The sequence below is a fragment of the Heterocephalus glaber genome, unplaced genomic scaffold, assembly GCF_053883595.1.
Source record: "Heterocephalus glaber isolate CG9 unplaced genomic scaffold, H.glaber_assembly_v1.0 deba00000818, whole genome shotgun sequence".
Classification (NCBI taxonomy): domain Eukaryota; kingdom Metazoa; phylum Chordata; class Mammalia; order Rodentia; family Bathyergidae; genus Heterocephalus; species Heterocephalus glaber.
Genome location: NW_028258164.1, coordinates 4,229,007 through 4,373,185, shown reverse-complemented (window position 1 = coordinate 4,373,185; position 144,179 = coordinate 4,229,007). Strand labels below are relative to the sequence as shown.

At 38.0% G+C, this 144,179-nt stretch overlaps 1 pseudogene; it reads right to left on the bottom strand.

The window, feature by feature from the left end:
• Positions 1–4,314: 4,314 nt before the first annotated feature.
• On the bottom strand, positions 4,315–7,840 carry LOC147828931 (folliculin-interacting protein 2-like; annotated as a pseudogene).
• Between the last annotated feature and the right edge of the window lie 136,339 nt (positions 7,841–144,179).

The following is a 144,179-nucleotide window of genomic DNA, read 5'->3' as shown; positions in this document are numbered from 1 at the left end:
TTTTCTATTCCCAGCCCCAGTGTTTACCCCACACGTCCAGTTTCATTCTCATCAGCTCCAGAGTGCTCCAGGCTGCAGAGCCGGTAAGCTCCTCCCCGCACCCCATCCTGGGTCTGTTACCCAAAGAAGTCCTCACTCTCCTAGCCCAGGAAAGCTGCTGGGGCTCCGTGTTCACCAGGCTTGTCAGAGCCAGCACACCACAAACAGGACACGTTTAGCATTAAGTTACGAAAGGCACACAACTGTGTATTCCTCGATTCTGTCTGATCTGAGTGTTTCTGGAAACAAGCAAATGACAAAGCATTTGATCTTGAAATGTGGCAGGGTAGGGAAGTAAATACACTGGTGCTCACCTTCCCTGGCCTGGGTTAACATGCTCTGCCCACAAAAGATCTGACTCTCAAAAATCAATTACTCACACTCAAGGTCCTAGGCTTCTCTTCTGTGATTTTGCCATCAGACGATGAGGTTAAGGACTCAGGGTGTCAGTGTTATAATCACTGTTTGTCATCTTGAAATTTACGACTGATTACTGGGCAAAAACAATAGTTTCCCTTTAATCCCACTGTGTTTCCCCTGCCCCCACTATCAGCCTTTTACACTTTGCTGGGCTTTGGGAGAATGCAGTGTTGGGATGTGAAGGAAGCTCAGTGGAGAGTAAAAGCTTTTTGTTTATTGGTCATTTCCCACATTCCCAAGACCAGCCTGCCCTGTCTTATGTGATTTTAGTTTTTCACATGCTTCTTGTGTGATTTTAGTTTTTCACATGGTAAAAATTAAGCACAAACTGATAAATAAAAAGGTGTGTGTGATCATGAAGTTTGCGTATTGGTTCTTGGCAGGAATTACAGGATTTCTGAAGAAGTTGCTGGGAAGGGAAGGGTGTGTGCTAGGTGACGGGAAAGGCTGTTCTGCTTTGTGACATCCAGATTAAATGAACACTTAGGATAAACAGACAGGCTAAAGAGGCTCTGTCACTCTGACTAAGCTTCTGAGACAAAGTAAGAGGTATCAGATGAGCTGAGCATGTTGAAAGATTGGGCTGCACGTGTGAGCTGATGGCACTCAGGCTCTGTAGCCAAGGGCAATGTGAGGTGACTCTCCTCACAGACTTTGCATCCTGCAAGATGTGGCGGCCTGAAAAATAGTAGAGTCATCAGACCCTGAGGAGGGATGCAAAGCTGCATGTTTGCTTTCTTTTTTTTCCAAGATAAATTCCAAGGGTTTATTGCACCAATTGCCATAGAAAAAAACAACACATGAACAAATTTTAAGAAAAAATTTCTATAGGTTGACCTTGGTATCTATTCAATTGATCAAAAATAAAATTTCTATTCTACTTTTTTCTCTTTCTCTATCAATTTTTCTCAAGGAAGCTTTAATAATAACAAATCCCAGAATTTTCTGCTTTTAGCCACCACTTAAATTTAAGCATATTGTATGTAATCTCACTTCCCAAGTAGATGGTTCACCAAAGTTTGACATTTAAAAATTGATATTTAGAGTGGGCTGTTGGATTTAGGCAAAAATTATATTAAAATATCTTCTCTCCCCAAGCACAGTAAAAACAAATGATTTGTATTAATCAGAGAAGCTAAAGACTTGTCCAATTTCATGGCTAAAGTGTGCATGAACAAAATAATCCCCAAACTACATTACTAATGAAAAAACTCAGACATTTAAAACAATTTGGTTGTTACTATATTTTTTAATGTATCACCAGCTTTAGTGAAGAACCTAGAAAGCTACAGACTCTATTTTTATAAAATCTGAGGACCTAATCAAAAAAGCCCAAACTACAATTTAGTATCATTCAGCAAGTGGGGGCATTTCCTCCCTCCAAAAAATTTAATTCTGAAAAATACAGTTAAGTTTAAAAAGTTGCAAAGTGTAAACAGCAGTTCCATAGTATGTGAAAAGATTATAGCTACTTTTGTTAAAAAACCCCAGCACATTTCAGAAAAATGGATTGGAGCCTTTCCAAAAGCTATTTAACACTGATAAAAATAAAATACTTTGGAATTATGCACAAGTATGGAAGCTACATTTAAAATTTTCATTGTCACGTTTAAAACGCACACAATTACCTTTACATTCATATCACAGACCAATTTGTTTTAAAAAAGTGGCAGTGTGCTAGGAGAGAAACATCTCGGGTCCACTGCGGCCCTTCTGCTCCTTCAGGCTTCCCTGGCTTGCTTGGAAAAGCAACACGCTACAAAAGCTTCACTCAGCGGGTGAGACTCAAAAGTTGAAGAAACCCTAAAGGTCTCCCATCAACTGGGGTGGATTTCTTTCGTTTTTAAATTTTTATTCTTTCTTGTTGTGGTCATGGGAGAGGGCAGAGTCCTTTTCTGGCCCAGTGGCCCAGGCAGATAGAACCACATGGTGAGCAGAGGTTTTCTTTCTCACTTTTGGGAAGAGGTTAAATTTCAAACAAAGAAGACTTGAAGAGTAGGTGTTTAGAGGAAGCTTACGGGGGCAGCAACATTCTCGGTCTGTTTTGTAGGCAACAGACGTGAGGATCAGGCTCCGACTAGAATCCTGCCACTGAGGCAAAGCTCCATGCATGCCCCCACGCAGTTCCCAACAGGCTTCTTCCCAAGAGGGAGCCTGGAACACGATACCGTTAGGGACGAGTTTTCTCTGGTTTGGGGGCTAAATATTTCGTGTGTGTTGAGAATCAGCCATTTAAAGCTCAGTTTCCCCCGGATGGGGCTAATTTTCATATGCTCCTGGGTCCACATCTGAAGAGAACTGACTTTGTATGGAGTGGTTTTCTCTGAAACCCTGGAAGGAGGTGAATGAGGCCAAGGGCCTACAAGATGCAGACAAGAAGGCCGCTAGACATGAAGCTAATGCTGTAAGCTGGTGCCTGGTGCAGAGGGAATGGCTGCAAATCAGCTTTGCTTTGATGGCTTATTCACGCACAGGAAGAGCACACCCTGGTCAGCAGAGCTCCGGGGAGGGTGTGTTCTTTTCCTGGAGTTTAACAGCAAATATTAAAAAAGAATGGGAAACTTCAATTCTGTGAAAGATGTCAAATAAAAGTGAAAAGTCTTATGAGCCTTGAAGCACCCACTGACTTCCACATAGCAGAGGGGAGGCAACAGCAGAGGGGAGGTAACAGCGCCGACCTAGCCCTGAGAAGTGTTGCCACGAGTCTCCACTGATGCAGCTGCAGACTCTCTCGCCTGAACAACTGACTTATATTTGTAAGGAATACAGAGAGGGTCGGTCTTATGACACTTGATGGTTAGGGTCACAGTTTTATCAAAGGTCAAGGCTGAGGTCTTCCCAGCTCCCCAGGAGAGCTCCCTCCCCTTCTCAGGATGAAGGACACGACACGTAGGGAGGACTGACGTGCTAGCAGTGTTTGGCTTTACTAGATCCGCTCCTGCCTTTTCCTAACCAATGTTTAAAAGTGTGTTACTGTACTCTAGATATGAGGATGTAGTCTGTTTCATGGTCAGCAAACTAAACTTCATTTATAGTAACAGAAAATTGAAGGTTTTTAAAAAGTGAACTGGAATAATAATTCTTCACTTTGGTAAGCTTTATGTGATGATCAAGTGAATTTCTGGAAAGATGTTTTGAGAAGAATATAGGAATTAGAAGGTACAGAAGTGATAATGTAAAAATTAAAATTGGATATGGATTGTTCTAAGATATTTAAACTAACTGTGCTCATTGCTTATCCTGTGAACTGCTGCAGATTTCATTTCCCACCCAGACAGCTGTGCTTTAGTCTTCCAATGAAGCATCCACCTGAAAGCAACAATGCAAAACAAATGGTGGAACAACTGTTTCTGTTTGCTTTTCTTGTGGTTTTGATGTCCCAGAGAGCTTATTCCTTTCTCTTTCAGCTGAGAATTTGTTTTTCTTCTTCCAAGGAAGAACTGAGCTTTGTTAAGAGTATTTGAGCCACACAAGGAGAGTGTGTTAGTTACTTTTCTTGTTGCTGGGACAAAATACCTGACACTCAAAGTTAAAGGAGGAAAGGTTTATTTAGCTCACAGTTTGCAGAGGTTTCAGTTCATAGTTGGCTGGCTCCAAGGCAGGGTGGCTTGGCAGAGGGGCATCACAGAGGAGAAACGGTTCATGATGGGAGAAGGTAGCAAAGCAAGCAAGAGGCTCTTTCTATCCCTTATATCTTATCCAGGCTACTCAGGGCAGTCAGCACTCACACCCTTAATCCTAGTGCCCTTGAGCCTAGCATTGCACCATGAATCAATTACAGCATCATGCACTCTAGATCCAGCCACATGTGAAAAAGCCCTGCCTATGACTGCCTGGGGCTTTGAGGGGTGGCGTCTAGACAAGCCGTAACAGAGAATGAATGTTAGCAATAGAAATCAACAGAGGCAGGTCATTAGATTTAATCCTGGATATAAAAACAAAAGAATATTACTTTAAAATAGCATGAGTTTGTAGGAAAGTATTATTTCTAGGTACCGAGCTTGTTACATCATTGTTTTAAACTCATGAAAAGCTGGGAGGCTGAGGCAGGAGGATCACAAGTTCAAGCCCAGCCTGGGCAACTTAACAAGTCTCTCTCAAAATAAAAAAGGGGATTGGGATATAGTTCAGTGCAGAGGCCCTGGGTTCGATCCTAAGTACTGAAAAAAAACCCCAATGAGAGTATAATCAAATATTGTAGACAATAGACACCACCTAATGAGGCCGGGGGGAACAGGCTGAAGGTGTGCTTCATACGTGAGCCCGGCAAGCTGCCTTGCCCATAGGAGGTCCAACTTTTCCACGCTCCCCATGTGACTTCAGTGGGCTGTACTCAAGGGCTTTCCCATGGTTTCCTCATCCTTCCAGTCATCGTTCCTGAAACCATACTGACTTTGCACCTACGTCAAAGCTAATCTTAGGAAATACTGATGGCCGTACTACTCCCCCAAGCCTCTAGGGTTTGTCCCAACAAGTTATAAAACTTAGATCCTCAGGGAACATCCAAGGCACGATATTCTGAAGGTGAAGTGGCACTGCTGGGAGACAGCTTCAGTTGGACATAGCTTCAGCTGCCTCTCTTAGAAGCAGAGGCAGACAGGGTACAGTGTCCAGCCAGATGTTGCCAGATGTTGGGGGGAAACCTAAACCATACTGTTTCAGTCTGTGCAATATATACTAGTCTTTCCTTTGAATTCCAAAAATTAAAAATTAAAATGAAATAAAATGGAAGCTGAGATTACTTGGTGAATTTTCTACTCCTTTTCGACGGGTCTAATTCAGCGGACAAGACACCTCTAGGATTTCCATGCTGCTTGTCTGCTGCAGAGAGAGAGGAGGAATCGGACTCCACAATGGACCCAAAGTCCTGGAGAAGAGTGCCCATGGCAAACAAGGCCTTATGATTCCGCTAAGATTCGGGATGATGGACACCTGCATAGTTCCGGAAGTACAAAGTCCATATCCGGCAATGAGAAGTCCAAGGAGGCAGGATTATGGGGCTGGTAAACAGAGACAGAAACTAAGAGGGAAAAATAACAAAGACATTACTGCAAGTTAGCTGCAAAGCAAATGCCTCAAAAAGGGAAAATATTTATTTCAATGACGTACATAAGAAAAAAAAATGTATGACAGGAAATGCTAAGAGCCGAATGAAACAGTCGTATCCTGGGTGTGGAGGAAGCCATGTCTGATGAGAATGCAAAGGGCCAAATCAAATAATACTCCGATTAGCAGGCCTAATAGAGAACCGAAAAGTTGACATTGTAAACAGTATTTCATATTCCAAGTTAGGGGAATCCTTATCCAGCATGAGAGTGACAGTTCCCCATAGACATCATGTCTTTTTTTGCTTCTTTTTTGATAAACGAAGCAGAATAAAACAAGACGGGATTTCTGTTACAGAACTTATGGCAAATACCCTTTGGATGATGGTATGTGTTGGGAATGAGAGTCCGAGTCCTCTTAGAAGGGAGAAGAACGGTGCAGTTGTCCCGGTCTGCAGGCAGCTGCGGGAAGGAGCAGCAGAGGAGGGCCCACCTGCGGGCCTGTAATGGGGCAGGTGCTGGGACTCCTCCAGAAAGTGAGAGGCTGACAGCTGGCACATCGCACTAAGTGGGATTACACGTTTCCTTTTGAGGGTGACGTACTCAGGGAGAAGACTGACACAGAGTACCACCAGCCCAAAGTTCTGCCCTGTTTCCACGTGTGAGAGCTGGCGTCAGACACAAGGCATGCGCAGAGGCACTCAAGCTTAGTGAGGGTGGCAAGGGCTGACCAGGTCAGAGGGTGCAGAGCCGAGGCTGGCCTGCCTGGGGCAGGGGGAGCACATCACAGAGCTCCCCCCAGCACAGCACCTGGCTCCTTCACCTGGATGCACGTGTGTCCCCGCGGATACTCAGACAGCATCTTACTTTTAAGGTACAGCTCCTGCAGGCTGTCTTCTAGATGTATGATGGAAAATTGCAGAATGGACGGAAGTAAACTGAGCACCTGACTGGAGACCAGGATGTCTTGGCCCACCTTCACACTGTTATCATTTTCCTCTGACACGTGGAGGATGCTCCACTTTTCCATGTCTGTGACAGCTACAGCTGTCAGATGATGCACCGTGTAGACCAGATCAGCCAGCAGGTGCTGCTTCAGCTTCTCCTCACTGCTGGTCCCCTGAAGCCCCAAGTCAGGCATGTATGTGGGGCAGAAACCCACCAGAAGTGAGCGGCTGAAGTTTCTTATAGTGGGTTACTGATGTTCTGAGATCTTAGCAGCTCCACTTCTGAAGGACCCTTCTGTCCTCTTACTACTATGGCCCAGACCTGTGTGGCTGAAGCCCACGCTTCGTCGACACTGTCTCCAAGAGTGCTGTCAGAGCTTTTGTCTCCTTCAACCGTGAAGCCAACCTTCCTGCCAGCATCCCCATGGGGCACATCAGCAGTGACCAGGAGGCTGGAGTCCCAAGGACACACCTGTCCAGAGCAGGTGCTCATGAAGGTCCTTCAATGTCTTTCAAATGCCTACTTTTCCCCAGTGCTCTCCAGACTCCTGGGCAAGGTTGGCAGGTGCCCTAGGACGAACAGCTTGGTGGAGCCAGCATCCAGCAGCACCTGTCACTGCAGCAACAGTTCCGACGATGCCTCTGTCCTCAGTCACACCCCTTCTGTACTCACCTTCCCCCATGTCAGAGGGCCAGATCTGAGGATAGCCACACTCTTCTGAAAGGCAGCTCTAGAGAGGCACCCTGAGGCCCGCCGGTCCCATGTCAAGCCTCCGAGGTTCCAGCTGCCTCTGGATGCTGTTCACAGCCCTTTAGCCTCTCCATTTTTTCCGTTCGGCTTTCACAGTCAGACTCTGAAGACACAGAGCATCCAATCTGGAAAGTGACTTTTCTGTAGGAGGCTCCTCCCAGGGCTGTCTGTCAGAGCTCAGCCAGGCATCAGATTGCTCTGGCAGTTCCTTAGGCACCTCCTCGTTCATCTCCACCTGGACAGTTTGGGGGTCAATTTTGATCCCTGCTCCTGGACCCTTAAAGCAGGGAGGTGCTGAGAAGCCAGCTGGGGGTGCTGGTTTCTCACTGTCTCCATCCCCACAAAACATGCCCTGTGGGGTCCAAGCAGTCTAGTGCTGGCTCAGGAACCCCCTGCTGCAAGCCTCAGAGCTCTGCGATGGCCTCCTGCTTCCTTCTCTGTCAGGTCTAGCATCCAGGTCTCTTGTGTCAGTGCCATCTGAGGCCCCAGCTATCCCTGTGGTACCAGGACCCCTTCTCTCTGCCATCCTCCACCTTTCCTTTCTCCAAGGCTGTTCCAATCTTGCTGCCATTGATAACCTGGTCTCCTTCACTGTGATTTCCATTCCAGGTCTGCTGGTTCTTTGTGGAAGCTTGCATATTTGTGAGTTCCTAACATGGAACTCTGGAAATCATGTAATTTCCAGCCTTGTGCATGGGTTAGTGATGCCAGCCAGTAACTTCCAAAGTAATATGCTCGGCATGCTGCAAGCATATTGCTTGTTCCCATGTAGCTGGGTTATGCTTTCTGAAACAGGAACTTGGGGCACTTTTTAGAGATGGGACCTACATATGTGTAAACTGCAAAGCTCAAAGATGATTCTGATATCCCACTTTAGCTGGCTAACAAAAACAAGCAGCAAGCAAGCAAATAAACAAACAAACAACATGTCCCATGAAGACCATTTTATAAAGAGATCTTGAAACTAATTTCTTTCTTTCTTCTTTTTTGTTTTTCTTGTACTATGGCTTGAACTCAGGACCTTTACCCTAAGGTAACTACTCAGACTTTTCATTGTAGTTTGAGAGTAGGTCTCGCTAAGTCCTTAAATTGCCCAGCCTGGGCTCTAACTTGTAATCATCTTGCTTTAGCCTTAGAGAGTGTTGGCATCACAGGCATATATAACCATGCTCAGCTTGAAACTTTTCTTAATATGTGTTTGAATTCTTGCAGTATTAGCTACTCTAACTTATTCTTCAATGTAGACTCCACAGGCCAAATACAAAGTATATTCCTTTTTGTTTTCAAGTATGCTAATCACCCACCTTGAACATTACATGTATGTCAGGATTCTGAACAGCTTTTTAAATTTTCACAACTCTTTCTGAGTATGGTGTCAGTTTTATAATTTATCTTCTTGCCAGAGGAACAAGAATGATTTAGCATTAACTGTTTCATAATTTATCATAGGTTTAGTGTTCTTCTTTATCTCCATACAAATACTTACAGTTTTTTTTTTTTAGCTTTTACAGATTTATTGATTCATAGACAAAACTGTCCATGGATTGAGTTATATGATCTCCATACATGTGAAAGATTTCTTAGATTTTTTTTTCAGTCTTGGTTGAAAAAATAGTTGCAGAATCAAGTGATTTTTTCCTACGAAAAGAATTCTAAAATTTTCCTGTGCCAATAATACTCACCTTGTGCACTAAAACAATAATCTCAAGAATTAGCTTAAGCTTTTTCAGGAAGAACATCTAAATATTAATTACTTCAAAGTCCAAATCAACATTTTGCTTGGACATAGAGTTAGATTATATTTTGCAGTATATTTGACAATATGATGCCATATGGGACTTTATTTGACCAAGTGAGTGTCTGTTATTTATATCTTGCAGGTGTCTGGGATGCGACATTGTTCAAAATCTTTTGGTCTGTCTCTCAGAGTTCCACTGTTGCAAAAGTGTAACTTAAGCTTTCATAATCTTCTAGGACACTGGCACTTCATCCCTGTTTTACAGAGTAGGGTTCAATTGAGTGCAGTGTGGGACATTTGACTGCCATCAGGGCCCAGGGAGGGCTCATGGGCCGCACGGGTGTACCCCCACTAGACCACAAGGCACAACTGCACATCAGACCCAGCACCGCCCTTGAAAAGCACCCCCTTTGCCAAGCATGTTCTGGAGCCACAGCCAAGAGATGTTCTTTGAATCAGCATCATGGAATACCGACTTCTTAGGAATCAGTCGTTTCCTCAGCTCTGACCATATCATAACAACTCTTTCCCAGAGCTGCTAGGATGATTGATCTTTGAGGACAGTGAAGGCCGAGGCAGCAGTCATCCTGTACCTTTCTCTGGATTTTTGTGTATTAAGCCAAATCAGTAGAATGATATATACTTAGATCATATCACCATGCTCTGCCATTCATCTGAATTTCTTTAAAAAAAAGACTTAACAGTACATCTTCAGATTTCACAAAGGTCTAACATTCAAAAAAAAAAATATCTGAAAGTTCTTCACAATAGCTTTTGCTGAGTGGCTTTTCAGAATATAGCCATTATGCTGTTCATATAAATAAACTTCCTAGGAACTGATGGTCAGTGATTCCTCCTTCTATGAGACTATTCTGCTATTAAACACATTTTGCTAAAATTTTTATTTTGACTGCTAAAATTCAATATTTAGCCAATTCTTGCAGGTTTTATTTTCACTCATCATAATTACATTATTTTTCTCTATTTGCACTTCCCCCAATTTTTTTTTTTGTCTGTTATTTTTTTTTTTTATACCGGGGATAGAACTCGGGTCCTTGCGCTTGCGCAGCAGGCGGCGAAACCCCTGAGCTAAATCCCCGGCCCTTTGTCTGTTATTTTTGAGACAGAGTCTCACTGTGCAGTTCAGACTGTCAGTGAAGTCACTATGTAGCCCAGACTGGCCTCAAACTCATAGCAATCCTCCTGCCTCAGCCTCCGGAGTGCTGGGATTACATGTTTGTAATCCTAGCACCATGCTGGGCTTCTCCAATTTTTTTGATGTTCTATTTTTTTTGTTTTTTAATTTGTTATTACGTCTGAATTCAAATGTTGAGTTTGGAAGTGTTCTTGTTTTTATTTTACTTATTACTCAATTGAACAAATGCTTTTTGAGGTCTAGGTTCCACCCACAGCCCTTGGCTTAGGAGTGGTGTTGCTTAGAAAACTGCACAAAAAGACTCTTTTCCTGTGTCTTAAAGACTTAGAGCTTGCAATCTTTTATTGTGAGCTGTCTTGAAATATTTTGGAAAATGTAAGTGTGAATCTGTTTCCCATGTTTGTGTGCTTCTGTGTTGCCTTGATCTCTCTCTGTCTTGCAGGATCTCTCTCCAGCTGTCTCCAAGTCTGCAGCCCAGAATGCTGCTTCTGGGCACACGCTCTTGGGGTGCTTGTGTCACCTGTTGTTTTCTTCCTCCCTTGGCTTCTTTTGTAGATGGAGCTCTTGGGACATCTCCCTGCTGCCATCTCCCTTTCCGCTATTGTTGCCTTCTGCCTGTGGCTGCTCTCCTTTCTGAGTGGCACTATGACCACCCTAAGCAGGGCTGTCCTGCCAACATGGGTTGGAGCGTCTTCCCTGGCTTCTGCTCCTTACCTCATTCTGTCGTGGTAAACTTCAAAATGATGCCTCACTCACCCAGGGTTGTGCAGAGATTTCTGGAAGAGAACCACTTCTCGGTTCACAGCTCACTCTCTGTAACTCTGACTTAAGTCCTTGCTTCTGGCCATCCAAATCCCCTGGAATTCCTAGCATCGCTTAGGTTTGTATTTTATATCAATGCATTCAATGTACTATGTTAACTAATTGTGTTGAATAAGAATAAGCTGAGTAGGATTTCAAACTTTTCCTGCTATTGTCAAAAGCCTTTTCCTAGCATACTCCTCATTGGCCAGGACTTCAAATAGAGTAATGGCATTTCGTATCACACTGATTGAAGTCTTTGATGAAAACAACAGTTAATGGTTTAGTGATTCTCAGAAAAAGACCACATGATTATCCTCCCAAAGCCCTTATTCACTTGTTTTGGGGAATTAGGAAGGCAAATTCTAATTTTTATTGATGAGTTGGCTTTTGGTGAATTATGTTATACTATCTGATAATTATCACGAGAGAAAAGGTAGTTAATATGCTCTGTTTCCAATACTCAGTCAATAAAACAATTAACTACCTGCAAGCAAATTGAGGAAACTTGTCATGTTAGCTAGCATTTTCGTTCAGAGAATTAAGTGTTACACTAGGGAGAGGGAGAATTTCAACTAACATAAGCAATGGAAAGAAAATTGTTTTATAGAAGGAGGTAGAAGCATTTCAAACTCTCAGTTATCTTTTTGGTTATCCAGTTGGTGCTCCTTGGAGACCCCTGGAAGCATTTTGTGGAATTATTCATTAAAGTCAGTACTGCAGCTAGGCTTTGAATTCTGTAGCCAGATCAGAACACTGTGCTGATGATTAGGGATAGGGTTCCAAAGTGGATATGTCTTAGACATGTGAGAAATTACCATGAAATGTACCTAAAAATGATTTAGCCTAGCATGTAAAAGTTCTTTCTAGGACTCCGGGAAACGGCTTATTTTTAGAATTACCAAAGAGACCCTTATCTGTCAGGAGAGTAGAGTCACTTTCAGGGTCAGATAAGGGATTAATAGAAACCAGACCACACCAAGTAGTTGGGGGAAGGGAATGGAGGTCCACTGGGAGGGCCAGAGGAAGAGTCACTGTGCAGTCTGCCTGATGTATCCATGAAGCAGAGGAGTTGGAGCCTGCAGAGAATTCTGCAGAGCTGAGTACCCTCAACACTGCAGTAGAACTATGAAGTGGGCTTAGGGAGTGTCCCATAGCAACCAGCTGCATCTGTAGAATTATGGCCTCATCCAGCTAAACATTAGCTGGACAGCAGAACTGATGATTGGGAAGACTAGCAGGACATAGAGTGCAGAGTCGATACCCAGCAGACAGTTCTATCACTGTCCTTTCCAAAATATGGTTTTGCAGTATGGTTTGTCAGGTGCATGCTAGGCAAGCACTCAGCCACTGACCTGCACCCTCAGCCCTTTTGATTTTTTATTTTATTCTGAGATATGGTCTCACTATATATCCCAGACTACCTTTGAACTTGGAAACCTCTTGGCTCAGCCTCCTAAGTAGCTGGAATTAAACCATGCCTTGCTTTCTATTTCTGTTCTTCACAGTGTCTTACCACAGAGATTTCGGAATGTGATAGCTCTGCTTCACATCTGCCTTCTACTGTTGTGCAGATTCCTGTTTGACCAATTCTTAACTAAGAAATATTCAGAGGAAGGAACACTGGAAAGTGTAGTCCCCAGCTTAACCAAGTTCTCACATCAAGAGCAAACACACTTTTTTGTACTGTAAAAGATGTTGTGGGTTCTGTCCAGAGGAGGCAGTGTGATGGACAGAGTTTCCACTATCCTGTAGGCTCCCCAAGGCCATGGGCACAAATACTTATTTCATGATGATAACTCCTAATAAAGAGCTACCATGGTGTCTGGCTCAGGGTAGTTGCATTAAATACACATCAGGTGAAAATAATTGATGATTTTAATTCGGAAGCCCTGAGTTCAGTTCAGCTGTACCAGTTATCTGTCTCTGCCTTGCAGCATCACACTTAACCTTCTGTATTCTCCTTTGTATCACACAGGCCCAAAAGACTGAAAATCACACTTTTTAGAGACCCGTGCTGCAAAGATCTTAAAGTGGCAGCTGGAGAGAAGCCTTGTTTCTTCTGCTTCTGGATTCAGCAGCAGCAGAAGCAGTGGCAACTGTGGGCTCCAGCTGTGAAAGAAACTTCAGATGTGCTGGCTCCCAGCTTCCTGTAGGAGACGTGTGGGTCCCCATATTTCCATTCAGTTGGTACCATGCTCATTGGTTCTCAGCACCACTATTTTTATGTTCATCAACTCTGGGGACTGTAGCCATTCTCTGCTGTTACTGATCACCTTCTCCTTTTTCTCACCTAGCTCTTCTAATGCTTCGATAATTCTTTGTATTAAATCACCTTCAGTTGGCATAGGGACAGTTTTTGCTGTTATCTGGCCAGATCCATATTGAAGCAACCTTCTACTAGCCTTGAAACCTTGAACATTTGATTCTCAGTGACCTCAGCTGGAAAATGATAGTAATATATCCCATACTATTGCAAATGTCCAGTGCAATAATGTTTGTGAAGGTGCCTGGAAACTGCTTTGAATGTATAAGATATTATTAGGTAACAATAGTATCTATTAGATATTAGATTAGTAGGTAGTAGTATAAACTACTTTGTGTGCATAAATTATTATTAGGTGTATTAGTCAGTGTTTATCAGAGAAATAGATATAATACAAGATATACAAATATATAAGAATTTAGAAGTCTGGCTTACAATGGCCACCCACAGAGATAGATGTGGAAGAGTGCAGAGGCTCTGTCTGCACACTGGAGACTCAAGGATCCAGTCAAAGGTCTGGAGCTCATGGCAGTGTCCCATGTGAGTCTGTATCAGGAGGCCAATGGGTCTGTAATGGAAGGCCAGCGTCTTCACTGGAAGCCGAAGAGTCTGCTCTGGAAGCCAGGAGATGGTGTCCAAGGCAAAGACAAAGACTGGAGCTCCTCCAGAGAAACAGAAGCAGATCTCTCCTTCCTTATTTCCCCTTTATACCATCCAGGGGACAAGCTGCCCTAGGGTGGGTCTTCCATACCCTAGGGTGTGGAATTGCTGAGCCAATTTAGTTGAGCTTCTCTTACTCAAATTGAGACAACCAATCAACCATCACATTAGGTAAGATGGTTTTTCTACAGGGAAAGTGGTAAAATGTTCCAATGCATCAGCTCTGCTTTAGGTAAATAGTGTACTTCTTCAGCCCCAAGGTTCCTTCCATCAGATACAGATAGGCATATTAGATGAGCTGTGTCATGGAAAGCTAGTAGCTTAGTGTCTGGCATATTGTAAGAGCTCAGTGTTGCTATTACTCTATGCAAGTGGAGGGAATACTGTAGGAGGGTAGTGGACTATGGGCAGGAGCCCATGATGTATGATGAATGATGTATGAATGATGTATGAATGTATGAATGTATGAATGTATGATGTATGAATGATGTATGATGTATGATGAATACAAGGGGAATCAACAGGGAATAGGAGCGAGCAAATGAGACAAAACAGATCAACATAAAGTAATTTACTTCTGTGATCTAAAAAACAAAACAGAAGTATATACACTTGGGGGATTTTGAAAAAAGAAAAAGGGGAAAACCACTTCTTCAAAGCTTGGAATATCAAAATGTTGATCTAGTGTTAATCTTAAAAAAAATTTATTGTTTATTCATCATTAGAATGTAATAAATATTCATTGTAGATAAATTAAGAAACATAAAAACACAAGAAGAAAAGAATACAATACTCTAATTCTAATATCTATCTAGATATGACTATGTTAATATAATAAAACAGATGTGTACTCTCCTGCAACACCTGGTTTAGGTAGTGTATGAAATGTTTGTTTCTTTTTAAATAAATCAGTGACTTGTGAAAAGCTAAGCGCCCACTGAGGACACATCTCTTGAGTCTAACCTACTATCCCAATTTCAGATTAGGTAGGACTTGTACTTTTGCCCACTTCATCCAACTAGAATTTTTTAAAAAATAGTTAACATCTGTGTTGGGATTTGAACTGTTGCTCCTGTGTTCCTCAAAGTGGGGATGGAAGGCCATGCACTAGGGACTCCTGCTCCCAGTGTTGCCTGCCATGAGGGCCAGGGTGGCACTTCTCAGCTCTCTGCCATTCCGGGTGGAACCCACCGTGTGACTGTGCCTTACCGGAGGGAAATAAGTGGCAGCGATGTGCATCACTTTTGCTTCAGTGGGGTTGAGAATTGAGTTTGGATCTGTTATCTTTTCTGTCTGGACCCCGGGGGACAGTGAAACCCTAGCATGGGAAGTGCCCAGATCCCTGAGTGGTCATACAGAGAACACCTTGTGGCAGACAGATAATGCATGTATTAGATTTGTATTAGTGAGGAATAAGTATCCACTGAGTTAATTCACTGAAATCAGCATTATCCTAATTACATACCCAAACCCCCATTTCTGCTTCTTCCTCCCCACCCCCTGCCTCTTCTTCCTCCTCTACTTTGCTCTTATATATATTCATCTTCACTTTTTTCAAACCTCTTAACACAGTGTCTTGTACATAGTAGGCACTTAATTAAGTAAAATTAGGTATGACTCTTGGCCTAACATCTGAACTTAAAAAGTTATCTGAGCTTAAAAAATTTCAAGGAAACATATGGAAAAAATGCAATATTCTTAGGATACAGTAGAGCCTGAATAGAAGAAAAGTTGTATGATTGCTACAAAAAGAGACATATAAACATAAGTTCAAAAAAGGAGAATCATTCTCTATTTCCAGAGGCACTTAAAAAGGGAAAATTGAGAAAGGAGGCATTTTTGTGGGTGGCAGGGCAGGTCTTAAAATTGAGATTGCCTTCTCTTTTCATTGTCTTTCTTGCTGACTCCTTTCTTTCTTGCAGTTATCCAAACTTTTCATGCCCTTTTAAGCACCACAGAGCTCTCTTCAATTAACGCAAGTGCACCAGACAGCCACCATCCTGAGGACTGGCCCTGACATTTGATAGGTAAAGGATAGTGGTGAATGTTGCAGACCTGGTGGATGGCAGTGTCCCGCCTGGTCTCTGTAGAGGTGTTTTTCTCTGGAAGGGCCTGCCAGTATTTCTCACATCATCCAAGGAGAAATCTTCCCTATGAATGAATATGCAGAGACTACACTCCCAGACATGAAAATTCCCCTTTAACCTGATGATACCCCAAATCTTGCAGTGGAGCTTCTGTCAGAATTAGTCCCAATGTTGAAGTTGACTCCCAACAACAGGAGAAATTGTACTTTCTATTTTGCTTCCCTTAAATAATCTTCAATAGCTTTTATTTCTAACATTTCATATTTAGTTTAGACATAACTTCGGCAAAAATTCTAAACAGTTATTGACTTAAGAGGTGTATGTTGCTAGAAAACACAATTTCTGTGACTTCATACAGTGTTTTAAAAAATGATTAACCTCTACACACCATGTCACAAAATGTAGATCCAAGATAATTTTGGAACTTTTGCCAGCCTGACGAGGTTCTGCAGAATCAAAGGAGTGTGGAAATTGTGATTGCTAATTATGTATTCTGTAAAAACTAGTTTCTTTTGTAGGTCTTTGTCTGTCTAATGGTTTACTCAAGATGAACCAAAGTTCAAGATATTACCACCAGGTGTACAGCTCTGCACCTTTGTTGGAAAGACAAAAGCTTCAGGGGAAGAGACCGGAAGACAGCACATCAAGAAATGTGTCTAGCGACAGACATTTCTCAGACAAAGAAGTAGAAATAGCAAATAAATACATGAAAAAATGTTCAACATCACTGGTCATTCGAGAAATGCAAATGAAAACAATGCTGAGATTTCACTTCACTCCAGAAAGAATGGCTGCTATCATGAAATCAACCAATAACAAATGCTGGCAGGGCTGTGGGGAAAGAGCAACCCTGCTCCACTGCTGGTGGGAGTGTAGACTGGTGCAAGCACTGTGGAAATCAGTATGGAGATACCTCAAAGAACCAGGACTGGAAGTCTCATTTGACCCCGCTATTCCATTGCTGGGGATCTTCCCCAAAGAATTAAAAGAATCATACAACAGTGATATATGTGTGCCCATGTTCATAGCAGCACAGTTTGTAATAGCTAAAACTTGGAAACAGCCCAAATGCCCATCAACTAGAGACTGGATAAAGAAAATGTGTTTTTAAAAAATAAAATGGAGTACTACTCAGCCATCAAAAATGAGAAATTAGAGACATTTATAGCTAAGTGGATGCACATTGAGGCGATACTCTTAAGTGAGATAAATAGGACACACATGAATAAATACCGAATAGTTTCTCTGGTGTGAGAAACTGAAAGTGTAAATAAGGACTAAATGTATAATAGGTAATGTGAAATAGGAAGAAAAGGGGCAAAGGGGAAGGAAGTGGGAGGGCTAGGGGAAAGGATAGAAGGGAATGGGATTAATATGAGAAAATGGAAAAATAGGAACAAAATCTTTGTAAATAGGGAGGACTGGAGGGGTTGAAAGGAGGGCTGGGCAAGGGTGAAAAATAAGAACCAAGAGAGACTATGTAAAGGTGCAAATTTCCAATGATGAATGTCATTATATTGTATACCTAAAATATACCAATTATTAGAATGAATAATCGAAAATGTAAAATAGGAAGAAAAGGTCCAAAGGGGTAGGGGTAGTGGGAGGGGCAGGGGAAAGGAAAGAAGGGAAAGGAAAAATGATGAGAAATGGAAAAAATGGAAATAAAGTCTTTGTAAATAGGGAAGGGTGGAGGGGGTGAAGGGAGGGCTAGGAATGGGGAAAAAATAAGAACCAAGATGCATCATGTAAAGGTACAATTCCCAATGAGAAATGTAATTGTGTTGTATACCTACAATGTACCAATAAAAATTTAATAAAAAAAATAAAGAAATGTGTCTAGCAGCTTTGTAATAACTAACCTTCTTGAGGCATGATAGCATGGCTGTATTTGTCTTGAAGGGTATGAATCATGCCTTCCTCAACTCTCTTCCTCTAGAACTTAGTAGCCAACTTAGAAAAAGGTAGTCATGGTTAAGGAAATAACTGTTGAGGAAATAACTTGGATCCAGTCATCTTGAATTTGAATTCTTGCACTTCCTATCAACTGTATGTATTCTTTTATCATTCATCCTTTTTGTTTTTCCTTTCATTATTACTAATATATATGGAAGATGTATCCTGTGTTAGACGGTGTATAAAATTCTGGGAATAGCAAAACGAGTGAGAAGCACTTCTTGGTGCTTACCCAGCTCTAGGTAGAAGGGCAGCCCCATGGATTAAGTCTGTGACAGTCAGCACAGAAGGGAGCAGCCGTCTCTGGAGGAGGGGCAAGGAACAGTTAGAAAGGGTAATTGCACTGAGTCTAGAAAGGTAAGTGGACATCCTCAAAGCGGGCAAGAGTTGGACTAAAGAAAGGTGTTTTGAGAAGAGGAAATGACCTATGCAGAGAATGGGGACATATATGGAGAAAGGGTTCAATGTGAAGACATGTGTGCAGCCTCACCAAGGGTATCCTGGGAAACTGGCAAGGTCTGATTGGGAAGTGCCTTTGTCCTGTTAAATGCACTGAGCTTTATGCTACAGGTGAAAGAAGAAACAATTTGAAGTTTGTGTGGGGAGACATGGAATTTATGCTACTTAACCAAGTAAGAATTAAAAAAGACACATAAAATACAGTATTGATTACTTCCAAAGGTTGCTGTGAAAATTCTATGGGTTTCTAGGCTTACAAGTACTTTATAACATATGACGAAAGTGTTAGCCACTAACATTTGCTAACAGCTCACATTATGAAACTTATTTCTCTCAATACTTTATGTGGATTGAGTAAAAATGTCCGAGCTTTATTGCTTCAATTATTTATGGAGATAATGAAAGTAATACAGGTCATCTATCATGCTGTTTCACTTCTTGGTTTCCATCTTTCAACTCTATAATAAAGTGTGGTTATTTTTATCTTTCAGTGTCCATGGAAGTTTTTACAGAGATTTCAAGATAACAGAGTTAACAGTTACTTTCTTTGCTACTTTTCTGCAGTTAAAAGCAGATATCCACTATGAATACTTTGAAATTTTTCACATAAGGTTTTGAAATAGAAACTGCTTAACAGAGGCTACAAATTTGCACATAACAGCGTAAAATGACCTTTGATGAAGAGAAATGGACTGCATATGAAAGACTGATAAAGGACTGGTTTCATCACTTCATCTACAGACAGACCTCACTGAACAAGAGTATTCTCCAAGCCATGAATAATCATACAGGTCATTTATATCAGCAATGCCACAGGGGGGAAAAGTAAAGAAACAGAGCTTTTTGAAGTTTGGACCATCTGATAGGAACCACTAATCTCTTTATGATACAGAGCCCTAGTGCAAATACATATCCAACAATGTTTCAACACTTTACCAAAAGACAATTTTCAACAAAAACACATGCTTGCTGACTTTATTAAGAGGTAAGTTTTTGAAAGTTAACAAGCAAGGGGATATGTGGTGTTTATAGATTCAATATGTGATGAATGTTATATGTAGGCAATAAGTTTCACTCTGGGTTAACTGCTCCCATAAAATCTAATACACTACTGAGAAATGTAACTTGGCCCAAATGGGCAATTAAAATCACTGAATTTATTAAAAATCAGAATTTCTATTGTAGTTATTCATACCTTTGAATTCTGCTTGTTCACACTTGACATTGCTTCCCTGGAGCAGATAATCAGAAGTTTACTGTAATTGTAAGCATCATTCCTAAACAGGGAGGGTGGAATTTATGCAGTCAAGAAGGCTAAATCTATACGAGAGGATTCAGTGGATTTTAGAACAAAAACTGGAAATGTCCCTACAAATGTGTTGTTCAGTCCAAAGTGCTAATTTGAAATCATTCATTAATTTATTTATGTATCTACTATTTTCTGAGTGTCTACTATGTTGTATTGGGTATGATTTAGGGTACCAAAAATAAAAATGACAGATGCTTAGAATGTTATGGGTTGTATCTAGATGTTTCCCCAAAGCCTCATGTGCTTGTAGGTGGGGCTTTTGGAAGGTGGCTGGATCATGGGTATGTGATGCTGGGATTAAGGGTATGTGTGTAACTAAATTAGTTTAGCATAGTTCTGGGTGTGGATAATGGAAGCCCCACTCTGGGTGTCAACCCCTCCCCCCAATCAGTAGGCTTATAGGCTATATGGAATATAAAGGGAAAGAAGGAAGACAGGCTTGCTGTTGCTGCTTGCTGCCTTCTTCCTCCTGTCTGCCATGCCATGGACTGTTTCTCCTCTGTGATGGCCCCCTGTCATGCTGACCTGCCTTGGAGGCAGCTGACTGTGGACTGAAACCTCTACAAACTGTGAGCTGATATAAATCTTTCCTCCTTTGGGTGTTTTGTCCCAGCAATAAGAAAAGTAAAAAAGACATAGAAAACAGAATAGACAGCCTAGAAATAAACCTACACATCTACAACCAGCTGGTCATTGACAAAGGTACTGAGAATGTGCACTGCAAAATGGACAGTTCTTCTAGTAAATGGTGCTGGGAAATTGATATCTATGTGTAGAATGCAAAACAGAGACCCCTACCTCTTGTCACATATAAAAAATTAACATAAAATGTATTAAAGATCTAGAGTACATGTAAGACTTCAAACTATGAAAGCACTAGAAGAAAATACAAGGGAAATACTTCAACACATTGGAATGGACAAGGAATTTTAGAAAAGAACTCCAAAAACCCAGGAAACTAAACCAAAAATATGAGAATGGTGTTTCATTAAATAGGTGCTGCACAGAAAATGAAACAATTAGCAAAGATAAGAGAAAACATACAGAGTGAGAGAAAAAACTTGTACACTATATATCTGACAAAAGTTAACATTCAGAATACATAAGGAATTCAACTCAATAGCATAAAATGAAATAATGCAATTAAAAATGGGCAGTACACCCAAATAGATATATCTCAAACAGAGACATACACATGTCCAACAGGCATACGAAAAATGTTTGATATCAGCAATCATCAGGAAAATGTGGATATAAACCACAATGAGATACATCTCACTTCAGAAGAATGACTATCCTTTCTGATAGTGGAGATTGAACCCCGGGCCTCATGAATGCCAGGCAACAGCTCAACCATTGAGCTACATCCCCAGAGAGAATTGCTATTATCCAAACAACAAAAGGCAACAAATCCTGGTGAGGATGTAGAGAAAAGACCCTTGTGCATAGTTGGTGGGAATGTGAATTTTACAGCCACCATGAAAAGCAATACATAAGTTCTTTAAAAAATTGGAACTATAATTACCATATAATCTGGAAATCCCACTACTCGATGTCTATCCAAAGAGAATGAAATCAGTATGTCAAAAAGACATCTGCACACCCATGTTCATTTTAGCACTCTTTATAATAGCCAAGAAATAAAACAAGCTAAATATCCATCACCTGATAAATGGATGCAGAAAATATGGTACATGTACACAAAGGAACATTACTCAGCCACAAAAAGGATGAGATCCTATTATATTACAATATGGATGGAACAGGTGATCATTGGTATGTTAAGTGAAATAAGCTAGATACAGAAAGACAATTATTGCAGGACCTCATTCATATGTGAAATCTAAGAAAGTTGATTTCATGGAAGTTGAGGGTAGAATAAGTGGATCTCGGAGGCTGAGAAAAATAGGAGAGGGATGGGGAGTGATTGATTACTGAATACTAAATCATGGTTATGTCATGATTTAGATCTAAAATGTTCCCCAACAGTCTCATGTGTTCAGAGGTGGGGCTTACAGTAGGTGATTGGACCGTGGGGTGATCAGTGCACTCATTTAGTGATGAGTTCACACTGAGTGTGCTGTTAGGGTTTGGTTGGAGGAGGGTTACTGGGAGTGTGAGTTGGAAGGTGTATTCTTATCTCCAGCTCCTACCTTTTCTCTCTGATTCCTGACTGCCAACAAGTGAGCAGCTTTCCTCCACCAGGCCCTTCCACCATGCTGTTTCTGCCTTTGAGCAGCTGACCATGGACTGAATCTTTTAAAACCATGAACCCAAATAAAGCTCTCCTTTAAGTTGTGGGTGTTAGGTATCTTATCCCAGCAAAGGAAAAGTGATTAATATGGGCTAGACAGGAAAAAGAAGTTCTGGTGTTCTGTTGCATAATAGAATAACTATAGGTAATGATAACAAACTATGTAATTTTTAAGAACTAGAAGAAAGGATTTTGAATGTTCTCATTATAAAGAAATGATAAATTTTGAAGGAGATAGATATGTTTGCTCCAATTTGAACATTATACAATGTACATATCTATCAAAATATCACATGGCATTCCATAAATACATACATTGTCATGTATTAATTAAAAATAATAATTTAATAAAGAATAAGAAATGAAAGAAGTTTAATGGCAAAAAATAAAAATGGTATTTTATTTTATAAACATAATTGGTCATGAATTTTCCAGGTTTAGATAAGAAGTCCTATTAAAAATATATTAATGGGAAAATAAAAATCAATTTCCAGCTAGGTGTTCTAGAATTGTAAAGTTTTTTGGGAAAGGGATAACATAAAATCAAATAGAAATAAACAGTTTTTATCAGTGAGATACAAAGAGCATATCAATCGGACAGAATTTCTTTCTATAAGACACCGCAGGGCCGGGAGTTTAGCTCAGTGGTTCTGGCACCTGCCTTGCAAGGGCAAGCTCCCGAGTTCAATCCCCGGTACCAAAAAAAAAAAAAAAAAAAAAAAAAAAAGACACCACAAAAATAAAGCATTAGGAAAGGCAGCTTAATTACATTTTTTTTTTATAGGCAGTTAAGTCCTTAGTTGTCCTGATTATTCTTGTTAAATTTCCTGATTGTGTAGGAAGCTGACCCACTCCTAGCGGGAGATAAATGGCTGGAAAATATAAATTCTTTTCATAATATAAGGGGAGTATTTGTTTGTAGGCCAAGTACTACAGAGGATATCTTTGTAAAATTTCATTTGAGGGCTCAGAATTTAACAGTTATTTTGACTTTTTGTGAACAAATAACAATTGCAAAATAGAAAGATAAGTAAATATTTTGATCATTAAACAAGTTGAAAATAAAAAACACAGCTTTAAAAGAGCCTTCCCTAGTCAGAGGGCAGCAGAAGCAATCTTTCTAATTTATAAGAAAATCTAAGGTGTCACATTCACCTTATCAGTTAGAATTCAAATTTCTTCTGCAAACTGATGCTATTTATTTAAATTATGATCAGAAGGCACTCTGAAAATAAGGAATGTTTGGGGATCTGCATAAAGTTTTATAAAAACTTCAAAACTTAGCTTTGCCTGTGTGGATGATTCAGTGTGACATCTGAAATGATGGTGATAAAATAGACATGCATATTACCTATTTTCCTGATTTGTCTTGAATTTTCAGAGCTGTGAAGAGTGGTTAAGCAAATTTGCTCTTCTCTTAGTGCATGTAAAGCCCACATAGCATACCTAGGCAGAAACATGTCTGAATCCTGCAGTATTTGTGCTCAGTAACTGGGGCTTGGCGCCTGCTTTGTCTGCTCTCATGGATTCTCTGAGTTCTGATTGCAAGTCAGGAAGGACTTCTTCATTTTAGCTATCTGTGGTGATATTTGGAGGGATGTTTTATCCTGGGAAGTTTACAGGGATAATAACACAACAAATCCTAGTGGAGAATGCCTAAATCATCACGTTAGTAGAAGGACTGTGTTTATGTAGTTAATTGAAGCTAACTTCTTTGGCAGTATGATTCCAAGTCCTCTCTCTTCAGGAAATGTTAGACAACCATTCAACCAAAAATATAAAACAAAACAGGACAAAAACTCAGAAATCCTTGTAATCAGTTTATTTAAGTCTGTTTTTGATTTCTTTTTCTTTTGCACTGCCAAGAGATTCTGAATTTTCCCCATGATCCAGGCAATTTTTGACATGTACTTTTTGAGCTAATTTGCCATTTTCTTTCATCAGAGACTATGGTAGCTGTCCAGGGCTGCCACAACAAAGTTCCACAGACTGAGTGGTTTAAAGAACAGAAATTGTGCTTTCTTATAATTCTGAAGGTCAGAAGTCTAAGGTCAAGGTGCCCTAGATTTCATCCTGACTTTTAGAGAGTACATGTACTGAACTGAGCATAGTCTACTGCTTATCTTCACGATTGTCTGTCTGGCTCACAATGACTGTGTGATCCACAGTGGTGGGTCCTTATACACATTACAGGCATTATAAATCCTGCTCCTCTCCTTGTCCTCCCATCTCTATAAGTCACAAAGACAGCATCTGACCCAAGGTGGCTGTTGCATGAACATTTGGAATTGGGGCTAGGAAAGAGCAAAGAGAAGCTGGAGACTGCAAGAAGGCCATTGTGGCTGAAGCGTGGAGAGTTAGGTGAGCACATGTCACATGAAGCTTAGCAAGTGTGTCATGGTTTCAACCTTTGCTCACAGAGTGATAACAAGCCATGGAGAGTTTTAAGGGGATGGGGTTGGAAAGAGTGTGAGTGTGTGTGTGACATCCCCAGCGAGCACAGTGGAATGGCCAGCCAGGCTGTGGTGAAACTGTCAGAGCAGGCAGACTGTGTGTAAGTTACTCATGTAGAGGGCGCTTTCAGTAGTCCAGGCAAAATACAATGATAGGATTAGGGAGATTTTGGAGGAGAGAGAGTGAGAAATAGAGGTATTGACAAATTAAAAAAAACCATCACTATAAATTTCCCTGAGTTGCTTGAGCTATTTTTTTTTTTTCTTGAAAGGCTTCTCAACTCTCAGAGTGGGACTATTTTGCAAATATATGACAAAGTTTAGTTATAATTGAGTAATTGTAAGTAAAACACATAAACTGTGTATTCAATATATGACATAAATGCTGTCTTATTTTGCAATAAAGATCATTCACTAGCATGTTTATATTAAAAAAACTAGAGTCAGACAGAATATTTGTTATTTTAACAAGTATCAGGTCATTTAGATTGTGGACTAGCAGTAAAAAGAATACACAACTTTTCATTTCCCCTAAAATAGAAACAAGACAAGGATATCCATTCTCACCACCCCTTCCATAAAGTACTAGAGATTTTATTCAGAACAATTAGGCAGGAGAAGAAAATAACAAGTATACAGCTAGGAAAGGATGAAGTCAAATTATGTTTTTGCAGAGGATACAATTCTGTATACTGTTTGGAGAATCTTAAAGATTCCACCAGAAGGCTTATAGAACTAACAAATAAATTCAGTAAAGCTTCAGGATACAAAATCAACATACAATAATCAGTAGCTTTACAACATTAATGAACTTGTTGAGAAAAAATTCAGGAAAGTAATCAATTCATAGCACGCACACACACACACACACGCTTCTGGGAATAAAGCTAACTAAGAAAGTGAAAGATCTCTACATGTTTTCTCTCATATGTGAAAAAGATGATCTTTAAGTAGAAGGACTATCAGGATTGGGGAAATGAAGGAGGATGAGGGAGAGCAGAGAGGCTAGAAGAAGGAGGATAGATATAATCAATGAACAATGTATGCATGTATGGAAATGCCACAATAAAACTCATTAATTTGTATAATTAATATATGTTAAATATTATAAAGATGATAGCTTTATTTAAAAATTGAGGACTCATTTTAGAGGTCAAATGTGGCTCTTTGTCCAGATATCTATTTTATCTGCTTTGTAGCCTTGGTATTTATATCTGTAGAATAAAAACCATAAAAATAAATATATGATATAAACATTTCACCTGAATGATCATTGTCAAGTGGTTTTTGAGACAAGGTTTTTTGCTATGACACTTAATTCTTACTTACAGTATAAAAAGGAGATTTATTTTCTTTACGGTGGAAAGACTTTCTGTGACAACCCAATAACCTCCAGAAGGAGGCACCTAAGTCAAGGTCCATTCTACTGCTATCAGAAAAAGATTTTGGAATTTTTTGATAAAATGATAAAACTTAATAGACTTTTAATTCTCTTTCCACTGAAGCTTGAAGACTAGCATAACAGATGGATCTTTGTACTTTTAGCTGCCCATGTCATAGTGATCAATTTTTTTTTGTTAATGGAAATAATTGAATGAGATAACTCACTGTAGTTTTTTCTGTGGCACTTAAACTATTCCATAAAACATTCTAAAATTTCCATTTTACTTCAGAATCTAGTATTGTACCATCTCTGTTTAGCCCAGCATTTTACAAAAATGTATTTCTCTGGAAATTTCCAGCAACTAGTTTTATAAAGTACAGCATATCTTTAACTTCAGTGGTTAATAGTAAAATGAACGAGTAGAACTGCATTTTAGAGAATAATACAAACTTAGATTTTTACTTAGAGTATCCCATACGCATTTTCAATTCTGGTGAAAAAATTTTTCAACCTTTTTCATTTTTAACTTTAGAAACAGCAAAAACTTTTTTGACAACATCATGCTCAAATTATTTTTTTCTTGCTTCCTTTCTAATGTTTAACATTGTTTTTTAAAGAATAAAAGCATAACTGCACGTTAAATGCTTTTATGGCCTAATGCCTATTTAGTAGCTGAAATGTGACAAAAATTGGTGTAAGTTGAAATTTGAGGGGAAAATTACCTAAACCATGAAGAGAGCACTTTTGCATGGTGAGACACTGAACTTACATTTTAGTGGAGGTGTTAGTCTGATGATGAGTGATTGTGGCCTTGGAAAATAGCTGATCACTGCTCTGCCCGAGGCCTGCGTGGGTGTGAAGGAAAGCAGATGTGTGCTGAGGGTTGAGTAGGACCGTGGGCCAACCAACCATATAGGGAGAACCTGTGCCTGACCCGAGGCTTGAAGGTGGAGTGAATCATAATCAGCATAAGGTGCCCAGAGTGAGGAAGGCAGAGAGACTGGGAGATGGCCCTGATCAATAGGCAGTAGTTGCTCATGGTGGGTCTTGTGTTCCACATTCAGACTTTAGAATTTAACCTTGAAAGATTTAGGTAGGTCCATGGAATGACTTCATTTGTATTTTAGAATGGTGTGAGTTCATCTTCAGGAATGGTGATATTCATCACAGCAGGGAGGCAGGAGACTATGGCATGGCAAAGTGGCTGGAGCAATTGGGCATGGACTGTCACTTGTAGAGACCTGTTAATCATGGAGAATTCTGTCATCAGTTCTTCTGGTGTGGAATTCTCACAAGGTCGGGTAGATCCCTGTACCTGAAGAGATGACACATTAAGAAATTAAAATTTTAATTTGGTAGAACCATGAGGAAGAGAATAGCAAGTTGTGGAGTTATGGGAGCTTAAATATAGGTTAACAATGTAGTAGCAGAAACTATGCAGGGTTACCAATTTGGGACCCCTCCTGTATCCCAGGAGGTATTCTTATTCCTAATTCTTTTCTTTTTATATCCTCTTATTGGTACATTTTAGGTATACAATATAATGACATTCATCATTGGAAATTTGCACCATTACATATTCTCTTGGTTCTTATTTTTCCCCCTTCCCCTGCTTTCCCTTCAACCCCTCCATCCCTCCCTATTTACAAAGATTTTCCTTTTTTTCATTTTCTCATATTAATTCCATTCCCTTCTTTCCTTTCCCCTACCCCTCCCACTTCCCCTTCCCCTTTGCCTGTTTTCTTCCTATTTCACATTATCCATTATACTTTTTAGTCCTTATTTACACTTCCAGTTTCTCACACTAGAGAAACTATTTGGTATTTACACATGTGTGTCCTATTTATTTCACTTAAGAGCATGGCCTCAATGTACATCCATTTAGCTATAAATGTCTCTAATTTCTCATTTTTTATGGCAGAGTAGTATTCCATTTTATTAAAAAAATCACATTTTCTTTATCCAGTCTCCAGATGATTGGCATTTGGGCTGCTTCCAAGTTTTACCTATTACAAATTGTGCTGCTATGAACATGGGTGCACATATATTACTGTGGTATGATTCTTTTAATTTTTTGAGGGAGACACCCAGAAGGGGAATAGCTGGGTCAAATGGGACTTCCAGTCCTAGTTCTCTGAGGCATCTCCATACTGTTTTCCACATTGGTTGCACCAGTCTACACTCTCAACAGCAAAGGAGCAGTGTTCCTCTTTTCCCACAGCCTGGCCATCATTTGTTATTGTTTGATTTCATGATAGCAGCCATTCTTTCTGGGGTGAGGTGGAATCTCAGCATTATTTTCATTTGCATCTCTCGAATGACCAGTGATGTTGAACATTTTTTCACATGTTTATTTGCTATTTCTACTTCTCTGTCTGACAAATGTCTGTCCATTTCAGATGCCCATTTTTGGATTGCATCTTTCTATTTGGGAGGACTGATTTTTTTTAAGTTCTTTATACATTCAAGATAATAGACCTTTGTCTGAGGGATCGCTGATGAAAATATTTTCCCACATTGTGAGTTGTCTCTTCACACTGCTGGTGGTTTCTCTTGTTGTGAAGAAGCTTTTTAGTAAGAAGAGATCCCACTTGTTGATAGTTTGGGCTAGTTCACAAGCAACTGAGGTTTTGTTCATAAAATCTTTTCCTACACGAATGTCTTCAAGAGTTCTACCTAACCTCTGTTCCAGCTGGTTCAGTGTTTCTCTTTTAATATTTAGACCTTTAATCCATTTTGATTTTAGTTTAGTGCATGGTGAGAGATATAGGTCTAGTTTTAGTTCTTGGCAAGTTGAAACTCAATTTTTCCAGCACCATTTATTAAAGAGGCTATCTTTCCTCCAGTGAGGGTGTTTGGCTCCTTTGTCAAAGATGAGGTGGCTGAGTGTGTCTGGAGTTGTTTCTGCATTCTAATCTGTTCCACTGGTCCTCAGGTCTGTTTCTTTGCCAGTGCCATGTTGTTTTTATCACAGTAGTTTTGCAGTATAGTTTCAAGTTGGGGGTTGTAATACCACCTGCCATGTCTCTGTTACCTAGAATTGCTTTTGTTATTCTGGGTCTCTTCTTGTTCCAAATGAATTTTTGGATTGTTTTCTCCAGGTCCATGAAGCATGCTGCTGGGATTTCAATTGGGATTGCATCGAATCTACATAGCAGTTTTGGAAGTATGGCCATTTTCACTATACTGATCCTTCCTACCCAGGAGCAAGGGATGTCTTTCCATTTTCTGATATCATCTTCAATCTCTCTTTTCAGAGACAAGGTCTTTGATTTCTTTTGTTAGGTTGATTCAGAGGTATTTCAGTTTTTTGGATGCTATTGTGAAAGGAATTGTTTGCCCTATTTCTCTCTCAGTAAGTTTGTTGTTCATGTAGAGGAAAGCTATTGATTTTTGTGTGTTGAACTTGAATCCAGATACTTGACTGAATTTGTTTATTAAGTCTAGAAGACTTTTGGTGGAGTTCTTGGGCTCTTCTATATAGAGTATCATGTCATATGCAAATAATGACAATTTTAATTCTTCATTTCCTATCTTTATTCCTTTTATTTCTTTCTCTTGTCTAATTGCTATGGTTAATGTTTCCAAAAGTATATTGAATGGGACTGGTGGTAGTGCACATCCTTGTCTTGTTCTTGATTTTAGTGTGAAGGATTTCAGTTTTTTTTCTTTTTTTTTTTTGGTACTGGGGATTGAACTTGGGTCCTTGTGCTTGCGTAGCAGGCTGCAAAACCACTGAGCTAAATCCCCGGCCCAAGGATTTCAGTTTTTGACCATTTAGTATGATATTGGCTGTTGGTTTTTCATAGATGGCTTTTATCAGATCGAGGTAGGGACCATCTATTCCAATTTTTTGTAGGGTTTTTATCATAAATGTGTCTTGGGTTTTGTTGAATGCTCTTTCTGCATCTATTGAAATGTTCATATGGTTTTTGTCCTCGGCTATATTAATATAGTGTATTACTTTGATTGATTTGCATATGTTGAACCATCCCTGCATCCCTGGCATGAATCCCACTTGGTCAGGGTGTATGATCTTCTTGATGATCTGCATTCTATTTGCCAGTATCTTATTAAGGATTTTTGCATCTATGTTCATTAGTGAGATTGGCCTATAGTCCTCTTTTTCAGTTGGGTCTTTCTCTGCTTTGGGGATCAAGGTGATGCTTGCTTCCAAGAATGAATTCAGGAGTATTGTGTCCTTTTCAATTTCATTGAAGTGTTTAAACAGTAGTGGCAGTAGTTTCTCTCTAAATGTCTTGTAGAATTCAGCAGTGAAGCCATGAGGACCTGGGCTTTTCTTAGTTGGTAAGTTTTTAATTACATTTTCAATTTCATTGATTGATATTGGGTTGTTCAGAATTTTTAGGTCTTCTTCATTGAACTTGGGTAATTCATACATATCTAGGAATCTGTCCATTTCTTCTGTGTTTTCCATGTTATTGGCGTATAGGTTCTGGAAGTAGATGATCCTCCGGATTTCTGCTGGATCTGTTGTAATTTCACCCTTTTCATTCCTAATTGCATGGATTTGGGCCTTTTCTTTCCTTTTTCTGATAAGGTTGGCTAAGGGTTTGTCAATTTTGTTGATTCTTTTGACCATCCAACTCTTGGCTTCATTGATTTTGTATCATTCTTTTAGTCTCCATTGCATTGATTTCTGCCCTGATCTTTAAAATTTCCTCCTTTCTATGGGCCCTGGGTTTGTCCTGCTCTTCTTTTTCTGGAAGCTTGAAGTTCAGCATCGGGGTGTTTAGTTGGGCTTGCTCTGTTTTCCTAATATGAGTATTCACTGCTACGAATTTCCCTGGTAAGGCTGCTTTCATTGTGTCCCATAGATTCTGATATGTTGTATTGTCATTGTCATTTAATTGAAGGAACTGTCTGATTACTTCTTTAATTTCCTCTGTGACCCATTAGTTATTCAGAAGTGTGTTGTTCAATTTCCATGTGTTTATGAAATTTTTGTGGTTTCTTTTGCTATTGATCTCCAATTTAATCACATTGTGGTCTGATAATCTACAGGGGATAACTTCAATTCCTTTGCACTTATCTAAATATGTTCTATGAGCGAGTATGTGGTTTATTTTGGAGAATGACCTGTGTGGAACTGAAAAGAATGTGTATTCTGATTTTGTCACTGAACACTCTGTAAACATCTGTTAAGTTCTTTTGTTCAAGAATTTGACTGAGTTCTAGTATTTTGTTGTTTGGTTTTTGTCTAGTTGATATATGTCTTTGTGACGATGAGGTATTGCGTTCTCCCACTACTACTGCATTAGTACTTACATGATTTTTCATGTCTGTTAGTATTTGTTTTATATAGTTGGGTGCAGTAGTGTTTGGTCCATAGATATATATGATTGTCATCTCTTCCTCTTGGATTGCTCTCTTTACAAGGATGTAGTATCCTTCTTTGTCTCTCTTAACCAGTGTTGGTTTGAAGTCCACTTGGTCTGCAAAGAGGATAGCTACTCCTGTTTTTTTTCAGGTTCCTGTTTCATGGAGTATTGTTTTCCATCCTTTAACTTTCAGTCTATGAGTTTCTTTTTGAATTAAGCATGTTTCTTGTATGCAGCATATTGTTGGATCTTGCTTCTTGACCCATTCTGCCAGTGTGTTTCCTTTGATTGGTGAGTTGAGACCATTAACATTGATGGCTGTAACTGACACATATTGAGTTATCATTGTCATGACTTTTTCTTTTTGTCAGATTCTCCCCTTTTGCCTTTAATTTCTTGTTGTGCCCAGTGGATTCATTCTGCTGGGCTTCCTGGGATTGTTATCCTCATTATCTTTTTCTAGGATTTTGTCTAAATTTTTTTGGAGTGCTGGTTTGGTATTCATGAAATTCCTAAGGTGCTCTTTGTTATGAAAGTATCTTTTTTCACCATCAATTTTGAAAGACAGTTTTGCAGGGTATATCAATCTGGGTTGGAGGTTGTTTCCTTTAGGCCTTGAAATACATAACTCCAAGCTCTTCTTGCCTTGAGGGCTTGCCTAGAGAAGTCTGCTGTGATTCTGATGGGCTTTCCTTTGTGTGTGATTTATTTCTTTTCTGTAACTGCTTGTAGAACTTTGTTCTTCTGTTGCATTTCTTGAATCTTAACTATAATATGCCTATGTGTAGATTTTTTTTGATCAAGGCTAATTGGAGTCCTATATGCTTCACTTATCTGTATGTCAAGTTCTTTTCCCCTGCTTGGGAAGTTTTCTGCCATACTTCTGTGAACAGTTTTTTTTTATGTTGTCTGCAATCTTTCCTGTTTATTCATTGAGTCCCATAAGTCTTACGTTACTCTTATTTGCATCATTCTAGCAGCTGCTGGATTGATTTCTCACAGTCCCTTACAATTTTAAAGCAATTTTTCTTTTCCTGGTCACTAATTGAAATCTTATCTTCTGTATCTGAAATTGTGTTCTCACATTGGCTCATTCTGCTGCATAGACTTTCAATGGAGTTTTTAATCTCCTGGAAATCTGTTTGCATCTGTTTTGTGGATTCTATTTGTTTCCTATGTTGGGATTCCATCATGTTCCTCAGCTCCTCTATTTTTTTTTATCTGTGTCCTCTCTAGATTTATTAATCATGTCTTGCACTATGGGGACAATCTCTGCTCTTATTTGAGAAATTATTTCTGATTTCATTTTTTTTTTTCCAGATCCTCTTTTGTTGCCATTTCAGGGAGTCCAGGTGGTTGAGTATGAGAGTGTTCCATCTTGTTTCCCTTTAGGGTTGCTGTAGATCATCTGGAAGTCTGGTTCTGAGGCTTGTTTATGTGCCTTCTTATTTCGACCTAGGTGGGGGGTGGTGCTGCTGGTGTCTGCATGGCTTACCTCCTCTGTTCTGGGAGCTGTGATATGTTGGCATAGAAGCCTCTTACTCTGTGCTGGGAGATGTGGCATGTTAACCAGAAGCCTCCTCTGCAGTGTTAGCTGTGGCACATTGACCTGGAAGCCTTCTCTGCCATATTTCTAATTCTTATTCTCCGTTCTTATTCCCCAATAAATTTTTGTACTTTTAAGCTCTGTTCTTCCTTAGCCAAACTTGGCATATCTGACATCTTGCATGATGGTAGTAACATCTATTCCCCCTATATCACCCCTTCTGTCTCTCTTAGATGGGAGCTATCTTTCTCTCAATAAATCCTTCCTAAATTTATATTTATACACAATTTATATATTTATATATGATGAAGTACTACTCTGCTCTAAACTAGAATAAATTTGAGTCATTTGTAGAAAAATGGAGGCACCTTGAAACCATACTATTAAGTAAAATACTATAAATCAGACACAAGCTTAAATATCACATGGTTTCTCTTATATGAGAAACCCAAGTATAAAAAATTTAAAGAGCAAGTTGAAGATAGATAATAGGAAACAGAGAGCTAGATCTTTTGCAAGTGGAGAAGGTACCAAGAGATAGATGGAGATGAGAGGAAGAGAAGAGGAAGTAAAAGGAATTAAGATGTGTTTGTTATGTACATGTACCAATTCCCCACAATGAATGCAATTATTATGTATTGAGAACATGTACTAATAAAAATTTTTTAAGATTAAAAAAAATTCTTCCTACTCTTAACCTCCATTGTTCTTAGAATTCATTCTTCAAGTTTAGAGAACATGAACTTGGCATTTCAGATGTCTAGCAGGGTGGGAGTTATAATATTTCCCTTACATTATTTGGATTATTTTGGGGTCCCAAATCATACACTCTATATCAATACCAGTCCTGGGTCTATTCCTAAAGGCATTGAAGCCACCATGCAGGGATACCCACATACCCATATTTACTGCAGCACAATTCACAGTAGCCAAGACCTGGAGCCAGGCAAGCTGCCCACAGACAGTTATAGTTTGAGCAGATACAAAAAACCACAGCCCTCAGCAAAACATGCCACTCCTTAGGTGGCTGAAGACCAGGTATACATCCTGCTGTCTCCACCTAGATATGGGCTGTGCTGTGTCCTTGCACACTGAAGGCAGAATGGATGTTATAGAAAGAGAAAAGACCACAAAGCACAGCACATCTTCCCCGTGCCAAGTCACCTGACAACACCCACACAACTGCCCTGACTGTAGCATGGACCCCTACTACAAATATTTGCTCTAACCCCTGTATGTGCCAGATTCCTCTCCGATCTCCTATAAAAATCCCCGCCTGCTCTTTGTTTGCCACTGACAGGTTGCTCGCCTTCAGTCAACCTGCACCCAGGTGAATAAAGTCTGTGCCTCATTGCCTTTCAGAAAAAGAAACTATGCAAAAAATTCAAGAAAAGAACATGGCTTTCATATCCTATGGCAGTTAATATGTACTTCATATATGTGTGCAGTACTTGAATTTTATTGTAAGCAGTATTACTTAATTGTGTAATCCATCAACCAGGAATATAAAAGGGTTTTTCTAGGCATGCAATTCCTTTGGTATTTCTTGTAGGGACATTTGGTTATATTTCTTTAACTAAAATTGTTTGTACTCTGGGTATTAGAATTGACATATTTAGACCAATCAATGCTTTTCCCCAAGCATAATTCTGTAATTGCATTTTGGAGCACCAAAGAAACTGGATGTAGAGATGAAATGGGCCAATAAAATCACAGGGACAGTCTGTGAGTGTGGCCCAAGGCTTGTGTGATCAGGATAGGCTGAATTTGAAAGTTCAAAATCCAGACTGTCTCTGGAGAGGAATCATTCAGTCTGTAGAGGACACTCATTGCCTGTAAGTGATAAATATCACATTGTGAGCCAACAGTGGTCCTTAGAAGTTTGAAATTTGGATTTTATTTGTAGAATTTAAAAAAAGCATTGGATATGACTTTTAGATATCTAAATGAGTTTTCCATTGTATGTTAACTATTTTTCCTCACTTCTCAATTTTTTTTTTTTTTTTTTTTATTGGTACCGGGGATTGAACGCGGGTCTTTGTGCTTGCCAGGCAGGCAGTGGAACCACTGACCTGAATCCCCTGCCCAATTTTTCTATTTATAATATCATCGATTTTTTACTCTTTTAAAATTAACACATAATATTTATATATTTTATGGAGCACGGTATGATAATTTGGTACCTGTAGTCAATGTGTAATGATCAAGCCAGGATGATCAGCATTTCCACATGGAATATTTATCACTTTTGTGTGTGTATGTTTGTGTTGGAAACCTTCAGACTCTCTTTCCTTTTCTAGTTATTCTGAAATATTATCATTGTAAATGAAAGTTACCTTACTGGGCTATAGAACGCCAGAACTAATTTTTCCTACCTAACTCTCTTTTGGTAACCCTTATTTAACATATTTTCATCCCCTCTCCTCTTCCCAGTCTCTTGACCACTATTCCACTCTTTTTCTATAAGATCAGTCTTTTAGCTTTCACAAATGGGTTGAGAACATGAAGTTTTTAGCTTTCTATGCCTGGCTTATTTCAGCATATTTGATATTCTCCAGTTACACCCAAGTTGCTGCAACGGACAAGATTTTATTCTTTTATGGGTGAATAATATTCCATTGTGTTTATACATCACATTTTATTTATCCTTTTTTCTACTGGTGGGTACCTTGGTTGATTTTAGATCTTAGCTATTGTGAATAGTGCTGCAATAAACATGGAAGTGCAGGTATCTCTTAAATATAATCATTTCATTTTCATTTATTATATGCTTAGAGGTGGCATTGCTGGACCATATGATTGTTGTATTTGTAGTTTTTTGAGGCCCTTCCATGCTGGTTTTCATAGTGACTGTACTGCTTTCCAGTCCTACCAGTGGCATGTAAGTGTTCCTTTTTCTTTAAACTCTTGCCAACATTTGAGATAGCAGTTCTAATTGGGGTGAAATGATATCTCATTGTGGTTTTGATTTGTGCTTCCCTAATGATTAGTAATATTGAACATTTTTCATATATGTGTCATTGCTGTGTGTGTCTTTTTTTGAGAAATGCCTATTCCAATCATTTGTCCATTTTTAATTGGACTTTTGCTGTTGAGTTTCTTATATATTCTGGATTTAATTCTTTGTCAGATGAATAATTTGCAAATATTTTTTCCCTGTCTGCAGGTTATCTTCACTCTTTTGATTGTTTCCTTTGCTGTGCAGAAGCTTCTTGTTTTGATATAATGCTTTTTGTGTATTTTTGCTTTTGTTTCCCGTGCTTTTGGGGATTTTTATGCAAAAAAATCATTGCCTATACCAATGTCTGGAAAAGCTTCCCTTATATTTTCTTCTTGTAGTTTCACAGTTTCAAGTCTTACATAGAGGTCTTTGATCCATGTAGAGTTGATTTTTGTAAGTCACAATAGGTAGAGATCTTATTTCAGACTTCGCTGTGTGTATTTCCAGTTTTCCCAGCACCATTCACTGAAGAAACTCTGTCCTCCAGGGTATATTTTTAAATATGCCGACTCATATGGATGAATCACTCCACCACTATGTTTCTCCTTCCTTTCCAAACAATTGTTATCTAATTCAAGAATGTGGTAAATTATTAGTTTATAGCCTATCATGTGTTACTTACCCATCTATTTATAAACATTAATTGAGTATAATGTTTGCTGTTCTTGTTTCACCCAACAGATCATAAGATTTTAGGACAAGAAGTAGGTTTTGCAGCTCCTTAAGATTTCAATGCCTGGGCTGGGGATTTAGTTCAGTGGTTTTGCCGCCTGCCTCGAAAGCACAAGGACCCGAGTTCCATCCCCAGCACCAGAAAAAAAAAAAAAAGATTTCAATACTTTTAAAATTATTACCTGTAGCTGTTCGAGTCTTTAAGTGGAGAAAAATTTTAATTTAAAAGACGAAAATTAAATATGTACATATCATGTATAATGTGATTTTTGAAATATGTCTACATTATGGAATGGCTAAATCGAGCCAATTAATACATGCATTGCTACTCATATTTATTTCTAGTATATGTGTTGCCGAAGCGAGCACACATATTTATTTCTAAGTACACTTAAAATGTACTCTTTTAGATTTTTTTCAAGAATTCACTCAATATTTTATAAAATTAATAAGCACCAATAAGAGAATGCAATGCATTGTTATTAACTACAGTCACCATGCTGTATGATATGTGGCCTGCATCTCTTAACAATTATAGATTAACTGCAAATTAGAGTGATTAACTTTCAAACTGTAACTCAAATATAAGTAAGCAAAATTTTTCCAAAAAGCCAACTTCTAAATGATTAAAAACTTGCCATAATAGCATAGATAAATTCTTCACTGCATTTTTGAAGGGGTGAGGTAAGATATTTCTGTAGCTATTTATCGCCATCTTAACCAGAAGCCTTCATATGCAAGGCACCGTGATGGGGCTTCAGATTATTCCAAAACGGCGTGCTTGTTCTCATGCAGTACAGATTATGCAAATGCTTACTTTTAAAATCTGTCCTTATTGAATCATCTCCAGTGACTGAGCAAGTTTTAAATCTTTTTGATTGAAAGAATTTAATTGGAACAGCATCTTGTTGCAGTCCATATACTGTAGGGGTGCTGTAGCAAAGGGGTGTTGGGGATGGGAAGAGTATGTTGAGCTTGCCATGAACAACAGGAACACAGTACTGTACAAGGTATGATCAGGCAATATGGTGAGCGCTTAAATTAAAAATATTTATTGTAGTAAAAGACACATTTCCATTAATCTCACTCAAGATAGATACTGGCTGTTGCTTTGAACACACATCCTATTGCTCTGGCTGCTTTCTGAAGCAGTTCTGGAAGTCCTCTTACATAAGTGTCTTTAGTTGCACTGTTGTGGTTACCTCCATGTCCTGAATTATTTCAATACGTTTTTAATTTAAATATTCACCATATTTTTGATCACTTCTTGTAGAGTGACATCTGAAAGGTAATGTCTAAAATCATCGTTAAAGGGAGAATGTGTTTTAAGGAGAAAATATTTTCCTTCCTTTTGGAGTAGGATTCCTCTGGATTTTTGCGGTTAGCAGTTGCAGTGTGCTGTAGACCAGCATGGAACATCCATACCTTGTAACTAATGCTGCTGGTTAGAGGACAGCAATGTTGCAATGATCCTGGTACCATCTTGGTAAATCACACTTACTGTTCCCTTGGAAAAGCTTCTTAATTGTTCACTTACCTCTTTCCTCACTCTGTTCAAATCCAGTCTTTACAACATTGCCTAGAGTGCTCTTTCTAAGGGGACACATTCTGCAGAAGTGTTTCGCTTTGCTGCTTATGTGTAGGCAATAGCACATTTTCTGAAGCCTTGGGTGCATCCCTGGTCTCACCCCTTGTTATCATTCCTCTCACAATTTATGCTGCACCGATCCTACAGTACTTCTATGATCAAGCAGAACAATCTGTTTTATGCTGCAATGTGTTTAAATATTCTTGTCTCACTGGATCCTGTGCTATTTCCTCTTCTTTTTCTATGGAATTTATTTCAAAACACTCCTTATATGCTTAGGTTAAATGTCATTGAAATTTTTACTTAAATACAAACACTGATCAAGTATTACTTTCATGAGCCTTAATGACTTTCATAGACAAGTACAGTCACTCCTGACTCCTGTGGTTAGTATGTGTTTTCTCCCCTCTTTTAAAAATCATTTTCAGTGTCATATTACATTTCAAAGATCCGTGAGAAATCTGAGAGCTGAACTTGCTCTGGCCTTCTAAAGGTGGATGGAGTGGTTATCCCACAGTGGAGTCTAAGAGCTAACTGCTCAGAGCTGAGTATCAAAGAATCACGGACAACTAGGTTCAAAACGGGCTTGAGTTGGAGCAATAAGGAAACCGGGTCCAGGGAGACTGAGAGCCAGTCACACGTTTTCTTCAGGGATTAGATTTAGCTGTCTTGCTGTTTGTAGTTTGTCTTTTAAGAGACTGTTTTATTTTAAAAAATTAAATAAAATTTCATATATTTAGCACGCATGACATGACGTTTTGAAATGTATATACAATTTACAATGGGAACATCATGCTAACTTACATCTGCATGACATCACATAACTTTCTTTTTGTGATAAGAACTCTGAAAATCTACTCTCAGCAGTTTTTAAGAATGCAATATACTGTTATTAACTATAGCCATCTTGTTATACAGTAGATCTCTTCCACTTATTCCTCATATCTAACTGACATTTTGTAACTTTGAGCAACTCCTCCTCAAGCCCTCCTCCACTGTTTCCTTAACTCAGTAACCACTGTTCCCTCTACTTTTGTGAGATGAACTTTCTTAGATTTCACATATAAGTGAGATTAAGTGGTATTTGTCTTTCTATGTCTGATTTATATCACTTATCATAGTATCCCCCAGACACATCCCATTGTCAGAAATGACAGAATTTTGTTCTTTTTAAAGGCCAAATAGTATTAGTTGTGTGTGTGGATATATATATGAAATATTTCCTTTATCCATTTCTATGTGTGATGTCTTAAGTTAAAATTGCTGTGCTTTCCTAATGGCTCTCAATAGTGGTATAAGGAAATGATTCAAGCACATGTTCATAAATGGGACTACCTGTGACACCTAAAACATTTCATCCAACCCAGAATAGAAGGTGGAGAGTCAAAGATCAGTAATTAATGTGCAACTGGGAACCTATTGAAAGAGATTTTGCTTAGTAAGGATCTGTGCACTGCCTGCTGATGACACTTCCAAGGATGCTGGCAACCGCACAGACAATGAACTTGTCAAGGTCTCTGACTTTACAGGGTATGCTGAACAGTGCTGATTCCAGAAGCAAACAGGAGCTTGGAGTGCACTATGGAAGGCGCCAGTATATAAGAGATGCTGCTTTCTATATGGGGCCTCATGCAGACTTGGGGTTTTGTGAGAAAATAATAAATAACCCAAAGATGTTATCAGCAAGATTTGGTATAGTGGAGGGACGTTTATCTCTCTCATCACACTGTGTCATAAATACTTGTTTATATTCCTAGCTGGCATACAACCTGTTGGAGAAATTATTGTAAAGTTAATTATATGCCTAGTGTCTTTCTCTAGGCATAAATCATTTGTGGCATACATATGCACTTGAAAGTGGTAAGTGGATCTGGGTCATCCATATTTTGCTTACTTCATTCAAAACAATTTTCAAAGCATGATTTTCCTTCATGAATATTTTAAAAAGTCAGAAATCATCATTTAAATGATAAAAATACTAATTGTCTTTTTCCCTCTCCTGCCATAAAACATTAATGATAACAGAGAGGAAAAGAGTTCATTACTGTCATGGTCAGTTGCTTTGTGAAAATGAAATGAAGGATTTATTGTCTTTTTTCCTTTTTTCCCTTAGTACGTTTCTTGTCTTTTATACATCTGGAAATTAGATGTATAATTTTAATATTTTAGTCACATTCCACCTGCATATTATGTTGTATATATATATTATCATATTAATATGATAAATGATTCATTGACTGTGACTTTTTTCTAATGTATTTTACTTGAAAAAGAAAAGTAAAGTTGGAACAAGCATGGTTATGTTGGTTTGGAATGGGTCAGAGGAAGCGCAATGTTTACAGCTCTAGCTTTTTGGGGTCAGCACCTTTCTTGCTCCTGTTACCTAGGGTTTCTCTCTACTCAGCTATAATATTGTTAGCCACAGTATTATTATATCACAAAAGTCATGGTTGCTAGTGTTTTGTTACTGTGGTTAAATTATGCTCGTGGCTGCTAACTGCCAAGTTTATGGCAATACAAATTATATTTACAAACTTACCTAGCTTTGGTGTATTTTCTTGTCTTAAAGAGATTTAAAAAGCTCTATTACCTGTTTTCTGTACAAGCTCATGTTGACATTTAAGTTCTTTCTAAGATCTGCCTTCAAACTCCTTTTTTGCAACTGTGTTGCCAGTATAGGTGACCAACTCGGGACAAAAAGTGGCAGCGTGGGTCTGCATACTCATGTCATTACAGAAAGACAGGGAGGACAGTGCTTATCGGCTTTTCTCCAAATGCCAGTTCCATTTCTCCTCACTCTTTTGTAAATTTAACAAGAAGCAAATTGCTTGCCTTGACATGATCTAGAAGCTCTGTTGTTGCTGTAAGTATGTTTTTCAAGTGTTTAGGGAACAGTTTCCGGTGTGAGTGGGAAGAAGTAACCCTTCATCTTCCTGAATGCCTCTGGACACTCAATTGAGATGAACTGATGAACTCTTGTTTCTTGAAACTACTGCGATGCTGTGTGTATTGCGGTGAGGTGACAGTAATATAGGAGAAATATAACCCGACCTATTAGAGGTCAAATGTGTTCAAATGAGATGCCGTGTTTGTGGTGCCACTGATAGAGACTGAACAGGACTACTGCTATCTTGACCAAAGCCTGCCATTTTAGGAGATCTAAATCTCTATTTAACCTTTGGCTTCCCAGGAGAAACAGCCAGATTACCAAAAAGGGAATCAAAAGTCCCAGCTAAAGTTTCCTTAAAGTTTCCTATCAGAAGACACCCTCACCCTTGCCAAACCCTGAAAGCACACCCTGAGTCTGTAAGAGAGCATCTTCTCTCCTTTGTCTGCCACATCAGAGGTCCTTCTCAGGTTTGCCAATAAACCTACTTGGACTGTTGTTTTCACTTCCTGCCTCTCCCTCCCCTCACCCACAATATCGAGGCTTCTAGTAAGAAAGACAGAGAGTAAGACTATAGAAAAAGTGTAGAGATATATTTTTGATGTGAGAGGATTTTGTTTGATAAGGATTTTTGATAGCAACAGAACTGAAAGGCTCCAGCACGTCGCTGATGTTTGTGGAGGATGTAGTTTATGGGAAGAGATATGCATGTTTGCTTGTTGGTCTGGTTGAGCCCAGGCTCTTCCTTCTAAAAACTCCTTGTTGTTCAGACTAGGGGGCCTGTGGCCCTGATTCTCATCAGTCACTCCCCCCCAGGTCCCAACACTACTCTCCAGTCTAATTGGTGCTTTACTAACAGGGGAGCTTAGACAGGAGACAGGACAAAGCTACTTCCTTGGGAAGTTCTGACTTGGTCTTTGACACTCATTATTGCTGACTTCATGGTGCATTAAATGTATTTCTTGTGTACAGGTCTTTGAAAACACAAAACAAACAACAACAACAACAACCACATCATAACAGCAACTTACAGGCTAAAGTTGTATATGGTGATAAACTTGTTAGGCTTAAGCATCAGACATTCCCTGACTTGTGTTTCAGCTACTGGTGATGAGATGTATGTGACAATGTCATGTATGTGTTACAAAATGTAGAGATGCTAGAACACTGCAGTCCAGGCAATGTCACATGAGGTACATTCTTCTTAGGTGACACTCTATTAAAAGATGATAAATTTAGGTAAGCAACTTCATGTCATTTAATATTAATGAAGTCAGCATGATTGTTATGATAAAATGTTATGTTGCTCTTGATCCAAAGTTTTCTCCGCAAAACTTTATAGCTGACATCTGTTAACATTCTTAAGGGATTCAACTTCTTAGACAACCATGATTGGTAAGAAAATAACACTTTCCTGGTCATATTATAAATTTCAAAGTGCTTGATATCTAGATAAGATCATAAAATTAAACCCACTGCAATACTGATTTAACTGACCTGGTTGTTCAACAACTGAGGTTTGGAGATGAGAGTTAAAAAGATAACGGGGCTAAGAAGATAGTCAATATTTTGGCCTTGGCCCTCCAAGGTCAACAAGAACCCAGGACATGAGGGGACCTTGCTACAAGATCCTACAACTTTGGTGAGTCTCCCATCCACCTGAACAGGGAGACTAGTAGACCTCAGAGGACAGGAGTCAACAAATATACAGTATGCTAAAAGGAGGGTCATCAAATTGAAAAATGTCTACATGTTTCCACAGAAAGCCACATGGTCCAACAAGATTGTGACCCATCCTGACGGCTGACACTGACAGAGGAGCTGAAGCTCTGCACATGGTTCCAAAAGCAAGGCCTGAAGAGCCTTAACTGACCTTGATAGATAGCAAGAGGTTAATTTTGACTGACACAGGTCTTATTTTAACTTGATCTTGAATACCTAGCAGAAAAGTATAACCAAACAGATATAAAAGTAATAATAATATAGACTAGACATAAAAAGGGGGCTCCAGTCACTGACCTCTGCTAACAGTTTCCAGCTACACCTGTAGATAGGTCTAGAAGCCAGCTGGTTACAATTGCTATTCCAATCCCTTAAAAACAGTGACATGACTCTTTCCCCAGTCTGCCTTTCCATTCTGATGCTCATGCTTTTGTCGTATGTGGTTTAATTTCTTGGTAAAGTTTGTTTATTCTCACCTAACCTCCAGTGATCATGCATGTAAAACTGACAATAAAGGTCAATGAGATCCATTATCCCCACACAAAGTCTACAATGTCTCCCTTGGCATCTTGCTTCAATAATGGCTGAAAATTGGATAGCTTTGTCTCTCTGAAACATGCAAGGAGAGGAGGAGGGCACCACAGGCCATAAAAATCTTGCTCAAACAAGATAAAACAGAGCAACTGCTCACAAGATATGCTGTGCGTAATGTGTGGAGATGGGTAATATCTGAACATGTTACCATAAAAACCCCTGTTATATGGTGTGTTGAACAACATTTGGCTTTAGATCTCCTTCTAGCTACCTAAGGAAGTACATGAGCCATACTTCATATAACATGTTGTACTTTTATTCCAGGCAATCATGTTAATATAACTGCAGCTCTGCAAGCGATAAACACAGAGGTTTAGGCAGTACAATAATGTCTTGAGACCCCCCACAAGGTTCATTGGGTTTATAGAAGTCCACTATTCTATCTTAGATTTTCCCTTTATAGTGCCTGTTCTCTTTTTACTTGCTGTTTATTATTGCCATGCCTAACATGATTATGACCATTTCATAGGCAGTGGCCAAAGACCGCATCAATACAGTTCTCCTTCAGTCCAGACAAAACCCCAACAACCACCACCTTTGATCAGCAGGAAATAGCCAGACTAGAGTGGTGGCTCATTTCCCTATACCCTTTTAGAATTGGAGTGATAGAGACTAGACAGGAGTACTGCCGTCTTGACCAAAGCTTGCCATTTTAGGAGATCTAAGTCTCTGTTTATTTAACCTTCAGTTTCCCTGGGCAAAGCAACCAGATTACCAAAAAAAGGAATCAAAAGTCTCCTGGTAAAGTTTCCTTAAAGTCTCCTGTCAGAAGACACTTCCACCTTTTCCAAACCCTTAACCCCTCCTCACCCCGTCTGCCCTCCAGATCAGAGAGGTCCCTCTCAGGTTTGCCAAAAATCTGCTTGGACTATTGAGTTTCCATCCTATCTCTCCCTCCTCTCACCCACAACACTGAGGAATGAAGTCACAAACCAAAGGAGAAAATTAGAAATTTCTATTGGAAATAAGGAGGAGAATAGCTCCTGGATTTCTAGGAGGGGTCCCAAATGGGGTGGCCACCAAGGCCCTTTCTCAAGGGTAATTTATACAGCCAAGTCACAATGTGAGTCAAACTACAATCAACCTATAGGATTACAAGTATAGCTGCTTAGCTAATATTGGTCCAATAAGAAACCAAGTCATGTACCAAGGATACGTGGAAAGAACAGAGGCATTTGTGGGAATCAACTGGTCCTGATTCTTTGGTCATTCACCTGGGTATCTAATGTCTATCTGGACTTCCTGGACCAGGTGGTGATAATTACAGTACGATCCCAAGTCATTGTTTATCCTTTAGGGAGGCATGTAAGGCCTGGCCATTGCATCTTCATTGGGAGGCCTGGCCTTCTTCAGATGTGCCTTCATCCACCATTCTCATGTCTTTATTTTTTGTGCTGACTTCCTTGAAAGCTGAGTCTCTCTCTGATTGAACATTAATTTCTATCCAACTGAGCTGCCTATAATAACAGAAGGACTAATAGATACTTTTTTCTGGCCTACATCTAAATTCTCTCCTATAAGTCTCTTGGTAGTGCCCTGATGTCAGCCTTGACTTCTTCATGGGCATAGCTCTGTGAGGGAGGAAGGAATGCCCACTTCTGAGGATCTAGTAAGTCCCACCTAGTCTTCAGGCCCTCCTGACATCTGGGAGGCCCAAGCAAGCATGTAGATGGATAGTCATACTTTAAATGTCTGCACAAAATTATTTACATAAAACTCAAGTCCTTAATTTAAAAATGTGTTAAATTTTATTTGATATTTCAGAATACTTGCGATTCTATTCAATGTCTATTTGGCAACAGAAAATATATTACTTAATTTTATGGAGGCTACCATTGAAATCTAATTCATTAACTAGGTAGGCAGATTAGAGACCTGTAGACCCTTTCCCAGGCAGAAGAGGAAAAACTTCGCAGGCAACACAGTTACACATCCTGCAAGGCACAAAGGATAACAGGAAGCCAAGGCCAGGGTTCAAGATAAACAGTCCATTCCATGCAGCAACACCTGCAGGTCCAGATACCTCTGGAGACCACCAGACTTCGTCCACTCCAAGAAAAAAATTATACACTACTCCTGACACTACCCCTCCACTACCCAGACTCCTCTATAAAGTTTCCCCTCACCCAAGCTCCTAGGCTCAACAGCTTTGTTGCCATTGACTAGCCTGCACCCAGGCTGGAAATAAAACTGCTTGTTGCTTCATTTTTGCTTGCTCTGGTGGTCTTGCTCATGCCTTGGTTTACCATAATAGGACCCTCAAGTCTACCAAGATTAAATATAGGGATAAACAAATTATCTGAAAAATATTTCATGACAGAATAAAGTAGTGTTATTGTGTATGTATGAAATTTGAAAACCCATGTCTAACTACAGGAAGTTATCATTACTACAAAGTTTAGTCAAATTATCTTAAATCTAATAATAATATAGTTCTTTATTATAATCATAAATTTATAGTGTCTTGGCATTGAGCAAAACTCTTTATTTACACAAATCAGAGCATGAATTTTAACTTAAGTATAGTGATATCCACTGATGAGGGGATTCAGCTTTTCTGCATTTGACATGAGAATGGAAAATAAAAACAAGAAACTATTACTATAGAGGATGGTGTCTCTGGGTTAGACCCTCAGACAAGGATTTAAGTGTAGGTAGTTTTATTTGAGAGGTGATCTCAGGGAATGTTGTTAGAAAGGTGCAATGGTTAATTTTAGGTACCAACTTGACTGGGCTAAGGCAGGCCTGGATACCTGGCAAGACATCTATTTTAGTAATAGGGATTTTAGTGTTGGGGATCTAAATCTGAGGTCTTGAGTACCCTGTAAAGTATTTTACCACTGAGCTACAACCCAAGCAAGCCCAAAACATTACTGTAGGTATTTATAAGCTTGTCTGTGAGTGTTTCTGGAAGATAATTGGCATTTGAATCAGTAAATTAGCATTTGCATTAGGATTTGACTGAGTAAAGATTATCACCTTCACCAATATGAGTGAGATCCAGGATAGAACTAACAGGTGGAGGAAAGGTAAATTTGTTTTCTGTTTGAGCTGGCACATCAGTCCTCTCCTGCCCTCAGACTTTGTGCTCCTGGTTCTTGGACCTTAGACTTGGATTGGGACTTATACCATCAGGTTTCTCAGTGCCCTGCCCTCTTTGCAGGCCTTCAGACAAGGACTGGTGATGCTCTAGCTTGCAGAAGGCAGATTTTGGACTTCCTGGTTTCATAATCACAAAAGCCAAGTCCTATAATTGATCTCTACCTCTTCTAGTGGTTCTGTTTCTCGGGAGAACCATAACACAAAAGGGGAGGAAGCCAATGAGCTAACTGGAACTACATCAGTGAACAAATTGCTATTGTGTGCTGGTAGGACTCAGTGCCAATGGGGACATACCTGAGTTGTCTCACTCTAGAGAAAGGCATGCTTTTGAGGTATTGATCCACTCACCCCTGTCCATTACTGATAAAGGGCTGCTTCTGAAAGCACTGGCTTCTCAGGACTTTTAGTCTGCCAGCTGAAACAAACTTCTTCAATTCAAGCTATCCCTCAGGCAGGTGTTATGAGTGCCTGCAGGCAGAAGCTCTTGGCCTCTGTGATGATGGCAAAAGCTGAGGAATACAGGTGGGCAAGATATGTCTGCTGCATAGGGAGTCCTATTGTTACCAGGTTTTAGGGGCCTGGAGTTTTCATCTGGAGGTGGTTTCTAGGTTCATTCTGTCCTGAGCAAAGAGTAGGTCAAGACAAGAACAGATGGTAGCAAAGTTATATTAAAGGTAAGAAAAGAAACAGGTTCTGCAGAGAGAGTTTGGACCAAGTAAAAGTAAGAAAAGAAGTGCACCCTACAGTGTTAGGGCCAACCACCATGTGAGAGAGATCACAGTGGCAAAAACTCAGTGAGGACTGTCCTTTTTGTATCACCCATCACCCATTCAGGCTGATGTCAGGCCTAGGCCATCCTATTGAAAACCTGCCTGAGTTCTTGCAAGAAGACCATGTGCAAGGCTTTGGGAATTGTTTTGCACATGGGTCCTGGGGCTTTGTAATGAACAGGTCACACCTACTTCCCCTGCCAGCTTTGACACACCTTAACCTCCTATCTCATTATGGCACAGGACAATGTCTAGAATATGGAAAATGAGCAAGCAAATAAGAGGACTAGAAAATGCGCAGGAGACTTTCCTCAGACTTGGCCAAAGGATTAGTCCTACATAAATGAAGGATCTGAATGTTGATTTTTAAAATAGTGAAGAACTAGTGAGAAAAAAAAATAAATAACCACTTCATACTGTGGATTTGGTGGTTTCTCATTGGAATTAACCTAGTTATAGGAAAATATATGAATTGATGGAGAGGTCAAATTTTTACCCATTTCACTTTATTCTTAGTTTGCAATAGGTATGATTAGTTTGACTAGTGGAGCACAGTAGCTTCAAATGAGGTATTAAAATTTAAATGTGAAGAATGTGCAGAAATTGGGATAAAGCCTCCAAGAAATTAGCATATTAACACTTATCTTGAATACTGGTAGAACTTTGGTTGTTTAACACATAAATAATTCAACTACCTAAGGCTCAGACAAACCAATAATACGTGATTTTAAAGAGCCGAAATGTTACCCCACCCCCCGCTCAGCTTACCATGACTAACTCTTGATTTTGTAATCGATTGTCAGACGTACCTGTTGTTAAGCAGTTATTAGAAAAAAGAGGTTAGCAAGCCTATGGGTAAAAAGAAACAAACTGGAATTTTTTGAAAAGTAATTTGTTTTATATATGAGAGTAGGTTTTAGAAAACTTATTTATAAAGGTTTGAACTGACTGTGTGACATTACTAACCATATACAGGTGCAAATCACATCAGGCATTTCAACTGATATGTTCTTGAGTTTTGAAAAGTTACAGTGATGTTTCAACATGAATAGTATTAATTTTGAGAGAGATACCATTTCAATGACAATACAATTTTCATTACTTAGGGCAAAGTTTTGGCATTTTCAACTTCAAAAGTCTGAGTGTGGCTTAAGAAAAAGGCAAATCTGCATGATGAAGTTTAGAAGTGCTATTAAAATGCTGTAAGTCTGCTAAATAGGTGGCTCTTTCACATCATTGAGCCTTTCTGATAAAAGAGCTACACAGTTAGAAAATATGATCCATCATAGAAAAGGTAAATAACAGATATTATTACTTGGCCTCAGTACTAAAGGTCATTTTCATAATTATCTTCAAGTTATTTGTGCAGCGTTTACCCAAAATATTGTACTCCACATCTATATCTTCACCAAAGAAAATAAAAGAAAAAATAAGTTGAAAATATGGTATAATGAATTTAGTTAGGTTGTAAGGAAAAATTTTGGAAGGCATAGTAAGGAACTTAAAAATTGTAATCAACTGAGGAAAACTTTAGGTCCTCTTTTGAGGAATTTAAAATATAAAAGAGACTATAGTGGAGACTACCTTTGGAAAGAATATTGAATAGAATGATTTAGATTCTACCCATATTTGTGACTTAAAATCTACCTGGACATTTTCAATCTAAACAATCATTTCAGAATCTATATCGTATGCTTCAGAGTACCTTTCTCTGTGTGTTTCTAGTCATTTTATTTTATTATTAAAAATGAGTCTTTTGTTTTCTTTTCATTTTTTAAAGATTTTAGAATATTTTTAGATTTATGGCAAAGTTGCAAAGAGAGTAGAGAGTGTCCATATCCAGGGTCTTCTACTAAGAAATTATATTAGTATGTGTATTACTTTAGTAGAGTATATTTTCCAACTAATCAACCAATATTGATTCACTATTATTGGCTGAAGTCTATATTTTAGTCACATTGCCTTTGTCCTTTTTTCTATTTGATGGTCCCAGTCAATATACCATATTACATTTTCATGTACCTTTAGATACTTCTTGTTGTGACAGTTTCTCAGGTTACCCTCACTGCCCAATTTTTGATGACCTTTACAGTCTTGAGAAGTACTTGCTTGACTACTGACATAAAAATATGCCCCAAGAGAGGAATGGAAAAAAATCCTAGACATTATTTGGCCTCAAAATGAAAGTTCCTTTTTTCAAGTCTCTTAATAGGGATTTGTTTAATTTTGTTTGAATCACTTTATGGACATATGATAAAAATACAAAAGGCATATGTATTTAATGCATACAATTCAATAAGTTTGTAGATGAGTGCATACCCATGAAACTGTCATCACAATCAATGCCACAGACATATCCAAACAAACTAATGAAAATTTCTTCCTGCCCTCTTTTTGTATTCACTAATTTTTGCCTGGCAGTTTTCTCATCTCTAGACTATGGTTATGAATTTTTGAGAGGAAGATCACAGAGGTGAAGTGCCACTGTCATCAGGTGATATTAAGGATGCATAATACCAAAGTGACCTCCCATTGGCGATGTTAATTATGATCCACTGGCAGAGGTAGTGATTTTCAGTTTTCCATAGTGTATACTTACTCTTTTTCTCTCCTCCTTTCTATTCTGTACTTTTGGAGGTAAGTCGCTATGCAGAACCTGCACCTGAGGAGTGAGGAGTTATGTTCTGTCTCCTAGAGGGATGAACAGGTACATAAATTATTTAGAATTCTTCATGGGATATTTGACTCTTTCCTATTTATTTGTTTATTTATGGAATGATTTATTTATGTCAGTATGAACTCATGCGGATTTATTTTCTATTTTGTGTTATAATTCAATGTTACTTTTTTATTTTGTTGCTTGAATTGTTTCAGCTGAGGCCATGGGGAACACTTTCAATGGCTCCTGTGTTTGTTTGATGTATCTCTCTCATTGACTGTGTGCACGATTTTCAAATTTCAGTTTTCAGTATTTTTGTACTTCTTGGAACTATAAGATATTACAGATTCATTTTGTGTATACTTATTCCCTGTTTCAAGGTCAGGCATTTCTCACAGGAGCCGTGGTTCCTCTGACTGGACGATAGCATTAGAAAATAAGATCTAGGTACTAAATGTGCTCTTTGATAGTGAGTTATCATTGGTTTCAGGCCTTCTTACATGAGTATGTGGTGTGTATGTGCACCAACTTACCTACATAAGTGTGTCTATAAGATGCATTTCTGTATGCTGTTCATTCATGTCTCTGTTAAGTTAAAGATGAGTTCATATTGAGCCCTTAACTCTAATCTGTTACTACATGGGCTATTCTAGCTTTCTCTATTTGCCTGATTTTAATTTCCACTCCAACAATGAGAAACTGTGCTCTATCCGCCATCATTTGTTTACTTGAGTGCTAATTCCAGTATACATGTTCTTTACTCCCCAAAACATAGCCCAGATGGTTTCATAAAGGAGTTTCTACCAAATTTTCATGGCAGAGATGATTTTTCTTGTTTTTAGGAGTTATTTCAGAAAATCAAAAAGAGCAAAAGCTGCCCATCAAATCATATGAATCTAGTATTATAGTGATAGTAAAGCCATATATGATTAATAGAAAAAAAGAAACTTTTATGAAGCTACTTGCAAAAATCTTAAGAGAATATTATCTAGCCACATTTTGTACTGTATTAAAAAAGCAGTATACCAATATTAAGTGACATTTATTTTTAAAAAAGCAAAGATGGCTCAACATAAGAGATCTATAATTTATAATTATTGAACTAAAGAAGAAAACTCATAGGTCTATTTCAATTTCTGCACAGAGACTCATTAGATAAAGCTCTTATCCAATTATCAAAACTTTTATCTATTATGAAGATTCTTAGCAAATGAGGACTAGAAAGGAACTTCTTTACTTGATAAAGATTTAATACTAAACCTGATTTTCCCCTAAACATTAAATGTAGTGAAGCAACTTTGTATGTGTTTATTTTAGTGCCAAGACCTTAAATATTGCTTTAGAAAATAGTTGAAGTATGACCATTAAAAAGGAAAATATAATTATAATATACACATTATAGTCATCTGCCTAGAAAAACCAACTATATTAATCCATTTTTGTTACCATCATGAAACATTTGAGCTGAGTAACTTAATGAAGAAATTTATTTTAGCTCATGGTTATGCTGGATTATGCTGATTGAGGCATAACATCTAGTGATGACCTTCTTGCTGGCAGAGCCCTGAGCTGGTGCAGGACATCTAGTAGTAAGGGGCAGGGAACTGTGTGTCTGCATATTCTGACCTCTCTCTTCTTATGAGGAACTAGTATTCAGTCATAGCGGTTCCAACCTGATGACTTTATCTAATTCTAATCACCTCCTGAAGACCCTATCCTGAAACACCATAGTCAGAGTAAGTTTACACCCTTTTTATACTTCACAATGAGGATTAAACTCCAATGCATGGACCTTCAGGGATACACTGAAACCATACCTAAACCATAGTACCAGCTGAATTAAAGAGCTCTTAGAATTAAGAAAAGAGATCAGAAAGGTTGCTGAACAAAACCAAATCCTAAAAATCAGTAGGATTTCTTCCACCAGCAATAATCATTCTTAAAATAGACACTACAAAGTTTTGGTGAATTTATCTAACCAAGAATATGCAAGATCTCCAAAAAGAAAATATTAAAATACCACTTAAATTCAAACATAAAAGAGAATTGTAATAAGTGGCCTATGATAAAATTAGTTAATATTAAGACATCAGTTTTCTTAAAATGAATATCTAATTTAGTTTAATCTCAACTGATATCTGAGACATTCTTTTTCTACCCATAGTAAAATATTCTACAATGTGTTTGGAAGAACAGAATTCATAAATTGGTTAGTTTATCTTGTAAAAATAAGAATTTAGGTGGAGTCTCAAGAAACATTTTTCTGGCTTCCATGGATTAACATGCCAAGAATTTATTCCCTTGCCTAAAACAATTAAACCAAAAAAATGTCTGGGACAACACTTTTCAAGACATTTCACTTTGGGTAATGAAGGACTTTGGTTTCTAGGTCATTGGGGAAAACCCCCCTGACAAATAAACCTTAAAATTGACTCTGCTTACTGCCATCTTAGGCTTTTAACAGTGAAGTGAATTAGAAATAAAAATGAAAAGTATCTGGAAACTTTATAAATATTAGGCAGCTGGAAGACACACTCTTAAATAATCTACCAGTCAAAAAACAAATTAAAAGAGAAACTAATGTACTTTTAAATAAGTAAAAATGACAAGTGAAATGGGATTCACTAATGCAGTTATGCAGAAGGAAATGGATAGTGCTATGAACTCTGCTGTTAAAGAAGAAAGGTCATAAGTCAACAATCTCAGTTTCTACCTTAAAATTCTAAAAAAAAATTTTTTTTTTGTTATCGGAGGTACCAGGATCAAACTGAGGACCTTGGGCTTTCAAAGCTGGTGCTGGAACCACTGAGCTAAATCCTTGGCCCAGAAAAATTTTTTTTTTTTAATCGAAACTGAGACTGAATTTTTCCTTTGGCAATTAATAAAATTTTTGTAAAATACATATGAGAATGAAAGAAATAGAATAGCCAAGTAACTTCAAAAATAACAGTTGAATAATTTATATTGCTACCTAATTTTTAGACTCATTATTACAGCTCTATGAAAACAGTGTGAATTCAGCATAAAGAAAAAATAGGTCAGTAAATCTTAATAGAACCTAGAAATAGAACTGTATTTATAAATTTGTCTAAAAGTTGTTAATTTTTACCTCATCAGAATTAAGACTTTTGCTACTTCAAAGATGTCATTGAGTGGATGAAAACCCAAGTCATAGATCGAGGGGAAATATTTGTAAGTCACAATTCTGGTAAAGATTCTTACCCTGAATATGGATGAACTTCTCAAACTCCATAATAAGAAGACACAGAGACCATTGAAAATTAGATGAAAAGAACAGGCAACCAAAGGTAATAGATATCATCTTTTTATTTTCTGGATCATTTGAGATCAGATTGCCAATATGAACCCCCTTCCTTCCCCAATACATTGGGTTGTATGCTGCTACCAAACTTCAGTACATTCATTTAAGCCAGGAAAACCCTATTTACACATGAGCAGAATCCAATCCAGAGATGACACTGAAATATTGGTAGCTGTTCAACAATGTCATCATTTTCCTTTCAGTTCCAAGATACAAATTGGGTTCCTCGTTTTTCCTTGGCTAATTCCCAGGGAAAAGGAGGAGGAATAGCCATTCAATAGAGTCATTCTATTGCCTTTTAAGAAGTGTGGGGTAATAGATACATTGAAGAATTTTTAATGTTTTTATTTGAGGTAAAATACATACAACATGAAAGTTACCATTTTACCCATTTAAATGTTAATTTTAGTAATTTCAGCATTTAAATTTAGTAAATTTAGTAATTTCACCATTCTGTGAAATAATCTCAAAAATTCTTTTTCATCTTACAACACTAAAATTCTACCCATTACACTCCCATTTCCTTATCTCCCCAGGTCTTGCTACTTTCTGTCTTTATGAAGTTGATGCCTCTACCTACCTCATATCAGTGGAATTACACTGCATTTATCTTTTTCTGTGACTGGCTTATTCCACTCAGCAAAGTGTCCTTAAAATTCATCCAAGCTGTGGCATGTGCCTGAATTTCTTTCCTTTAAAAGGCTGAATAATATTTCATTGTGTGTATGTACAACATTTGTTTATTCATTCTTCAAGTGGGTTACTTCCATCTTTTTGGCTATTTCAAATATAGCAAGTAATACTATAAAAAAGGATAAGTATACATCTTTTCAAAACTGTGCTTTCAGTTATCCTTTGGGAGTATATTTATAGGTGTACATTTATAAGTGAGATTAGTGGATCTCACAGGAGTTCTCTTTTTAGTTTTTTGAGGAGTTCCCATACTGTTTTGCATGGAAGCTGAATCACTTAACCTTCACAGGAGTGAGGCACAAAGGTTCCTTCATGTGTTCTTTTTTTTCTCTTGTGGCTTTGAGAATTCTTTCTTTGGTTCTAACTTTGAATTTAATTATAATTTGTTTTGAGTTGACTTAGTTGAGTTGAAATTGATGAGTGACTTTTGATTTTCTTGTAACTGAATATTTGTATTTCCCTCTGAGTTTAAACAAGTTGTGGTTATTATCTTTTTGAATTAGCTTTCTACCCCTTTTGGATTTTAAGCTCCTTTTCAGCCCCATGTCATCTGAATATTTACTCTTTTAATGTTGCCCCACTGTTACTGGGCTTGGGGGTGCTGTAGTCTCCTAGAGGTGGTTTCTAGGTTCTTTCTGTCCTGAGCAAAGAATTAGTCAAGAGAAGTGCAAAAGGTAGTGAGGCTTTACATTTATTAAAAGGATAAAAAGCAAACATGCTCTGCAAGGCAAATTTGGGCATGGAAAAACAAGCATACCCTAGGAAAACAAGTACACAATGGCAAAGTGCTCAATGTCTACTGTCCTTTTCATATCACTGAGTGTTTGTGCTCATGTCACATCTAAGCCATCCTATCAAAAACTTGCTTGAGCTTTTGTGAGAAGTTCATGTGCAGGTGTCTGGGCACTGTTCTGTGCACGTGTCCTGGGATTTTGTAATTAACAGGTCACACCTGCGCCCCCCGCTAGCTTTGCCATGTCCCAATCTCCTGCTTCACCACCATTCCCCATGCTTTCTTCATTTCCCCTTACTTTTTCCCCCTTTGACCATGTATTTTCTGAAAACCTGTTTTGAGCCCACTAATTATTGTTTGATATATTCTGTGATTTATGTCTCCTGAATTTTAAAATTCTACTTACTGTATTTTTCAGCTCAAGGATTTGTTTAATTTGTATAAAATTACTTCAACCTGTCTCTTAAGGTTTCCTGATTGATACAGTACTGAATCATTTTTCTCTGTTTTCTTCATCTCATTTTGTTTCTTACAAACAGCTGTTTTGAATTCTCTGCCCCAGAGTTTGCATACATTACTTCATAGATGGTTGGTTTCTGGTGCCTTATTTTGTCTTTTAGGTGAGGTTCATGATTCCCTGAAAGTTCTTAATGCTTGTTGGCATATGACATCATCTGCACATTGAACTCTTCATTATCTTGTCTTGTCTGTACTTGTCCTTACAGAAATTCTTAGTAAGCTACTTATTTTCTGTAAGCCTGTGGTCACTTCTGCTATTTCCACACTAGATGTTGCCCTGCATTCAAGTTTTCCATGAGTTCACTGTTGGTACATTGTTACTGATTCAACACTAAAGAGCGCCCTGAGCTCAGACAATCAACAGTTGTTGTGTTTTCAGATGAACTGTGGGAGTGCCAAAAAGAGCAGTCCATTTCCCTAAGCCTCCACCTGGGGATCCAGCAGCACCAGACATCTCACCCAGGTCTCCAGCCTGTGGTTAGGCACTGCAGCATTCTGCCTGGCTCGGGACTTCAGCCCCCATGTTCCTATGCGGTGATTTGGCACCCACCTCTCTTTTCTTCTCTCAAACAGTTACTTTCTTCAAGTTTTATTGCCTGGGGCTGGGAGAGTGGGGTAGGGAGTCCCTTGGCCACACTTGAGCCCATAGCCAGTTGAGATCAGTGCAGCCCGGGGCCAGGATCAAGTCCCACACTGCCATGGTCTGCTTTTCTGCTGTGGTGGACTCAGGTCCTGAGATCACCACCATCAGCCCCAGGTAATGCTAGCTGGAGAGAACATCTATTGACTTTGGCCATAGGTCTCTGTCTAGTGCTGGGTGAATCCAGAGGCTCCATCCTCAGGTACTGGCCTGCAGACAGGGACCTTTGGATTCTGTGTGGTATTGGGTTTCATTGTAGTAGTCTTGGCACTGAGTTCCAAGGCAAAGCTCTATGCTTACCCTTCTTTACTTGCTCATGGATAGATGGTCTTGCTCCATGCTGTGCTACTTAAGGTTAGGGAAAGGGTGGTAAAGGCAGCTCTTGGTGACTCAGTTAAGGCAGGTTCAGAGGTTCAGGCTGTGGACCCTAGCTTAGAGCTGTGGGGCCTTGGGGCTTTGCCCAGTGCTGGTTTTATAGTGGCAGGCAGGTTACTGGTTTTCTTGTTTAAGGTCTGGACTTAATTTTTTTTCCTTCCAGAAAGTGGGACATGTTTCTCTTCATGCTACTGGGATTGGGGAAGTGGTAACATAACAAACGTTCCTTTCTGCCTTTTTCAATGCAGATTGTCTTATTATTATTTTAAAACTGTGATCTTTTATTTGCTCTTCTTAGCTCTTGTGAAGGTATTTTGGTTCACAGATAGGTATGGCTTATATCTAGATGTACCCACAAAGCCTTATGTGCTCATAGGTGGAGCTTTTGGGAAGTGGCTGGATCATGGGTGCATGATGCTGGGACTATGGGTATGTGATAAGTAAATTGGTTTAACATAGCTCTGGGTGTGGATAATGGAAAACTCATCCTGGGCATGGGTTGCACCACTCAATAAGTGTGTAGCCTTAATGGAATAAAAGGGACAGAAAGAAGGCAAGTTCGCTGCTTGTTGCATCTGCTTTAATGCCTCCTGACTGCTCTTCCATACACTGTTTCTCCTCTGTGATGCCCCTCTGCCATCCCACCCTGCTTTGGAGCCAGCTGACTATGGACTGAAACATCTATAATCTGTGAGTTGAAATAAACTCTTTTTCCTTTAACTTGCGGGTGTTGGGTATTTTGTCTCAGCAATGAGGAAAGTCACTGAGACATTGTTGAAATTGATGTTTCTGTGGGGATTCCATTGAGGGAGTGACTTACTCAGCCACCAGCCATCTTGGTCCACCCCTGAACAACACATTTTTGAAGTCTATTCTCCTTTCATTGTTTTAGTTTCTCTCTCTCTCTCTGGTATGTTGTTTTCTATCTTACTCTAGATGTTCTTTGCTGCATTCTCATTATAAGAATTGAACAGAAAGCATAACAGAAACTTTCAATGAATTTTAAGACCCTGCCAATTTTGAGCTTCTTTTTGGGATAGACTTTCTGAACATTAGCACAAATTATATTTTGAGGTAGAAAAGTTTTGTTATGGGCACTGTCCTGTGCCTTGTAAGACACTGCATATAGAAATATCTTTGGCCTCTATCAAGTACATGCTTATAGCACCCTGTCCATCTTTGACTTTGCTACATAAGCTATGGGGCACTATTATTGTAGGCTAGACAATTTCTTAAGGAAACCACCAAGAATAATCTCCCACCTTCTCTAGGGATAGTTAGATTCCCAGGAAATAGGCTTCTAATCACTTGTCTGGCGGGTAAAGGTCTGTGTGAGATTTCATAATTCTTAGTACAAGAAGACAGTTGGTATTTATGCTTTAATATTGATAAGTACAGTTGTCTTAGTTACTTTTCTCTTATTACTGAGAAAAAATACCTGACACTGAAAGTTAAAGGGAAAAAGATTTATTTAGCTCATAGTATGTAGAGATTTCAGTCCATAATTGGCTGGCTCCAAGAGTGGCATATGGCAGGGGGGTGTCACAGAGAAGAAATGATTCACAGCACCCACACCATAGCAAAAGCAACAAGGAAAATTTAAAAGTGCTTTTCTGCCCTTTTTATATTATCCAAAATACTGGGATTAAGGTGGTGTCAAAAAAATCAGTATAGTGGTTTAGTAATCACATGCCCTTAATCCCAGCATCACACACTCTAGATTTAGCCACTTCTGAAAAAGGCACCTCTGACCACATGATGCTTTGGGGGACATATAGACACAGCCACAACAATGGTCTTTATTTCTCCTTTTGTAGACAGTTAATTATATCTCAACAGTTCCTAGTGTTGCCCGGTAAAGAGAACCTCTTTTTTCTCTAAAAGAAACTTTCTATCAGGATTAGGGTGGGGGCCAGAGATTTAGAAAAATAAATTTCCCCTTTAAAGTTGACAATGTGTTCCTTATCTTACCCCTCAACCCTTATCGAAGGATCAGATGCCTACTTTTGGACTTTCGGAGGTTTCTGTGCTTCTCAGCTTTCCCGGTTACTGGCTTGGGACTGATCCTGCTTGACTAGATCTTTTCAGCTTTCCAAGCTCAGTTGCTATGTTCTGCAGTATATTTTAAAAAAAGAATCCTGTTGTTATGGTTTTAGGGGAAAGGAAATGTAGATGTATGTTTTCACAATTTATCTCAAAACATTCTGTCTTTTAAGATTTTAGAAACCTGTTATAAAATTTGACTTACTAACGTGACGAGTCTGACTTAGACTTGAAAAAGTGAAGTTCTTAGAAAGAACTATTTGTTTGATTAGCAAGTCTGTATTTTTGTTTTTAACATATTTTAGAGGTATATTGAATAGTTGTGATTTGAATTGTCTAAGGGAATTTGATTAATTACACAAATAAATGGACTTAAATGCTTTAAAAAAGTACTTAATCTGGGTGAACCTTCCAGGACTAGGTAGCACCAAGGTGAACATTGCAGGTGCCAGCAACCCCCCACCCCTTGAAATGAGAAGACATGTAAAGAAGTCTCAAAACCAGACGTCCAGTTCACCTAAGCAAGTCCAAATGGAAATGAGATAGAACAATCTGATACTCAACCACCTGGACTCCCTGAAATGGCAATAAAAGAGGATCTGGAAAAAATAAAATCAGAAATAATTTCTCAGATAACAGAAGAGATTGTGCCCCTAGTGCAAGACATGATTAATAAATCTAGCATGGAAACAGATAAAAAAATAGAGGAGCTGAGGAACATGATGGAATCCCAACATAGGAATCAAATGGAATCCATACAAGAGAGGCAAACAGATTTCTAAGAGAAAAACTCCATTGAAAGTTTACACAGAAAAATGAACCAATGTGAGGTCAGAATTTCAGATATAGAAGATAAGATTGCAATTAGTGACCAGGAAAAGAAAAATCTCCTTAAAATAGTAAGACACCACGAGAAATCAATCCAGCAGCTGCTAGACAATGCAAAGAAGAATAACATAAGACTGGTCAGAGTCAATGAAGGAACAGGAGAGAGAGCAGATGACATAAAAGAACTGTTCACAGAAGTGATGGCAGAAAACTTCCCAAGCAAGGGAAAGAACTTGACATACAGATAAGTGAGGCATATAGGACTCAAGCTAGCCTTGATAAAAAAAAATCTACACATAGGCATATAATAGTTAAGATTTCAGAAACCCAACAGAAGAAAAAAATTCTACAAGCACTTCGAGAAAAGAAACAAATCACATACAAAGGAAAGCCTATCAGAATCACAGCAGACTTCTCAATGCAAACCCTCAAGGCAAGAAGACCTTGGAGTGATGTATTACAAGCCCTAAAGGAAAACATCCTCCAACCCAGATTGATGTACCCTGCAAACTTTTTTTTGAAATTGATGGAGAAATAAGATACTTTCACGACAAAGAGCACCTTAGGAACATCATGAATAACAAACCAGCACTCCAAAAAATTTTAGACAATATCCTATGAAAAGACAACGAGGATCAGAGCCCCAGGAAACACAGCAGAGTGAATCCATTGGGCACGACAAGAAGTTAAATGCAAAGGGTGAGAATCCAACAACAACAAAAAGTCATGACAATGATAAGCCAATATGTATCAATTACAACCATCAATGTTAATGGTCTCAATTCACCAATCAAAAGAAATAGACTGGAAGAATGGGTCAAGAAGCAAGTTCCAACAATATGCTGCATATAAGAAACACACTTAATTCAAAAGGAAACTCATAGACTGAAAGTTAAAGGGTGGAAAACAATACTCCATGTGACGGGAGCCTGAAAAAAAGCAGGAGTAGGTATCCTTTTTGCAGATCAAGTGGATTTCAAATCGACACTGATTAAGACAGACAAAGAAGGACACTACATCCTTCTAAAGGGAACAATCCAAGAGGAAGTAATGACAATCATAAACATATATGCACCAAACACTAGTGCACCCAACTATATAAAACAAATACCAACGGACATGAAAAAAATATAAGCACTAATACAACAGTAGTGGAGGATCTCAATACTCCACTGTCACAAATAGATAGATCACCTAGAAAAAAAAAGCAACAAAATACTAGAACTCAATCAAATTCTTGAACAAATGATCTTAACAGATGTTTACAGAGTGTTCCATTCCACAAAATCAGAAGAAAAATTCTTTTCAGCTCCACATGGGTTGTTCTCCAAAACAGACCACATACTCGCTCATAGAACTTGTTTAAGTAAGTGAAAAGGAACTGAAGTTATCCTCTGTATATTATAGGACCATAGTGCAATGAAATTGAAGATCAATAGCAAAATAAACCACAAGAATTTCGTAAACACATGGAAAATGCACAACACTCTTCGGAATAACCAATGGGTCACAGAGGAAATTGAAGAAATAAGACAGTTCCTTCAATTAAATGACAATGACAATACAACATATTGGAATCTATGGGGCACAATGAAAGCAGTCTTATCAGAGAAATTCATAGCAGTGAATACTCATATTAGGAAGACAGAGCGAGTCCAATTAAACAACCTGATGCTGAAACTCGAGCTTGTAGAACACAACAGCAAGACAAACCCAAAGATCATACAAGGGAAGAAATTATAAAGATCAGAGCAGAAATCAATTCAATGGCGACTAAGAGAATGACACAAAAAAATCAATGAAACCCAAGAGTTGGTTCTTCAAAAGAATTAACAAAACTGACAAATCCTTAGACAAACTCATCTGAAAAGGAAAGAAAAGGCCAAAATCCATGCAATTGGGAATGAAAAGGATGAAATTACAATGGACCCAGCAGAAATCCAGAGAATCATCAGGACCTACTTCGAGAACCTATACGCCAATAAGATGGAAAATACAGAAGAAATGAACAGATTCCTAAATATGCATGAATTACCAAAGTTGAACGAGGAAGACCTAAAAATTCTAAACAACCCAATATCAATAAAAGAAATTGAAAATGCAATTAAAAATTTACCAACTAAGAAAAACCTCAGTCCTCATGGATTCACTGCTGAATTCTACAAGACATTTAGAGAGGAACTAATGCCACTACTGTTTAAACTCTTCAATGAAATTGAAAGGGAAGCAATACTCCCAAATTCATTCCTGGAAGCAAGCATCACCTTGATCCCCAAAGCAGAGAAAGACCCAACCGAAAAGGAGAACTATAGGCCAATCTCACTAATGAACATAGATGCAAAAATCCTTAATAAGATAATGGCAAATAGAATGCAGAATATCATCAAGAAGATCATACACCCTGATCAAGTGGGATTCATTGCAGGGATACAGGGATGGTTCAACATATGCAAATCAATCAATGTAATACACTATATCAATAGAGCCAAGGACAAAAACCATATGATCATCTCAATACATGCAGAAAAAGCATTTGACAAAATCCAACATGCATTTATGATAAAAACCCTACAAAAAATTGGAATAGATAATCTCTACCTCAATCTGATAAAAACCATCTGTGAAAAACCAACAGCCAATATCATACTAAATGGTCAAAAACTGAAATCCTTTACACTGAAATCAGGAACAAGACAAGGGTGTCCACTAGCACTCCTGCTCAATATAGTTTTGGAAACATTAGCCATGGGAATTAGACAAGAGAAAGAAATAAAAGGAATAAAGAGAGGAAATGAAGTCAAATTGTCATTTTTTGCAGGTGGCGTGATACTCTATATAGAAGGCCCCAAGAGCTCCACCAAAAGTCTTCTAGACTTAATAACCAAATTCAGTAGAGTAGCTGGATACAAGGTCAGTGCACAAAAATCAATAGCTTTCCTCTACATGAACAACAAACTTAATGAGAGAGAAATAGGGCAAACAATTCCTTTCACAATAGCATCCAAAAAACTGAAATACCTAGGAATCAACCTAACAAAAGAAATCAAAGACCTCTTCTCTGAAAACTATAGCACTCTGAAAAGAGAGATTGAAGACGATATCAGAAAGTGGAAAGACATCCTTTGGTCCTGGGTAGGAAGGATCAACATAGTGAAAATGGCCATACTTTCAAAACTGCTATATAGATTGAATGCAATCCCAATTGAAATCCCAGCAGCATAATTCATGGACCTTGAGAAAACAATCCAAAAATTCATTTGGAACAAGAAGAGACCCAGAATAGCAAAAGCAATTCTAGGTAACAGAGACATGGCAGGGGGTATTACAACCCCCAACTTGAAACTATACTACAAAACTACTGTGATAAAAGCAGCAGGGTAATGGCAAAGAAACAGACCTGAGGACCAGTGAAACAGATTAGAAGATACAGAAATAATGCCAGACACACTCAGCCATCTTATCTTCGATAAAGGAGCTAAACACCCTCACTGGAGGAAAGAGAGCCTCTTTAATAAATGGTGTTGGAAAAATTAGGTTTCAACTTGCCAAAGATTAAAACTAGACCTATATCTCTCACCATGCACTAAACTAAAATCAAAATGGATTAAAGATCTAAATATGAAAATGGAAATACTGAAGCAGCTGGAACAGAGGTTAGGTAGAACTCTTGAAGACATCAGTGTAGGAAAGATTTTATGAACAAAACCTCAGTTGCCCATGAACTAGCACAAACAATCAACAAGTGGGATCTCTTCTTACTAAAAAGCTTTTGCACAGCAAGAGAAACCACCAGCAGAGTGAAGAGACAAACACAATGTGGGAAAAAATTTTCACCAGCAATACCTCAGATAAAGGTCTACTATGTTGAATCTATAAAGAACTTAAAAAAATCAGTCAGACCTCCTGAATTGAAAGACCCAATCCAAAAATGGGCATCTGAAATGAACAGACATTTCTCACACAAAGAAGTAGAAATGACAAATAAACATATGAAAAAATGTTGAACATCACTGGTCATTGGAGAGATGCAAATGAAAACAACACTGAGATTTCACTTCACCCCAGAAAGAATGGCTGCTGTCAAGAAATCAAACAATAACAAATGCTTTCCAGGCTATGGGGAAAGAGAAACACTGCTCCACTGCTGGTGAGAGTGTAGACTGGTGCAACCAATGTGGAAAACAGTATGGAGATACCTCAAAGAAGTAGGACTGGAAGTCTCATTTTACCCAGCAATTCCCCTCCTGGATATCTTCCCCAAAGAATTAAAAGAATCATACCACATTGATATATGTACACCCATATTCTTTGCAGCACAATTTGTAATAGGTAAAACTTGGAAGCAGCCTGATTGCCCATCAACTGGAGACTGGATAAAGAAAATGTGTTTTTTTAAAAAAATAAAATGGAGTACTGCTGAGCTGTGAAAAATAAGAAATTAGAGACATTTATATCTAAATGGATGCACATTGAGGCCATACTCTTAAGTGAAATAAATAGGACACACATATATAAATACCAAATAGTTTCTCTGGTGTGAGATACTGAAAATGTAAATAAGGACTAATAGGTATAATAGATAATGTGAAATAGGAAGAAAAAGGGAAAAGAGGAATGGGAAGTCAGAGGGGTAGGGCAAAAGAAAGAAGGGAATGGAATTAATATGAGAAAATGAAAAAATAGAATCAAAGTCTTTATAAATAGGGAGGGATGGAGGGGTTGAAGGGAGGGCTGGGAAATGGGGGAAAAAAAGAACCAAAAGTGATTATGTAAAGGTGCAAATTTCCAATGATGAATATCATTATATTGTATACCTAAAATTTATCAATAAAATTATTTAAAAAAATAGTTCTTAATCTGTTATACTTATGAGTTATTGTACATTATTTAAACAGTAGGTGCAAGTGAAGCTTCCACTTTTAGCCAAAAATACAGAAATAAAATAAGATTTTTTAATTTATCTTATTTTATGAAGTAGGGCTGTGTTTTAAAATGTATAAATTTAATAAAATATTCAAAATTTCAATTTTTTTTTTCCTTTCTCCATGAATTCAGACCTGCCCCTCCACCTTTAGATATTAAAAGATCACCAGGTTGCCAGTCATGCTGAAAACATGGAATCAGCCTGCTACAGACAGGCAGGTCTGCAGATGCCATCCCAAGGTCGCCAGTCATGCTGAAAACACCAAATCAGCCTGCGCTGATCATCCACTGCCCCCCCCCCCTTTGACCTCTTCTCTGTACAGCCACCTGGTTCCACACTACAAAGACGTAGAGGACACCGGACCACCAGACCACTGTACTGGAGCTAATCAAGCTCTTGGCATTTAAGGAATTCCTGCCCAGAGGTAAGGGCTTCTGAGCCACCATCCCACTGCTCCTGGTCCAGAGAAAGGGGCTGCCTGGCCACCATCCCTCCCATCGCTCCCAGCCCAGAGGAAAGGGCTTTTGGGCTGCCCTCTGTCCCACCGCTCCCGGCACAGAGGTAGGGGCTTCTGAGCCGCCGTCCCATTGCTCCTGGTCCAGAGGAAGGGGCTTCCGGGCCTCCCAATGTCCCACTGCTCCTGGCCCAGAGGAAGGGGCTTTCAGGCCACCATCCCTACTGACCCTCCCGGCCCTTGGCCGACCTCTCCCAGCCCAGAAGAGGTGAGCTGCATGGACATCAACAGTACTCCCCCTGTCCCCCCCCAGTCGAAATGAGAAAACACATAAATAAGTCTCAAAACCAGACTTCCAGATCACCTATAGAAACCCCAAAGGGAAATGAGATGGAACACTCTGATACTCAACCACCTGGACCCACTGAACTGGCAACAAAAGGGGATCTGGAAAAAATGAAATCAGAAATAATTTCTCAGGTAACAGGAGAAATTGTGCCCCTAGTGCAAGGCATGATTGATAAATCTAGAGGGGAGCTGAGGAACATGATGGAATTCCAACACAGGAAACAAAGGGAATCCATAAAACAGATGCAAACAGATATCTAGGAGATGAAAAACTCCACTGAAAGTCTACACAGCAGAATGAGCCAATGTGAGGACAGAATTTCAGATAGAGAAGATAAGATTGCAATTAGTGGCCAGGAAAAGAAAAATTGTATCAAAATTATAAGGGAACACAAGAAATCAATCCAGTAGCTGCTAGACAATGCAAAGAAGAATAACATAAGACTGATTGAAGTCAATGAAGAAAGAAGAGAGCGTGCAGAGGACATAAAAAAATCTCTTCACAGAAGTAATGGCAGAAACCTTCCCAAGCAGGGGAAAAGAACTTGACATACAGATAAGTGAGGCATATAGGACTCCAAATAGCCTTGATCAAAAAAAAAATCTACACATAGGCATATAATTGTTAAGATTCCAGAAACACAACAGAAGAACAAAGTTCTACAAGCAGTCAGAGAAAAGAAACAAATCACATACAAAGGAAAGCCCATCAGAATCACAGCAGACTTCTCAACACAAACCATCAAGGCAAGAAGAGCTTGGAGTGACATATTCCAAGCCCTAAAAGAAAACAGTCTCCAACCCAGATTGATGTACCCTGCAAAACTATCTTTCAAAATTGATGGAGAAATAAGATACTTTCATGACAAAGAGCACCTTAGGAACTTCGTGAATACCAAACCAGCACTCCAAAAAATTTTACACAATATCCTAGGAACAGACATTGAGGATCACAACCCCAGGAAGCAAAGCAGAATGAACTCATCTGGCATGACAAGAAATTAAATGTAAAGAGGGAGAACCCAACAAAAAGAAAAAGTCATGGCAATGACAAGTCAATATGTTTTAGTTATAACCATCAACGTTAATGGTCTCAATTCACCAATCAAAAGACTGGCAGAATGGTCAAGAAGCAAAATCCAACAATATGCTGCATACAAGAGACACATTTAATTCAAAAGGAAACTCATAGACTGAAAGTTAAGGGTGAAAAACAATACTCCATCCAACAGGACCCCGAAAATAAGCAGGAGTAGGTATCCTCTTCGCAGATCAAGTAGATTTCAAACCAACACTGATTAAGAGAGACAAAGAAGGACACTACCTCCTTGTAAAGGGAAGAATCCAAGAGGAAGAGATGACAATCATAAATATCTATGCACCAAACACTAGTGCACTCAACTATATAAAGCAAATACTAACGGACATGAAAAGTCATATATGCACTAATACAATTGTAGTGGGGGACCTCAATACCCCACTGTCACAAATAGATAGATCAACTAGACTAAAAATAAGTAATGAAATAAATACTAGAACTCAATCGAACTCTTGAACAAATGAACTTAACAGATGTTTACAGAGTCTTCCACCCCACAAAATCAGAATACACATTCTTCTCAGCTGCACATGGGTCATTCTCCAAAATAGACCACATACTCACACATAGAACATGTTTAAGTAAGTGCAAAGGAATCAAAGTTATCCCCTGTATATTATCAGACCACAGTGCAATGAAATTGGAGATCCACAGCAAAAGAAACTCAAAAAATTTCATAAACAAGTGGAAATTGAACAACACACTTCTGAATAACCAATGGGTTACAGAGGAAATTAAAGAAGAAATCAGACATTTCCTTCAATTAAATGACAATGACAATACAACATATCGGAATCTATGGGACACAGGGAAAGCAGTCTTACGAGGGAAATTCATAGCAGTGAATATGCATATTAGGAAAACAGAATGAGCCCAATTAAACAACCTGATCCTGAAACTCAATATTCTAGAAAAAGAAGAGCAGGACAAACACAAAGCTCGTATAAGGGAGGAAATTATAAAGATCAGAGGAGAAATCAATGCAATGGACACTAAGAGAACAATACAAAAAATCAATGAAGCCAAGAGTTGATTCTACGAAGGAATCAACAAAATTAACAAACCCTTAGCCAACCTTATCAGAAAAAGGAAAGAAAAGGCACAAATACACGCAATTGGAAATGTAAAATGTGAAATTACAACAGACCCAGCAGAAATCCAGAGGACCATCAATACCTACTTCCAGAACCTATATGCCAATAAGATGGACAACACAGAAGAAATGGACAGATTCCTAGATACATATGAATTACCAAAGTTGAATGAAGAACACCTAAAAATTCTAAACAACCCAATATCAACCAATGAAATTAAAAACATAATTAAAAACTTATCAACTAAGAAAAGCCCGGGCCCTGATGGCTTCACTGGTGAATTCTACAAGACATTTAAGGAGGAACTACTGCCACTACTGTTTAAACTCTTCAATGAAATGGAAAGGGAAGCAATACTCCCAAATTCATTCCTGGAAGCAAGCATCACCTTGATCCCCAAAGCAGAGAAAGACCCAACTGAAAAGGAGAACTATAGGCCAATCTCACTAATGAACATAGATGTAAACATCTTTACTAAGATACTGGCAAATAGAATGCAGAAGATCATCAAAAAGATCATACACCCTGATCAAGTGGGATTCATCCCAGGGATGCAGGGATGGTTCAACATATGCAAATCAATCAATGTAATGCACTATATTAATAGAGCCAAGGACAAAAACCATATGATTACCTCCACAGATGTGAAAAAGCATTTGACAAAATCCAACATGCATTTATGATAAAAACCCTACAAAAAATTGGAATAGATGGTCTCTACCTCAAACTGATAAAAGTCATCTATGAAAAACCAACAGCCAATATCATACTAAATGGTCAAAAACTGAAATCCTTCACACTAAAATCAGGAACAAGACAAGGATGTACACTATCACCACTCTTGTTCAGTATAGTTTTGGAAACATTAGCCATGGCAATTAGACAAGAGAAAGAAATAAAAGGAATAAAGATAGGAAATGAAATCCAATTGTCATTATTTGCAGATGACATGATACTCTATATAGAAAACCCCAAGAACTCCACTGAAAGTCTTCTAGATTTAACCAAATTCAGTCAAGTAGCTGGATACAAGGTCAACATGCAAAAATCAATAGCTTTCCTCTACATGAATGACAGACTCACTGAGAGAGAAATATGGCAAACAATTCCTTTCACAATAGCATCCAAAAAACTGAAATACCTAGGAATCAACCTAACAAAAGAAATCAAATACCTCTTCTCTGAAAACTATAGCACTCTGAAAAGAAAGATTGAAGATGATATCAGAAAATGGACAGACATCCCCAGCTCCTGGGTAGGAAGGATCAACATAGTGAAAATGGCCATACTTCCAAAACTGCTATTTAGATTCAGTGCAATTCCAATTTAGATCCCAGCAGCATACTTCATAGACCTCAAGAAAACAATCCAAAAATTCATTTGGAACAAGAAGCGACCCAGAATAGCAAAAGCAATTCTAGGTAACAGAGACATGGCAGGGGGTATCACAACCCCCAACCTACAACTATACTACAAAGATACTGTGATAAAAACAGCATGGTACTGGCAAAGAAACAGACCTGAAGACCAGTGGAACAGATTAGAAGATGCAGAATCAATGCCAGACACACTCAGCCATCTCATCTTCGATAAAGGAGCCAAACACCCTCACTGGAGGAAAGATAGCCTCTTTAATAAATGGTGCTGGAAAACTTGGGCTTCAACTTGCCTAAGATTAAATCTAGACCTATATCTCTCACCATGCACTAAACTTAAATCAAAATAGATTAAAGATCTAAATATTGAAATAGAAACTCTGATCCAGTTGTAACAGAGGTTAGGTAGAACTCTTGAAGACATTGGTGTAGGAAAGATTTTTTGAACAAAACCTCAATTGCCCATGAACTAGCACAAACAATCAACAAATGGTATCTCTTCTTAAAAAGCTTCTGCACAGCAAGAGAAACCACCAGCAGTGTGAGGAGACAACTCACAATGTGGGAAAATATCTTCACCTGCTTTTCCTCAGACAGAGGTCTACTATCTCAAATCTATAAAGAACTTAAACAGATCAGACCTCCCAAATTTAAAGACCCAATTCGAAAATGGGCATCTGAAATGAACAGACATTTCTCAGACAAAGAAGTAGAAATAGCAAATAAATACATGAAAAAATGTTCAACATCACTGGTCATTCGAGAGACGCAAATGAAAACAATGCTGAGATTCCACCTCACACCAGAAAGAATGGCTGCTATCAAGAAATCAACCAATAACAAATGCTGGCAGGCCTGTGGATAAAGAGGAACCCTGCTCCACTGCTGTTGGGAGTGTAGACTGGTGCAACCACTGTGGAAATCAGTATGGAGATACCTCCAAGAGCCAGGACTGGAAGTCCCATTTGACCCTGCTATTCCCCTCCTGGATATCTTCCCCAAAGAATTAAAAGAATCATACCACAGTGATATATGTGCATAGCAGCACAGTTTGTGATAGCTAAAACTTGGAAACAGCCCAAATGCCCATCAACTGGAGAATGGATAAAGAAAATGTGGGTTTTTTTTTTAATAAAATGGAATATTAGTCAGCCATAAAAAATGAGAAATTAGAAACATTTATAGCTAAATGGATGCACATTGAGGTGATACTCTTAAGTGAAATAAATAGGACACACATGTATAGATACCGAATAGTTTCTCTGGTGTGAGAAACTGAAAGTGTAAATAAGGACTAAAATGTATAATAGGTAATGTGAAATAGGAAGAAAAGGGGCAAAGGGGAAGGAAGTGGGAGGGGTAGGGGAAAGGAAAGAAGGGTGTGGAATTAATATGAGAAAATGGAAAATTAGGAACACAGTCTTTGTAAATACAGAGGAATGGAGGGGTTGAAGGGAGGGCTGGGCAATGGTGAAAAATAAGAACCAAGAGAGATATGTAAAGATGCAAATTTCCAATGATAAATGTCATTATATTGTATACCTAAAATGTACTAATGATTAGAATGAATAATGGATAATGCAAAATAGGAAGAAAATGTCCAAAGGGGTGGGGTAGTGGGAGGGGCAGGGGAAAGGAAAGAAGGGAAAAAAATGCTGAGAAATGGAAAAAATGGAAATAAAGTCTTTGTAAATAGAGAAGGGTGGAGGGGGTGAAGGGAGGGCTAAGAATGGGGAAAAAATAAGAACCAAGATGCATCATGTAAAGGCACAAGTTCCCAATGAGAAATGTAATTGTGTTGTATACCTAAAATGTACCAATAGAAGAATTTAAGAAGAAAAAAAAAATCACCAAATGTATTTTTTATTGCTGATGGTATTCAACATTGTATTGCAATAAGTGAGACAGGATGAAGAAACATAAAAGTGTGAAACAAATCAAATTGTGACATAATTTGATGATTTACCCAGAAATATAAGATATTCACAAGAAATGCAATTGGAATAGAGACAGTACAAGTGAGATTCAAAAGGCAAAGCAGGGTCGACTAGTTCTGTGGGTTTGTAGAAATTCCAGAGTGAAATGAAACTCATATGGGCCATAGTGTGGCAGAAGCCATGACAGAATGGATAAGACAGTGTTCAGGTATGGGTTACAGGTAGGACATGGAACAAAAGGAAAGTCACCATGGGTGACTAGAAGGTTTCTGGCCAAACCAGAGTTGAGAAAGGCACTGTAGCTTACTGATACTATGAAAACTAAGGGAAGATTAGATTGTCCTGTGTGTGGAAGTGAGCATTGAGAGCTGAATTGTAGAAATAACATTTCTGAAATACCTGTTGGGGATCTTAATGAAAATGTAAAGTAGGATGATACAGATATGAAGCTTTTTGCTGGGAAAAGACTCTTCAAATCTTGTGAGAAGAGGGCTTTGTGAGCCATATTTAGAGTAAATTAATCAGTGGCTTTCAGTCTTGTAGGATAGATTTAAACTGTAATTTCAACTCATTAGATAACCCAGATTATTTTGATGTATTTGAAACATTTTTCCTTAGTAGAGACTACTAAGTCACTAGTGAGTTTGGCATTATGCTATGAATGTGCTGTATAAATTATTTTGAGCAGGTGCAGCTTGCGCATTCTGTCAGGTTTAAGACTCTTTCTACTCTTTGTCCATGGAATTACAGAGACAGAATGGACCCAAGTCCAGGTAGCCTCAGCCCCTGTCTCTCTCTTGTTTGGATCTCCTGTGTAATTTTTTTGATCAGTAGTGAAGTAGTGTTTTACTGTTTTTGCCTGAGCAGCTGGAGTGACTTGTATTCATAAGAAAGTTCATACAATTTTTATGGCTGTAATTATTTAAAAGTTTTCCTTATGCTGAACTGAAACACCCTTTTCTATATCTTCCCACAATGGTTCTTCTTTTATCTTAAGAACCATTCAGAATAGAAACTTAGTTACTTTCTCGTCTGTGCGACACACTATCCGACATCCACAAGTTAAAGGAGAAAAGGTTTACTTTGGCTCACAGTCTGTAGAGCTTTTAGTCCACAGTGTTGGAAGGCTTCAAGGCAAGCGGGCATGGCAGTGGGGGCGTTGCAGACTAGAAAGTGCTGATATCATAGCAGCCACAAGAAAAGGGAGGGATCAAGGGAGGAGGGAAGCAGATAAACCCTTCCAGGCCACGCCCCCAGTGGGCCACCCCCTCCAACCAGGCTTCACGGAGGCCCGATAGATGTCACCTATGGCTGTGAACTCAATTGCGGACTAATCCACTGATGAGGATCACATCCCCATGTTCCAGTCCCCTCCTCAAAGCCTCACCCGATGATTGACTGAGGCTTTGGGGGGGGGGAGGGGGACGTCTAGACATAAACCATAACAGAAATATTTTAAATACGTCATGACCAGTAATGTGAGTTTTCTGGCACGCTGTCATAACTTCAGTGTCTGGTGTGGCAGGTTTCTGAGCTCCCTCCTGACTCTGCTCTCTTCTGTCATCGTTTCTCCTGAATGTGGCAAATTCAGTAGTACAAATTTAGCCCCACAATGGCTAGATTTCTTTGACTTTTTTGTTTGAAAATAGCTACATTACAGTGTTATCTCATCTTGAAACTTGAAATCTATTAAAATCATTTTGTGTACCAGCAGGTAACTATGCCTGTTCACTTCAGAAATGCTACATTTGATTTTTTAAAAGTAATGATAGGATCCTGCTGCTATCTTGTGAAATTTGATCTTATTAATTTGGTCAATCTTTTCAGCTGGTGAAAAATTTTTTAGAGCTTGGTTTTGTCCTCTAGTACATTAGTTGGGATTATTTGAGATTCTGTAAGCGGTGGACATTTTCATTTATGTCTTTTCATCAGCACTCAAACCACCAGGTGTGGTATTTCTGCTGGTCTTTCCTGTGTCTGGACACAATATCTATATGATGGAGAGAAGAGCGCGATTTGAATTCCTCCCCCAACCACCCTAGCTGCATGGTCTTGACAAGTCCTGTCAGGCTCTGCTGCTTGTCAAACAGGGATAAAAATAAGTGCCTTGTAGATTTGCTGTGAGGAAGACGTGGAATAATTCCTATAAAGCAGTTAGCACACTGCCTGAATGTCAGTAAGTGCTAGCTTTGATTTCAGTAATTTGTTTCTATTGAGTGAATTGAAATTGGTAGCTTTAATTCACTTGCTTGAGGTCACAAACCAGTGAGAAAATGAACCAGGGCTTCATGCTTGGTGTCTGTCAACCTGGGAGCTAGTCCACAAATACCGGAGGTAAGGATCACTGGATTCAAATTCTGCTCTTGACATTAGCTAATTGATGACCTTGTCTCAGTAACTTATGTCAACTTAACTTTGGTTTTCTCTTCTATCAAGTGGAGAATCTAGTATTTCCATCAAAGATCTTTTGCAGAATTCAGTGAATAACATGTATGAAGTCTGTAAAATCTGACTGCACAAATGATAACCTTCTTCCCTTTTTATTTTCTAATCCAGCTCTTTTTTTCCCACTAAGGGTTTAGAATTTAAATGAGCTAAGGAATGGAGTCTACCTAGCATCTAGAATAAATTCACTGAATAAAAATAATTTTATATTTTATTACTGTGGGATTTGAGCAAGACAGAGAATAAATCTCAGTAATTAGTAAATAAGTTTCAGAATATTTAATAATTTGAATTAATAACATCAAGTGATACTGAGGTTGTACTGAAGTTGAGCAAAGTGAAGGAAAGAAGTTGACTGGTATAGTCAAAGACTTATGAAAGAAGTTCCATTCAGGACTGGCTGTAAAAGATAGGTAGGGTTTGAAGAATTGAACCAGAATAAGAACCTATAAAGAATAAGGCAAGGAGGGGCTGGGGATTTAGCTCAGTGGTTTCGCTGCCTGCTGTGCAAGTGCAAGGACCAGAGTTCGATCTCCGGTACCAAAAAAAAAAAAAAAAAGAAAGAAAAAGAACAAGGCAAGGAAACTGCTTTGCTTCCAGCCTTTAAAGGCAGTTGCCAAATTGGGGATGTGTTGGTGGGAGAAATAGACCTGAAAGAGAATCGGAACTTCGTTGACTAGATAGGTACCTGAGAAAGACTGATTTAAATGAATGTTGACTAGAGTGTAAAATAAAGTTACTCTCACACACATGTTCACTTGGAGCCCGACATTTCAACCCTGTTTCAGTTTAAACCCCACCAGGAAAAAAGAGGATCAAGGAAACGTCTAGTTCCTCCATGAGGCAGTGATCTCCCACAGAGGCAGAGATGGAATGAACGGTGTCACTGTTACCATATTGAATGAATGTTTACTATGACCATATGTTTAATACTAAGAACTCACTGCGGGAAGTACAATTACTGTTTCCATTTCTCAGAGAGGAAGCAGGTTCAGAGAGATGAAATAATTTCCTCGAGGCCACACTTTGAATAAATGAGGGAGCACTGATTGACTGAGACAGTCTGGCTCCAGAGGCTCTGCTCAGTTGTATACGCGTGGAGAGACTCTCACCCTGAGACAGTTGGAGAGGAGCGGTTAGGGCAACAGGACGAATTCGAGACATCGTTAGAGTTGACTGAAGGTCAGTTTCACACCAATTTTCTTCCAACACAAGCATTGAGTGGCCTTTTGGGCCTTTTGTTCCCTATGATCTGCCTACTGTGTCCCGTTTGGTACAGCATTCAGGGGAGAGAACACAGGCTATTTACAGCTCATAGTTATCCTGCATTTTTTTTGCATGATTCTCAAAGCTTTTCTCTTCGTGACCGAATCTCTTCTATGTGTAAGTCAGTGCTTTTCCTTTTGACATTTTTTGAGGTTTTTTTTATTTCTGTGCTAATCTCCTTGCCTTCCCTTTCTGCCCTGCTGCGTCTCAGGCAGCACACTGAGGATTTGAGTCAGCACTGTGGGAGTCAGCACGTTGCTTATGCACAGCCTGTCATTGGGCACCCTGGAAAAGAGCCCCTCGGCCTTGGAGAAGACTGTGTGGTACAGACCGTGCTGCCTGCCACCAGATGGGATCAGGGTTTAAAAAGCAATAGTAAAAGGAAAGGCAAAGTTTCCCTTTGAGCCAAGCTCACTGCTTAATGAATGTCACCAGGACTTGTCTGCAGGAGAAGACAGGTGCCTGGATTCAACTTCAGCTCATGTGTTATACAATGAAAACTGTAAGAATGGCACTAGGCAAAGGAAACAGCAGGCAAGCACTAAACATCCCTTTTCAACTCTGTTTTGAAGAGACACTGTGAACATAAGTAACATTATCAACAAACCATATGAATAAACTGTATAGATGAACCTTTACTGAAGTGTCTAGTTCCTTTGATTTGTAACATGGTTTTGCTGCCTCTTGATGGGATGATATATCCATAGCAATTTTAAGGAAACTGTGGCATTGCAACCTTCTTGGTCTAAGGAAATCTAATTAATGAGTTTACAATGAATTTACTAATTTATAATACATCATAGTTTTTTTTTTGGTATCAGGGATCCAACTTGGGACCTTGAGCTTATGAGGCAGGCGGCGGGACCAATGAGCTAAATCCCCTGCCCCATCATAGTTTTTTACAAAGAACTGAATTGTTACTAATCACGTAGGTAAAGTAGATAGTAATGGTTTGTTGTTGACACTGCCTCACTCTAAAAAGTGTTAGTTGTACAACCTAGTGTCATTGATAATTGACTCAGGTAACAACTAAATCAGCAAATAAGTGTTTATATACAGGGATTCCCATAATCTCTCCAAGAAAGATCTTGATGAAACAGCTGTTATTTCATAAGATAACAAGTTTTGGCAAGGGTATGGAGATACAGGGCTCCTTGTACATTGTTGATGGGAATATTAATTAATTAGTGTAGCCATTGTGGAAACAGTATAGATTTTCCTCAAAAAATTAAAAGTCAAACTACCATACATTTCAATTACCCTCGGTGTGTATCCATACGAAATGAAATCAGTGTGTCAGAGTCATCTCCTCTCCCTGACCCCACATACACTGCAGCACTATTACAACAGCCAAAACATGGAAACAACCTCTGCATTGAACCACAGCTGAATCAATAAGAAGAAAGTGACACAAACACACACACACACACAGTAGAATATTATGCATCTGTACAAGGATGAAAATCTTGCCATTTGTGATAATGCAGGTGAATCTGGGGGATTTTAGTCTAAGGGAAATGAACCAGACACAAAAAGACAAATATATGAGTTTAACTTATATGTGGTATCCAAAAAGCACAGAAGATTGGTCGTTTCTAGGAGCTGAAGGTTTTTAGTTATGAGATGAGTAAGTTATAGAGATCTACTATACTGTGTGGTGACTACAGTTAATGTCTGTATTAATTACTTGAAATTTCATGAGAGGAGATTTTCAGTGTTCTCACTGCATTTATACACACGCACAAAAAGTCGTATCTCTGGGTGGGAGTGGTGGAGTTGTTACTGATTTTGGTAATCAATACACAATATATATGTATGCTAATCATTACTTTGCACTCCTTGAACAATTATTATTTGTCAGCTAAATATTAAAAAAGTACCCCAAAGTGCACATTTTGGTGGTATGCATTGATAGTAAAATGTAATTTATAATGACAGTCATTAAACATTCTGAAAAATATAGAAAGCCTAAAGAAATTACTGATAATATCACTACTCAGAAGTAAACTTCATTATTTTTGAAGATAATTTGTTTTTTTGGTACCAGGGATCAAACTTGGGACCTTGTGCTTGCGAGGCAGGAGCCTGAACCACTGAGCTAAATCCCTGGCCCAGAAGATAATATTTTTTATATAGTCTTCCAGGATCGTTTTTGTGCTGATAGTTATATAGTTTGCAGAAAATATATGAAGTATTATAAACATATAATAAATGTTTAAATTAAAGAAAACCATTTATTACATTAAAAGACACACTGCCTTTAATTTCCCTCCAAAATGCTCATTCACTTTGAACACATTTTTCCCATTATTCTTGCCTCTTGCTGAAGCAGTTCTGGAAGCCCTCTTTCATAGGTGTCTTTAGTTGTGCTGTAGTGGCTGCATTGATGTCCTGTATCGATTCAAAACATTTACCTTCACAGTCGTTTTGACTTTGGGGAAGAGCCAGAAATTGCATGGTGCCAGATCTAGTAAATAAGGTGGGTGAGGAGACACCATAATGTTTTTATGAACCTGCCTTCCTGTTGGATGTCCCTGGGCAACAGAATTCACTGTATTTTTGGTACCTCAGAAAGACATTCATGAAAGAGTACTTCCACACCTGCTTCAGAAAATGGCAAGAATGATGAGATAAGAGTGATTGGAGCAAGGCAAAGTATTTTGAAGGGGATTAATGGTAATGTGGCTTTTACTATAATAAATTTTAAAGAATTTTAAATTATTCACTGTATATTTTGTTCAGCCTTGTAACTGGTACCTATTATATGTACTATTTTAGAGCCTCCCTTTCCTGTCACGATTTACCAAGAATTTTTTATACCATGAAATATTTATCTACAGCATGTTTTTGTTGTGGCTTTTTTTGTTTTACTCATTTTACCTTTTAAAATTAAATACTTTTTATTTTCTAACTCAAAATTTATTTAAACTGCACAAATCTTAGATGTACCTCCTGAATTCTTTATAGGTAGACACATGTAAAACCACCACCCAGAGAAAAGTTAGACAAGAATTTCAACACCTCACAGGGCTCTATCATGTTCTTTATATTCTGGACTCCAGCAGTAACCTATTTGTGTTATTATGAGTTAGTTTAGCTTCCTCCTTTCTGAAAACTTAATCCAAACAGAACAAGATGCTATGTTCTCCTTGTGTTTGTATTCTTTAGCTCACCATACATAGGTGAGACTTCTCTGTGTTGCTGAGTGTTTCAGGAGTTCTTTGTTACTGCCATGTTGTTTGCTGTTGTATACTCAGTTGTATATGGGTTGCATACCACTGAATATACCTCATGGTTTTGGTTTTAATCATTCTACCCTTGATGAATATTTGGATTATTTCCAGTTTATGGTTTTTATGGGTAAAGTGGCTATGAATGTTCCTGAACATGTCTTTTGGTGGCTATGTGAATTCATTGCCTTAGAGTATGTACCTGGGTATGAATTACTGTGCTGTAGGGTAGAGCTAGGTTTAGCATTAGTAAATGCTGCCACTCTTCTAATCAGCTGCACAACCTTGCATTTCCACCAGCAGTGAATGAAAGTTCCAGTTTTTCATTGTTCCTCACCCTTCTCAACTCCTGAAATTGTTAGTCTCTTTAATTTCAGCCATTTGAAGAGGGTTTTGGTCTCAGTTTTCTTTTCTGTAATAGATACTGATACTAACCATTTTTTCTATTATATCATCAATCATTTAGGCATAGTTTTAAAAATGCTTGTTAAAATTTTTGCTCATTAAAAAAATTCAGGTGTTCCTTTCCTATTGTTTGTAGGTGTTCTTTCTGTATGTTAGATACCACTCCTTTGGCAAATGCATGTATTGTGAACATTAGTCCTATTTTGTGGGTTTTCACTCTCTGTGTTATTCAATGGTTCTTCAATGACTACTCAGTAACCCAAGGCAAAAATGTGGCATAGTTTTAAAAATAAAGTAACTACTATTATTTGGAGATGGTAGTTGTTGTTGTTTGATTCTAGAATGTCTTCCAAAGGTTCATGTGTCAAGGGACCTAGAGAGGTGATTGGATCACAAAGGAGCTAAGCCCATCAGTGGATACTCCACTGAAAAGTTTGTAGTAGAATGGGTTATCAGGAGGAAGGGCCCAGTAGAAGTAGGTTACTGGGCCTGTGCCTCTAAAGAGTTCTTTCTTGTCCTGGCCCCTTCCTCTTTCTCGTTCTCTGTGCTTCCTGGTTGCCATGAGGCAAGCAGCTTCAGCCATGCCTTTCAGCCTGTTTTACCACAGGCCCAACAAGCAGTGGGGCTGGCTGACTATGGACCGAAAACATCTGACACTGTGAACCATAATAAATCTTTCTTCCTTTAAATTGATTTTCTCAGGCATTTTGCCACAGTGATGGAAAGCTAACACTGTAGTACATGCATATGGTGAAATGTTATTCTAAGTCTTGTTCCTATTTTCAAGTTTGGAGGTTTGGAAAGTCTCTATTAGCATTGCTATCTCTGGGTAGAAATGTTAAATTGATGGGCTAATTCTTGTTTCTTTTGATAACTCTAGGATTGAGGTCTTACTGCTTAAATTCAAAACAAGAGTAAATGTAATCATTCTCAGCAGCCATTTTTAACTTGCCTTTTACTAAATTATAGTCAGAAAATAAACTTTTTTGTATAGAATTTCAGAAAAATTGACAGGAAATTATGTACCTTCTGTTCAAAAAAAAAATCTCTTCCTTGAGACTAAGTTATGGTACAAAATGAAAACTTTACATATGTTCTTCACATTTTAGCAGATGTGTCTAGAAGTTATTGCATGGACACTAATTACAGAATTGCAGGAGGCTTTTTGGCAGTATAGAGTTACATTTGCTAGACCAAATTCAGTTGGTTCTATTACCTGAAAGAGACTTAGTCTGATTATGTTAAAATAAAACTCTTTTAAAAATAAGTCTTATCATGTTATTTCTTTAAGCAGAAGAAGGTTTATGAAAGTATAGCAATATGAAATGTGATCAAAATATACAGTTAAGGTTTAAATTAAAAATTATTACAGTAAAAGACATATTGCCATGAATCTTCTTTAAATTATCCCCCTTGCTTCAGACACTTATCCCATCATTCTTACCACTTAATGAAGCAGTTCTGATCCAATCCATTGATCTCTGCTTTGCTGGCCCAGAATGCTTCTGCTGTGCCACTCAGCTGGCAATGAAGCAGTACTGGAAGTCTTCTTTCATGAATGTCTTTCTGATGTGTGATAAAAAATATGCTGAGTACTGCTGAATGCCACCCATTGGAAAGGCAGGCTTGTAAAAACATTTCTTAAGTCCTACCCACTTTATTCACCTGATATGGCACCATGTGATTTCTGGCTCTTCCCAAAAGTCAAGATGACCATAAAAAGTAAACATTTTGAATGGATTCAGGGCATCAAGGCACTGCAACTAAAGACACGAAAGAGGACTCCCAGAACCCTTTGTGACAAGAATGATGGGAAAAGTGTATTTGAAGTACAAGGGGGGGTATTTTGAGGAGGATTAATGGGAATGCATTTTTTATTAAAACACATTAAAATTTTTTCTAAACATTCACCATACTTTTTGATGACATGTATACATTCATATACATATTCAGATTATATATATGAAATTAAAATGACTTTAAAATGTAATTAAATTGAAATTAATTAATGAAATTTAATTAATGAAATTAAAATGAAATTAAAATATGCATTCATATATATATTCAGATTATATATATGAAATTAAAATGACTTTGAAGCAGTCTTGTATGAGAATTGAGTACAGTCTTTAGCTTTTCTCTTCCTAGTCCTTGGTGATATTGCTGATACATGTGCACCTAGTTGTCAGCCTTCACCTTGTAGCTTTCCTCCTTCTAGCATGGCACAGCTTCCTGTGTGCCTCTTTTCCTCTCGCCCAGGTCAGTGTCTGCTTCATGTGGATGGCTGCTTTGCTGTCCTGCAGACAGATGCCCTTCCCTCCTCCTCCTGTTCAAAGTCAAACCTCTCTGAAAAGCTGTCCCTGTTATTTTCTTGTTTTCTCCACTTTATAGTACATATTATTTATATCATAATTATAAGAGAATATACGTGATTTTTAGTTAGTGAATCCTAGTGTCCAAGAACCTCAAGGCTAGCTGGGTGTGGCAATGCATGCTTGTAATCCTAGCACTTAGGAGGCTGAGGCAGAAGGATCATTGGCAGTTTGAGGCCAGCCTGGCCACACAGTGAGTTCAAGGCCAGCCTGAAATAAATAGCAAATCTTGTCTTAAAAAACAACAAACTCCCTCAAGTCATGTATAGAAAATTACAAAAAAATGTGACTCAAGAAAAGGATTATGATTGATTTAATTTTTGTATGTTTATATATATATGTATATGTGTGCATATTGGTATATATGCATGTATGTATGTATATATGTGTAAATATCTATATGCATACATATATAATTTCCAATATGTGTATATATATTGATGGGCAAAAAAGAGATCACCCCTGGAGACAAAGTCTAAATACTAAAATCTTGCAATTCTATAAAATAGGAGTAAGCTGTAGGCTTATTAGGAAACTTAATACAAAATGAAATATGTTTTGGTGAACTTTCAAGAAAGTAAGTTATTTTTACTAATATTGTTACATGCTGGTGAAAGGAAGAAGCTTAGTTTCTATATTTTCTACATAGTTTACTGTAGATAAAAGAGACATTTTGTTTTATGATCTGTGCTGAGTGGGGTAAAAGGTGGGTTATTCTAATTCCACACTGGCTGTTTACAGAAACTTTAGGGGAAGAGAAGCCTGAAATCCTAGTTTTTGAAATCTTTTCTTTGCTATCAAGGGCAGGACATGGACAGACTCTGTCAGAGCATGTTAATGAATCTTTGAGTATGTAAGGCAGCTCTGAAGAGAAGTAGGAGATAGAATATAAAATTTTCTTTATATTAAGCAAGAAGATGGAAGGAAAGCTAGAAAATAGAGGAGTTGGGCGATATAAGGAAGCCTCTTGAGGCTTATTGCTAAGTGGAGAAGTATCTCTTGAATTCCCAAAATGGACAAGGCACCATTCTAGGTACTAGAAATTCATTGGCACACAAAACAGATAAAATTCTCTGCCATAGTGGACCTAATAGTGTGGTAGGCAGATGGCTGGAGCCTTGAGATTTTTGAGAGGCAAGGTGTGCTAGAGAGCTTTTAAGAAGATTCAAGGTTGCTCTTTTCATTGCTGTCATATAAACTAGTTGGCCTCCAAATTTCCAGCAAGATCACCTCGTTTGAAAATACTGTGTTAAGGATGTGTAGCTATATATTTGTAGTTATGTATTTGTAGTTACATATAGCTGAAACAAACCAGAAAGAAAAAGAAATGAAGCAAGTGGGGCAGGCAACTCAGGCAAACACCTGGATATACTCTGCCCAATTCTGTGTTTATCAGCATCAGTCCTTCCCATCATGCCCAGCATTCTCCTGCTGTAGTGATCCTCGGAGTCCTCCAGGATCCAATGCTACATGGATCACACGTAATTGCAAAGCAGGGAAAAGACAGCCCTATCTTCTTTTTATGTTCTAATCTGTGGGAAAGTTGTCCAGACCACATTGCATATGCAGTGATTTTTCTCAGGTTGGCCAAAAACAGGTGTTTCAATTTTAATGTATAACCTCTGTTCCTTTATCTTCTCTGCTTAGAACTTTTCAATAGCTTTCTATTGTCTTTAGGAGACAGGCCTAAATCCTTCAAACCAGAGATAAGACCCACACAATCCAATGCCTCCCAATCCTCACTTTGGTCTTGCTGGACTTGTGTCTCTAAATGGATTCTTGGGGGTTTGTACAACTTCATCTCTCCATCCTTCACCCCTGGCCCTTGCTTGGTTAAATATCAATTTGTTCTTTTCCAGAGAACTGCCTCTAACTTCCCTAGGTTAAGCCTCTGTGTTAATCTACTGGGCTGCAATAACAAAATGGACTCAGTAATGTATAAATAACAGAGGTTATCAACTATATGTAACTACAGTTCTGGAAAAGTCCAAGATCGAAGTGCTGGCAAACTCAGTGTCTGGTAGGGGCTTGCTCTATGCTTCCAAGATGGTGTCTTGTTGCTATGCCTTCACATAAAGTCAAGGACCTCATGCCTCTTCTATAAGGACTCTAATCCCATTTATGAAGGTGGAGTTCTCATGATTTAATCACTTCACAAAGGCTGCACTCTTTAGTACTCTCATGGTGGCTGTTAGATTCTAGCATATGACTTCTGGGAGAAAGAACATCAACATCCAGACCATAAGAGCCTCCCTGTGAATGCTCCTTTCAGTTCCGCACTTGTAGCTTACTGTGTAGTCCTGGTTTCCGCATCATTTTTAAAGTTTCAATAGTCTGGTAACCATCCTTATCCTGTTCACCCTGTATCCTCAGAGCTAAGTGTAGTGCATAGTAGATTAATAGTGTAGACAGATCTCCCCAGGGCCCTGGAGGCCAGTCAGAGACAGGCCCAAGGCTGTCTGCAGAATCTATCTTCTTCCCTCGTGACCAAGGAACTTTGTACTAGGCAAGCTTTTCTCCTGTGGATTGAGTATGCTCTTAGGAGGCTCCTTACTGCTGCAAGGTTATACATTTCTCTCTGGCTTGTTTGGGCTCAGGATGGGACCTTAGGTACAATCACTTTCAGCACCCCCACCCCAAGATGCCAAAGAAGATACACAGAGAGCAAATCAGAATGGGAAAAAGTATTCTATACCCTTTGCCAACAGGAAAATACAAATTAAAAGAGCAACAAGATTCCATTATATAGCTATGAGAATGGCCAAAATGCAGAACAATCATGATACCAAATATTGGCAAAGATGTGGAGCAACAGAAACTCAAGCTCACTGCTCTGGGAATGCAACATGGTACAAACATTCTGGAAGGCAATTTGGCAGTTTCTTACAAAGCTAAACATAATCCTACCATATGATCTAACATTCATGCACCTTGGTATTTATCCAGTGAAGTTAAAAACTTATGCTCACAGAAAAACCTGCACACAGATGTGTATAACAGCTTTATTCATAACTTCTGGCACTTGGAAAGAAGCAACATGCCTTTCCGTGACATATCCAGACAGTGGAATATTATTCAGTGCTAAAAAGAATCGATCTAACAAGCTATGAAAAGATATGAGGAAACTGAAATGCATATTACTTAGTTAAAGAAGCCAATTAGAAAAGGCATACACTGTACTATTCCAACCATATGACTTTCTGGAAAAGGCAAAACTATGGTGAAAGTAAAAAGCTATTGATTGCTGGGGCCTGAGAGGAAAGAAAGATGAATAAGCAGAACATAGATGAATTTTAGGGCAGTGAAACTTCTCTGTATGGTACTGTAATGAAGGACACATAATGCAGGACTGTACTTTTGTCCAAATCCATAGAATGTGCCATATCAAGAATACATCCTGAACTATGGACTTGGAGTGGTAATGATGATCACGGTAGGTTCATTGATGGTAATAATTGCATCACTCTGGGAGGGGGGACAGCTGGGTGGACTGCATGTATTGGGGAGAGAGGTGTATGCAAAACCCCTGAACTTTCTGCTCAGTTTGGCTGTGAATTTAAAATTGTCCTCACAATAAAAAACAGTTAAACACACAGTGAACCAAAAGCATGGCAAGAGTAACCAACAGTGCCTGGGCACTGAGTTGTTTATGCTTTCTCAGGAAAGCCAATATTTGACTGTGATAACTGGTTTTTCTTGAGGGGTTGGGGATTGACCCCAGGTCTTTGTGCATGCTAAGCATGTGCTGTACCACAGAGCTACATGCTCAGCCCTGGTGATAATTCCTATAACTCTAGTATATGATAGAGCCCAGACAGGGACACCACCAGTTCAAATGAGTCCACCCAGCATCTTAGAGAAACATAGGTTTCATTTACTTAGGTCACAGAAGACATAGCAGTGGGTCCCAGGGGACACGTCAGCAGGCCATGAACCATCCCCTGAGGACATGTCAGGAGGTTATAGAGGACACATTGGCAAGCCACAAGCCCACCGTTTCTCCTGTCCTCCCAAAAGCCCACCGAAAATGCTATAAAGAAGGCTCTTAGCCTGTAAGAGTCACCTTCTCTCTTCTGCTCCCATAGAGAGGTCCCTCTCAGGTTTAGCAGTAAACCTGCTTGGACTGTTGAGTTCCTGTCCCTTCTTTCCTGCTCAGTCTGTATTTAAAACTTACTTATATCTCAGATAAGGCCTTGGGTTGTGTAACCTATGCAGATTCCGTTGCCTCCTTCATTTCTCCCAAATTCTGTTACTCAGATATACACTTTTCTGTTTATTCTTTCCAGAACTCACTTGAAGGTTGCCAAACACATCTGTTTCTCCGCACCATGCACAGCTGCTCTTCCATTATTTCTGTTTTTCCATTTGCCTATCACCTCTGCGTGTGTGTCATGACTCAATGGTGACCCTGGTTCTTTTATTTTTATATTTATTCATTTTTGTCAGTAAGTTCCCTCAGAGAGTGTGTTCCCATTTTTGTCTAGACTCTGGCCTTGATTCTTATCTATATTCCTATCAAAGGTTTCAGAATCCTCTGGGACTCAAGAGGCAGGGAGTAGGACTCCCTCATCCCACTGTGAAGGGCCCTTGTCTGAGCAGAGAGCTCTCCACATCAGGTGCTTCAGGTTTGCCCGTACACTCCAAGGCAGCCATGCCAAGCTCTGACTTTGAGAGCCATGTGTGCTGACAGAGAGAAGAAACACATACACACCAAACTGTTTATCTAACCACCGCACACATTTGAACAAAGTGGGGAAAACTAGGTCCTGGCAATCCGAGTGTAATTTGGGTGAGTCTATTTTTACTAAACACTCATATCTGGTGTTATAGCACTTCTCTTTTATATCCTCTGTCAGGTCATCTACATATGCCAATTAAGCTTATAAAAATTAAATTTGACTTGAATTATGCTATCTTGTACAGGGATTTTCCTGGAGCAGTTAACAAATAAGAGAGAAAAAAATCAAGAGAGTTACATACCTTTTTCTCTTTTTCTGAAAAGGCTCATGAAATATCGTTTGAATAGCAACTTTAAGGAATCACATGCTGTTTCTACTGGATGTGATACAAAGCTTTGCCTCTTCTGTTGGCCACCTCTGTTGTCATGACAACGATCCTGATTTCAGAGATGCAACAGGGCATTTGTTGAGCTGGAAGATCATGGCACTGTTTATTAGATTAATTTTTTTTTGATACTGGGGATTGAACTCAGGACCTTGTGCTTGCGAGGCAGGCATCGAAACCACTGAGCTAAATCCCCGGCCCTATTAGAATAATTATTTAAGTATAGGAGACATTAACATAAGACTCATTGTCAGACTTGTTAGAGAAAAAGCAAAATGGGATATTTCCATCACATGAGATCAGGAAAATGTTAAATGAAAAATACTGTACATAGGATACAAATGCAGAGCTTTATTTGTGGTTAATTCAATATAAATATGGAAACACAGAAAATATAAACCTGTTACTGAAATTTAGTCCTGGAAGAGTCTTTACAAATAATTCAGTATAGATGCTTAAGTTTTTCTAACTCCAAAGAAAATAAAGAAAGAAAGATAAATTAAAGAATGAGAGAAAGATTATTCCTTATGAAGCTGCATGAATAATTTCTTGTGGGAAATCGATGAATACTAGAAATTTATGTTACTATCAGGAGAAATGCAGAACTAATCTAAGTGGACATCATATGGTCTCAAATTCACCTCCTCATCAGAAAAATAAATGTATTTTCTCATAATAAGATTTTGAGACACTTCTGATTGGAGTACATGACTTTATGTCTAGGGAAGTAATCCCAATTGAGCAAAGTAATTGAGTTTTTAATATAGTTTTCTTCTTGTATATGCAAGATAACTAATTATTTCTTACTGAAAATGAACATGAGGTTGAATCAAATCATGTTATTCCTGAAGGTCTGAAGATGACTCTGAGCTAAAGACCAGTCACTGATAACCCCCCAGACTCCTTATTCAATCTGAAAAAATCATCTGATAAAATTTGTCTTTCAGAATTACTTGAACATAAATGGGCAGGGTAAGGGTCTTCCAATTTTAAGAGAATTTAGCATTCAGGTGAAATGCTAGCCAATAGCCCTGAGCCGATAGTGCGTCTGCTCACAGCTATATTAACATCCCTGTAGTCCTGTGGTACCTTCACACAATGTGGTGATTATAAGGTTGTACTTCCACTGGGTTCCCCAAGGTTTAAGCTTTTCCCTCCCTAACATGTATAAGACATTCTTCCACATACCAAGCAGTATTACATTTTTTCAGTTTCAGAAAGTAAACAATATTTTACTGTCATTTCCTGTTGTAGAATTCTTTCAGTTATGTCTTGTCAGTATTTTCAGGAAAATTTTAAAATTTTAAATGTGTAAACTTTTCACTGATAAAAATTGAGACAAAATTGATACATGAATTATCAGATTAATCATTTCACATTAGACAATAGGACCTAATTTTTAGACATAGAAACTTATAAGTTTAGAAGATTTAGAAAAGATTGGATCAATAGAAATGCTAAATTTAAAAGGAATTTATTTAGTGTACGGAATATTTGGTACCGACTAAATGGAGATGTTGTGAAGGGTTAGGGAAAATATTGGACTGTGGTATAACTATATAATGAAGGAGCTTAGATATATTTAATATTGTAGCAATTTTGATACCAAATTTTGTAATTGATGGGTGAATTAAAACCAACAATTTAAGTTAGCATAAATCCTCAAAAGGCCCTCAGTATAAATTACCTATGGCTGTATACAGCCATGGGCATATCAATAATTATCATTAGCACAAGTAAAATTCTGAAAATTTTAAACTGGTAATAAGAAATACTATAGTTATGTATGTCTAGGAGCAAGGAAAAGGTCAGTTGATTATTTTTTTGGAATGTGTAAAATCATGAGAGCTCATGGAAATGCGAAAGGCAGAGACATGATTGTATGAGAGTTCTGTTGGTGTTTTTGATTCTGGAGAAGAAACAGTTTATCTACATACATACACTATGCACACATACACTCCAAACACACACACAGGTCTGTAATTCTATCATCTATCTATCTATCTATCTATCTATCTATCTATCTATCTATCTAATCATCTATCTATCTATCAACTATCTCTATCTCCTATCTTTCCATGCTATCTTTAAATACATTACTTTGTTTCTAAACTTTTTTTTTGGTACTGGGATCGAACTCAGGACCTTGCACTTGTGAGGCAGGCAGCAGAACCACTGAGCTAAATCCCCGGTCCTAAATACATAACTTTGTTAATTAGATTTTTACATATCATTAAATAATTTGAGAATATATTTTATCTTTTTTGGATAAAGAATTAAAACTAATGCTATTTTAGGGAGCAAATTACTACTAAATTGTAGATGTCTGATGTAAAGAAATGTTCATTTCGAAAAGAGATAAAATTGCAATAATTGAACTTTTTATTGCAGTTGAATATTCCTTGTTTCTTTTTAGCAGTAATGATAGATTAGAGAATTAACTTCTTTTATATTTTGTAGTTAGATTAAATCCCCTTAAATATTCTAGACAGAGAATTCTAAATAAAAAAAACCCTCCTCTTTCTTTAAAGTCTGAAAATTGACTTTTTGACTGGAATTTCTTCCTAGGTTGGCCTAGTGGGAAAGGTCAGAGGATAGCTTTTAATTTCCGTTAGGGAAAAAAGTTGAACCTATCTTTTTCATAAGGCACAGAATCTGTAATTATTTTAGCCATCATTCTCCCTCTATTAACAGCCTGCATTATGCGGACTGGGCTGGGAAGTTGGCAGTGGGTGTCTTCAGCAGTAATGAGGCCTTTACAGTCCTTCAGGAAACCATGAGTTACATAAAACAGACATGACCATAGGCTTGTGGGTGTTACATTGCAATCCCACAATTGGTGTTGAAGAACATCACCATACATCAGGACTTACTCTGCTTGTTTTAGCTCTAACAAGTTATTTTAAGGAATGAATTGGTGATTAATAGCAGAACTCTTTGGAGAGTCTTTAGAAAGAAAGAAAACAAACAAATAAACAAACTGTCCAAGCATTTGTCTCAGGGACATGTACAAGGCAAATGGGAAGTCAAAACTGCACCTATCTGGTGAGAGGTCTCAGAGTCTAATGTGTGTTATCACTTCCTGCGTCAGCTTCCCCATCTTTGTAATGCAAAGAGCCTGCAGCTTTAGGGAAAGAAGATGGGTGTTGGAGATGCAAAGCATCAGCCAGAACACAGTGGAAGATTCAAGACAAATGCAGCTTAATCTCCCCTGGGAAAGAGCAGTCTGCACAGCTCGGTGCAGTTCTTGATGTGAGGTGAAGACAGGAAGCACTGGGAAGGAGGGAGAACCAATGATTTAGTGTGGCCCTTAGTAGGCAGGGTGAGTGAGTTTCTTTTGAAGCAAGAGACTGTGCCACAGGAAAGAAAGGCAGCATCTCTGAAAATAGAAGTGAGACGGATTCAAAAATGAAAAGAAGGGGAATATTCTAAGTTATTTTTTGTGTGTGTGTGAGGGGAGAGTGACTGGCTGCTGTAACTCTTGCAGATACAGTCTTAGTTAAACAATAGGAAAGAAAAACAGAAAGAAACTGAATGTCTATTATTAAACCCTTTTCAAATATCATTTTTTCTACAGCATCATTCTTTGGTCTATAGATTTTCAGTTTTTGCCATTAAATTCAAGAGCATAACTCTGTATAGATTATAGTGTAATATCCTGGCCCTGAATTTCACATTGTAGGTTATTTCGCTTAAGGTGAGATGAAGTATTCTTCTGAGTACATCGTGGATTTAAACCCAGGTGTGGTAATTCACAAGGCACAAAAATAATTATAATGTGCCCAGGTTGGGGCTCAAGGCAAAAAGAGCTCAGTACAATCTTGCTCAAGTCATTGATTGAGACGGTTTCAAGGACATTGATAAAATTTAGGGAAGGGAACTAACATTCACCAAGTACTTACTAGAATACAGATTCTGTGGCAAGCACTGTAGCAGACTCTAGTATTTCTGAACAACAACCCCAGGAAGAAGGTTGCAAAGTCAGAGAGAGGAGAAATGAAGCACTACACAGCAGAATGCACAGCTAATAATGGCAGGTTCGCCCAGTCCCTGCCACACATGTCAGCACTGCCACTGGGAGGCCCTGCAGGGTGTGCACTAGTCGGGGACAAGGCTCTTTTAAACACTGTTTCATTGGGTTCTCACAAAGATTCTGGGATGTAGTTGTGATTTTTGTGTTTAAGTGAGGAAAATAAAGCTAGCTATGATTGTGTAACTCCCCCTAAGCCTTAGCTAACCGACCTAAGTGCTTGGATTTAGTCTCTGGCCACTGCCATAGTTATGAATCGACTACAGGAGCTTCATAATAGCACGTTACCAAAAGTCACAGGATTTTTCTGCTCCTAAAATCACAGCGTCAGTTTTTTTCTATCCTGGTTTTTGAACACTTTCTATACTTTCTCTTTCCTGTTAACAGCTGTGTAAAGTTGTGACCGAGTTTTCTTTTTAAAAAGCCATTACTGTGATTCATGTTAGGATACCATAGACTCCTAAAGAACAAAATTAAATACTAGTTGTTTAAAAATACCAAGGAAGCTATAGGGTTCAAGAAATCTTAAAAAGCAGAAGCCTCATACTGTGTAGGCTTCATTCTCTGTGAAATGTGAACAGCACTGTGTCTATACCTGTTCTATGATTCTGTTTCCAGCCAATGTCCTCTAAGTCTTGCCCCCTCATTCTGTTAACTCAGATCCTTTTCCTCTCTGTGGCTCTCAGTCCTCACTGCCCTGCAATGGGGACCTTGCCATTAGCTATCAAATGTGTTTGTCCATGAGTGTATCCAGGCACATGTGGGGGCATTTAGTCTTGCCTCGGTTTTAGCAAGGTCTTTGTGATTGGAACTCTGGAGAGTGGCTGATGATTTCTAGAAATAAAGAGGAAAAAATGGTGATACTGTGGAAATGAAGGTAATTATTTTGACCATCCTCAATCTCTGTCTTTAAACCAGTGGCTGCCATCAAAGGTCTGAGGTTGAGGGCAGACGAAGGCTGGGTTCTGGAGAGGTCAAAGCAAAATACTTAGAACTTCAGTAAAGGGAAGACTGGGGCCATGACAAATATGTCCTAAAGACAGGATGTCTTAGACTGGGAAATTTCTGTACTTCCAGTGATTTTTAAGGACAGAGGTTAGAAGAGTGAGCTTCTTTACGATTTAGTTTTCTTTTTCTGTATTTCTCCTAATGTTTATTATTTATATATTTTTATGGGTAACTAGTTGTTAGTTGAGGCCTCTTTCAATTCAAGATGTATAAACTCAGTTTGAACTATAAATGCCATGGGTAGTGGAAGCTCAAGGTCTTTCAAAATGATAGTGATATCCCAGGTTTCACCCATTACGATCTGTTTTTTCTATCGCTGAAAGTTTTATTGTTTGTCTGGCCTGATTTTTCCATGTTTAATAAAAATGCTTACTAGTTCTCAGCAGAAGACCTTGCTGTGGTTTGAAAATGTTCCCTTAGAAATTCAGGTGTTAGCAACATGACAGAAGTGAGGAGTGGGGCCTGTAGGGTTTGATTAAGTTATGAGGATCGCTTCCTTGTAATGGGGCTAGTGTTCCTACAGAAGGCCCTGACAGAGGAGCTCATCCCTTTTGTCCTTCCTTCTTTCTCCATGTAGGGATACCATGTTCCACCCCTCTGGAGAGTGCAGGCCTCACTGGACAGCTAAGCTTGTGCCTTCTTCCTGCACCCTAAAACTATAAGAAAATAAATTCCACTTTTTAATAAATTACTCAGTGTCAGAAGATTGAGCTAGCTAGAAAGTCATTTTTTTGCTCCCCACATCTGAGAAACCTATGGCATATATTTAATGTTATATGCTGGCTTTACAATCTAAAGAAGGCTACCAAGTACCCTCTCCTGGTGATAGGAGGCACAGGTCTGGCATCTTTTTATCTCACTGTGGAAAAGATGCTTCATAGCAGTGGACCTTTAGACATGTCAGTGGGCTCATGGATTCCTCTTAGATTTTATAGAATCTTTGTCTCATCCTTTGCAAACTCATTTTTCCCAGGCCATGCAGAGTATCTTTGATTCATACTCTCTAGTACTTGACAGGAGGATGTAGACAACCTACTGGAATTATATACAGTAATACCTCAGTTTATGAATGCTTCTGTTTCTAAGTAATTTAGCTCACAAACAGACATGTTTAGCAAAATTTTGCTTCCATTCACAAACTCTACATCAGGTGACAAACATGACTGTGACCATCCTCCCCACAGGAACACAAATGTAGCCATGTTCCCTAGAATTGTGGAACGAATTAAGTTTGTGAACTGAGGCACCACTGTATGTATATTCTGTGGGACAGTAAGGGGTACCGAAGGTCCACAGAATAGATTATTGTACAAAGATGTAGAGCACATGCACCCATTCCATATAAAAGCAATGTGACTAGTATTTTTTGTTTATTGTAAAAAGAAAAGGCAATATATGCTATGCCAACTATTCCATATCTCATTCCAAGAGCTATATAGACTTGTTTTAGTAAAGGCACTACCGCTGAGAAGTAGCTGAAATTCAAACAGTTAATATTAAATATCCTACAAAATTAGTTTTCCACAAAGCCCACCTGTCATTTTTACCAAATAGACAAGTTACATGGGGATGTGATAGGGATCATCATCCTTTGGTTTTTCAAATCTTTTTTAAAAAATTTTTTAAGTTTATTGGTACATTTTAGGTATAAAATACAGTTACATTCCTCGTTGGGATCTTGTACCTTTACATGGTGTATCTTAGTTCCTATTTTCCCCATTTCCCTGCCATTCCTTCACCCCTCCACCCTTCCCTATTTATAGAAACTTTGTTTTCATTTTTTCCCTTTCTCACATTTTTTCTTTTTCCTTCTTTCCTTTCCCATACCCTTCCCACTTCCCTTACTCCTTTAGACCTTTATTCCTATTTCACATTATCAATTATACCATTTGAACCTTATTTATACATTTAGTTTTTCACACCAGAGAAACTATATGATATTTACACATATGTGTCCTATTTATTTCACTTAAGAGTATGGCCTCAATGTGCATCCATTTAGCAATAAATGTCTCTAGCTTCTCGTTCTTTATGGTTCTATTTTATAAAAAAACCACATTTTTATCCAGTCTCCAGTTGACTGGCATTTGGGCTGCTTCCAAGTTTTAGCTATTACACACTGTGCCGCTATAAACATGAGTGTGCATATATTACTGTGGTATAATTCTTTTAATTCTTTTAGAAAGATACCCAGCACAGGGATAGCTGGGTCAAATGGGACCTCTAATTCTAGTTTTTTGAGGTATCTCCATACTGATTTCCACAGTGGTTGCACCAGTCTGCACTCCCACCAACAATGAATAATGGTTCCTTTCTCCCCAGAGCCCTGCCAACATTTGTTATTGGTTGATGTTTTGATAGCAGCCATTCTTTCTAGGGTAAGGTGGAATCTCAGTGTTGTTTTCTTCTGCATCTCTTGAATGGCCAGTGATGTTGAACATTTTTTCATATATTTATTTGCTGCTTTTACTTGTTTATCGGAGAAATGTCTGTTCATTTCAGATGCCCATTTTTGAATCAGGTCTTTATATTTGCAGGGGTCTGATTTTTTTTAGTTCTTTATATATTCTTGATAGTAGACCTTTGTCTGAGGAACAGCTGGTAGAACTTCTTTCCCACATTGTAGCTTGTCTCTTAGCTCTTTTGGAGGTTTCTCTTGCAGTGCAGAAGCTTTTTAATAAGATGAGATCCCAGTTGTTGATTCTTTGTGCTAAATCCCTTGCTACTGAGGATTTGTTCATAAAATCTTTTCTTATGCCAATAGGTTTTAGAGTTCTGTCTAACTAATCTTCCAGCAAGTTTAGGGTTTCTGTTTTAATATTTAGACCTTTATTCCACTGTGATTTTAGTTTAGTGCTTAGTGAAAGTTAGGGGTCTAGTTTTAATCTTTGGCAGGTTGCAATCCAGTTTTTCCAACACCATTTATTAAAGAGGCTGTCTTTCCTCCAGTGAGGATGGTTGGCTTCTTTGTCAAAGATTAGGTAGCTGAGCATGTCTGGAGTTGTTTCTGTATCTTCTGATCTATTCCACTGGTCCTCGGGTCTGTTTCTTCACCAGTACTATGCTGGTTTTATTACAGTGGCTTTGTAGTATAGTTTCAAGTTGGGGATTGTGATACCCCCTGTCGTGTCTCTGTTGTCTAGAATTGCTTTTGCTATTCTAGGTCTCTTCTGGCTGCAAATGAATTTTTGGATTGTTTTCTCTAGATCTGTGAAAAAGACTGTTGGGATTTCAATCAGGATTGCATTGATTCTGTATAGTAGTTTTGGAATTATGGACATTTTCACTATGTTGGTTCTTCCTACCCAGGAACAAGGGATGTCTTTCCATTTTCTTATATCCTCTTTGATCTCTTTTTTCAGAGTTTTGTAGTTTTCAGGGTAGATGCCTTTTTGTGTGTGTGTGTGTGTTTGTCTTCTTTATTGGTACATTTTAGGTACACAACACAATTACATTTCTTATTGGGAATTGTACCTTTACATAATGCATTTTGGTTCTTATTTTTTTTCCCCATTTGTAGCCCTGCTGTCACACCCTCCACCCTTCCCAATTTACAAAGACTTTATTTCCATTTTTTTCCATTTCTCAGCATTTTTCCTTTCCCTCCTTTCCTTTCCCCTGCCCCTCCCACTACCCCTAACCCTTTGGACCTTTTCTTCCTATTTTGCATTATCAATTATTCATTCTAATCTTTGGTACATTTTAGGTATACAATATAATGACATTCATCATTGGAAATTTGCACATTTACATAGTCTCTCTTGGTTCTTATTTTTCACCATTGCCCAGCCCTCCCTTCAACCCCTCCACTCCTCCCTATATTTACAAAGATTTTTGTTCCTATTTTTCCATTTTCTCATATTAATCCCATTCCTTTCTATCCTTTCACCTAGCGCCCCCCCCCCCCCCACTTTCTTCCACTTTGCCCCTTTTCTTCCTATTTCACATTACCTATTATACATTTAGTCCTTATTTACACTTTCAGTATCTCATGCCAGAGAAGCTATTCGGTATATATTTATGTGTGTCCTATTTATTTCACTTAAGAGTATTGCCTCAATGTGCATCCACTTAGCTATAAATGTCTCTAATTTCTCATTTTTGACAACTGAGTAGTACTCCATTTTATAAAAAAAACACGTTTTCTTTATCCAGTCTCCAGTTGATGGCCATTTGGGCTGTTTCTAAGTTTTAGCTATTACAAACTGTGGTGCTATGAACATGGGTGCACATATATCACTGTGGTATGATTCTTTTAATTCTTTGGGGAAGATCCCCAGCAGTGGAATAGTGGGGTCAAATGGGACTTCCAGTCCTAGTTCTTTGAGGTATCTCCATACTGATTTCCACAGTGCTTGCCCCAGTCTACACTCCCACCAGCAGTGGAGCAGGGTTCCTCTTTCCCCACAGCCCTGCCAGCATTGGTTATTGGTTGATTTCATGATAGCAGCCATTCTTTCTGGAGTGAAGTGGAATCCCAGCTTTGTTTTCATTTGCATCTCTCGAATGACCAGTGATGTTGAACATTTTTTCATGTATTTATTTGCTATTTCTACTTCTTTGTCTGAGAAATGTCTGTTCATTTCAGATGCCCACTTTCCAATTGGGTCTTTAAATTTGGGAGGTCTGATATTTTTAAGTTCTTTATAGATTCGAGATAGTAGACCTTTGTCTGAGGAAGAGCAGGTGAAGATTTTGTCCCACATTGTGGGTTGTCTCTTCACACTGCTGGTGGTTTCTCTTGCTGTGCAGAAGCCTTTTAATAAGAAGAGATCCCACTTGTTGATTGTTTGGGCTAGTTCACAAGCAACTGAGGTTTTGTTCATAAAATCTTTTCCTACACTGATGTCTTCAAGGGTTCTACCTAACCTCTGTTCCAACTGGCTCAGGGTTTCTATTTTAATATTTAGATCTTTAATCCATTTTGATTTTAATTTAGTGCATGGTGAGAGATATAGGTCTAGTTTTAATCTTTGGCAAGTTGAAGCCCAATTTTTCCAGCACCATTTATTAAAGAGGCTATTTTTCCTCCAGTGAGAGTGTTTGATTCCCTTACGGAAGATGAGATGGCTGAGTGTGTCTGGAGTTGTTTCTGCATCTTCTAATCTGTTCCACTGGTCCTCAGGTCTATTTCTTTGCCAGTACCATGTTGTTTTTATCACAGTAGTTTTGTAGTATAGTTTCAAGTTGAGGTTGTAATACCCCCTGCCACGTCTCTGTTACCTAGAATTGCTTTTACTATTCTGAGTCTCTTCTTGTTCCAAATGAATTTTTGGATTGTTTTCTCAAGGTCCATGAATTATGCTGCTGGGATCTCAATTGGGATTGCATTAAATCTATATAGCAGTTTTGGAAGTATGGCCATTTTCACTATGCTGATCCTTCCTACCCAGAAGCAGGGATGTTTGTCCAGTTTCTGATATCATCTTCAATCTCTCTTTTCAGAATGCCATAGTTTTCAGAGAAGAGGTCTTTGATTTCTTTCATTAGGTCGATTCCTAGGTATTTCAGTTTTTTGGATGCTATTGTGAAAGGAATTGTTTGCCCTATTTCTCTCTCAGTGAGTCTGTCATTCATGTAGAGGAAAGCTATTGATTTTTATGTGTTGACCTTGTAACCATCTAGATGACTGAATTTGGTTATTAAGTCTAGAAGCCTTTTGGTGGAGTTCTTGGGGTCTATATAGAGTATCATGTCATCTGCAAATAATGACAATTTGACTTCTTCATTTCCTATCTTTATTCCTTTTATTTCTTTCTCTTGTCTAATTGCTGTGGCTAATGTTTCCAGAACTATATTGAACAAGAGTGGTGATAGTGGACATCTTTGTCTTGTTCCTTATTTTAGTGTTAAGGATTTAAATTTTTGACCATTTAGTATGCTATTGGATGTTGGTTTTTCATGGATAGCTTTTATCAGTTTGAGATAGAGACCATCTATTCCAATTTTTTGTAGGGTTTTTATCATAAATGCATGTTGGATTTTGTCAAATGCTTTTTCTGCATCTATGGAGATAATCATATGATTTTTGTCCCTGGCTCTACTGATATAGTGTATTACATTGATTGATTTTCATATGTTGAACCATCCCTGCATCCCTGGGATGAATCCCACTTGATCAGGCTGTATGATCTTCTCATTGATCTTCTGCATTCTATTTGCCAGTATCTTAGTAAGGTTTTTTGCATCTATGTTCAATAGTGATATTGGCATATTGTTCTCCTTTTCGGTTGAGTCTTTCTCTGCTTTGGAGATCAAGGTGATGCTTGGTTCCAGGAATGAATTTGGGAGTATTGCTTCCTTTTCAATTTCATTGAAGAGTTTAAACCATATTGGCAGTAGTTCCTCTCTAAATGTCTTGTAGAATTCAGCAGCAAAGCCATCACAGCCCGGGCTTTTCTTAGTTGATAAGTTTTTAATTACATTTTCAATTTCATTGGTTGATATTGGGTTGTTCAGAATTTTTAGGTCTTCTTCGTTCAACTTTGGTAATTCATATGTATCTAGGAATCTGTCCATTTCTTCTGTGTTGTCCATCTTATTGGTGTATAGGTTCTGCAAGTAGGTATTGATGATCCTCTGGATTTCTGCTGAGTCTGTTGTAATTTCACCCTTTTCATCCCTAATTGCATGGATTTGTGCCTTTTCTTTCCTTTTTCTGATAAGGTTGGCTAAGGGTTTGTCAATTTTGTTGATTCTTTCACAGAACCAACTCTTGGCTTCATTGATTTTTTTGTATTTTTCTCTTAGTCTCCATTGCATTGATTTCTCCTCTGATCTTTATAACTTCCTCCCTCATATGAGCTCTGGGATTGTCCTGCTCTTCTTTTTCTAGAAGCTTGAGGTGCAGCATCAGGTTGTTTAATTGGGCTCATTCTGTTTTCCTAATATGCGTATTCACTGCTATGAATTTCCCTCATAAGACTGCTTTCATTGTGTCCCATAGATTCTGATATGTTGTATTGTCATTGTCATTTAATTGAAGGAACTGTCTGATTTCTTCTTTAATTTCCTCTGTGACCCATTGGTTATTCAGAAGTGTGTTGTTCAATTTCCACGTGTTTATGAAATTTTTTGAGTTTCTTTTGCTATGGATCTCCAATTTCATCACACTATGGTCTGATAATATACAGGGGATAACTTCAATTCCTTTGCACTTACTTAAACATCTTCTATGTGTGAGTATGTGGTCTATTTTTGAGAATGACCCATGTGCAGCTGAGAAGAATGTGTATTCTGATTTTGTGGGGTGGAAGACTCTGTAAATATCTGTTAAGTTCCTTTGTTCAAGAGTTTGGTTGAGTTCTAGTATTTCATTACGTATTTTTTGTCTAGTTGATCTATCTACTTGTGACAGTGGGGTATTGAGGTCCCCCCACTACAATTGTATTAGTGCATATATGACTTTTCATGTCCATTATTATTTGTTTTATATAGTTGGGTGCACTAGTGTTTAGTGCATAGATATTTATGATTGTCATCTCTTCCTCTTGGATTCTTTCCTTTACAAGGATGTAGTGTCCTTCTTCATCTCTCTTAATCAGTGTTGGTTTGAAATCTACTTGATCTGCAAAGAGGATAGCTACTCCTTTTTTTCGGGTTCCTATCACATGGAGTATTGTTTTCCACCCTTTAATTTTCAGTCTATGAGTTTCATTTTGAATTGTATTTCTTGTATGCAGCATATTGTTGGTTTTTGCTTCTTGACCCATTCTTCCAGTCTATTTCTTTTGATTGGTGAATTGAGACCATTAACATTGATGGCTATAACTGAAACGTATTGACTTGCCATTGCCATGACTTTTTCTTTTTGTTGGGTTCTCCCCCTTTACATTTAATTTCTTGTCATTCCAGGTGGGTTCATTCTGCTTTGCTTCCTGGGGTTGTGATCCTCAATGTCTGTTCCTAGGTTATTGTGTAAAATTCTTTGGAGTACTGGTTTGGTATTCACAAAGTTTCTAAGGTGCTCTTTGTCATGAAAGTATCTTCTTTCTCCATCCATTTTGAAAGATAGTTTTGCAGGGTACATCAATCTGGGTTGGAGGCTGTTTTCTTTTAGGGCTTGGAATATGTCACTCCAAGCTCTTCTTGCCTTGATGATTTGTGTTGAGAAGTCTGCTGTGATTCTGATGGGCTTTCCTTTGTATGTGATTTGTTTCTTTTCTCTAACTGCTTGTAGTACTCTGTTCTTCTTTTGAGTTTCTGGAATCTTAACAATTATATGCCTATGTACAGGTTTTTTTTGATCAAGGCTATTTGGAGTTCTGTATGCCTCACTTATGTGTATGTCAAGCTCTTTCCCCCTGCTTGGGAAATTTTCTGCCCTTATTTCTGTGAAGAGTTTTTTTATGTCATCTCCACTGCCTCCTCTTTCTTCCTTGACTCCAATCAGTCTTATGTTATTCTTCTTTGCATCATCTAGCAGCTCCTGGATTGATTTCTCATGTTCCCTTATAATTTTGAAGCAATATTTTTTTCCTGGTCACTAATTGCAATCTTATCTTCTCTATCTGAAATTCTGTCCTCACATTGGCTCATTCTGCTGTGTAGACTTTCAATGGAGTTTTTCATGTCCTGGAAATCTATTTGCATCTGTTTTATGGATTCCATTTGTTTCCTATGTTGGGATTCCATCATGTTCCTCAGCTCCTCTCTAGATTTATTAATCATGTCTTGCACTAGGGGCACAATTTCTCCTGTTATCTGAGAAATTATTTCTGATTTCATTTTTTCCAGATCCCCTTTTGTTGCCAGTTCAGTGGGTCCAGGTGGTTGAGTATCAGAGTGTTCCATCTCATTTCCCTTTGGGGTTGCTGTAGGTGATCTGGAAGTCTGGTTTTGAGACTTATTTATGAGTTTTCTCATTTTGACTGGGGTGGGCTGTTGGTGCCTGCAGGGATTACCTCCTCTGAGCTGGGAGAGGTGGGACAGGGACTGGGAGCAGTGGTCGGGATGGTGCCCCAAAAGCCCTTTCCTCTGGCCTCGGAGCAGTGGGAGGGATGGTGGCTGGGAAGGCCCTTCCTCTGGACCAGAAGCAGTGGGATGGTGGCTCAGAAGCTCCTACCTCTGGGCCGCAAGGGGCGGGACTCAGTACCACGGTCTGGTGGTCTGGTGTCCTCTGCGTCTTTGCGTGGAACCAGGTGGCTGTACAGAAGAGCGGGGTGGGGGGTTTTTCCAGTGGATTGTTGCCAGGGCAAGGGCTGATTCAGTGTGTTCCAAGGGACTCATGACCTCTGTAGGGCGTGCCCAGACCTGACTGTCTGCAGTGGGCTGATTCAGCTCATGACCTCCGTGGGGCATGCACAGACCTCCCTGTCTGCAACGGGGCCGAGATTCAACGTGTTCCACATGACTCCCGACCTCTGCAGAGCGTGCGCAGACCTGCCTGTCTGCAGCGGGCTGATTTGGCATCAGTGTAGATGTCTTTTGTTTTCTTTGTTAGATTGATTCCTAGATATTGCATTTTTTTGCATGCTATTGTGAAAGGAATTGTTTCCTTAATTTCTCTCTCAGTGAGTCTGTTATTTGTGTATAAGAAGGATATTGATTTTTGAGTGTTTACTTTGTATCCTGCTACTCTACTGAATCTGTCAATTAAGTCTAGAAGTCTTTTGGCAGAATTTTTTGGGTCTTCTATGTAGAGTATCATATCATCAGCAAATAATGACTGTTTAACTTCTTCCTTTCTTATCTTTATTCCTTTCATTTCTTTCTCTTGTCTAATTGCTGTGGCTAATGTTTCCAGAACTATATTGAACAGGAATGGTAATAGTGGACATCCTTGTCTTGTTCTTGATTTTAGTGTGCAGGTTTTCAGTTTTTGACCATTTAGTCTGATGTTGGCTGTTGGTTTGTCAGAGATGGATTTTATCAAATTGAGATAAAGACCATCTATTCCATTTTTCTGTAGTGTTTTTATCATGAATGGGTGTTGGATTTTGTCAAATGCCTTTTCTGCATCTATTGAGATGATCATATGGGTTTTTTTCCCATTAAGTTTATTGGTGCATTTTTGGTATAAAATACAGTTACATTCATCATTGGGATCTTGTACCATTACATGAGTATCTTGATTCTTTTTTTTTCCCCCTTCCCTTGCCCTCCCTTCACCCCCTCCACCCTTCCCTATTTGCAAAGACTTTGTTTCCATTTTTTCCTTTTCTCATATTTTTCCTTTTCTCATATTTTTTATTTTCCCTTTTTTCCTTTCCCCTACCCCTCCCACTTCCCCTGCACCTTTAGACCTTTTCTTCCTGTTACACAAGATCAATTATACATTTTTTTAAGTCACAATATCAAGATCTAGGAGACATTACTACAGATTTTTCAGAATTTAAAAGGATATAGAAAGCATATTTCAAAAATCTGTTTTGAAACAAGTTTGACAACTTCTAAGAAGTACCTTGGAAGACAAATTAATGAAACTAACTCTGGAGGAAATATAAAATTTGAATAGCACCTATTAAAGAAAGTATATTCCTAGCTTGAAAACCTACCTATATGACAACAGCAGGCTCATAAACATTTTAACTGATGAATTATAGCAAACATTTAAAGCAGAAAAAAGAAGGAACACTTCTCCCCTCATTTTTGGAAATCAACATTGTGCTAATCCTAAAACTGGATAAAGATAATAGAAGAAAAAAGTATGAACATAGATAGAAATTTGTTTAACAAAACAAACTCTTAGAAGTCAGATCTGGCAGGATGTAGAAAGTGGTTTTGTTATAGGGATGGCAGTGTTGATTCAGGATTGGAAGATCCACTCCCAAAAGTCATCATTTTAACAGAGGACAGGAAAAAGCCATATGATCCTGTCACTAGTTGGAGAAAATGTATTGGACTAAATTCTACAGCTGTTCATGGTAAAAGCTATCAGGAACCTAGAAGTAGAACAGAAACTTCTCAACAGATCAAAGGCATGTACTCCATATTTCCAGGAAAAATTCCTTGTATGAATGGAGAAGATATAATGCTTTCTCCTTAAGGTGGGGAACAAGGAAAGATATGCCTACTCTTCATCCATCCATTTAGTTTTGAAACATAGGCCCAAACCAAAATTGTCTGGCAATAAAAGTAAACTAATAGCATAGGATTGGGAAGGTAGAAGTAAAATCTTTATATGTAGATGAAATGATCATCTACAGAGAAAATACTAAGAAATCTCTAGGGGCCCCCTAGAACTTGTATTTGAATTTAGCAGGATTGGAAAACACAAGGTATATATAAAAATTCAGGTCTGTGTATACTTGCTATAAATGAAGAATTGGATATTGAAATTTAAAAGTTATGTAGGAGTACAAAGGACCTAGAAAAGTTTTTTTTTTTTTTAAAAAAAACAGTGTTGGAAGATGTTTAGTACCTAATTTTAAGACTTCTTCTAAAGCTACAGTAATTAAGGCAGTGTTGATGTAAGGAAAGACATATAGATCATTGGAATAAAACAGAGAATCTAGAAATAGAACCACACATATATGCTCCACTGAGTTTTGAAAGATTATTTAACATTAGCGTTTTATAGAATATAAACTGAATTCAAGAGCTGAGGAAGAGATAGTGTTTTCAGCAAATGGCACTAGAACACCTGGTATCTGTATATAAAAAATTAACCTCAACCCTTTATTTCCATACATGAAAATAACTTGAAGGGATCTATGAGCCTAAATAAGAAAGCCTAAAAGTATAAAACTTTAAGAAGAAATTATAAGGAAAAATGTTTATGAATTCAGGGTAGGCAAGAACTACCTAGGATACAAAAGAGATGAAATATAAAAGAAAAAAAATGATAAATGAGATTCCATCAAAATTTAGAACTTTAAATGACATCATTAAAATGAAAAGTAGTCCTTAAACAGACCATATTTACAATGCATATAACCTATGACCAGAATATATAAAGAATTCTTAGAGCTCATTAATAGACAACCCAATTAAAAAGCAAACATAAGAAGATTATAAATAGCCAGTATAGCACAAGGAAAGGTGTGCAACTCTAGAATCAGAAAAATACTAATCAGTACAATAACAAGATTGAAGTATACACTCATTAGGGAGATGAAGTTAAAAGTTTTAAAAGCCTTGTCATGACTTTTTCTTTTTGTTGGATTCTCCCTCTTTGTGTTTAATTTGTCACCCTAAATGGATTCATTCTGCTGGGTTTCCTGGGTTTGTGATCCTCATTGTCTTTTCCTAGGGTATTGTCTAAAATTTTTTGGAGTGCCAGTTTGATATTCATGAAGTTCCTGAGATGCTCTTTATCATGAAAGTATCTTATTTCTCCATCAATTTTGTGAAAGATAGTTTTTCAGGGTACATCAATCTGGGTTGGAGGCTGCTTTCCTTTAGGGTTTGAAATACATCATTCCAAGCTCTTCTTGCCTTAAGGGTTTGCATTGAGAAGTCTGCTGTGATTCTGATGGGCTTTCCTTTGTATGTGATTTGTTTCTTTTCTCTCAGTGCTTGTAGAATTTTGTTCTTCTGTTGGATTTCTGGAATCCTAACTATTATATGCCTATGTGTAGATTTTTTTGATCAAGGCTAGCTGGAGTCCTATATGCCTCATTTATCTGTATGTCAAGTTCTTTTCCCCTCCTTGGGAAGTTTTCTGCCATCACTTCTGTGAACAGTTTTTTAATGTCATCTACACTCTCTCCTGTTTCTTCATTGACTCCAATCAGTCTTATGTTATTCTTCTTTGCATCATCTAGCAGCTGCTGGATTGATTTCTCGTGTTCCCTTACAATTTTAAAGTAATTTTTCTTTTCCTCCTCACTAATTACAATCTTATCTTCTATATCTGAAATTCTATTCTCTGCTCACCATTTCCATGCTTATCTTGGAAATTATTTCTGTTTTGAATTTTTCTAGAGCTTCATTCATCTGTTTTGTTACTTGCTGTGCCATCAGTGCAGGGTGTCCAGGTAATTGATTATCAGTCTTTTCCAACTTGTTTCCCCCAGAATTTGCCTTTGCTGACCTGGTAGCCTGATTTTGTGCCTTACTTAGGTGTCTTCTCATTTCTATTTTTGGTGTTGGTACTGTGTTTGGTGCAATTCCTGGGTTGATACTTCGATATTGTTTATTGTAAATATCTTTGTTGCTTATATTTAGAACTTTTATGGAATGATTGTTTCTCAGAAGTGTCTTCCAGATATATCTGGCCTTTAGGTTTTGAGTCTCTAATGACTCTTAGGCTATCTCATTTTCAGTATACAAGGAAGGACAACTGATTAGATCAATCACAATGCCTAAGCCCAAGTGAAACAATCAGCAACAACAATAGCATCCAGTACAGTTTAGAAAAATGACAATTCATGGTAGTTACTAATCTATCACTTTTAAACCTGTGAATTAAATCAAAGTCAACACCCAGCCCAAAATATGTCTATAGTGAATGAACTCTTCAATATAGCAACTTTACCCTTCGGGGTGGAGACTTACAAGGAGTTGGGGAGGGAGGCATAGGTAGGTATGATAGGAAAAGGTTAGAAGTAAGGCCAGAGGGCACAGGAAGATCACACAAACTCTAGAAAGCTGTTGAAGAGAAGAGGAGAAGGCAGAATGAAAGAACAAACACAAAAACAGAACAACCTAACAGCAATAGGGAGGCTAGAAACTGTAGTCACTTTTCTTTTAAAACTAATGACAATCAAGAGTAGGAAAAACAGAAGAAAAGAAAAAGTAAGAAAAAAATAAATTCAAATTAGGACAGGAACAGGAATAAAAGGGGAGAGCAATGAAGAACAAGGCGGGAGGGAGAGAGCAAGAGAGAGAGAAAGAGAAGAGAAAAAAGAAAAAAGTTTGAAAGAGAAAAGAAAAGAATAGATAAAAATTAGAAAAAATATTAAAAATAAGAGAAAAAAATTACTTTGAAAATAAAAAATAAAAAATAAAAATAAAGGGCCTCCTTCAGGGTATGTCTCTGCTGTTGCTATAGACACCATGGGCAGGAGTGTGCAGATGTAAGTCAATTAGTCTCAGTAAGCCAGCAGCTGTCCCCTGAGGTTCAGGCTGATTTCTGCCTGTAAGGCTCAAGTTGAGATCTCTGACCTCCTGCTGGGTTGAACTCTGCAAGGTTCTAATGCAGGTTCCAGCTGCCCTTCCCCTGAAGATAGTCCAGGTTCTGATGGGAGGTGGTGATCCCTCCAACTTACCAACTACAGTGGTAAGTAAGTGTAAGTGGCCTTTTGCATGAGATTCATATGACTTCCTTTACCAATCCAATTTTGTCTTAAAATACTTTTGTAAAGAGCTATTTGCCTCTGTTTCCACATTCTAGCCAGGATCAGGATCATTTTGATATGTTGTGAGTTGAATGTACATTCATTTTTTTCTCTCCACCTCTCACCTGGGGAGATAAACAAAATGGTCATTTGTAACCTAAGGAATCTTTTAGTAAAATTTGGAGAGGAAATAAATTGCTATACCTAATAGCTTCTAAAATATAATTGAAGAAATTTTACTTTTGTCTCTCCCATTGTAAGGAGTGAAATGGGCTCTACCTTGTAAATTTACACTTTAGGCAACATACACATGAGCAGATTCACAACTCCTGTCTTTCTTCAGTTTCCTTCTACAACCTGGATATTTCTTCACCTCTTGTTCAAATTAAATCCAATATAGTCTTCCAATTTCAGCAAAAGTGTTATCTCCCTAAAGAAATCTTCCCAACAACACAAACTGCTCCTGGTCTCCTGCTTTGTTTGTTAAGAAGCACATGTTGCTTCCTATGCTTCCTAATAAAGACCACCCTTATAATCCAAACTTTATCCCCACAAAAATGACTCAGTTCTACCACTCATTCCCTCAGAACTCTTGCCAGGTACCTGAAGCTGATACAATGAAAGCAGATGTTTCATCTAGAATCAATTATTAATAGCCATGTGGGCGCCATGAGACACTGAATGAGCTCACCTGCATCACTTTAAACAAATAGACTGATGATGAAAATCACTAGACACAATTATACAGAATTGTGAAAGATGCAAAAGGAGACATGTTAGAGTAAAAGATAGTTTTATAACTCTTAAATGGGACATCAATGGATTCTTATCAATGCCCATGCTATCTCTCCAGAAACTTGTAGCTAGCAAAAGCAGGACTCTTAAGTTCAAAACCAAGCAGGAATCAAGATAAACATGTGGTTCAGGCAAACTGTACTGATTCTTGCTGATCTTCTATTGGACATTTTCAACTTAATACTACTCTGTAGTGGTCGTTAGGAAGAACATCAGCCTTATTCTACTTCACCATATTGAAATGACCTGGGCTTATCTATCTATCTATCTATCTATCTATCTATCTATCTATCTATCTATGGTATTTTTTAAAAGTTTATATAAGCCCCTTAAGTATTAAGATAGCTCTTTAATCCTATTTTGGGGGCAAAATTTTGATCTATCTCCTTCCACATAGTACCTCCAGAAATAAGCTTAATCCTTGTTTATTTCAGTTGTGTGAAAGCACATGTGAATTCTCCAGCCATAGAAATTCCTTCTGCTAAGGCAAATCATTTGCAAAAGGGAAACCAGCTGACAGTACATATAACAAAATACAACCCATTCTGTCTCTCTTTCTCTTTCTATCTTTCCAAATATGTATAAGTAAGAAAAATCAGATTGCACTGTTATTTAGTATTCAAACATTAGAAAGGAATTAAGGCAGCTTGTGAAATTAACCCTAGTTGGTCTGGGGATTTAGCTCAGTGGCACTACATTTGCCTTGCAAGTGCAAGGTCCTGAATTTGATCCCTGGTACTGGAAAAGAAAAAAATAGAAATGAAATTAATCTTAGTGCTAAATATTCTTTTGTACTGACATATGCCTATAAAAATGGCTGGAGTAGCATGCACATGTGCATGCGTGTGTGTGTGGAGAGAGGGAAAAACAGAAAGAAACAAAATATATTGAATTGAATTTGAACATGGTTGAAGAAGTATCCAGGCTGTGGAAGGAAACTGAAGAAAGACGGGGCTGTGAAATTGCTCATGTGTACGTCATTCAGCAGCTCTTCAGAAGTTATTCATCTAGTATAACTGAAATTGTATACCCCTTGAAAAGTAATTCTCTTTTTCCTATCCTCCCATCTCCTGGAAACCATTATATTATGTCTCTAAGAATTTGACAATTTTAGATACATCATGTAAATGAAATATAAAATATTGGCCCTGCTGTGTCTGATTTATTTCACTTACTTTGATGTGCTCCAGGTTTCTCCATGTTGTATCAGATGGTTGGATTTCTTTCTCATGTATGCCTGAAAAATATTTCATTGTTTTTATATGCCCTTTTATTTTAGCCGTTCATTCACTGCTGGGCATTTTGGTTGTTTCCATAAATTGGTTATTGTGAATACAGTTGCAATGAATATGGTAATATAAATATCACTTCAAGATCCTAATTTTAATTCTTTTGGGTAAATATCCAAATGTGGGATTGTAGAATCATATAGCAGTTCTATTTTTAATTTTTTAAGGAATCTCTATATGATTTTCCACACGGCTACACCATTTTACACTCCCACCAACAGTGTGCAAATGTTGCGCTTTCTTCAAATCGCCAACAGCCCCTCTCTTCTGATTTTGTTTTTGTTTCTACCTTTCTTAATGGGTGTGAGGTGATATTGTGGTTTTGATTTGCATTTGCCTGATGACTACAGATATTGAACATCTTATCTTACACCTGTTGGCCATTTGTATGTCTTCTTTGGAGAAAGATCAGTTCAAATCCTTACTGAAATTTAAATCAGGTTGTTTATATTTGGAGGGCTTTTCTGGGTTTTTTGTTTTGTTTTGTTTTGTTTTTGTTTTACTTTGCTTTTTTCTTTAGCTTTTTCTTTTAAATTGTATGAGTTACTTATTTTGGAAATTAACCCCTTATCAGACATGTAAGTTTACAAGTATTTTCTCTCATTTTGTAGATTGCCTTTTTACTTAATTGCTTGTTTCCTTTGTTGTATAGAAAGGTTTTAGTTTGATAAACTCCAACTTTATTTTTCAGTTTGTTATCTGTGCTTTGGATATCATATTCAGGAAATCTTATGTAAATAGGGAGGGGTGGAGGGGTTGAAAGGAAAGTAAGGGACTGGGAAAAAAATAAGAACCAAGATACATCATGTACAGGTACATATTCCCAATGATGGATGTGATCATAATGTATACCTAAAATGTACCAATAAACTCAATAAATTAAAAAAAACCAGAAAGTACAAGTGCTATGGAGAACACAAGAGAAGTCTAGATATCCCTACCCAAGTAGGTGCATTTCATATGGTTTTAAACTCAAAAGGAAGATACAAATTTTTAACTGACACATAAAAACAAAAATTTCACATAATGGGGTACCGTGTGATGTTTTTACATATGTATATATTGTGCAGCATTTAAATCAAGTTAAGCATGCCCACCTTGTCAATTAAGTGACATTTCCTCATGGTGAAAACACTCAGTGTCCTTCTAGCTTTTTGAAATGTACAGAACTTACTCATCTATAGTTACCCTCCTGTGCAATACCACAACACAACTTCCTTTTCCTACCCAACTGTAATTTAGTACCTTTCATTTGAGGTCAAAAGTATAGTGCTGTTTTTAGAAATGACAACATTTTAAAGTCAAATAACAGAATAGCATAGATAACTGAAATAATTTGTAAAAATTATAGAATATCAACACTTGCATATTCGTTAGAGTCCCTTGTTTAAAATTGAAATTCCCTCCCTATTATTCATTTCTGAAACTTCTTATGGTATGTTTGCATTTGTTTATTCATTGTGTGTGGGTGCACACATACATATGTGTGTTTGTGTGATGCTGGGAATCAAACCTAGGGCCTTGGGTAGGTCAAGCAAGGACTCTATCACTGAGCTACACCACTACCACACAACTTCACATTTAATATCCCATCTGTTGCTATTTGGAAGAAATTGAACCCCTCCTCTATTGCAACAAAAGACCATTTTATATATATAAGAAATATAAAATCATCTTGTACACTGTATATTATGGAAATTATTGTATCATTGTGTTTTCATTTATACTGAGTTTTAACTGACATGTTGATTATGATAATATTTCAAATGAATTTATTGAGAATTCTTTGGAACCTTTCTTAAAACCTAAAAGGTTCTATGCTGGAACTCTTATTTATAGAATATGGTAACATAACGTTTACTTAAATTATTAGGAAATATAAAGAACTTACCTAACTGAAAGGAGTAAAGCTAAAATACTTTCGTAATAAATTGGAGCATATATAATATTTCTGATATAATAAGATTATTCAGATAGGTGTCTGTGAAAAAGGTTAAAATTAACCCCTTGGCAATATCAGTGGTAAATAAACCTAGGAGAGTGTCAGACACAAGGATGTCAAGTATATCCAAGGCATTAAAATGTTAAGGATCTCCTCTGCTAGCAAAATCTTTTAAGGACAAAAAAAAAAAAAAATGAGACTAGGCCAATATCCCTCATGATCATAGATGCAAAAATATTTAATAAAATACTTCCAAAACAAATTCAACAACTTAACCAAAAGATCATACACCATAATCAAGTTGGTTTCATTGCAGGGATGCAAGGATCAATAAACATAGGAAAGTACTGTACATAAATGAAATCAACAATGAGCACCATATAATAATCTCAATAGATGCAGAAAAGTCTTTGATAAAATTAAACATTCCTTTATGATAAAAATCCTGAATAATTTATATAAAAGGCCATAAATTAACATAATCAAAGCTGTATATGACAAACCTACAGCCAACATCATACTGAGTGAGAGTAAATGGAAATAATTTCCTTTAAGGTAAGAGTAAGACAAGGTTGTATACTCTTATTTCTCTTATTCAATGTAAGGGTACAAAATCAACAAACAAAAATTGGTAACTTGTCTATACACCAATAGTGAACTCATTGAGAAAGAAATCAGGAAAGTTACTCCATTGACAGTAGTCACAGAAAAAATAAAACACCTACGAATAAACCTAGCTAATGTAAAACACCTCTACAATGAAAATTATAAAATACTAAAGAAAGAAATTGAAGAAGATGCTAGAAAATGGGAAAACTTCAATGACCATGGAGTAGGAGAATTAATATTATTAAAATGGCCACATTAACCAAAGTAATCTACAGATTCAATGTAATCCCCTCCAAAATATCAATGAAATTATCCTCAAAACTAAAACTAAAAATCCTAAAATGCATACAGAAGCACAAGAGACATCTAATAGCCAAAGCAATCCTGAGCAAAAAGCAATTCAGGAGGCATTGTGATAATTGATTTTAGAATATACTACAGAGCCATAGTAACAAATGGTGAATGGTATTGGTATAAAAAGAGACATGCAGACAAATGGAGTAAAATAGAAGACTGAAAAATAAGTCCACACATTGTCAACTAATTGATTCTTGACCAAGGTGCCAAAAATATACATTGAAGAAAGGACAACCAACCTCTTCATCAAATGATGCTGAAGAAAGTAGATGCCCACAAGTAAAAGATTAAAACCAACCTCTGCCTCTCACCTTGTCCAAAAATCAACTCAAAAATGAATCTAAAATCTTAATGTAAGACATAAAATTTTAAGCTACTAGAAGAAAAAGTTAAGAAAAACATCAAGATGTTAGCACAGGCAATGCCTTCATGGATAGGAATTCAATAACTCGAGAAACAAAAGCAAGATTTGAAAAATGGGATTTGTGACCTTAATCATATGTCAACTTGAATAAACTAAGATACACCTAGCAGATTAGTAAAGCAAAATCTTGGATTGTGTGTATGTGGATGATGACAATAGGGCAGCAGACTGAGGCAGGAAGACCCATCCTGGATGTAGGTGGCACCAATCAATAAGCTTGTAGCCTGGATGGGATAAAAGAGGAAATGAGAAGGAAGCATCCATGTTGTGGGAGAACGCTAGTCTTTGCCATTACCTTTGGATATCGGTCTCCAATATCTTCAGCCTTCCAGTGCAGACTTACGCTGGCACCCCTACAATGAGTTTCCAGGCCCTTGACCTCAAGCTGGTGCTGTATCTCTTATCTCTCTTGTTGTGCAGGTTGAGCAGCTACTAGATCATCTGGCTCTCTGACACACAAGTAGCTGTTGTGAACTCTCCCACTTCTGATCCTGTAAACCTACCAAATATATCCTCTTCCATAATCATGCATGTATTTTCTATTGATTCTGTTCCTCTAGAGAATCCTAACTAATACAGAATTACATCAAATTTAAAAGCTTTTACACTGCAAAGGAAATAATCAATAGTGAAGAGACAACTGAAGAATGGAAGAAAATCCTTGTTTGTTCTTCATCTGACATAGGATTGATATACAGATTATATAAAGAACTCAAAGAACTTTACAACAAAAAAAGTGTTCCAATAAAAAATGAGTAAATGATTTGAATAGAAACTTCCCAAAAGAAGACATACAAATGATAAATCAATATATGAAAAACTGCTCAATATTTTTAGCCATCAGAGAAATACAAATCAAAACTACAACAGAAGTCCATCTCACTTCAGTTAGAATGGCTATTATGAAAAAAAAAAGGCAAACGCTGGCAAGGATGTGAAGAAAAAGATACCCTCAAACTCTGTTAATGCGAATGTAAATAGTACAGTCACTATGGAAAGCAGTGTGGAAGTTCCTACAAAACACTAATAATTGAACTACTATATAATCCACCTATAGCACTGCCAGGTCTATACTTGAAGGAAATTAAGTCATCATACAGAAGAGATACTTGCATGCCCATGTTTATTGCAATTTTATTCACAATAGCCAAGATATGGAATTAATCTAAGTGCTCACCAACAGATCAATGGGTAAAGAAAATATGGTTTTACATACAAAATGGAGTATTTTTCAGCCATAAAGAAAAATGAAATCATACAGGAAAATGGATGGATCTCGAGGACATCACATTATATAAGCCAGACACAAAAACACAAGTGTTAGTGCTGTGAGGCTGAGGGAGGAGTATCACAGATTCAAGCCCAAACTGGGCAACTTAGTGGTTTAGTGAAACTGTCTCCAAAAAAATAAGTTTTAAAGAGCTAAAGATGTAGCATGGTGTGAAAGTCCTAGGTTCAATCCACAGTACTGAAAAACAACAAAAAAAGATGACCTGAAAGGAGAGGAGAAACTATTATTGTTATGCTTTGGGTCTAGATGTTCCCCCAAAGCCTCATGTGGTCATAGATGGATTGTTCAGAGATAGCTGAATCTAGAGTGTGTGGTGTTGGGATTAAGGGCATGTGATTACTAAATCAGTACACTGATTGGTTTGGCACCACCCTAATCCCAGTAGTCTGGATAAAAGAAAAGGGGCAGAAAAATGCTGTTAATGTTTCTTTGCTTGTTTGCTTGCTTTTGCTGTTTTCTGCTTGCCACGAACTATTTCTCCTCTGCATTACCCCTCTGCCAAGCCACTCACCTTGGAGTCAACTGATTAAGGACTGAAACATCTACAAATTGTGAGCTAAATCAACCCTTTCCCTCTTTAACTTTGGGTGTCAAGTATTTTGTCTCAGCAATTAGAGAGAAGTAACTAACACATAATTTGGTGCCAGAGAAGTAGGGTCGTTGCTGTGACTATACCTCATCATGTGGTTCAGGTGCCTTTGGGAAGGTCTTGTAGGAAAATTTTGGAGATGCTGGCAGAAAAAGAGCTGGAATGCTTTAAGATGTTCTGTGTTGGAGACTCTGGGCAGAGCTCAGAAGACCAGAAAGCCAGTAAAAATCAGCCTCAGGAAGTTTCTGCTAGGAAGAAGGCCTACATTGGCTGCTGGACTTCAGATGATGTGTGTTATGGCTTGGAAAAAAGTTTTTCTGCATTTTGCTGTGTCCAGAGATTTGCCTGAGACTGAGATTAAGAGCAGCAGACTAATTAATCTGGCAGGCAAAATTTTAAGGCAGTTTAATGTTGAGGTGGTGGCATGGCTACTGTTGGAGGCTTTTAGCCAGATTTATGTTGAGAATCAAGAGCAAAGAGCCCAGCAAAATGATTTAAAATGTTTTGAGTTTGGCCAGAAAGGAAGGTCCAGTAAAGCTGTGGACTCCAAAGATAGAGCAGAAGAGATTTGATTGTTGAGAAGGAACAGGAGTGTAGAAAAGATGGCCTGAGGGCATCAAAGAAGCAGCAGGACTCCACCCATTGCAGCCTCAAAGTTGCAAAAGTAAAAGACTTTGCTTTGAGAAGAGAGCCCCAGAGCACCATGTTCCAGAATGGCAGCAGCCTAAGGAAGTTTTACCAGGGATTTGGTTCCTAGGCACTCTGCCCCTACAGCCAAGGGTGAAAGAAGCCTGGCTACTACTGCTCCAGCTGCCAACAGGCCTTGGCATCATCCACATGGCTCTGTTTTTAGGCTTATGCAGAGAATATAAGAGTTGTGGGGTCAGGAAGGTTTCCGCCCAGATTTCAGAAGAAGGCCTGGGAGGTCAGGTAATGTGCCCCTGAGAGGGCAGTGTATGAAGCTGTGAGTGTGAAGCCCAAGGTGCTGCAGAGACCCCAGAAGTTTGGAGAAGCCAGGAACATGGATCATCTCAGGAAAACTGCAAGGAGGGAGCAGAGCTAGTTTCAGAGACAAGTCATGAGAGCTACAACCACCAAAAGTGCCATAGGGGCAGAGCCACCTAAGCCCTTTGAAGTTCACATCTTGCCACAGATTGCCTAGGATGCTGAAAGTGGAACTGCCTGATTTAATGTTTTCCCTGCTAGATTTTGGTCCTGCTTTGGTCCCACTCCTTTGTGTCCCCATTTGTAACTTTTGGAATGGAAATGTCTATCTTGTGCCATTGAATGTTGGAGGTGTTTAACTTTTTTTTCCATTTATACAGGGGCTGGCAGTTAAGAATTTGCCTTAAATCTCAGAGGAGAGTTGAAACTTGGACTTCTCAGCAATGCTAAAATTGTTAGGACTTTGGCAACTCTTATAGATGGACTAAATGCATTTTGTATAAGAGGATGTACATGAGTCTTTGGGGGACTATGGGCCAAATGTTATGGTTTGGGTCTACATGTCTCCCCAAAGCCACATGCAGTCATAGGTGGCTTTTCAGAGGTGGCTGAATCTACAGTGTGTGATGATGGGATTAAGGGGATGTAATTACTAAATCAGTGCACTAATTGGTTGGTATCACCCTAATCCCAGTAGTCTGGATAAAATAAAAGGGGCAGAAAGATGCCGTTAGAGTTCCTTTGTTGCTTTTGCTACTGTATGGATGCCATGAACTACTTCTCCTCTGATGCCTCTCTGCCATGTGCCACTCTGCCTTGGAGCCAGCCAATTATGGGCTTAAACCTCTACAAACTGTGAGCTAAATAAACCCTTTCCCCTTTAACTTTGGGGTATTTTGTCTCAGCAGTGAAAGAAAAGTAATTAACTCAACTAAGGACTGGAAGGAGAAATATATATAATAATTATAACTTTTAAAAGAGAAAAAGTGTTAAGGGGCTCTGTCTTAATTACCACAGGCAAATTGGCTTCAGTGCCAAAGGCTCTACCTTCTTGAGTATTTCAACAAAACAGGCTATTGCCAGAGTAAGAAGCCACTAGCTGAATGAATCCTTGACATCCAGTGTGAAGTGTGAAGAAATACAATTCTTTTTCTCTGTTTTTATTGGGATAATAGAGGAGCAGAGATTTGGAGGGAAATTTTTACTCAAGGTTTTCTTCTTAAGATGAATTAAAGTAACCCTGCAGAATAGGCATACAGAAATTAAACTTAAGCAGTTTATACCACATGCAGCTAAATATCTATTCCTATGTAGTTCTGGAATGGGCATGTTTACAACTGCTACTACTTTTCATTATTAAACTATATTGGGGGATATAAAATATTTTAAAATATGAAAATAACCTAATAAAAGATATCGATTGGAAAGTTTAATATAATTTTCATTGGCTACATTCTTTAGGTTGGAAATGTTATGTCAAATCTTATATACTTTTGGGCCGGGGATTTAGCTCAGTGGTTTCGCCACCTGCTGCTCAAGCTCAAGAACCCAAGTTCGATCCCTGGTACCAAAAAAAAAAAATCTTATATACTTTTGTATTGGACCGCATAGCTGAGGTGAAGACTAACCTACTTCAACAAAGGAAGACCAAAGTGGAGTGGCCTAACCAAGACAGAAGTTTACTTCTTCCTGATACAGAACACATAGATGAACTGCACTGCACAAGGTTATTGGGAATCAAAGCAGTGCAGTAACCTCTCCATCCGCATGGATTCTAGTATGCCTTTAATCCATATTCTGTTTATGATGATTGCCACATGAGCACATGTAGCTGCAAGAGGAACAGCTTCCTGGGCAGTGATGGGTCTAACTATGATTAGGAGCCAATACAGCCACATTGTTTGGGTAAGTTTGTTCATTATTTTAGAATTTTAAGACCTCTTTCTCCTCCAGTATCCAATGTGCTGGTTATACAATGTCACACCATATACAGTTAGTGACACTGACAAAACTGTATAATCTATGCAGTTTAGGAACATTGCACTTGGTCTCCAATGAAGTTTATACCAAAATAAATAAATAAATGAGCACTACCCTAAATTTACTGTATACCTCTACTTTTTATTGATAAACTTTGATTCTAGAACTTTGTCAGGAATTCCTGAACTTATAAAGGTATTAACAACTAGAATAACAATTAGGTATATTTTATTCAACAACAGAGGCTATATCTCAAGTAAATTAAAGGTATGCAAATGCAATAGATTTTAAATTTGATTTTAACTGATCTGTGACCTAATTTGTAGAAGTCCAAATAATATTATGAAGGCTACACATAATTTTTAAAAATGTCCAAGTTAAACAGTTAAAAAGAAAGTCTGGCATTTTGTTTTGTTTTGTTTTGTTTTCCCTGACTACTTTTAGTGGTAGATTTTATTTGATTTGATTAATTGGGGAGTTTGAGATTTCTTAAATTTCTTGGCTGATTATTTTTATCTTTTGAGGATTTGGAGGACTAATAAATGAGATTAAAAATTAGACCACATGAGTCACTGATGAAAATGAAATTGGATTTTAAATCATTGATGAACCTCCAAAATGTAATAGTCATAGCAAGTCCTATTTTATCTCAACAACTATGTACTGTTTGTCCCCTAGTAAGGCTGAAATAACAACACTCCATAGCAGAAGTTCTCAAATGTTTACTCTTAAGACTTTTTGAACTCTTCACAATTGAAGACTCCAAAAGCTTTTATTTATATAGATTCTATCTATTGATGATTATTGTGTTAGAAAGTAAAACTGAGAAGCTTTAAAATATTTTTATTTGAATCTTTATTATTAGTTTGTATTTACTAGTATATAAAATAATTTACTATTAAATTTTATTTTAAATAGTATACATAGAAGTTGTCACATATTCCAAAACAAAATAAATGTGAAAAAAATAGTATTCTTATGTTTTTCCAAAACTCAAAAACACTTGGCTTAACAGAAGACAGTTGAATTCTCATATAGCTTCAGCAGTAACATTGTTATCATATATTATCTTTGTTTAGGTAGATGAGGGAAATCTAAATTTGCAGGAATATGTAAGTAGAAAAGGAAGATTTATGAGAATTCTCTGAGCCTTAGATTTAGGTGATTCTGCCTGTCTCTTCAAAGGAGGCCAAGGTTTCCTGGACCAGAAAAGAGCAATTTTGAGTCCTCATGAGAGGAACAGGCCAAGTCCTAACCACATGGAGCCTCTAGAGGACTTCAGCTGAAGGAGGAGTTTTTAAATGGTGTCTTGGGGAAGATATTCTGAGACAATTTTTAAAATGAAAAAAAAATACTAAAGATTAACCGATAGAAGCAAATGAAAAAAATCAGGAAATCTTAAGGTTAAACAGGAGTAAATCAGTTGAATGAATATGACAGTTAAACGAAGAGAAAGAATAAGTTAATAAGAAGTGAATGTCTGTCCTTCACATATGTCCCTAAAGTTTCTCAATATCTCTTCATATTTGTAAATGTGTATAAATTCATACTCCCAAAGATAAAAATCCAAAAATTATTTTTCCAAACTCTCTTGCTGTGTGAACAATGACAAGTCATTTAAATCTCACCATCAGGTGCACCTGTGCAAGTTGCTAATTCAGAACTGAGTTACATGAAGAGACTGGAAGGAGACTGCATCTCACTGGGTGGTAACAACAGTGTCAGTGTTGTTCTGAAGTCCCCAGACATGGCGGCAGCTCCTGATGCAGCAGCTGACTGATCATGGAAAGCATGACATGCTTCTAGAACTGGCAGCTGGGGTGACACCTTTGAAATTGGGAATTTCCTGGTCTTTGCAACAGTAGCAGATGGTGTTGCCAATCTCAGAAACTGAACCTGTATCCAGGGAAAGTCAAAACACAGTACACAGAAACACTGAGCTGAGGGGAATGTAATAAACATACAACTGCAGAAATATGGGAAAGTGTAAGGGGATCAAAAATGGGTGATTAAGAAGCTAGGGATTAATCACCCTTAGAATCCATAAAGAAAGCTAAGGCCAAGTGAGAGAAGCCCTTAGATGAAATCAACCACCATCTGATCCACAGGATATCAAAGAAAGATAAACCCCTAACATCCCTCTCCTTCTAAGTCCTCATCTTTGGCTTGATGACTCCCATTAGATGGACCCAATCAGAAGCCAAGGTGCAAAGATTCCACCTGAGGTGGTCCCTGGATAGCTATAATCTGGGAACAGGAAGACAAAAAATGGTTGGAGGCAGTAGGAAACAGGTGGACAGATGGTGCAAAGTATCCATCACAAAGTGTAACATCTTCTTATTCATCCTGAGCTTTCTTCCTTAAGAAATCTGCTTTCATTAGCTGAAATAGATTCTGTAGTTTACAACTAAGAACAACGAACAACTAAGAACACTTGCCCAATACATTGTTTGTACTTGATGTGTTTGAAAGAAAAAAAATTCTCAGGGAAATAAAACTGTCTGACCTTGTTGAAATTAAAGCTAATAAAGAAATGGGTACTTTAGAAGATGGTACATCATTAATCCTTGGGATGGAATTCAGTAGCACATATTACTTAATGTAACAATGAAACACAATGACTACTACAGGAAAGCACTTGACATTTGGCAAATGACTTCTCTGAAAAATCATTAAGAGAGGAACACACCTACATACACACTTACACACACAAAAAATAGGAACTAAAAATTAGGGTAGTTGCTATTAGATACAAAATACTTTTTAAAGCTATATAATAAGTAGAAGATTTTAAATTCCCACCTCCAGGCATACATAGTCAAAGATTCAATTCTAACGTATGTACATGTAAAAAGCACCAGTATCCCCGAGAAGGATACCAGTATCCATGTCCTTGGTAGGCCAATGAAAAAGGTGAAACATGCTGATTTTGAATGAGAACTCTTGATCTCAACAGATATAATGGGATCCTTAGATTGCAGAAACCTAAAAAGGAGACTCATAACCACTGAGATGAGGAGCATGTGTTTAGTGTCATAGGCAGCAGGACCAAAGAGCAATAAAAATTAATTAACCTATAGAAGTATTTGACATTTGCATATTGATCATGAGGTCCCTGGAAGCAAAATAAGTGGGTAGCTGACATCTTATTTGATTGTTATAATAAAATGTTAGATCTGGCAAACATAGCCACATTTAACTTGGCACAATAAAGTCTTAGTCCCTAGGTTATTTCCTAAAACTGAGCCCCTTTGTATTAGTCACTGTCCCACTACTGAAACAAAATACCTGATACCTACAATTTAAAGAATGAGAGGTTTATTTTGGCTTATGGTTTTCAGATGATTCAGTCTGTGGTTGTTTAGTCCTAAGGCAGAAGAGGCATGGCAAAGAAAAAGCAGCCAGGAAGAAGGGGCAAGAGAGGTGCCAAGGACAAAAATACACCCTTCCAGGTCATGCCCTCAGTGACACACCTCTTCCAACCAGACCCCACCTCCTAACAGGTCATTCAGCCATGAACTCATCAATAAATTAATCCACTGAGTATAGCATACTCATGATCCAATCACATTCCAAAAGCCTCATCTCTGAGTATATAAAGAATTATGCAGACATTTTTTTATCTAAACCTGGGTTCCCAAAAGATTCATGTCCATTGCATTATGAAAAGTGCATTTAGTCCATCTGTAAGAGTCACCAAACTCTTAACAGTTCTAACACTGTTGAAAAGTCCAAGTCTAAAGTCTCCTCTGAGACTCAAGGGAAACTCTTAGCTGTGAATCCCTGTAAAAATAAAAAATAAAGCTCCACCGCTCCCAGGGCAGAGGAGGTGAGCCAATCCCAGTGCCCAGGAGGAGGCTACCTGGCCGCCATTCCACTGCTCCCAGGGCAGAGGAGGTAAGTAGCCCAGGCGCCAGCAACACCACCATCTCACCACCATGGAAATGAGAAGACACATAAACAAACCTCAGAACCAGACTTCCAGATCACCTACAGCAACCCCAAAGGGAATGAGATGGAACACTCTGATACTCAACCACCTGGACTCCCTGAGCTAGCAACAAAAGAGGATCTGGAAAAAATGAAATGAGGAATAATTTCTTGGATAACATCAGAGATTGTCCCCATAGTGCAAGACATGATTAATAAATCTAGAGAGGACACAGGTAAAAAAAAATAGAGAAGCTGAGGAACATGATGGAATCCCAACATAGGAAACAAATGGAACCCATAAAACAGATGCAAACACATTTCCAGGAGATTAAAAACTCTATTGAAAGTCTATGCAGCGAAATGAACCAATGTGAAGACAGAATCTCAGATATAGAAGACAAGGTTGCAATTAGTGACCAGGAAAAGAAAAATTGCTTTAAAATTATAAGGGTCCATGAGAAAGAAATCCAGCAGCTGCCAGATGATGCAAAGAAGAAAAACATAACACTGATTGAAGTCAGTGAAGAAACAGGAGAGAGTGTAGATGACATAAAGAACTGTTCAGAGAAGTGATGGCAGAAAACTTCCCAAGGAGGGGAAAAGAACTTGACATACAGATACGTGAGGCATATAGGACTCCAACTAGCCTTGAGCAAAAACCTCTATACATAGGCATATAATAGTTGGGATTCCGGAAACCCAACAGAAGAACAAAATTCTACAAGTAGTGAGAGAAAAGAAATAAATCATATACAAAGGAAAGTCCATCAAAATCACAGCAGATTTCTCAATGCAAACCCTCAAGACAAGAAGAGCTTGCAGTGATGTGTTTTAAGCCCTAAAGGAAAACAGCCTCCAACCCAGATTGATGTACCCTGCAAAACTACCTTTCAAAATTGATGGAGAAATATGATACTTTCATGATAAAGACCACCTTAGGAACATCATGAATACCAAACCAGTACTCCAAAAAATTTTAGACAATATCCTAGGAAAAGACAATGAGGATCACAACCACAGGAAGCCCAGCAGAATGAATCCGTTGGGCATGACAAATTAAATGCAAAGGGGGAGAATCCAACAAAAAGAAAAAGTCATGACAAGGCTTTTAAAACTTTTAACTTCATCTTCCTAATGAGTGTACACTTCAATCTCGTTATTGTACTGATTAGTATTTTTCAGATTCTACAGTTGGACACCTTTTCTTGTGCTGTACTGGCTATTTATCATCTTCTTGTGTCTACTTTTTAATTGACTTGTCTATTAATGAGCTGTAAGAGTTCTTTATATATTCTGGTCATAGGTTGAATACATTGTAAATATGGTCTGTTTAAGGACTACTTTTTATTTTAATGATGTCATTTAAAGTTCTAAATTTTGATGGAATCTCATTTATCAATTTTTTTCTTTTATACTTCATGTTTTTGTATCCTAGGAAGTTCTTGCCTACCCTAAATTCATAAACATTTTCCCTTATAATTTCTTCTTAAAGTTTTATAGTTTTAGTCTTTCATATTTAGGTTCATAGATCCTTTCAAGTTATTTTTATGTATGAAAATAAAGAGTTGAGGTTAATATTTTATATATGGATACCAGGTGTTCTACTGCCATTTGCTGAAAACACTATCTTTGCAAGTTGTAGCCCTCATGGCTATTCTCTTGGAGTGGCTACATACAGTGGCTGCAACTTTCCTCAGCAGAAGATTGATGTTCCTCTCATCTCCAATTTCCTGCACTTTTGGCTTCATTCTCACAGCTTCACACACTGCTCTTTCAGGGGCACCCTGGCTGGTCTACCATTCCTTCCTCTGAAATCTGGGTAGATGCTTCTGTGACCCAAAACTCTTGCATTCTACATGCCTATAAAACCAGCATCACATGGATAATGTCAAGGTCTGTCTCTGACTTGAGCAAAAGCCTGGCCACTTTGGACCATCACTAGAGCAACCACAGAGAAATATTTCCTTAGGCCTATGTGACCTGAATGAGTAGGACAACATAGGATTTTCTTTTCAAAGTAGTTGTTCAAAGAAGTTTACCCTTTTCTACCCTTGAGCTTGTGAAGGGTGGGGTCTGGCCAATTTCTGAGATTCTGTCAAGCCATCTTTCCTATTGTCTTATAGCAAAATATTTGGCTTTTTTTTGGTAGTGCAAATCTTTTCAGCAAGCATGCCCTCCTGGGCCTCAACTCTGCAGGAAATTCCCTCCTGGAAACTTTTCAGAACATTCACCCCTGTTTTTTTCTTCTGATTCTCACTGCAGATTTAGCTAAAAGTAAACACTTGTACCCATACCATAGCCTGATCATGTCACTAATTGAAATGTCTCTTGTCAGATTTATTAGTCCACCATCTCTAATCTCAGTGATCTGCAAAGTCTCAGGATATGGGCAAAATGGAAACAAATTGCCAGAGTATAACATATATGACCTCTAGTACAACTACCAAGGGAGTCTTCATTCTTAACTAAAACTTCCTGTGTCTGGCCTTTACTATCTGCATTCCTATCAGATTTCTGATCTTCTTAGATTTGACTATTTTTGGTTATCAAACACTGTTCACAATATTCTAGGTAGACTTCTCTATCCTACATTTCCAAACCTTTCCAAACTCCTCCCAGAAACTAGTTCCAAAGGCATCTAAACCATGTGATGAAGTAGTCATAGCACCAACCTTACTTCTCTGATACCAAAATCTTTATTACTCATTTTCCCATCAATGGGGCAAAATACCTGATACTCACAACCTAAAGGAGGAGAGATTTATTTGGCTCATAGTTTTCAAAGGATTCAATTCATGACTGGATGGCTCCAAGGCAAAAATGGCATGGCAGATAGGCCTTGCAGAACAAGATGCTCACTCAATGACAACCAGGATGCAGAGAGAGAAGGAAGCCACCAAAGACAATAAAAAATGTTTCCAGATCATGCCAACAGTGACCCATCTGTGCAAACCAGGCCCCAACTCCCAACAGCATACTCAGCCGCTGAACTCAGGAGTGGATGGATCCATACTGATGAGTATAGTGCCCTATGATACAATCACCATCCAAAAGCCCCATCTTTGAAGATATTAGACTCAGTGGGAACATTTTCAGACATATATCATAACACAATTTCAAGGAAGGATGGAAAATTTGAAAAGGCTGCTAAAATAGCATCATAGACACATATCATAAATCTTTCTTTCAGCCTTCTCCAAAAGGATCTGCATATGTTTACCATGGTAAGTGAATACTGGAGGATGATAAATATCTATACCTCTGATAAATTCTTAGGCACTGGTTCTAAGTAAATGTTAATCCCTGTAAGCCTAAAGGTCCTCTAAGTTCCTCAAGCAGGGACCACAGGAATCAGCTAATACATAGAGTTCACTTCATGACCTACTTATTATGTCTTTGAGCCCAAAATATTGTTTCCCCATTTCCATAAAGCATAGCTAGAAATGATCTGAACATTCATTCCTAGACCTATTGACTGAGAACTAGTATTATGGTTGAAAGAATCAGTAGAATTCCACTGCTTTTCCCTCATATTCAAGTAATGTATGAGCCAAAAGCAACACCAAATCTTCTAGGGAATCATAAGTATAGAGCCATCACTAAAGATTTGAAAAACCAGGCAGAGCAGCAGAGGTCCCGAGCAGCATGCAGGCCTGAAGGTGGCCCCGCCCCTCCCACCTCTGGCCACTGGGCCAAGGCAGCATTTGATTCCACAAAACAGAGGGGCAGTGGGTCAGAAAGGACACTGATCTGAGCTCCAGAAGATAGAACAGAAGTGAACAAGAGAAAGAGGGCCTCTGTGAGGCTCCTAGATGAAAATTGAAGCCCACTGGAAAAGCAAAGAAAATCTCTGCAATAAACTGATGAGTTCCAATTCCTTGAAAACTTTCCCTGATGTTACAAAGTACTGCAATTCCTTCGTTTCATAAGGTGTGTTCATTACATGATACTTTCATGATACTTATTTTCTGAGTATAAAGCTGGGCCTTGGGGGCCATGGCCCTCATGGGAGGCAGGGTACAGAGAAGCTGTTCATACTGGAATAGAAGAGCTGAACACAAGTCACATGGAGGGTGCAGGTTGGTTGCCAAATCAGGGTTGGAGTCCAGCTGGAAAGGTCTGTGAGCTGGTGTCCGAGTCTGACTGTGTGGGCAAGAGGACCTGAACTCAACAGGTGGTGCAGGGTCAGGTGGAGCAGGGAGAAGGTAAGGAATCCTGTGATCAAACAAACTTGTTTCAGGTGAATTTGGAGCCTGGTCAGTGGTGCAAGCTCAGCAGAAATCCATCACAGGACTTTCTTAGAGGGGTGATAAATATCAGTTCATAGAAAGTCAAACTTTTACTGCTTGTGAAAACCTCAACTTATAAAAAATAGTCAAATTTTTCATAGGAATATTACACACAGGTTAGCTTCTTTACAGTTTTCTTTGGTACTCCATTTTAGTCCACTTTTTAATTTAAGAATTTGTGTTTCCTTGAGGTTTCTACTCTTATTTCTATGTTCTTTTCTGACACATGAACTTGGCTTCACTGCAAGGTATGTCAGAGCTGTTTATGTAAGTTCTCATCATGATTTCTCAATATTCAGAAGTCTGGCCTCCTTAACACTACTTTTTGACACATCACCAGAACTCTTCTAGTTAGCCTCTAATCTGTTCCAATAGATAAGAACTAAAATTATACTAAACTGTGAAAAAATGTAAAATCTACATGATAAAAATATCTTAGCTAAGTGATGGATATAGACAGAATATTTATATCTTGTATTTTAATTCTATTTTCATTCAACAATACTCCCCTCCCCCCAAATCCCACAGAAGCACAATTTGGAAACATGATCAAGCTCTGCATACAATTTTATGTATTATAAATACTTCATTTGAACTAGAAGGGTTTCATAGTTTAAAATCTACAATTATATTATGTTGAAACAACATTTCAAAAACAGTGCTGTAAATGGGCTTGCTTGACTTCAATCATCTATGTCTCTGCACAGCTTTTATGGAATCTGCACAAAGAAAAATCTTCTCCCTTTGCTCCATTAACTGTTCTTATATGCAAGTTGCTTTCTATTTCAGTATATCCAGAGTGGTGATATAACAAGGCCAGCCACATGGCCCAAGGTTGCTCTGCATGATGGGCCATACCTGCCATGTTCTTTCCCAAGCTAGCAGAAGAGGAAATGCTCCAAGTCAGGCTCCTACAAAACTAGAAATCACAGAGATCTGAAGCCTGTTCTCCCAAATGGATATAATTCCATTTCTACTGAAATATCTTAGTTATGCTTTGAGGTTTGGCCTAACAAACAAAAACAAGGTACAGTTTTCATTATTCAAAGGTCTGAGTTGGGGAATGTAACAGCTGTTTAAAATATGACTGGCCTTATTTAGAAGATCCCAATGATGAATGTAACTGAATTGTATACCTAAAATGTACCAATAAACTTAATGAAAAAAATCTGACTGGTACTAGCATTGTAAAAGTTTGCAGAGGAAAAGTTAAAATTTGGTGAAATTTCTGTTTCTTTGTCTCATTTCTCCTTGACTTTCAAAAGGTAAAGATTGTTCAGGTGGAAGAAATGAATGAAAAATAGCTAAAAATGTTCAGAAATATTATTAAAACCAGTACATATGAAACTGTAATAGACTTTATCTTAATTTTTTGATCTTTACAAATGTTTGTGTATATGGTGTCTTAGTTACTTTTCTCATTGCTGAAACAAAATACCACACACTCAGATTTAAAGGAGGAAAGGTTTATTTTGGCTTGCAGTTTGTAGAAGTTTCAATCCATATTTGGCTGACTCTAAGGCAGTGTGGCTTGGCAGAGGGGCACCACAGAGGAGAAACAGTTCATGGTGGGCAGAGGGCAGCAAAGCCGAAGGGAGCAAGCAGGGAAGTAGTGAAGCAACAAGCAACCACAGCAACCCTCTTTCTGTTTGCTATTTTCTATCCAGGCTACATGCCCTAAGGGCTAGTAGCACTCACACCCAGGCTGGAGTTTCCAATTATCCACTCCCAGAACAATGCCAACGAATCAACAGACTAATTTAGTAACCACAAACCCTTGGTTCCAGTCTCACACACTCTAGATCCAGCTACCTCTGAAAAGCCCAACCTATGACTGCATGAGGCTTTGAGGGGACATTTAGACACAGGCCATAACATATGGCTTGGAGATGGCTGCAATGGAAACAGTAAGTTTTTCTGTTCTGATACTGCATTTTCATGAATGCATAGACTAAATTATATAAAACGTATCAGTGGGAAATGGAAAATTAATCTCACTGTCTTGCATAGAATATAAATTCAAATGTCATCCCTCTTAATAAAACATCACTATGAAACTTTTTAGAGTCTGTGAGGATGATAATTTTAATACTTATATTCACCTCCATCTTTTGTTGGTTATATTATTAATTGCTTTTTCATAGAATGAATATGAAGGTTGTCTTTAATTTTAAGCTCATCCTTTATTAGGTGTTTATAATTTATATGTGAAAACTAGACACATACTCATAGATAAATCAGATAGTAGCAAAAGGCAAAAAATGAGAGTTACAATAGTTTTTTTTTATTACTGGTAAATGACATTGAACTGGAATAGCTGGAGAAGTCTTCCAAGAAGGAAGATCTATATGGTGGCCTAGATGGGTGGAGTTTGAAGAGGTAGAAGAAAGCATGGGGGTAAGGATGGAATGAGGATGGATATTTACAAGTATAGGTGCAGATGGGGTGAGGAGCTGATGTGGGAATGAGAGTTGCTCTGACTCCAGTAGAGCTCCTAAGCCTTTTGGACTTTGTACAGTCAGCTCCAAGGCACTGGGAGTTTAACACACCAGAATGACAGGTGAAAGCAAAAGTTTAGGGAGAAAGTCTTGGGGCTTGTAATAATTGCCTTAACTTTTTTATTCTAGTTGCTTAAGAAATGCATAATGCTAGAGAGTGGGAAGAATGGGAGAAAATTTAATCCTTATTCAAAAAGATTTTGTTTCCAAAGGAGAGGAAGGTGAATTTGGGGTCAACTTCTTAGGGAATTTGAAGCCAGAGAGTTGTGACTAAAGTTTAAAGTCACATAAAGAGCAAGTCAGGGGGCTGGGATCCTGAGCACTCTGAGCTCTGCCTTGCACTCCTGCTCTGCTGGGTTTGGTTTGTATTCTCAGCTCTTTCAATCCTCCCACTGTCTGCTAGAACATCTTGGAACTTATGATTACTTAACCCGTCATATGGTTAGGAAGGCCTGGATGTCCCATATTTGCACTGTGGTGTTTCTATTAGTTAAAACATTTAAGGGACCAAAAATCTTTTTTCAAGAATTTCATAATGAAGTCTAGAAGCTTCTGCTTTCCTGAACAAAAAAGAAAACCCTACAATTTCTAGTGCTTTTTTTTTTTTTGCCTGAGTAGTAATAATAAAGCAATGGAGTGTTTTAGAATATATGATCTCATTTGACGTCCATGCCACCATTGGAGGCAAGCTGGGCAAGTATTAGTGTTTCTGGGAGGAAAAAGAAATCTAGAGTAATTTGTTAAGTAGCTGTAGAGAGGAATGGAGCTAGAACCTATGACTCTTGATTATGTTTGCATCAGACTCTTCTATACTCAGTCTATTAGTTGTGTTATATTTGGCTCTGTTAGTTTAAATTGTATGTATGCTATCCTTTCTTTGACATAAAACTGATGCTACACTGATTTCCTTGTTTTAAAGCATTGCATAAAATGTAAATATTATATAATAAATCTAATAATTCTCTATAGTTAGATTTCACTATTATAGCTATTTCTTTATCAAATAATTTTTGAAAGAGAGTCCCCAAATGGAATTTCTTGAAGTAAGTAGCTTTTTTCAGAAAGTAGAAAGAATAGATTTTTCTGAGAACCTGTCACAAAGATAAAGATATCCGAAAGGGTCTTCAGGATAAGGATTGCTACAATTCTGAATGATTTGAAAGTACAAAACCAATTTTAGAAGTCATTTTTACCTAAGATCTTAAAAAAGATACAAGTCTGCAGTGCAGGAATCATTTTACAAAGGTCTTGTCTATTTGATGTTTTACTCAGCTCAAGGAGAAAATACTTGGTTCATCTTATGGCTGATCTCACATATAACAGACTGGAATTGTCTAAGGTAGTGTGATTTAAAGGTCATTTCCTCTTATTAAGAACATACACAAACATAGAAACATACACAGACAAATATGCACTTGATTTCTGGCTACTTGGCTACTATTTATCTGTCTGTCTCTGCCCATCTACCCATCTATCTGTCATTTCATCATCACATATATTTTGTACTCAGACTGTCACAACCTGTAAACACTACTATTAGACAGTGTGCATTAGGCATTAGGTATAAAGGTTGTTTAGATATTTATGTATGAATATAGATATTCAAAATATGAATGGAAATAGCTCTCTCATATTTATATGAGAGTTGTAACTATCAGAAGGCAGTTAAGTGTTGCTAAAGGAGCCATATTTGAAAGGAGATGGAGGAAATGGATAGAGAGTTTTTCATGGCATTTAAGGAGAGTTGTGGTAGGGGTGTGTGTGTGTGTGTGTGTGTTTGTGTGTAAAAAAGAGAGAGGGAAGGGTCTCTGTGGATAACTAGAAAGTAGTGTGAAAATTCTCTAGGACAGGAAAGCCAGGAAAATATCCAAGATAGGAAGGGTCAAATGGAAAGTTTGATTTCTTCTTTTCTTTAAGGGTAGCTGTATTTCTAATGTCATCTAAAATTACATTTCAATAATGAGCCTTTTCTTTCAAGTGTTATGATTTTGGCCATAGTTGAAAACCAATGTTCTCTTGAGAAGTCCTGTGATCAATACCTAGATATTTGATTATTTTCAATTCATCAGACATATGTACCTATTTTCTTCTTTATTCACAGGCCATGTGTAAATATAAACAACATTTATTAAGCCTGTGAACTTAGTTAGCAGCACAATAAATGGATGTGGTCTGATACAAGAAGAATATAGAGAGAAGTACATTAATCATTGGAAAATAGGATACTATGGGCTGTGAATTTTCAGACAGCTATAACGATTGGGGGAAAACAGTGCCACATGAGAGAATAAATGTTTTAGAGAGAAAAAATGAAAATGGAAAAATGTCCCCTTCCTCTCTTGGAAGATTATTACTGGCCTTCAGTGATCTATAGATTTTAGAGTGTCTGCTGATCTTGATAAATGCAAGTACTATAGATTTAATGAGAAATATATATTTCTAATTCATGTTTTTGTCTCTTTGAAACTTAAAAGTCTTTTTCTTGCTCTAATATCACTCAGTTTCACTTTAGTATCTCCTAAGTCTCATTTTAGCTCAGTTTTTTCAAAGTTATGCAGCCATTAGTCAATCAAAGTGCACTCTTCAGTTTCATACAGGGACACATGGAACTAGAAGTCTTTCAACCTGAAAAATAGTTTCCCTGAGGTGCGAACTTTACCCCAAGCAGGAAGCAGGAATAGAAATGTTACCTAAGAAATCCTGTTTTGCTGAGAGATTTTCTGAGGCCTCATAAAAAATCCTTTATATTTGTATCTTGCTTTACAGTTTCACAAAAGGGTTGTCACATATACTACCCTACTGCTTATTAGCATCAAGAGAATTGTTTTCTCAGTCTGATGGCTAAGAAAACTGGAGGTCAAAGAGGATATATGCTATGTGTCGCATATCTGTGGATTTACATTGGGTCTTCTGACAGTGTGTCCTGGGTTTCTTCTAGTCCCTTCACTGGCTGACTGGCCAATGTTAGTGAGAGTTCTATAGTACAATGCTGTTTTCAGAGCAACATGAAGCATATGATTTGTAAGCTCTGTGGATACTAGGAAGTTAACAAGAAAACTCTGAGTATTAATTAATAATTGGGGGCTAAAGATTTTTGTGGGAGCTCTATAGACAACAATGTGTTTCTTCTCTGCCTGGTCAGGCTACATCAGGAATTGGCTTTATTAAGAAATACATCTGGAGCACCCAGGAGGAGGGTCCCACACCACCATTCCACTGCTCCCAGGGCAGAGGAGGTGAACCCATCCCAGCACCCAGGAGGAGGATCCCCTGCCACCTTAAAAACAGCCTTCCAGATCACCTACAGTAAACCCAAAGGGAAACAAGATGGAACAATCTGATACTCAACCACCTGGACTCCCTGAAATGGCAACAAAAGAGGATCTGGAAAAAATGAAATCAGAAATAATTTCTCAGATAACAGCAAAGATTATGTCCATAGTGTAAGACATGATTAATAAATCTAGAGAGAACATAGATAAAAAAATAGAGGATCTGAGGAACGGGATGGAATCCCAACATAGGAAACAAATGGAATCCATAAAACAGATGCAAACATATTTCCAGGAGATTAAAAACTCTACTGAAAGTCTGCACAGCAGAATGAACCAATGTGAAAATAGAATTTCAGATATAGAAGAAAAGATTGCAATTAGTGACCAGGAAAAGAAAAATTGCTCTAAAATTGTAAGGGAACATGAGAAATCAATCCAACAGCTGCTAGATGATGCAAAGAAGAATAACATAAGACTGATTGGAGTCAATGAAGAAAGAGGAGAGAGTGTAGATGACATTAAAAAACTGTTCACAGAAGTGATGGCAGAAAACTTCCCAAGGAGGGGAAAAGAACTTGACATACAGATAAATGAGGCATATAGGACTCCAGCTAGCCTTGATCAAAAAAATCTACACATAGGCATATAATAGTTAGGATTCCAGAAACCCAACAGAAGAACAAAATTCTACAAGCAATGAGAGAAAAGGAACAAATCATATACAAAGGAAAGCCCATCAGAATCACAGCAGATTTCTCAGTGCAAACCCTCAAGGCAAGAAGAGCTTGGAATGATGTATTTCAAGCCCTAAAGGAAAACAGCCTCCAACCCAGATTGATGGACCCTGCAAAACTATCTTTCAAATTGATGGAGAAATAAGATACTTTCATGATAAAGAGCACCTCAGGAACTTCATGAATACCAAATCGGCACTCCAAAAAAATTTTAGATAATACCCTAGGAAAAGACAATGAGGATCACAACCCCAGGAAACCCAGCAGAATGAGTCCATTGGGCATGACAAATTAAACACAAAGGGGGAGAATCCAACAAAAAGAAAAAAGTCATGACAAGGCTTTTAAAACTTTCAACTTCATCTCCCTAATGAGTGTATATTTCAATCTTGTTATTGTACTGATTAGTGTTTTTCTGATTCTAGAGTTATACACCTTTCCTTGTGCTATACTGGCTATTTATCATCTTATGTCTACTTTTTAATTGGGTTGTCTACTAATGAGCTGTAAGAGTTCTTTATATATTCTGGTCATAGGTTATATGCATTGTAAATATGGTCTGTTTAAGGACCACTTTTCGTTTTAATGATGTCATTTAAAGTTCTAAATTTTGATGGAATCTCATTTATCAATTTTTTTTATATATCATGTTTTCTGTATCCTAGGTAGTTCTTACCTACCCTAAATTCATAAACATTTTCCCTTATAATTTCTTCTTAAAGTTTTATACTTTTAGGCTTTCATATTTAGGTTCATAGATCCCTTCAAGTTATTTTCATGTATAGAAATACAGGGTTGAGGTTAATTTTTTATATACAGATACCAGGTGTTCTAGTGCCATTTGCTGAAAACACTATCTCTTCCTTGGCTCTTGAATTGAGTTTATATTCTATAAAATGGTAATGTTAAATAATATTTCAAAACTCTGTGGAGCATATATGTGTGTTCCTATTTCTAGATTCTCTGTTTTATTCCAATGATCTATATGTCTTTCCTTACACCAACACTGCCTTGATTACTGTAGCTTTAGAAGACGTCTTAAAATTAGGTACTAAACATCTTTCAACACTGTTTTTTGTTTGCTTTTTGCTTGTTGTTTTTTTGTTTTTTAAGCTTTTCTAGGTCCTTTGCACTCCTACATAACTTTTCAATTTCCAGTTCTTCATTAATAGCAAGTCTATATAGACCTGAATTTTTATATATACCTTGTATTTTCTAATCCTGCTAAATTCAAATACAAGTTCTAGGGGCTCCTAGAGATTTCTTAATATTTTCTCTGTAGATGATCATTTCACCTACATATAAAGATTTTGCTTCTACCTTGCCAATCCTATTCTAATTGTGTCATTTTATTACCAGACTATTTTGGTTTAGTCCTTTGATTCAAAGTTTAATGAACAGATGAAGAGTAGGCATATCTGTCCTTGTTCCCCACCTTAGGGAGAAAGCACTGTATCTTTTCCATTCATATAAGGCATTTTTGCTGAAGTATGGAGTACATGTCTTTAGGCTGTTGAGAAGGTTCTGTTCTACTTCTAGTCTCCTGATAGCTTTTACCATGAACAGCTGTAGAATTTAGCCCAATACTTTTTCTCCAACTAGTGACAGGATCATATGGCTTTTTCCTGTCCTCTGTTAAAATGATGACTTCTGGGGGGAGGGGGGAGGATCTTCAAATGCTGAACCAACACTGCCGTTCCTATAATGAAACCACTTTCTACATATGGCCAGATCTGAGTTCCAATAGTTTGTTTTGTAAAGCAAATTTCTATCTATGTTCACACTTTTTTCTCTATTATCTTTATCCAGTTTTAGGATTAGCACAATGTTGATTTCCTAAAATGAGGGGAGAAGTGTTTCTTTTTTTTCTGCTTTAAATGTTTGATATAATTTATCAGTTAATAAAAGGGTGGAGGGGGTGAAGGAAGGGCAGGGGAAAGGGAAAAAATAAGAACCAAGATACTCATGTAATGATACAAGATCCCAATTATGTATGTAATAGTAATTTATATCTAAAATATACTAATAAACTTAATGGGGAGGAAAAAAGAAGACATATCTCTGAACTCACCACTTTTTTATTTTTTTGCTTAAATTCTTTTATTGGTACATTTTAGGTATATAATATGTTTGCATTTATCACTGGGTGCTTGTACCTGTACATGATGCATCTTGGTTCTTATTTTTTCCCCATTGCCTATGTGCCCTTCACCCCTCCATGCTTCCCTATTTACATAGACTTCATTTACATTTTTTTCTTTACTCATAATTTTTCCTTTCTATTCTTTCCTTTCCCCATCTCCTCCCACCACCCCTACCCCTTTAGACCTTTTCCTATTTCAACGTGTCAATTATTAGTTATTAATCCTTTTAATCCTTATTTACACACTCAGTTTCTTACACTAGAGAAACTATTTGGTATTTACACGTGTGTCCTATTTATTTCACTTAAGATTATGGTCTCAATATGCATCCATTTAGCTATAAATGACTCTAGTTTCTTGTTCTTTATGGCTGAGTAGTACTCCATTTTATAAAAATCCCACATCTTCTTTATCCAGTTTCCAGTTGATGGGCACTTGGGCTGTTTCCAAGCTTTAGCTATTACAAACTTTACTGCTATAAACATGGGTGCACATATATCTATGTGATATGATTATTTTAATTATTTTTGGAAAACATCGAGCAGGGGAATAGCTGGGTCAAATGGGACCTCCAGCCCTAGTTCTTTGAGGTATCTCCACAATGATTTCCATAGTGGTCGCACCAGTCTGCAGGCCCACCAACAAAGGACAAGGGTTCCATTCTCCCCACAGCCCCACCAACGTTTGTTATTGTTTGATTTCTTGATAGCAGCCACTTCTTCTGGGGTGAGGTAGAATCTCAGTGTTGTTTTCATCAGCACCTCTGAAATGATCAGTGATGTTGAACATTTTTTCATGTGTTTATTTGCTGCTTTTACTTCTTTGTCTGAGAAATGTCTGTTCATTTCAGAGTCTTATTTTTGAATTGGGTCTTTGAATTTGGGGGTCTGAATTTTTCAGTTCTTCATATATTCTAGATAGTAGCCCTTTGTCTGAGTTACAGTTGCTAAACATTTTTTCCCACATTGTAGGTTGTCTGTTTGCTCTGTTGGTGGTTTCTCTTGCAATGCAGAAGCTTTTTAATGAGATGAAATCCCAGTTGTTGATTCATTCTGCTAGTTCCCATGCTATTGGGTTTTTGTTCATAAAGTCTTTTCCTATGTCATTATCTTCAAGAGTTCTACCTAACTTATGTTCCAGCAAGTTTAGTGTTTCTGTCTTAATATTTAGATCTTTAATCCACTTCGATCTTAATTTAGTGCATGGTGATAGATATGGGTCTAGTTTTAATCTCTAGCAGGTTGAAATCCAGTTTTTCCAACACCATTTATTAAAAAGCCTATCTTTCCTCCAATGATGGTGGTTGGCACCTTTGTCAAAGATGAGGTGGCTGAGTATGTCTGAAGTTGCTTCTGCATCTTCTAATCTATTCCACTGATCCTTGGGTCTGTTTCTTTGCCAGTACCATACTGTTTTTATGATAGTAGCTTTGTAGTATAGCTTCAAGTTGGGTATTGTGATATCCAGCCATATCTCTGTTGACCAGAATTGTTTTTGCTATTCTAGGTCTCTTTTGGTTCCAAATGAATTTTTGGATTTTTTTTCTCTAGTTCTGTGAAGTATATTGTTGGAATTTCAATTGGCATTGCATTAAATCTACATAGTAGTTTTGGAAGTATGGCCATTTTCACCATATTGGATCTTCCTATGCAGAAAGAAGGGATATCTTTCCATTTTCTTATATCCTCCTCAATCTTCTTTTTCAGGGTGCTGTAGTGTTCAGTGTAGAGGTCTTTTGCTTCCTTTGTTAGATTGATTCCTAGATATTTCATTTTTTGGATGCTATTGTAAAAGGAATTATTTCCTGAATTTCTCTCTCAGTGAGTCTGCTATTTGTGTATAAGAAGGCTATTGTTTTGTGAGTGTTGACCTTGTATCCAGCTACTCTACTGAATCTGTCAATTAAGTCTAAAAGTCTTTTGGTGGAGTTTTTTGGGCCTTCTATGTAAAGTATCATATCATCATCAAATAATGACAGTTTAAATTCTTCCTTTCCTATCTTTATTCCTTTTATTTCTTTCTCTTTTCTAATTGCTGTGGCTAATGTTTCCAGAACAATATTGAACAGGAGTGGTGATAGTGGGCATCCTTGTCTTGTTCCTGATTTTAGCGAGAAAGTTTTCAGTTTTTGACCATTTAGTCTGACGTTGGCTGTTGGTTTTTCATAGATAGCCTTAATCAGGTTGAGATAAAGACCTTCTATTCCAATTTTTTGTAGGGTTTTTTATCATGAATGGGTGTTGGATTTTGTCAAATGCCTTTTCTGCATCTATTGAGATGATCATATGGTTTTTGTCCTTGACTCTGTTAATATAGTGTGTTACATTTATTGATTTACGTATGTTGAACCATCCTTGCATTCCTGGGATAAATCTGACTTGTTCAGGGTGTATAATCTTCTTGATGACCCTCTGTATTCTGTTTGCCAGTATCTTATTAAGGATTTTTGCATCTATGTTCATTAGTGAGATTAGCTTATAGTTCTCTTTTTCGGTTGGGTCTTTCCCTGGTTTTGGACTCAAAATAACACTTGCTTCCAGGGATGAACTTGGAAGTATTGCTTCCCTTTCAATTTCCTTGCTGAGTTTAAAGAGTAATGGCATTAGTTCTTCTTTAAATGTCTTGTAGAATTCAGCATTGAAGCCATCAGGACCTGGGCTTTTCTTTGTTGGTAAATTTTTTATTACATTTTTAATTTCACTCATTGTAATTGGGGTGTTTAGAATTTCTATATCTTCTTCATTTAACTTTGGCAATTCATGTGTATCTAGGAATCTGTCCATTTCTTCTGTGTTTTCTATTTTATTAGAGTACAGGTTCTTGAAATAGGTATTGATGATCCTCTGGATTTCTGCTGGGTCTGCTGTGCCTTCACCTTTTTCATTATTAATTGCATGGATTTGAGCCTTTTCTTTCCTTTTTTTGATAAGGTTGGCTAAAAGTTTATCAATTTTATTTATTCTTTCAAAAAATCAGCTCTTCGATTCATTGATTTTTTTGTCCTGTTCTCTTAGTCTCCATTGCATTGATTTCTGGTCTGATCTTTATAATTTCCTCTCTTGTGCGAACTTTAGGTTTGTTATTCTCTTCTTTTTCTAGGAGTTTGAAGTTCTGCATTAGGTTATTTATCTGAGTTCTCTCTGTTTTCCTAATATGGGCATTCACTGCTGTGAATTTCCCAAGTAGAACTGCTTTCATTGTGTTCCATAGATTCCTGTGTGTTGTAGTGGCATCATCATTTACTTGTAGAAACTGTTCAATTTCTTCTTTAATTTCCTCTGTGACCCATTGGTTGTTCAGGAGGGTATTATTCAATTTCCAGGTGTTTGTGGGAGTTTTGCAGTTTCTCATGTTATTGATCTCCAATTTTATTGCACTATGGTCTGATAATATACAGGGGATAATTTCAATTCTGTTATATTGACTTAGACATATTCTATGAGCTAGCATGTGGTCTGTTTTGGAGAATGACCCATGTGCAGTTGGAAATAATGTGTATTCTGATTTTGTGGGAAAACTCTGTAAACATCTATTAAGTCCATTTGTTCAATAGCTTGCTTCAGTTCTTGAATTTCATTGTTAATTTTTTGTCTAGATAGTGTGTCTATTTGTGATAGTTGGGTATTGAGGTCCCCCACTACAATTGTATTAGTGCTCATTTGGTTTTTTATTTCCATTAATATTTATTTTGTATAGTTGGGGGCATTTGTATTTGGTGCATATATATTTAGGATTGTCATCTCTTCCTCTTGGATTGTTCCCTTCACAAGGATGTAATGACCATCTTTATCTCTCTTAATTAGTTTTGGTTTGAAATCTACTTTGTCTGCAAATAAGATTGCTACCCGTGCTTTTTTCTGGTTTCCTGTCACATAGAAAGCCTTTTTCCATCCTTTTAGTTTCAGTCTATGAATTTCTTTTTGAGTTAGGTGTGTTTCTTGTATACAGCATATTGCTGGATTTTGCTTCTTAATTCATTCTGTCAGTATACTTTTTTTGATTGGTGAATTGAGGGCATTAACATTGATAGTTATAATTGATAGATATTAACTCATCTTTGTCATGATGTTTTACTGTCATTGGCTCTTATTTATTTTTACCCCATTCCCTTTATTTTCTTACCTTGCCTGATGGCTTCCCTCTGTTGAGCTTCATGGAGTTGTGACATTTGTTGCCTTTTCCTAGGATATTGCTTAGAATTGTTTGGAGTACTGTTTTGGTGTTCATGAAATTTCTCAGGTGTTCTTTGTCATGGAAGTATCTAATTTCTCCATCGATTTTGAAAGATAATTTTTCAGGATACAACAGTCTAGGTTGGAAGTTATTTTCTTTTAGGGCTGAAAACACTTGACTCCAGTCTCTCATTGAGTTGAGGGTTTGTGTTGAGAAATCTGCCATGATTGTGATGGGCTTTCCTTTATAGGTGATTTGTTTCTTTTCTCTAACTGCCTGTAGGATTTTGTTCTTCTCTTGGGTTTCTGGGATCTTGACCAATATATGTATAGGTGTAGATTTTTTTTGATCGTGGCTAAGTGGAATTCTATATGCCTCACTTATCTGTATGTCCAATTCTCCACCTCTGTCTGGGAAGTTTTCTACTATTACTTCTTTGAACAGTTTTTTATTTATGTCAATGGTACTTTCTCCTGTTTTTTTGTGGACTCCTAACTGTCTTATGTTTTTCTTCTTTGCATCATCTAGCAGCTGCTGAATGGATTTCTCATGGTTCCTTACTATTTTTAAGAAATCTCTGTTTCCATGGTCCTTAACTGCAATCCTGTCTTCTATATCTCATAGTCTATCTTCAGATTCTCTTAATCTGTTCTGCATGCTTTCAGTGGAGTTTTTAATCTCCTGAATATCTGTTTGAATCTGTTTCCTGGATTCCATTTTTTTCTTTTGTTGGGTGTTCATGGTTTCCATTTCTTTCTTATGCTGGGCATTCCTGGCTTCCAATATGTTTCTGAGCTCATCTATTTTTTTTTCATCAGTTTCTGTTCTAGAGCCTCTAATCATGTCTTTCACACTGCTCACCATCTCTGTATTTATCTGGGAGATTATTTCTGCTTTTAATTTTTCTAGTGTCTCATGCATCTCTTTTGTTATTTCCTGTGCTATCAGTTCAGGGTGTCCAGGCTGTTGATTGTCAGACTTTTGCACCTCATTTCCCCCAGAATTTGTCTTTTGTGGGGTGGAAGTCTGAGTTTATGACTTGCTTAAATGTCTTCTCATTTTTGTTTTTGGTACTGTTCTTGATTTAGCTCCTGGGTTGATATTTTGAAGTTGCTTATGGTAAGTATCTTTGTTGATGTATTTAGAAACCTTATGGAATGATTGCTTCTCACAGGTGTCTTCAGATATAGCTGGTCTTTAGGTTTTGAGTCTCTAATATCTCTGATGCTATCTCATTTTCACTATACCAGGAAGGGCAACTGATTAGATCAATCACAATACCTAAGCCCAAGTGATACAATCAGCAACACCATAGCATCAAATACATCATTACAGAATAACAATTTGTGGTAGTTATTAATCTATCAAATTTGAAAATGAAGTCCCTCCTTCAGGATATGTCTCTGCTGTCACAATAGACAACATGGGCAGCAGTGTGCAGTTATAAGTCAATGAGTCTCAGTAAGCTAGTTCCAGACCCATGAGATTCAGGCAGATTTCTGGCTACTAGTCCCCTTACTTCCTGCAGGCTTGCATTCTGCAAGGTTCTATTGTAGGTTTCAGCTTCCTTTCCCCTGAAGAAAGTCCAGATTCCGATGGGAGCTGATGATCCCTGCAACTTACCAAGCATGGTGGTCTGGTGTGCCTTTATTGCAGAGATTCTCTTCACTTTTCCAGTGGGCTTGATTTCACCAGGGAGCCTGAGAGAGGCCCTCTCTCTTTCATTCACTTCTGCAGCTCAGGACAATGGCTTTTATGTCCCCATGTGCCCCTGCAGTGTGGAACCAAGTAGCTGCACAGCCAGAAGGCCAGAGGTGGCGGCGGGGGTGGGGGGGGGACTGTTGTTGGAGGCACCCTCACGGCCAAGCTGGGGCTGGTGGGCATGCCTGGGGGCTCCTCCTTACCCTGTCTTGGTTGCAAGCCTGTCTAGGTCACAAGCTGGTGGAGCAAGCTGGAGGAAGTAGGTTCCAGTCAGGCTGCAACCGCTTGGCTCCATTCAGCCTCACTTGGCCCCGCTCAGCTAAGCTGGGGCTGGTGGTGTGCCTGTTGGGGGGGGGGTCCTCCTCACCCTGTCTTGGTTGCAAGCCTGTCTTGGTCACAAGCTGGTGGAGCAAGCCAGAGGAAGTAGGTTCCAGTCAGGCTGCAATCGCTCTGCCCCACTCGGCCCAGCCTGAACTCACCACTGTTAGCCTTGAGCCTGGAGTCAGGAATGTGAAGATTGAGGCCAGCTGGTGGGGCTGAATATATCCCAAAAAGTGGAAAGAATTATTCTTTGGAGCACAAGACAATGGCTGGTGGTGTGATTCATTGGTTCATCAGTTTTCTTGCCTTTCTCTGATGTAGTCTCATATCAGGGAGGAAGAGGTGAACATATTGGTTTTAGTGATTTTTTTTTTTTCTTATAAATTTTTTTTTTTTTTTGGTACCAGGATCGAACTCTGGTCCTTGCACTTGTGCAGCAGGTGGTGAAACCACTGAGCTAAATCCCCAGCCCCTCTTATAAAATTTTAAGAACAGAAGTTGGGGATTAAGCTGAGTGGTTCCGCTGCCTGCTGTGCAAGCACGAGGACCTGAGTATAATTCCCAGTACCAAAAAAAAAAATTTTTAATAACAATCAACTGTTTCAAATATGCTTCAGTTTTGGTTTGATGTCTTCTGTCTTTGAGGAAATAGCCAACATTCTGTAGAATTATTTCACATAAATTTAGTGGATTTCTGGGCCATGGAAATTATAGGTGACTTTAATTATGAATGGTTTTATCACTAAATTCATAATTAAATTATAAAGTATCATTACTGATCAAATAAGCAATAGTTGGATATATTAAACGACAACTTTGGTGAGCACAAACTATGGCTCATGGCACATTTCTGCACCTTGGTATTATATATATATATATATATATATATATATATATATATATATATATAAAAGATGTGGACTTATATATTTTTTTAATTAAATTCTTTTATTGGTACATTTTAGGTATACAACACAATTACATTTCCCATTGGGAATTGTACCTTTACATAATGCATCTTGGTTCTTATTTTTTCTCCATTCCTAGCCCTCCCTTCATGCCCTCCACCCTTCTCTATTTACAAAGACTTTATTTCCATTTTTTCCATTTCTCATCATTTTTCCTTTCCCTTCTTTCCTTTCCCCTGCCCCTCTCACTACCTGTACCCCTTTGGACCTTTTGTTCCTATTGTACATTATTGATTATTCATTCTAATCATTGGTATGTTTTAGGTATACAATATAATGACATTCATCATTGGAAATTTTCACCTTTACATAATCTCTCTTGGTTCTTATTTTTCACTCTTGCCCAGCCCTCCCTTCAACCCCTCCAGTCCTCCCTATTTACAAAGATTTTGTTCCTACTTTTCCATTTTCTCATGTTAATCGCATTCCCTTCTATCCTTTCCCCTAGCCCTCCCACTTCCTTCCCCTTTGGCCCTTTTCTTCCTATTTCGCATTACCTATTATACATTTAGTCCTTATTTACACTTTCAGTTTCTCACAACAGAGAAACTATTCGGTATTTATTCATGTGTGTCCTATTTATCTCACTTAAGAGTATCGCCTCAATGTGCATCCACTTAGCTATAAATGTCTCTAATTTCTCATTTTTGATGGCTGAGTAGTACTCCATTTTATTTTTAAAAAACACATTTTCTTTATCCAGTCTCTAGTTGATGGGCATTTGGGCTGTTTCCAAGTTTTAGCTATTACAAACTGTGCTGCTATGAACATGGGCACACATATATCACTGTTGTATGATTCTTTTAATTCTTTGGGGAAGATCCCCAGCAATGGAATAGCAGGGTCAAATGAGACTTCCAGTCCTGGTTCTTTGAGGTATCTCCATACTGATTTCCACAGAGCTTGCACCAGTCTACACTCCCACCAGCAGTGGAGCAGGGTTCCTCTTTCCTTACAGCCCTGCCAGCATTTGTTATTGGTTGATTTCATGATAGCAGCCATTCTTTCTGGAGTGAAGTGGAATCTCAGTGTTGTTTTCATTTGCATCTCTCGAATGACCAGTGATGTTGAACATTTTTTCATGTATTTATTTGCTATTTCTGCTTGTTTGTCTGAGAAAAGTCTGTTCATTTCAGGTGCCCATTTTTGGGTTGGGTCTTTAAATTTGGGAGGTCTGATATTTATAAGTTCTTTATAGATTCGAGATAGTAGACCTTTGTCTGAGGAAGAGCAGGTGAAGATTTTTTCCCACATTGTGGGTTGTCTCGTCACATTGCTGGTGGTTGTTCTTGCCATGCAGAAGCTTGTTAAGAAGAAGAGATCCCACTTGTTGATTGTTTGGGCTAGTTCAAAGGCAACTGAGGTTTTGTTCATAAAATCTTTTCTTACACCGTTGTCTTCAAGGTTTCTACCTATCCTCTGTTTCAACTGGTTCAGAGTTTCTATTTTAATATTTAGATCTTTAATCCGTTTTGATTTTAGTTTAGTGCATGGTGAGAGATACAAGTCTAGTTTTAATCTTTGGCAAATTGAAGGCCAATTTTTCCAGCACCATTTATTAAAGAGGCTATTTTTCCTCCAGTGAGGGTGTTTGGCTCCTTTATCAAAGATGAGATGGCTGAGTGTGTCTGGCATTGTTTCTGCATCTTCTAATCTGTTCCACTGTTCCTCAAGTCTGTTTCTTTGCCAGTACCATGCTGTTTTATCACAGTAGATGTGTAATATCGTTGCAGGTTGGAGATTGCGATACCCCCTGCCATGTCTCTGTTACCTAGAATTGCTTTTGTTATTCTGGGTCTCTTCTTGTTCCAAATGAATTTTTGGATTGTTTTCTCAAGGTCCATGAAGTATGCTGCTGGGATCTCAATTGGAATTGCATTAAATCTATATAGCAGTTTTGGAAGTATGGCCATTTTCACTATATTGATCCTTCCTATTCAGGAACAGGGGATGTCTGTCCATTTTCTGATATCATCTTCAATCTCTCTTTTCAGAATGACATAGTTTTCAGAGAAGAGGTCTTTGATTTCTTTCATTAGGTTGATTCCTAGGCATTTCAGTTTTTTGGATGCTATTGTGAAAGGAATTATTTGCCCTATTTCTCTCTCAGTGAGTCTGTCATTTGTGTAGAGGAAAGCTATTGATTTTTGTGTGTTGACCTTGTAACCAGCTACTTGACTTAATTTGGTTATTAAGTCTAGAAGACTTTTGGTGGAGTTCTTGGGGTCTTCTATATAGAGTGTCATGTCATCTGCATATAATGACAATTTGACTTCTTCATTTCCTATCTTTATTCCTTTTATTTCTTTCTCTTGTCTAGTTCCTGTGGCTAATGTTTCCAGAGCTATATTGAACAAGAGTGGTGATAGTGGACATCCTTGTCTTGTTCCTGATTTTAGTGTGAAAGATTTCAGTTTTTGACCATTGAGTAAGATATTGGCTGTTGATTTTTCATAGATGGTTTCTATCAGTTTGAGGTAGAGACCATCCATTCCAATTTTTTGTAGGGTTTTTATCATAAATGCATGTTGGATTTTGTTAAATGCTTTTTCTGCATCTATGGTGATAATCATATGGATTTTGTCCTTGGCTCTATTGATATAGTGTATTACATTGACTGATTTTCGTATATTGAGCCATCCTTGCATCCCTGGGATGAGTCCCACTTGATCAGGGTGTATGATTTTCTTGATGATCTTCTGCATTCTGCTTGCCAGTATCTTGTTAAGGATTTTTGCATCTATGTTCATTAGTGAGATTGACCTATAGTTCTCTTTTTCAGTTGTGTCTTTCTCTGCTTTGGGGATCAAGGTGATGCTTGCTTCCAGGAATGAATTTGGGAGTATTGCTTCCCTTTCAATTTCATTGAAGAGTTTAAACAGTAGTGGCAGCAGTTCCTCTCTAAATGTCTTGTAGATTTCAGTGGTGAAGCCATCAGGGCCTGGGTTTTCCTTAGTTGATAAATTTTTAATTACATTTTCAATTTCATTGGTTGATATTGGGTTGTTCAGAATTTTTAGGTCTTCTTCGTTCAACTTTGGTAATTCATATGTATCTAGGAATCTGTCCATTTCTTCTGTGTTGTCCATCTTATTTGTGTATAGGTTCTGCAAGTAGGTATTGATGATCCTCTGGATTTCTGCTGGGTCTGTTGTAATTTCACCCTTTTCATTCCTAATTGCATGGATTTGTGCCTTTTCTTTCCTTTTTCTGATAAGGTTGGCTAAGGGTTTGTCAATTTTGTTGATTCTTTGCAGAACCAACTCTTGGCTTCATTGATTTTTTTGTATTTTTCTCTTAGTCTCCATTGCATTGATTTCTCCTCTGATCTTTATAACTTCCTCCCTCATATGAGCTCTGGGATTGTCCTGCTCTTCTTTTTCTAGAAGCTTGAGGTGCAGCATCAGGTTGTTTAATTGGGCTCATTCTGTTTTCCTAATATGCGTATTCACTGCTATGAATTTCCCTCGTAAGTGTGCTTTCATTGTGTCCCATAGATTCCGATATGTTATACTGTCATTTAATTGAAGGAACTGTCTGATTTCTTCTTTAATTTCCTCTGTGACCCATTGGTTATTCAGAAGTGTGTTGTTCAATTTCCACGTGTTTATGAATTTTTCTGGTTTCTTTTGCTATGGATCTCCAATTTCATTGCAGTATGGTCTGATAATATACAGGGGATAACTTCAATTCCTTTGCACTTATTTAACCATGTTCTATGTGTGAGTATGTGGTCTATTTTTTAGAATGACCCATGTGCAGCTGAGAAGAATGTATATTCTGATTTTGTGGGGTGGAAAACTCTGTAATCATCTGCTAAGTTCATTTGTTCAAGAGTTCGATTGAGTTCTACTATTTCATTACTTATTTTTAGTCTAGTTGATCTATCTATTTGTGACAGTGGGGTGTTGAGGTCCCCCACTACAATTGTATTAGTGCATATATGACTTTTCATGTCTGTTAGTGTTTGTTTTATATAGTTGGGTGCACTAGTGTTTGGTGCATAGATATTTATGATTGTCATCTCTTTCTCTTGGATTGTTCCCTTTACAAGGATGTAGTGTCCTTCTTCATCTCTCTTAATCAGTGTTGGTTTGAAGTCTACTTGATCTGCAAAGAGAATAGCTACTCCTGCTTTTTGTTGTGTTCCTGTCACGTGGAGTATTGTTTTCCACCCTTTTACTTTCAGTCTATGAGTTTCCTTTGAATTAAGTGTGTTTCTTGTATGCAGCATATTGTTGGATTTTGCTTCTTGACCCATTCTCCCAGCCTATTTCTTTTGTTTGGTGAGTTGAGACCATTAACATTGATGGTTATGACTGAAATGTATTGACTTTTCATTGCCATGACTTTTTTTTTTTGGTTGGGTTCTCCCCCTTTACATTTAATTTCTTGTCATGCCAGATGGGTTCATTCTGCTTTTCTTACTGGGGTTGTGATTGTCAATGTCTGTTACCAGGATATTGTGTAAAACTTTTTGTAGTGCTGGTTTGGTATTCACAAAGTTCCTAAGGTGCTCTTTGTCATGAAAGTATCTTATTTCTCCATCCATTTTGAAAGATAGTTTTGGAGGGTACATCAATCTGGGTTAGAGGCTGTTTTCTTTTAGGGCTTGGAATATATCACTCCAAGCTCTTCTTGCCTTGATGTTTTGTGTTGAGAAGTCTGCTGTGATTCTGATGGGCTTTCCTCTGTATGTGACTTATTTCTTTTTTCTAACTGCTTGTATAACTTTGTTCTTCTGTTGTGTTTCTGGATTCTTAACAATTATATGCCTATGTGTAGATTTTATTTGAGCATGACTATTTGGAGTCCTATATGCCTCACTTATCTGTATGTCAAGCTCTTTTCCCCTGCTTGGGAAGTTTTCTGCCATTTTTTCTGTGAAGAGATTTTTTTATGTCATCTCACCTGTCTCCTGTTTCTTCATTGACTGCAATCAGTCTTATGTTATTCTTCTTTGCATCATCTAGCAGCTGCTGGATTGACTTCTCATGTTCCCTTATAATTTTGAAGCAATTTTTCTTTTCCTGGTCACTAATTGCAATCTTATCTTCTATATCTGAAATTCTGTCCTCACATTGGCTCATTCTGCTGTGTAGACTTTCAGTGGAGTTTTTCTTCTCCTGGAAATCTATTTACATTTGTTTTATGGATTCCATTTGTTTCTTATGTTGGGATTGCATCATATTCCTGAGCTCCTCTCTAGATTTATCAATCATGTCTTGCACTAAGGGCACAATTTCTCCTGTTATCTGAGAAATTATTTCTGATTTCATTTTTTCCAGATCCCCTTTTGTTGCCAGTTCAGTGGGTCCAGGTGGTTGAGTATCAGAGTGTTCCATCTCATTTCCCTTTGGGGTTGCTGTAGGTGATCTGGAAGTCTGGTTTTGAGACTTGTTTTCATGTTTTCTCACTTCAACTGTGTCATTGGGCTGTTAGCACCTGCATGGATTACCTCCTCTGAGCTGGGAGAGGTATGACAGTGGCCGGGAACAGTGGTAGGGATGGTGACCCAAAAGCCCTTTCCTGTGGGCCAAGAATAGCTGGAGGGGTGGTGGCCTGGAAGCCCCTTCCTCTGGACTGGGAGCAGTGGGATGGTGGCCCAGAAGCCCCTTCCTCTGGGCCAGGAGCAGCGGGACAGAAGGTGGCTCAAAAGCCCTTTCCTCTATGCTGGGGGCATTGGGAGGCATGCTGACCAGGAACCCCCTTCCTCTGGACCAGGAGCCAGTGGGACAGAAGCTCAGAAGCCTCTACCTCTGGGCCGGGAGCAGTGGAACTCATTACCTTTGTCTGGTGGTCTGGTGTCCTCTGTGTCTTTTCCCTTGGCATTATATTAAATGAAATAAGCCAAATGATCTTTCTTACCACATGATCTGTGGGGCAG